At 45.8% G+C, this 120,396-nt stretch overlaps 2 protein-coding genes across 3 annotated transcripts; one reads left to right on the top strand and one right to left on the bottom strand.

Annotated features, from left to right (window-relative positions):
* Positions 1-11,036: 11,036 nt before the first annotated feature.
* On the bottom strand, positions 11,037-99,712 carry CCDC93 (CCC complex scaffolding subunit CCDC93). Of its 2 annotated transcripts, none has more exons than XM_081242611.1 (24): positions 98,804-99,712; positions 94,597-94,710; positions 93,028-93,122; positions 86,005-86,116; positions 81,966-82,064; positions 81,114-81,170; positions 71,942-72,042; positions 63,647-63,683; positions 61,044-61,136; positions 60,706-60,756; positions 59,771-59,857; positions 40,787-40,903; positions 37,089-37,151; positions 33,237-33,310; positions 32,037-32,118; positions 31,165-31,236; positions 29,848-29,901; positions 28,313-28,375; positions 24,874-24,982; positions 22,824-22,906; positions 20,775-20,812; positions 19,131-19,215; positions 16,051-16,164; positions 11,037-11,553 (listed from the first exon to the last, which is right to left on the bottom strand). In XM_081242611.1, exons 1-24 carry the CDS (start codon positions 99,161-99,163, stop codon positions 11,500-11,502), a joined length of 2,214 nt encoding a protein of 737 aa, XP_081098737.1. In that variant the 5' UTR covers positions 99,164-99,712; the 3' UTR covers positions 11,037-11,499. The 2 variants fall into 2 exon arrangements, with proteins under 2 accessions (XP_081098737.1, XP_081098738.1); XM_081242612.1 differs by having other exon boundaries at positions 40,787-40,900; positions 98,804-99,206.
* On the top strand, positions 98,114-101,935 carry LOC308621841 (uncharacterized protein). The gene is made up of 2 exons (XM_081242613.1): positions 98,114-98,579; positions 100,579-101,935. The coding sequence occupies exons 1-2, from the start codon at positions 98,236-98,238 to the stop codon at positions 100,634-100,636; spliced, it is 402 nt and encodes a 133-aa protein (XP_081098739.1). The 5' UTR covers positions 98,114-98,235; the 3' UTR covers positions 100,637-101,935.
* Positions 101,936-120,396: the final 18,461 nt, after the last annotated feature.

Raw genomic sequence — 120,396 nt, 5'->3', positions numbered from 1 at the left:
AGCCGTCCCCACAGCTGAGTATTAATGACGTATTAATGGGAACCATACCACTTGGGCCTGGACTATAGGAGCAGCAGTGCCAAAAGTTCTCCAGAAAAACAGCAAATGGTTGGCAAACGTGCAGCTATGTCCTCTTGTCGTGTATGTGGAAGACATTGCTAATTGATCTCGGCACATCTCCCCACTGAGGAGGAACTTGGCCTCAGAATCCTTTTCAGACAGCACATCAGGCAGTTACTGCAAATTGGCTAGAATTCATACAAGAGTCAAAGCTGATTTGCCCTTCCTTTATCTAATTACCATATTCCTCAGCACAGGGCCCCAGTGGCCTGTTTTGTGGCCCACTCAGGAGCCTGTCTTCTTTGTGAAACAGCCCTCCCCTCACCCTTATCCACCCAATTCAACTTATCTTTCCCAAATTCCAAGGCAGTGTATCCCAATTTGGGTGATAAGGATCATCTGAACTTTTGTTTTCCAAAAAAATTGTCCAGTTCAACCCATATCTACTGAATCAGTCTGGTAAAGAAGAGGTCTGGTAATTTACATTTTATTAAATTCTCTAGATGATCTTTACTTTTTTTGCGGTACGTGGGCCTCTCATTGTTGTGGCCTCTCCCGTTGCGGAGCACAGGCTCCGGATGCGCAGGCTCAGCGGCCATGGCTCACGGGCCCAGCCGCTCCGCGGCATGTGGGATCTTCCCGGACCAGAGCACGAACCCACGTCCCCTGCATCGGCTGGTGGACTCTCAACCACTGCGCCACCAGGGAAGCCCGATGATCTTTTTTTTAATCAGTGAGAGACACTGCTGGATGCTTAGGCTGCTCTTTAGAGCAATTAAATTGGCATTTCTGGGGGTTAAAATCCAGGCAGTAGTGCTTTTTAAAGCTCCCTGGGTGATTCCACTGTGCAGACAGCATTGGGAACCCCTGGTGAGGCCTTTCCTCTGCTTCTGTACAAGGGACAGCAGCTGTGAGAAATGTTTCCATTACTTCACCATTCTGACTTGTATACGTAATGAAGTACTTTTGAAGCATCCATTTCTGGGTTCAGAATCATTCACATGTGATTGGTCACACACATGGATACATGTTCATATGTACATACACTCACGTGTATGTCACTGAGATGGGGAAAATGTCTGTTGTGAAACTACAACACAAACACCAACAACAACCTCTCCCCCCAAAACTGCCATAGTGAATCTTGGCCTTCCTGAAAATATTAAATGTGGCCCACATATGGAGGAATCCAAGGGCTTTGATGAGGGGGGTGCCTGGACTAAGTCTTCTTGGCCAGGGTCTACCTGACTTTGGAGGTGGCTGGCTGCCTATTGATTAGGTGTTTTAATTTACATGAAACAGTTCACCCCACCGTTGACTCACTTGATGTCTGAGGTATGCAGACCATCTTTCAACTTACACTATAGAGTATCTGCACTTTGGAGCTTATCAGAATATAGGTCCACTGGGCCTTTTCCAAAATCTTTGGGACAGATAGAATCTTTTTTTTAAGTTTTAGAAATGCAATATGGTGTGTAATCCATAGATTAATTAATACCCCCAGCTGGTCTGAGCCAGCAGCCTCTAATCAAACACATGGGTACTTCTGCAGTAAAATGCATGAATATTTACACTGTGAGAAAAGAACTAAAAATAACCTCACACTGGGTCAGATCAGATTTTATCATCAAATGAGTTAGAAACAACCTTTGTTTCCTGAGCTTTCTGTGCTTTGCTATTGAGGACCCGTATAACCTCAAGCCATCTGAAGTCCCAAACTTGCTCAGCCCTGCTGAGAGGAGGGATTCTGCAGGGAGTCTGGGAAGAGTACGTGGTCCAACCATTCCTTTGTTGCTAGAGGCCGGGACATCACACAGTGCTTGGCATGGCCCCTAGGACAGCCTTCTTGGAGTCGTATTTTGGAAATACGTTCTTCTCTTTCATTGAAGGTGCTTCAAGAAATAGTCTTATGAAACTTATCAATGCCTTTCACATAACGCTGTAGTTGAAGGCATCTGATTACACTCTTTGTGAAGGCATGTTTTCTTATGATAATGGGAACTTTTAATTGACCATGTTTCCGTTTTTATTTTGATCAGGAGGCAGAACCAAATTTATGGCTTAACTTTGGAACCTATATAGGAAGGGGTAACCTACGTGTGTTTGATGTTCTTAGCCAGTCTATAATCCCAATTCTTATTTAGGTTCTCCCTATTCTAGCGTTTTATGTCTTATTTATACTTTACCATCATATTCTGTGTATTTCCTACAAGCTACCTCAAATCCTCTGTGAACTGAGACAGGGAAGCAAGGACCAGGAGATGACTGACAACCTGGATGCAGTGGAACAGGTGGGCACATCATTACTGATCAAATGGCGTCCTCAAACATCGTCACTGGTGGGTTTTAAGGGCTATAGCTCAAGCTTGGGGCTAGTGAGGATTTTCCCCTCTTGGTTGAAGGATGCTAGGTGGTGTTAATGGTCTTCTCCCCATCCCTCCCCTCATAAAACACACAATCAGGAATACACTTAACAGTACTCTTTATTGAGCACCCACCATGTGTAGCTGCTATACTTGGTTTCATATACAAATACTCGTTTAATCCTACATCTATCCTACAAGGTAGGTACTGTCCTCATTTAATCATGTTCCAAGAGGGTGAGAAGCTTGCCTGTGGTCACACAGCACATGGTAGAACAGTACTTGGACTCAAGTCTGCCTGAATCCAAACATGGGAAAGTGAAGGGAACACAACAGAAATCTGACTGGACTCCATGTTTCAATGTTGGCTTGCATTTCGCAGCACGGGACCCATACCTGCGGCAGTGGCTCCACTTGCATTGTTCTGGTTGGATTCCAGGCAGGAGCCTTAGAGGAAGAGTCTAGGTATGGCTGGGGGGTGGGGAGGGGAATGCAAGTTTTTGGTTTACTCTCACTATTGGATAGGATGCTTTATCACTGTGTTCATTTGGCCTGGGCTTTGACTTAATGCAGGATCATTATGGAAGCATCCCAGGCAGAAGGAATCATTTATGTTGAGTTCTTCTTGAAAGGAAGTTGTTTGCCGCCTAACTTGATGGCAATTTCTGTTGGACCTTTCAGAGTTGAACTTTTTCTTCAGTTAGTGAGGCCTTCCCTGACTACTCACTGTAATTACAAAATGCTCAGTTTCTGAGACAGATCCGTTGATGACTCACTTTATGTAAGGATGTACTTGTAATTCCTTTCAGTACAGAGTATCAGAAATGGAAATCTATAGACAAACTCATGGATTTACAATAAACATTGTAGGAACTCCCTTAAGCCTAATGTCTCTGTTCTGCCTCCAATCTCTCTGCCTGTAGGACACGAGGGAGAGAGGGTTGGGAGGCTGTAGGAGGAACTAATCTCTTCCTTGCCAGAATTTATTTGCTGATTAAGTTATCACTAAAGGGTCTTCATGTCCAAATCCAATTCCATAAAGTTCCAGGCCTGTAGGGTGGGTGTGGCTAACCTAATAGTTTTATTTTGTAAATTTAGTCCTGCATAAAGTATGCTACTTCTCTCCCCTTTATCACAGCCTCCATGTTTCTGGAGTCTGTGCCTGAAGGGAACCTGGGTTCTGCTCACGACTGCTGTCCTCTGTGAGCATCTCTTCCACGTGTGGGTACCAGCCCCAGAAGCCCTCTCTTCTGGCCCCTGACCTTCTCCCTCCACACTAAAGCTGGATGATACAGAGAAGGGTTTTTTTTTTTTTTTTTTTTTGTGGTACGCGGGCCTCTCACTGTTGTGGCCTCTCCCTCTGTGAAGCACAGGCTCTGGACACGCAGGCTCAGCGGCCATGGCTCACGGGCCCAGCCACTCCGCGGCATGTGGGATCCTCCCGGACCGGGGCACGAACCCGCGTCCCCTGCATCGGCAGGCGGACTCTCAACCACTGCGCCACCAGGGAAGCCCTAGAGAAGTGTCTTTTAAACTCCAGGTCACAACTTGTCATGCAATCAGTTGGTGATTGTCTCAGACAGCTGTGTTCTCAGTGTCTGTACACAATCACTACAGAATCTGGGTGGCACAGAGCAACAGGCCTTCACTCCCTGCTAAGGTGTCTGTGAGTTGCTGGGATTTCACTGGTCCAGGCTGGGCTCTTCTGGGCTCAGCTTCAAGCTTCAAGCTGGTCTCCGTCTGCTCCATGTGTCTCTCAACCTTCTCGGGCCAGCAGGGCAAGTTCTTTTCCAGAGAGACGTGCAAGGAGACAAGCCCAGCACACAGCACATTCTCAAACCTTTGCTCCTATCAAGGCTGCGAATAACCCACAGACCAGACCGAGCCCAAAGTCAAGGGTGGGGAAGCACATTCCAGCTGCCAGGGTGCCATGACGAACACGTCCGTTCCGGGCGGGGAGTGAAGAATGGAATCCAATAATTCAATGTTTAGCATTTTTCAAAAGTTACGTAAGACAGGAAAAACATCAGAGTGTAGTGTGGAAAGGGTAAGCACTGTCTCATAAACCCCCAGGCATGTTGCAGCTGGAGTATCAGTCACTGCTTAGCCGGACTCCCCACTTCTCTCCTTGCCCCCCCTGCCGTCTGTAGTCAGCACAGCCACCAGAGGGGTCTCTGCTGAAATCTTCTCAAAACCCTCCAGTGGTTTCCCACACAGGACGCCTTCCTGCCCCTCACTCACCTGCTGGGCATATGCTCGTACCTACACCTTGACACTTGCTACTTCCTCTGCCTGGAATTCTCTTCACACGGTATCTACCTATGTGATTCATTCCTCCACTAGTAGTGAGGTTTTGTTTATTAATATTTATTTAATGCTAAGAACACAGATATCCTAAAGAAGGGGCCGACAATTAAAGAACAGTCTTTTTTTTTTCTAAATAGGATTTTCGCAATAAAACCACTAGTGATTCAAACCTCTAAACAGAAAAGCACACAAATCTAGAAAAATGCACAACATATTTTCTCCCTTACTGGAATTAATCCGACAACACCTAAATATTATCTTTAAGAAAGAGCCATATTAAAATGGTGCAAAGAGACAGTACCCATAGCTTTTAAACCATGAAACCAGCACCTGGCTTGTAATCAAATGAAAGCATGTAAAACAGTCTGCAGTTTATAGAATTCAAAGAAAATCAGGGGGACTAAAAAGTGAAAGAAAGGCAATTAGGCACAGGAGATACCCTGTAAAGCAGGATGCTCCCATGACGTCTGCTGCAAGCTTGGACGAAACCAGGCTCTGAACGCCGAGAACCACTGATCAGACGGATAAAATGTGGCATCTATGACAGGCAGCAAATTATCTGGCTGTCTGGTAAAACTTCCAGACTATAAACTGAGGTAGTTTTCAGTAAAGAATGAAAAGTAGTATCCCCTGCCTACGCATTATAAAATTGCAGCCATCATCACCGAACCAGACACTTTGCTGGTTTGCTTAGTCAGCACACTGAAGCAGAACGCGATAGTGTACGTGTTACCTGTTTGTACACTTTCCCCTCAGGAGTGTACCTCTAGGAAAACTGGTTCCTTTGCCTGCTTGGGTCTATTCCCAGGGCCTGACCCAGAGCAGAAGCTCAAATATTTGTTGGTTGAATGAATGAGTGAACAGGGATTTATTTTTCTCATGGAATAAGAAAGGAGGCAGGCGGTCCCCACGTTGGTTTGGAAGCTCGTCGTGCCTTCAGGGAGCCAAACTCTTTCCAGCCTTTCGCTCAGGGCGCCGGATGTTCTTTCTGATGGTCTGGAAATGGCGAAGGCTGCTCCAATGCCCTGCTCTTCCCCAGGCAGCTGCCAGGACAGAAGCTCTTCTCTGCATCTCGTGCCGATCAGCAGCAGCAAGGTCTCCTCCGTATTGACCATAACTGGGTTAGACACTCAATTATGTGCATGTCGGTAAACCAATTCTTGGCAAACAGAAATAGAATTCTCATGACTGTTTTAGGACAGCTGTCACGATTCCTCTCCTGGGGCTGGACACACTGCCACCCAGAGGTGGACAGAATTGGTTCTGCTGGTCAGGAAAGGGATCACCCACATCAGGTTTCCACATAGGACAGGCACAGCTCCCCCTGGACCATGACTCAGAGGTCCCATCTCCATCTTTTAAAGCCCAAAAGCCAGAGGAACACGGGTTGTGCTGTGATCCTCATGAGATGGAGGCAACCATACAGCAGCCCTGGTCTGTTCCCAGGATGCAGCCATTTCACTGTCCCTCAACCGCGCGTCCCCCTCACTGCCACCCAAACCCACTCACGTAATCAGAGCAGAGCCACTCTCACTGCTTCGTCTCCCCAGAGCTGTTCCTCCAGAAGAGGAGGGTGTCCTCTTTGCTTCGCTATTTCCCCCAAGACCCGAGAAAAGGAGATTAACTACTTTGGGCTCAAGGACTTTCAATTCCTAAAGAAAGCAGATTTACTGAACAAGAATCTGATGTCCTGTTTCTATTTTTTAGAATAGTAAACCAAGTTAAAATTTAAAAACTTTATTTTTTGGATAATACATGTAGATGGTACAAAATTCAAAAGGTACAAAAGGTACAGAGTGAAAAGTCCCCCCCAGCCCTCTTCCCAGAGGCACCCAAGGCTGTCAGGTGTCAGGTTCCTGTGGATCCCTTCAGAGGCACTCTATCTGTACACACACACGTACGGACATGCACAGCCACAGGCATTTTCCTCCATCCCCTTCCTTTTTTTTTTTTTTAGAAACAAACACTACTAAGCCAAGAGCCTCTTTTTTCCCCACTTAACCATGCATCTTAGGGATCATTCCATGGCCGTACATACAGAGTGGCTTAATATTCCATTGTATGGATTTGCCACAATTTGTTTAACCATTGCCCTACGTTGGTGGTAGTTTCCAACTTTTTACTATTACAAATAATGCTGCAATGAAAATCCTTAGAAGTAGCATGGCTGGCCCGAAAGATTTGTGCATTTGCACTTTTGATAGAAATTGTCTGACCACCCTCCATGGGGTTGTACTGCTCATACTTCTGTATCCAGAAGGCTGTATCCCGGGGCTGCTTCCCACTTCTTGGTTTCACGTGGCTCAGTTGTTTCAACCAGACAAGTTACCTTAATGCATGGTTTACTTTGAGCCCAAACATGCTCATGACCTCATCACTGACAGTAACGTGCTTCCTTTCTCCCCGCTTCCCCCCACCTACATGGGGAGACATGGGGAGAAAATACTTCTGTAAAACATAATTCCTTTGAAAGGCCTGAAACCTCTGACACCTTTCTCATCCCAACCATCAAGGTTAGAGTGTAACAAAGACTCTGGGATCCTCTAAAGCTGCTGAATAAAACTGCCTCCTTGTTCTCAAGCTAAGCATAAAATAGATGAAAGGTTCAATCTAAACTTTGCTAATACGGGGATGCATAGCTGCAATGTGGAGAAGCTGTTTTATCCAGCCAGAATTTCCTGATCATCCACTCTAGCCAGATGCCGAGGAGACCGCGGGGAATGATACAGGCGAGGTGCCTGCATTTGCTGCTCTTACACACCAGAGGGGAGGGCAGGCAACACACGTCGCAGAAGACTACGTCAGAGTCCAACAGTGACGTGTGCCATCAAGACAGAGCAGGGGAGAGGGCGGTGTGTGGTCAGGGCTGCAGGCTGACACTGAGGGGTCTGTATGAGCAGCAGGGTGGGGGGGGTCTGGCAAAGCCCTTGCCCACGATCTGGAGGGAGGGCGGTCCAGGAAGAGGCAAAGCAGGTGTGAGCCTGGAACTTTTGAGGAACTGATGCAAGGCTGACGCGGAGAACCCGTCGTGGTCCCCACGCTGTCAAAGAGGCTGCAGACCAGCCCTAATGTTTTTACACATTTATTGTGAGAACAGGGGAGACCATAACGTTATTTTTTAGCAGCATTTTCAGCCTATCACCATGTGCTGTGAGAGGGAATGCTGTGGGCTGGCGGAAAAGGACCAAGAGCGGGCCTGGGGACTCTGAAGACGCATCACACAAGGCCCCTCTCCCGGCCAGCGCCCAGCCACCTGGACAGACAGCGGGCCCTCACCCCACGGGGGCTCTTCACCGTCCGGCTCTGCGGCAAGTCGTGCTTTCCCTGAGGCCAGCACTGGCCGTGAGCGACTCATAAAGCACCTCCTTCCTCACAGTGTGTTCTAGGCCAGGCATCCCCGACCCACAGGCCGGTACCGGTCCGAGGCCTGTCAGGAACCGGGCCGCACACAGGAGGCGAGTGGTGGCGGGCGGAGCTTCATCTGCCGCACCCCCCCGCCCCGTCACTCCCCGTTGCTCGCATCACCACCTGAACCTCCCTCCCACCACCTTCTGTGGAAAGACTGTCTTCCACGAAACCGGGCCCTGGTGCCAAAAAGGCTGGGGACCACCCACTAACTGCAGCTCAGGCTCCGCCTAGTAACTGTCAGCACGTGTTGCTAAAAGGTCCACTGCCCTCTCACACTGATCACACATCACCTGCAGAGAGGGCAACACAAGGCCGTGCTGAGGTGACAGAGATCAGGGTGGAACAGGTGCGCAGGCCACAACTGACGGCCCACAGTGCCCTCGGGCAGGGCTGCTTTGGTCACTACAGACGCGATCGGGGCTGTCAACTTGACAGCCTGAGGCCTCCCCATCCCCTGCGCCTGGTTTCAGGAGGCCCGGGAGCTGTGGGGTTCGTCTGGGAGTGGATCCTCAGCCTGGGAAAGGCCTCCTGTCTTCTGGCCCTGCTGCCGGCCCAGTGGACACTGATAGGACCCAGCTCTCCACAGAACATGAGCAATGAACCCACACCCAATTAGAACCATACCCTGTGGACTCTAAGAGAGCCCAGGCCTGACGAACTTGGGCTGTGCCCTCCCTGTTAAAAAGGGAGACAGGCCCCTGGCTTGTAACTCAGCGCCTCCCTCGGGTGTGATTAGCTGAGCCCAGTGAGCCAGGAGCCTGAATCCAGGCCAAGGACAGCAACAATTACGTCCCCAGATGCCTCGTGGTTGTCTAGCACGTCCTGCTCGCGGCAGCTCTGATTTCCGTTTAAACCGAAGCAGCCCCATGTACTCCCTGAGGACCAAGTGGGATGGAGGGGAGCCCCAGCCCACAGGCTCCCCGAGAATCCTAGGGCACCTGCCGTCAGCAAGCTCGCTGCTCTGACTGAGCAGGGACGACGGACCACTCACTCCCCGGGGAAACCCTGTTCCTCCCGAAGCACAGGTTTCCTAAAAGTAACTTATTTTTTAGCTCCAGAAAAGCCTGTGGGCTTGGCAGAACAGCCAGCCATACTCTGTGGCCACACAGAAGGACACGATCCTGGGAGGGCCCCCTGAGGGGCTTCTGAAATGATCAGGGCCTCGGGGCATCTCCTCAGCCTCTGAGGCCTAACTGTAAAGCACATTTTATGTCCTCATAACTCACAAGGGCAGCATCCGCCCCGTGGCTTATCTGTGGCAAACAGAATTCTGAAGACCGACTTCTGTAGTTTAATTCAAAATGTGCTCAAGGAACAGAAATTGATTTATTATCTGTCTTAGGCCTTGCAGATTAAAAAATGGGAAAAGATATCTACTGATACCTCCCTACACCAGAACCAAACCAAACGGAACCCTTTAGAAACAGCCCAAAGTAAACGCCCCTACTTTTAGAAGAATTATCGGTTGCTTTGGATTAGTCATGCCCTACTTTCCCCAGTCATCTAGGAGGAGGACCACCACAACCTCTGATATTACCTGTTCCTCTTCCCTACCACCTGTGGATAATACACGAATAATGTAATTGCTCAAAAGTTGTTGGTTAGGGAATGGGTCCGTGAGCTTCTCAACATGATAACCAAGATGCTTCTCTGAACCCGAAATAGTTTCCAGTCAAACTGTTGTCTCCTTCCCCTGCCCTCGGAGCCCCACCTGCTCTTTGGCAGTCACTTGTTTCAACTTCATTGAGTCCTTTCAAAACCCACAAATGACCAGGGCTCAGGGCCAAGTGGAGAAGCGCATGGCCCAGGGACAGTGCCCTTATCACTCGGGCACCGGGAGCAGCCTCCTCACGGGGTGGGCCTCGCTGAGAGGACACAGAAGCCAAAGGCTGTTAATCCAGCAAGAGACTGTTGAAGTCTGTACGCATCAGCCCCGCTTAACGTATACGTTAGGGAACTAAAAATCAGCACGGCGTCCCTGTGGCCGCACTGAGCGCCCTCCTTGCATGTTTGAGCTTTTATGTTTTATGACCCAAACCTGCTGACTGGTACGTATGCAAGGCTCGTGTGGAATGAGGTGCAAGCCTCGAGCTGGGTTCACTGACCCCAAGCTGCCAGATTGCCCAGGGCTGGGGCAGGAGAAGTTCCGTCTGGATGGACTGCTCCTTCCAGAGGAGAAACCTGAGCCCTCCACCTTCCCTTCAAGGCCCTGCAAAGGCGGATCGCAGCCCACCTTTCCCGACTGGTCTCTAAAGCCTCCTGCAGAGACTGGCCGCTCACTCGTCTCCCCACAAGCATGCCTTGTACTCTCCCCACACCCTCCTCAGTTTTAATCACAGCCGTACTTTATCCAAAATGGCCTTCCCACCAATCTCTGCTATTAAATAGCTATTCCCCCTTCAGATCCAGCCCAGACCCAGCCTGCTCCATGAAGCCCTCTGGATCTCCGCACACCTCGCCGCTCTTCCTGCTGGGACGCCCTCTGCCACCTGCTCACAGCTGGTCCCTCTGCCACTTACACGCTGGCCTGGACGGCAGTGGCTGGTGGGAGAGCCCATCTCCGGGCCCAGCCCTGACCTGTGCAGAGCGGAGGGCATGTGATGTGCTCTTGGCGAGGGGGATGCACAGGACCATCCACAAGTTGGCTGGGACTCACAGGAGAATAGGGTGAGGTGAGGTGTCATTCTTACTTACGTGTCCTCAAGCTGAGGCCCCTGTTTTCGATTTGTGGTGAGATGAACTTGAGCGGAGTGGGAGGGGGAAGCCAGGGCAGGTGCTGAGCTTCCTTTCTAGTTGCTACACCATCAAGCCTGCTGGCTGGCACCCGAGGGGACGGGAACAAAAGGCACCATGGGCACGTGAAAGGCCCAAGTGAGCAACACTCACCTGGGCTGGTCATTCAGCTAAAAGCCTTGTTTACTAAGAAAAAAAAAATCCCAGTGGTCAAGCTCTGGGGCCACTCGCTGGGAGCCTGGCTGCAGGGTCTACGCCACCCTGCTCTCTCCCTCAGTGCCTCCTTCTCAGTGGCTGCTCAATTAACATTACTTTATTCAGAGTCCAGACAAACACGGTACCTTCATATGTGCAATGTCACTGGAGAAATAAGAGTTGAATCGACACAGAGAACAAATAATGCCCACATTTCTTCACCGGAGGATGGGTGTTATCCAAGACACAGTGGTTGCACCATCTGATTCCATTGACAACAATGGAAGCAAATAGGAGAAAGGAAATATCCAGGGTGTCGAGATCATCACACCTGCGTCCTTGCTGCAGCGTTCAGAACCATTTCACCACCTTGTAGTTGATACACGGCATTTAGAAAAAGACATCAGTGACGTACGGTGCCGTCTGGGAATTTTCAGGAGGCCTTGGCTTTCACCTTGGACAGCAGCACCTCGTTCTTGCGGCCCTCCTGGAGGGGAAGCAGAGACAGAGAGAGAGAGAGCAGAGAGGTGGGGACTGCGTCAGCACCCGCATGAGGCTCAGGTGGCCTCTGCATCCTTTCCCATCCCGCAGGGAGCCCTGTGGACCATGGACCGGCCTCCTTGCACGCTGCCACCGGCATGGCGGAGCTTCCTGGCCACACGCTGACCTTCAAGGCCCCAACGGCTACAAAGACGACTGGTTTCTGGACTGTCAGACTGAGGATAGGAGAGGATTAGGCACTGTCATTCCAAAAGACTTCAAGAAGCCTCTAAAATCCCAAGGGACAGAAGCAGAAAGCAGATACTTACGTGCCAATCTCGGACCCCTCCAGCGAGGAGGGGGGAAAGTCCTCGGAGACCATGGGCTAAGGAGTTACAAGAGGCAGCGCCCGTCCACACAGCAGGCGGAGCACGGAGAAAAGCTCTTACCCCGGCAAGAGTGAAGGTTAAGAACACCCTTGGCTTTACGAGAGAAACCCACAGAAGACAGAGGGAGAGAGACGCGTCAAGGGACGCCTCCCCCTCGAAGTGAGCTGAAGGAAACCCATCACTGTGTGTGCTGAGGGGTCACTGGGGCCTCCCCCGCGTGGGGAGTCTGGCGTCCAGGGTGCGAGGCCACTGCTGCCTCGTTCTGTACCCCCTTCTTCCAAAGCTTATCACTGTGTGTCCTCCCTCCCCCTTGTTCGTAGAGGCCTGGACAGCTCAGGGTACCTGCATCTGCTGGCACACCGTCTCCACCCCTTCCCCGGGCCACGTCACAAGGAGCCCTGTTTAGAGTGAGAGGTGAATGCGGCGGGGGGAAGGGCCTGGAGGGGACGAGCCCGAGGGTGCAGGCCCGGCGTGTGGCTAGGCCTCCAGCTGCCATGCTTGGCTGGAGATCCACTTAGTGTGGAAGAAAGTTTCTGTCACCCTTGGCCCCTCTGCATCCAAGACCCCTAAAGTCAATGTTTCCATCTCCCTGGGCCCGGCCAGGTGCTCCCACTTCTCTGGAGGCCCTTTGGTCTTTCTGGCTGCAAGGACCCTGGTTCACCTGTAGGGTTTCTGCGTATCTTCCACTCAGAGCTGGGGAGGCTCTGGGCTGGGTGGGGGTGAAGCTGAATTGTTCTGCCAGAAGCAACATACTCTGACATTTTTTAAGCACGTGTTTTTGGAGGGGTAGATAGTTAATTTTTCCTGGGGATGGGAAAAAAAAAAAGAAGGTGAAGATAAGTAACATTTGTTGTGTTAGAAAAGTTGAGAAGAAAGTTTTCTTATTTAAAACGAGCTACTGAGATTTGCTTGGGTGAAAAACCTCCAGCCAGAATAAAAGGGGGGGGAGGGGTAAAGACAGACCAAGACAGGCAGAGTCATGCTATTATATTGTGAGACTACTTTCTCTACTTCTGTGTGTTTTTCAAAATTTCCATAATAAAAAGATAAAATAATAAAACAATGAATAAATAACTTTTGTTACCCACCTCACCTTCTGAATAGGGCAAAAAAAAAAAACCCTAAAAACCCAAATAAACAACTCATAAGCATCAAAACACTGCTGTGGCAGAGTCCACCAGGGGTGATTTTGCTCGTCACACCACACTGAGATGATGCTGGAAGTTCTCAGTAAAAACATCCTTGGCTGTCACCTGGTGCGTGAGCACTGATTACATTTCATGGAATCTCCTCGGAGCCTTTCGGGGCTACAGAATGATACTGTCGGTCTGTGCAAAGCAAATACAGAAAGGGCCCTTTAGGTGTTTCTTTCTATAAGAAAAGGGAAAATGTCTCCTCCCTCCTGCTTCTTTCCTGCTGAAGACGGTATGGGGCTCGCTATGTGCCAGACACCCTGAGCTCCGCTCACCGGAGATTACGTGCCCAGAGCCAGCGTCATAAAAATGTATGGCTGGCATTCGTCAGAGCCAGGCTAGAATCTGAATCTTGGTTTGGTGACCTTGTGACAGACTGTGCTTTGAGAAACACAATTAGTTGGTGTAATAATGCAATTAAGGTGATTCCAGAGTATGTGTTTTTTCCTGGCAGACTTGTTATTAATAAACCGTCCCAGAGCAAGCAAGCCCATGGGATTTCAGAGACAACCCGACATTGCCAGTCAAAAAGGCCTTGATCCCAGAGGAGGCTGGACCAGGCACGGAGCCCACAGGCGTCATGGGGCTCAGTTAATGTGGAGTCAACTAAACCATAAAGGGATGACGGCGGTGGTCAAAGGCCATGTTCTGGCTAAAACCGTGCTCTGCATGAAGAACCATTACTGCCCAGGACGGTGCTGGGGACCAGGATGCAGTGAGAATTCAGAACTGGGAAGCAGTAACCCAAGCAGGTCGAGGAGAGGCGAATAAAGGAGGCAGACAGAGGGTTCTGGGAGGAGAGTCCATCCTGGGATGAAAGTCTGACTTTTCGAGCTGTGTTTCTTCCACAAATGAGATCTTACCTGGCACTGCAATACGTAAAAGAGCAGAATTCCTCTACCTGGAGGAATGGGGTGGAAACTGGGGAGCAGCAAGCAAGCCTCAGCACCTGTGATGGCCCCAAGTTACCTCAGAGGATCTTGAAAAAAAAACTTAAGATTTGGGAATGCTAACCTGTGGTTGTTAATTTTAAATTTTTGCCAAGTAAAATGATTAAAAAAAAAGGAATGCGTACTGTCACTATCATTTTATAAGACAGAACAATTTTAACATCAAAAAACAAGGGGATGTGCAATTTTTTAGAAAGGTGAGTCCTTTAAGTGAAATACACTTAGCTATCTGAGGAACATATATCACATTCCCCCTACCCCCTTTTTTCCAACTTGTTTTGGACTGAAGAAAACTGAGGCCAGCACCTGGCCCAGTCTGGGGTCTTCTCGGGCTCTGAGGGACCCACCCTCAGTCTCTGACTGAGAGTAACTGTGCCGAAGAGGCAGGAACGTGGAAACCTCAACCTTAACACGTCTGAGGGAACCTTCCCTTCGGAGCAGAGACCACCCCAAGCCTTCAGCCTGAGAGTCTGCAGTGCAACAGTGAGCTTTTCTATGCCACTTTTATTTGCTTTGATTCTGACAGCTTATACTTATCCTCCTCAGCTCATTTGCTTTCTGTTCCTGCTGTCAAAAGGGCGGTGCTGGAGTTCACGCAACATGTGAAATGCAGTTCTCCTCTGGGCCTTTTCTCTTTGTGCGTTATTTGGGAAAAAAGAGCTCAGATGGGGAGCAGTGGGTCCCTACTTGTTCCCCGTCAGCTCACTCACTGGCCCTTCAGCTCCAACTGCTGCTGGCCACAGGGGCTTCCAGACCCGGAGCACCTCGCCTGGCCACTCTGCCCAAGGCCAGGTCCTTCTCATTGGAAAGAGGCCTTCCCTGACCACACCCTCTACATTAGTCCCCGCCAAGGCAATGGCTGGAAGTACTTCTTATTTGTTACTACTTGTTTATGAGGGTCTGTTTCCTAGCTTGCTATCTGTCTCCCCGACCACAGTGCAAGCTCCCGGACACAGGGACCCAGTCTGTTTTACGACCTGATGTATCTATCCCAGGGCCGTGGCGGGAGCTGGAAGAAAGAACATTTATTGAAAGGACGAGAGAATCTGAAATGCCTACGGTTGTGGTTCTCAAAAATTAAGTTACAAAAAAGGGGAGGAGAAGTAGAGAAGAAAAAGACAAGGAAGGGAGAGAGAAGAGCCTCAAAACAGGTAAGGACCAAATTACTGGTATGGACACATTGTATTTTTTATTCCACTGACCACACCCCAGGATACAACTACCTTTAGCCGCCCCCCTGTATTTTCAGCAATCTCTAAATTCACTAAAACCACATGGATTTACATTAGAAAGGGGGAAAAAATTCCGGAACATAAAGCTGATGAGACAGATCTTGGCAAGCAACAGAATGAAGTCTCCTTTCTGGAAATTTTCTTAAAAGGGCACGTTTCCTTCTGGAATGATGGAGAATAATCCTGCCCAAATGCAGGGAGAAAAGACAGGGGCAAACAAAGTTCACCTGCGTGTGGGTGTGACAGGTGCCAGACACAGACTAGATGCTCTCCTCTCTCGTCTGACCCAACAGGGATGAGGTCCCTCTCCACCTGCACAGCTGGCGAGTGGCAGGATGTGAACCCAAGCCTGCCACACTCAAAGTCACTCTCCTCCCATGTGGCTTCTCAAGGTCCCTCCCCAGTCTAAGATTGGGAGGAGGGCAAATGCCAGACCTGAACCCACAGCAAACACTGTTTCCAGGTGGGCTGATGAGGCCATTTTACTCGTGAGTTTAATGTGGTTACTGAGTGTTAGGAAACTGAAGTGACGTTTCTTAGAATGTTCAGTTAGAGCCTCAAGATGGGCCACAGAACAACGCAATCGTGATGCACGCTTCACTGTCGCAACCACTGCCAACTTGCTATCTCCCATTTCAGACCAGTGGAAAAACAAAGCAATGCCCTGGTTTGCAAAGGCTCACCTGGGGGTGAACACAAATCTCGCCCAGCCTTACATGCCAGCCCGGCCCTCCTCTTACCTCCTTGAACTCTTTCACAGTCTTAAAGTACAGCCTCTGTTTTTCTAACAGTTCCAAGTACTGGTCGTTCAGCTGGTCTCTTCTCATTTTGTTCTCCTGCTTCTTCTTCTCCATCTGTTGAAACATTTTGGGAAATGGTGATAAAAGGCATGTTCTGACCAAGGGCGGCTGGCAACGTCCAAAAGGCAACTATTACTAACATTTTCGTGGATTTCCTTCCAGTGGTTTCCTTCTATGCATCATTTTTGAGGTTGGCTTATTGATTTGCATAATATTGCACAGAGACTCTATAATTTTTCAGCAATTCTCCTATCACTGGGCATTAACTGTTTCCTTTACAGTAAGTCCCCTATATACGAACCTTCAAGTTGTGAACTTTCAAAGATGAGAACGTGCATTTGCATGTCCAAATGCACGTTAGTTCATGTGTCTGGCGTACACTGTCATGTGTGTGCATCCTCTATAAGTGGTTGTGCTTTTGTGTACCTTACTGTACTGTATAGAGTACAGTATCTTTATTTCAAATCCAGGATGTCCGGAAGCAACCGTAAAAGCAGTGGTGACGTAGCTGGTACTGTACTGTACTTTTCAAGGTACTGTACTGTAAGATTAAAAATGTTTTATTTTTTTTTGTGTGTTTTTTTTTTTTTTTTTTTTTTTTTGCGGTACGTGGGCCTCTCACTGTTGTGGCCTTTTCCACTGCGGAGCACAGGCTCTGGACGCGCAGGCTCAGCGGCCATGGCTCACGGGCCCAGCCGCTCCGCGGCACGTGGGATCCTCCCGGACCGGGGCGCGAACCCGCGTCCCCTGCATCGGCAGGCGGACTCTCAACCACCGCGCCACCAGGGAAGCCCTTGTGTGTGTTTTTTATGTATTATTTGTGTGAAAAGTATTATAAACCTATTACAGTACAGTACTGTATAACTGATTGTGTTAGTTGGGTACCTAGGCCAACTTTGTTGGACTTAAGAACAAATTGGACTTAACGAATGTGCTCTCGGAACGGAATTCGTTTGTAGGGGACTTACTGTAATGAGTTTTTGTGTGAATATTTGTGTGAATATAAACAATTTCACAAGAAACAGGTAGGCAGTACCCTCTTTATTCAGCAACTCTTCCATGGACACCTAGTCTATTACTTGCACTCACTGCTCGTCTGTTCTGTGTACACCCTGCACCTGTCAGTTCCGGGGAAACCTGAGCTCTGGGGTACACACACTCCCCTGCCACCTCTATCTGAGCAGGACCCATCATGACACCTAGATACGGAGGGCTATGATTTTGTTTCTTTTAAATAAACACAACAAAAGACATCCATCCAAATGAGCACTGCTCTGCAGAGCAGACTTACTCCATTCAAGTGCCAGTCAATACTCAAACCCTACCTGGAACCCTTGTTGAGAACTGCTTTTGGAGGCAACAGAATGAATTCACTTAAAACAAACAGTTCTTGGGTGCCTGCTACAGGTCAGGTGCTGTTGTCAGCCACCAGCAGCACAGACACGAGAGGAGAGAGTCCTCCCTGCCCTGGGACCTGACCACCCTTCTGGTGCCCGGCCACCTTGTGGGGGGGGACGGCCACAAGGGCTGCCTCCTTCGCTGGCCAGCACTGAGGTGCCTTCACCATGAAGCCTGGGGGAGGATGGAGAGAATGAAGGGGTCGGGCTCATTTCTTTCCCCAGAAATGCATCAGATAGTAAACAAAGGGGAAGCCAAAGGCGAAAAACCCCAGTAACTTCCTGTTGTCCTTTACTATGAGCAACAGCATCCCCTGAGGACAAGCATGGTGGGTGGAAAGGTCCCTGCACTGAGGGTGGGTTGTTACAGGCCTGTGGTTGGCCAGGCTCTCTGCCCCCCACTTCCCTCACACCCCAGATCATCAAGAAGGGACTCCACTCCCTCCTGCAAGAGAGCCTGTCCGCCCTGGGTTAGGGTCCACGCACGTGGACAGGTGCCGCCTCATCTTTGCCCTCATTTTTGAGGTTGAATAGTCTTGTCACCAGTGACACATTTTTTTCTTTTTTTTGCTCTTTTGACATGATTTCATGGACGTCCTTAATAGGAAGATGAATATTTTGCTACAGGGAAGGGGATATGGTGAGCTTTTGCCCGCAGTTCATCTCTGGTGAGATGGGATTACAGGCAGCTTGAATGAGTGGATTTTTAGGACAGGTCCTACAGGCAATCCTCCCTTTCATGTGTTTACATTCTGGTTGCCCTCATTGGACCACTTTGCCCCAGGATTGTGAGACGAGATGCCTCAAGTCCCCAGAAGGTTTCACTGCCATGCCCAAGGACCAGGTGTGTGATATGTTTTAAAAACACGACCAAAAACAAGAGACGTTGGAAGCACTAGTTAAGATTTGTCTGGCTATGGTAGTGGGAGGCTGTGGCTGCGTGTCCGCCTTTCAGACCATCAGCAGATCTTCTTTCCTACTGACACAGTGTGCCCGTGCAGAGCCACAGAGCGTGGGAATCCCCACGCTGCGCCCCGTCTGGATGATTCTCTGCAAAGCTATCTCTGGAGCACCCATACCCCTCTTCAGCTCCTCTCTTTTCTCTTCTGACTTCTGAGGCTCAATATCATCTCACTTTAGCAGAGTTCAGCAATTACTTGCACTTTTTACAGGGGGTTCCTGGAAACGAAAATGCTCTTAAGCTGCTAAGGAATGAATCCCTAACGGTAGAATGTCAGGAACCAAAGAGCCAGTGAGGATGTGATTCTGGGCAAGAGAGAAGGCCTGCTGGTGAAAGTATCCTCATCTGTGAAATGGGGGGAACCCCACTCACTTAAGAGGGCTTTAGGAGGATTAGCACAGTGCTTGGCACATGGTAGGTGTTCAGTCCACAGAGCTGTTGCTAAGAGCAGCCTTTGAACAACCAGTGCGGGCAGCCCGTGGAGCTAGCCCACCCACTGCAGCGTCAGAGGCCTGGTGGGACCCCTTGCAGAGACACTGAAGATGTGTCTTCAGAATTGAGAGCACATTCCCAGGACAAACAGAAGAGGCCTGCTTTCCCCAGGGCCTTCTCCGTCACCAGTGTGAAACCCTGGCCGCATTACAGAAAGGAAACCATCTGACCTTCATTCGACTTTGCTTAATTCCTTCTACGATCTGTTCCATCTGACGTAAAAACTGGTCCCGGGAAGCAGGGGAGGCCATGGCTCTGAAAGAAAGACCAGCAGAGGTACGACCAGCAAACAGGACTCTCAGAAAGGGGGAGGCACCGAGGGGGTCAGCCCTGTACCCAGATAATGCCCCAAGAGGCAAGCAGGCATTTGCAAGGCAGGATGGACCCGTGGGGCCCCCGAGATTCCAGGCAGCCAAAGATTCTAAACTCTGAGGAAGGCATGAAAATTAGCCTGGTCTTGTAACTGAATAGTAATCTTTTTTTCCCACGCTCCCTATAGTCTTCTTACTAATACATATTTTCTTAAATAAAATAAAACGTGACTAAAATTAACAATTTTTTTTAAATTTTGAACAATGGCAGGTTCTGCTTAAGAAATGAATTTCACTTAGTTTTTAAAAACCTGCAGATTTAGAGGCACTGCTCACAACTGAGAGACATTTTCTGAGGTTTTCCTAAAACCAGGCGGGGAAACCTGGTCCTGCTTCCAGGAATAGCAGCTAAAGAAATGATGCCCTAAAACATGCCCCTTCACCTGCAGTTCTGCAGAGGAAATGACACCAGAAGGATCAGAGCACATGGATACAAGAGTGAGAATTCTTCCAAAGGACAGGCTGAGAGAAAGCAGAATTGGCCACAAAAACATTCAAACCTCAGCTTCTCTCCATGATCAGGGGATAAAGATGAAGGCACCATTTTTAGAAGTGTCACAAGGTTGTTAAAGTCACTAACTGAATCTGAATATTAAATGGGGCTGTGAGGATTTTTGTTTTTAGTTAGAAATGAAACTTAAAGTCTAGAACTTGTTATCCATTAAGATTTTAGTTGCTGGTCACCTGCTAGGGGACAGCAGAGACCTGTGCTGGAAGGGGAGGAAGCCTGATGGGCGGAGCGCCAGCCTGGGGTTGCCCGGATGGCGGGCAGGCCAATGGCCATGCTTGAGGGCTGGTATGATTTGGGTACAGATGGGCCTTGCCATCCAACTTTTAGAGAATATATTTATACCTGAACAAAGTAGTTTAGAGTATGCACATGACTTAAAAGCCAAAATCTACCACAAGATTTGAAAAGTATTTAAAAAAAATCATATAGATTATTTCATTATTTAAATTTTATCTTATTTTATTTTTTGGCCACGCCACACGGCTTGTGGGATCTTAGTTCCCCGACGAGGGACTGAAGCTGGGCCCTCGGCAGTGAAAGCACAGAGTCCTAACCACTGGGCCGCCAGGTAATTCCCTCGTTATCTAAACTTTAAAGCATCTCTACGTGCTCAAGAACAAATGTTATTAATCTCATCCTAGCAGGACAAAAGTAATCTATGCAGAAATCATAGTAGTTAGGCATAGTCAAATTATTTGAAAGTTCACCTTTTCCCTAAGCTATTCTTTGGTGTTTTAAAAATTCACTGTATCATTAAGTTTTTGCAAGAACTCAAGCTCTGCGTAAACCGAGGCACATCCGCACGTAGCAGCAGGGGTGAAAGTGTAAGAATCCCACCCTGAGCACTAAGCCTTGCTCGATCGGGCAGAGGTGAGCCAACAAAAGCGCAGGGCAGACAAGCCACCGATGGGAGGAGGGCCGAGAGCACTTACTGTGAGAAGTTCTCATGAACTGAGTTCAGCAGGCTAATCTGGGGAGGAAAGAAGAACAAGAACACAAACCAAAGGCTGAGAGACGCCTGCGCTGACCCCAGCCACCGCAAGCTCGTCCCGTGTCTCTGGAGGCTGCTTCTGAGATGAACACACCTTGTTCGCACAGATGAAAGTAACAGGAAAAAAAAGAGCGACGTGTTCTCACCTCCGGAGTTTCCCCAGAGCGTCTACCTTCCCACAGCCATGACCACAGGAATGACGGAACCCAGATCCCAGCTGGGAAGGCTCAGCCAACATTAGGGCTCTTAGGGCTGGACCACAGCCCTTTCGATCTCACTAAACACTGCTCTTTATTTTCAGGGACATCAGCTTAGCAGAGGGTCAGTGGTCGTGGACGGTGAGAACACTGTGCCCATTCTACTCCTTCCCACAAAGTCTCTGCCAATGCGGCCAGCTGCCGGGCAGCTCCGAGAGCCTCCACGGGGATGCGCCATTCAAGGCCCCTCTCTCCCCTAGAAATGCCACAGCCCGCACCTAGGACCCTCTATGTGTCCTGATGATCATCCGGGGTAGGCCTCTGAGTCTGGAGTCTAGAAACCTAGGTCCTCTTTCTGGCTCTGTCACTGACTCGGCTTGTGAGCTCAGGACTGAGCATTTACTATACTTGGACTCAGGTTCACACTCTGTAAAATGGAGATGATATTCTTGTCTTTATGACTCCATAGGCATGTTGAAAGCTAAAATATCACAGGTATAAATAGACTTGAGATAAAATGTACAGTTTATGCAAATGCAAACTTCTAACCGCATTAGTATGGCTTGGAATAGCCCCGCCCCCTTGCATACTCCTCGTTTTTCAAAGAATGCAACAACTTTAAACACTGCTGATGAAGGAAGGTCAGTGGGGTTCGAGGCTTCCTCAGAAGTGGCTGCCTGTCTTCCCTCACCAGGCAGGAAGAACCCAAGGCCAGGGTGTGCAGCAGAGCTACCCCCAGGGCTGACGTACATCCCCCCAACACACTCGGTTCATCTACTCGAACGTTTATCAGATGCCTGTCCTGTGCCCATTACTGTGTACGGCCCTGGATACAGAGAAAACAGAACCCAACCCCTCCTCAAGGAGTGCATCTCGGAGGAGAGAGATTGATCTGGTTTGACTGACAACAGGCAGTCAAGGACAGTACTCACTGATGCCTCCATTTGGGTCCGGGTAAAAGACACACCTGTAATATTGTTCTTAGTAAAGTGGTAATTAGTGCAGGTTGCAGGATGATGATAAAATAAAAACAGGTTCTGTCACCCTCAAGGGGAGGGGGAGGCAGGAGCTACCACGTATCACCACATGCGAGGGCCTTCACAGGCATTGTCCCGTTCTGTCTCCATCACTGCAGGAGTTCTCCCCGTTTTACAGGTGAGGAAGATAAGGCCACACTGAAACCCAAACCCGTGTGAGTCCAGAGTGCCTGCTGGGGCCACCACACTGTGCTGCCGCGGGGAAGACGGCGCAGCTTTTTCCTGAACACAGCTGTACACCTGCCCCCATCGCCTGCCTTCCATCGAGGGCCCTGACCACCAGCTGATCTGGCCTGAGTCAGAGGAACAAGGAGGGGCTGCCCCGGTCACCCCTTCCGCTCCTGCTTTCGTTCTCACAGTTCTTTTAGTTCACGCCTCTGCCTGCCATGGATGATTAAACCGCCATTTCCCCGTCAACCCTGACAGCCCACCCTCCCCATTTCCTTTAGCTGGCTCTTTCCTTCCCCTAAAACTCAAACTAAAGTCTCACCAGCTCCAGGTCCTCCTCCTTATGCACCTCTTGAGCTTCCAGGATGTTTCTTTTTATGACGTCACCGCTCACGAGGCACCGTACAACTGCTGCCCACCCTGCACAGTGGGCACTTTCTGCCCCTGTACCCGGCACGGGGCACACAACAGGTGCTCCTCCCACTTCAGCCGAGGCATCCCGACACCAGGTTTGTGAGAGCTTCCCGGGCGGACAGCACTGGTAGCTGCTCGTCTGATTATGTTTCTTCTTTCTATAAAGGCTCTTACCTCTTTTTCCAAATAAACCTTCTTGTCATCCAGGGTATTATATAAAGTGAAGAACTGCTTGGTTTCTTTGTGCACTGCTGAAACTGCAAATGCAAAGAAATCAGCACAGGAGTGAGAAAATGTATCAAAAGAATCCTGAGTACCCTCTCCCCGCGGAGGCACTGCGGACCTGCCGGCGCCGTCTGTGCGGAAGCCCCACGGGGCACAAAGGCTGGTGCAGGGCCGCCGCAGGCTGACGGCACGTGCGTGGCAGCCGTGACGGGCCCGCTGAGACGAGGAGCCAGCGGAAGCTCCCTGTCGGCGTGTGGGACGCGGGTTTCTCCGAAGTCCTCCAGGTGAGGGGTCCCGGGAGGAGGGCAGGGGGACGAAGCAGCCCCGTGCCAGCTCTTGCTGTCTGTGTGGCTCCCTGCCTTCCCACGCTCCTCAGGGGCGGGAGCCACAGCCGGCTCACTTTTGTAAACCCCGTGCTTAGGGAGAAAGATTTAACTTAAGGCAGAAACTATTTTCTGCTGAGAAACTGCCATCGTTGACACCTGCCCCTGATCATCTGAGTCAAACATGAGGACCGTATAAAACGTCAGGGTGGTGAGGTAAGACGTGAAAGGAAGTGTGCGTCTGGACGCATGTTCTGAGTAGGGACAGTGCTCCAGCTCGAACCAGGAAGAATGGCTGAGATGCCAACATCTCAAGAGAAAATCTGGGCTATATTCTGAAAGAAGACTTGGAGTTTTCCAAGTGGGAACTGTAGGGCGCTGGCCTCCTGGGCCTGGGACCAGCTCACAGGGGTGAGGGACACAGGGACCGCAGGGGGGCCAGCTGGCCCAGACGAGGCAGGACTTAGGATTCTGAAGATTGTCCATCCAGTTAGGGGGAGCTATTAAATATCAAGGCTTTTAAAGCAAGAGTGTAAAATGATCAAATTTTGTGTGAGAAAGATCCCTCAGGCAAGAGTGCAGACAAGGGGTTAGACCCTGGGCAGTGGTGAGAAGGTGGCTATAGCAGAGAAGACAGGGGGGTCTAACTTGGCTTGACGGCGATCCCAGTGACCGAGCGGAAAGACGGGGTGTGGGGAGGCAAATTCAGTCTTGTATGTATTGAGTTTGAGGTACCCAGGAGACAAGCAAGAGTGGGAACCTAAGGAAGGGGTGCTGGTCCAGGATCTGTTTACAGAGGATGTGAGCTGGGCCTTGAAGGATTTTGTCTAACAGAGTGAACAAGGGGTCCCAGGCGCAGGTTAACAGGAGTCAAGGCCTAGGATGTCAAAGTGCATGGTGCAGGCAGAGGCAGCGTGTGGACTGAGGAGGCCAGAGTGGGGACCGCGGGCAAGAATCGGGACCTTCAGGCGGGCCACCTAGACGGGGGACGGTCCTGGGCAGCACAAGGAGAGAGGCTTTCTTCAGCGGGTCTAGGAAGCGCCAGAGGATTTGTCACAGGAGAGAAGTGATATGACTGGATGGGTGGGTGACAGACTCGGAAGGGGCTGCCGACCAGCTAAGGCTCACCGGGCTGAGCTGTGACGCCAGGGAGAACAGATATGGCAACAGCGCTGGGAAGAGAAAGGCAATGACAGCTCTGAGCGTCACTCTGAGCCTGACGAGATGTGCTCACTGATTTAGGCTGAGAGAGACCCAGCCCTGCATCCCTGGGTGAACAGGATGCTGTTAAAGGCAAGGACCACATGAGCAAGAAGGTCTGCAGAGGAGAAGAACAATGAGCGAAGGCTGATCTAGAGACGCCGGGGTCACGAGGTTCCGCATGACGCTGGAAAGAGAAGCCCGATGACTGACAGGGGTGAGGGTGGGCTAGAAGCATCACTCAAAGAGCTCAATCAGCTCAAGCTGTCTGTCCAGGGAGAGGGCAGTCAGAGCTCCATGGTGTTGCTCTTGGGCTTCTGGGCTACATGAAATGAGTGGGCCTGACGATGAGCTGGGGGCCTTCCCAGGGGTGGCCTTCATGGACGGCACCACCACGCTGAAGTGGGACGGAGCCCCTCGCCTCCTGCCCCTCCCAGGGTCAGCCCCGGGGGCTGGTGTGTGGTCGATGCACCTACTCTGGCGGTAGAGTTCGAGAAATCTCTTCTGATACTGTATTAGCTCGGCTCTGCTGGGCACTTCGTCAATCCTGCGATGCAAAATCGCTATTTCTCGGTTTCTTCGAGCCTAGATGCAAAAGGGAGGGGGAGACAACACCGTTTGGTGAAAGGCCTTACATGTCCTCTGGGGAGCCAAAACACTGCTGCCACCCATCCTGTGCCCACACACCCGCCCTGGAAGGCAGGCACCCGACGCGGCTGCGGCCTGAGGTGCGCGTCTCAGACCCTGACTGCCCCGGCAACACAGGGAGAAGGCGTCAAAATAATGGATCGGAGGGAGGATTCTGAACGGGAGGGCATGTGTGGATGGCGCCCCCGGCCAGCCCACCAGGCCCCCGAGGACTCCAGAGCAGCTGATTCCCAGCGTCAGGCAGGGACCCGGAAACCGAAGTGCTTCCCAGATGACAAGGGATGCTGCCCCGCTGCCCCCATGCACATCCCACATCCCTTGGCGTGTTTGAAACGCTCCTACAGCTTCCTCCTAAAGCAGCTTTCTGGCACTCTCCCCCTCCTGTGAAACGAACTGGACTCTTCTAGCCGAACTGCCCCAGGTGCACCCGGGGAGGCAGGGCTGTGCGTGGCACAGGGGAGACCTCGGGCTCTGAGGTGGGCGGCTTCCCCGAGGGGCAGCGCTGAAGAGGGCCACCCAGCTCCTACCACAGGTTCACGGTCTCAGCGCTGTCCTTCTGCTGCGTCTCCCGTCCTCCCCCTCTCCTGGCCCACGTCATCACAGCGGCAGACGGGGACCTCTAATTCGTTAGGGCGCAAAAACCCCTCCAGGCACAAAACCCACTATCAACTCTCGTGATCAAACCAACATAGTGCCTGCTGCTCTGGCTAGAGTAGAGGGAAAGATGCACCTCTCCTTGTGGCCAAGGCTACACCTCCCATGGGTGCTCAGGCTCTGGCTCCTATACTTTCTCAGGAATCTAAAGATAAAATCATTCACTCTTTTCACTGTATCTTTAACCTCTCCTTTTCTACTGGCTTCTTCTCACTGGCATTTAAATATGTTCAAGTCCCTCATCCTTAGAAAGGCCCTTCCTTAAACCCTGATCACCTTTCAGCTTCCATCTTTCTCCTCCCTTTAATAGCACAACTTCCCGAGAGCAACATACCCCGGTGCCTCTGACCCCTGCACTCCCCTCGGTCACCCTTCAACCCAGTGCCGCTGGCTGCTCCCAAGACCCACTGGTACTGCTCTCGCCAAGGTCACCACAGACCTGCTCTCTGCACCTATGGCAATTCTCAGCTTCCAGCTTTCCTGACTTCTGGCAACACTGACCCTTCTCTCCACTGAGCTCGCTGCTCAGCTGCCACGAGACCTTGGGCTCCTGTCTTCCCTGGGCCTCCGGCTGCCTGCTTGGTCTCAACCCTCATTGGTGGAGTCCTTCTTTCCCTCTTCTCAGCCTGTATTTTCACATCCTAGGTTATCACCTATACAGCGCTGACCCCCAGATCTCCAGCCCAGACTATTCCTACTTGGGTGAGTACCCCAACCTTTAAAAGCCCTAAATAGATCTTATTAACACTTCTATTCACACTCCCATCCCCTTCAGCCCTATCCTTTCTCCTTTAGGCTTTTGCTCAATGAATAACTCAAGGATCCACACTAGTGCCCAACTCAGAAATTCCCCCACCATCCTCGACTCCACTTTTTCTCTAACCCATCCCAAGTTCCATGGATACAGCTGCTCAGACTCTCACCTGCCAGTTTATTTCTGTCCATTTTCACTGACCCAGCCCTGGCTCAGGGCTCAGCAGGCTTGGGGTTCTACTGCACCTTCCCTCTAGCCAGTATGTATGACTGACCCCAGGTCTCCAGCCTGCAGTATGCAATTCGCATATAAGCCCCCTTGTACTTTGATGTATATGGACATATCTTGGTTCTCAAACAGCCAGCCAGCTCCCAGAAGACAGAGCATCCCATTTACTATTCCTGGGATCTAATGCAACACTGAATACATAGTAAGCACACAGTCAAAAAGTTTCCAAGTATGCAGCTGTACTGTCCTGATTTTATTTAATTCTGTGTCTCTTTAAGATTGGTACAGTGTCCTTGTATCAGGACAAATTTGACTCCCCGGAATTTAGCCAAATGACTCAGCAAAATAAGCACGGGCCAGAGAAAGGAGAAAGAGGGTCCCATTGGCCCCTGCAGCCCCTTGGCCACTCCCCCCAGAACCTGGCCTTCCTTTCCCAGAGAACAGAGAGAAGGCCTGGGCCAAAGTGCAACACAATTTAACTCTTGGCTTTTGAATGTGCATGAGCCAGACCCTGGCAATGTAAAAGATTCTGTAACGTAATCTTGATCTATGTGAATTTAGAGCCAACTTTAAAACTCCCCATATCTGATGGCCTCCTCACAAACCCCTAAGGTTATCAACTAAGACAGCTAAAGTGGGCACTTAATTTTAGGGGAAAGGTACTAGACAAGAACACAATTTTTTTTTTCTTTTTTTTTTTTTTGCAGTACGCGGGCTTCTCACTGTTGTGGCCTCTCCCGTTGTGGAGCACAGGCTCCGGACGCGCAGGCTCAGCGGCCATGGCTCACAGGCCCAGCCGCTCCGCGGCATGTGGGATCTTCCCGGACCGGGGCACGAACCCGCGTCCCCTGCATCGGCAGGCAGACTCTCAACCACTGCGCCACCAGGGAAGCCCAAGAACACAATATTTTAAAATCTACCTTATCCTCCCCCTCCACTTTTTTTTAAACAGCTATGAGATAAAATTCACAGGCCATACATTTCACCCAAACTATACAATTCAACGGTTTTTAGTAAACTCACAGAGTCATGTGACCATCACCACTACCTAAAATTGCAGAACTTTTCCATCACCCCAGAAGAAACCCGTACCAATCAGCAGTCACTCCCATGTCTCCCGACCCCTTACCCCCACCATCAGGCAGCATTAATGAACTTTCTGTCTCTACAGATTTGCCTCTTCCAGACATTTTAACAATTTTTTGTAGTTTGCAGAGTACACGTTTTACAATTCTTTTGTTAAATATATTCCTAAGTATTCTGTTCTACTGTAAATAAAATTTTCTTAATTAAAAAACAAAAAAAAAGTACTGGGCTAGAACATTAGACCTCTAACCTTGGCTCTGGCACTTACCAGCTGCTTGTACTTCACAGATGTGAGTCAATTTCTTCACATAGAAGATGAGGCTAATAGCTACTTTCCACCCATCTCAAATCAAACGGACAATGGTGAAACAACATACCAATGTGAGGTGTTATAACCAACATAATCCGCTGAGTTACACTCCAGATAGAAGAGCAAACAGCAGCTTTCCTGAGTCTCTCCAGCTCTTAGATGCTGAGACTTTCTACTTCTGCTATAGGCACGCAAGCCTAGTTATAGGCATTTATTGGCTCTTGTTTTCACTCACCTGTAGTAAACGGATCTTGTAAAGCTTCTCTTTCTCCATATTATACCGTCTGTCTAGGTCTTCCTGAAATTGGAAAGAAACACAATTATCTGGGAATAGGAAATTTTCATTTTTTGATGAAATCTTTTGAAGCTGAACAGTTTTTATATATCTCCCTCATCCTGAGGCTCCAAATTCCTTTTTTCTAATGGCCGAATTCAGGGTCGGGTCCTAAGTCCTGTGAGACCCTTGACACTCTTTCACACCACTTTATAACAACTCTTCCTTCTTCCGGGACCCAGGCTGCATCCCGGGTTCTTAAGTGAAGTATCCCTCAAGTCCACATGCCCTTTCCTCCCGCACCAAAAAAGATCCATGAGGAGGAGGAGACAACCGTGATTTAAAGAGCCTGTTGTTTTACGTATCTGTGTTTGGAGATGATGATGGCTTGCTTCCTATGTTTCTGTTTAGACCTGCACTATCCAATATGATAGCCATCAGCCACAAGTGGCTATTTAAATTTACATTAACTAAAACTTAAAAATATTCAGTTTCTCAACTTCCCTAGCCACGTTTCAAGTGCTCAGTAGCCACATGTAGCTAGCGGCTACCATATTGGATAGCACAGATAGAGAACATTTCTACCACTGCTGAAAGGCCCTTTGGACAGAGTTGAATTAAAAGAGAGAAACTAGCCCCTCACTGAACCCAATGGGGTAAAAGACATGGCTGGATGGTTTGCTGAACTGGGGAAAGCTACAGTAGTGTCAGAGGTGCCCCTTCCCCACTGTGTGCGTACACACACACACACACACACACCCCAGCTCCTCCATGGGGCTCAGCTGCAGGCAAACCTCAATAGCCTTTACCATGGGAGTCCCGAAGCTCACTCTCTAGGAGCCTCTGAGGGCACGAAGGGAAGAGAAACCCTAAAGGAGGAGAATGTTAGAGGCTTTCCTGTTTCTCTCTTCCTTCTCCTCTTCCTTTTCTATTCCTTTCTCCTAGAAGCACCTGTTTAACTCAGAACAGGGGTCCGCAAACTACAGCCCAGCAGCTAAATCCCACAGCCCTTGGGTCAATTTCGCCTCTGTGCCTAGTTTTGTAAGTAAAGTTTTACTGGAATGTAGCCATGTCCTTTCACTTATCTATAGACTACGACGACCACAGTGCAGCTGGCCCACAAAGGTGACAAAATTTACTACCCAGCCCTTTACAGGCTGCTGACCCTGGAACGCAGTCCCCCCAGAGAGAGCTCTCTCCCTGTGCACTGCTCACCCCTCGGAGCCTGGGCTGTGATGGGCACGTGTGGACCACACAGGCCTGTCCCCTGCCCGGCTCAGATGCCAGGGTGGGGACGGCATGCCTTGTGCCAGGTGCCCGCCGTCAGGGCCGCCCCCGGGAGGTGCTGCTCCACCCAAGGGGCGGATGCACAAGATGGAGCCACGTCCCGAGAGCCCGAAGACAAGGAGGTGGCCGCAGACAGGATGAAAGGACGTGTGAGAAGCTGCCACACCCGCAGAGGATAGCGGTGGTCCTGAGAATGGGCAGGTACTTACGTTGTGCGTCATGGCAGGGGTTAGGGCACCATGCCGCTCTCCCCCAGAGAGGGTCTGCAATGAGGAAAAGTAAAAAAAAAAAAAAGAAAAAAAATGTTTCTGAGGAAAGGGATGGGACAGAAAAGCTGAGGGTCCAGATGTAGGAAGGGGGGTGGGTGGGCAGACCACGTCTGAACAGGGCGCAGCCTGCACACGAGCCCCAGATTTTAAATTGTTCTTAAATGCCTGTCAGCCACACACTAACAAGCTAAACTCTAACTGTCTTTGAATGTCAGTCAATCCCTCTAACAAGGTGTGGCTGCTAAGAAGAGAAACACCATCCTGCAAGTCTGTGATCTGTGCAAACCCAGAGGCTGCTGAGCTCATGGGAGCCTCCGACTCAAAGTCTTAGAAACAACTGGAAAGGCTGGATGTGGGTGGGTGGTGCCAGGACACCACCCACTGCATGGCCACACTCTGCTATCCCTGTGCCAGTCCTCACGGCTGTGGCTGGAGTGGCACAGCCCATCACGACAGGGAGGCGGCACCTCTGAGGCCCATCTCCCCGCAGCCCTGGTGGAAAGCATCTGGACTCATGCTGGCTGCTTGGACAAGTCCCCTCCCCTCTCTGAGCCCCAAGTTCCCCATTTCCCCAAGAGAGAGGGTGCCATGGATGGGGCCCAAAGCCACACCCAGCTCTCACATGTGAAGCACAGGGAGCCTCAGCAGATAAGCCTTGAATGGAGTGTGAGAAGGACAAACCACAGTGATGCCTACGACCTCCTCGGGTCAGAGAAACAGACTTATTTTTCCGTCCTTGTCCACACTAGCTCCTGGGAAGATCAAGGCGTCTGTTCCGAGAGCCAGTGGGCCGTGTTCCTGAGCCCGGGATGCTCCCATGCTGCCAGAGCTCTGACCTCACATCCCCTGCTGCTCCCTGCTGCCTTCCTGTGTCCTCGGGCAGGAGCACAGGGTGAAATGAGCAGCAAACTGGCACAGAATTTACAGGCAAATGGGACGAGTGGGAACAGAGCTCAGGGGGCTCCTGCAAACACCCTGTCCCTGACAGAGGGGGCAGCCGGGCTTCTGACCCGTTAATTCTTATCTGGAGTTGCTGCTGGCCACACCTATGGACGCTTTAACCCATAGAAGGAAGACAAAGGACAGGGACAAATATCTAAGAAAACTACTTGAGAAATGTGTGTTCAGAGGACCAGGCTGAGGGAAGTCTGGTCTTTTTCGGCACCAGACGCTTCGTTGTTGAGTCCTCTAGAAACCCTTTCACGGTGGAAGTCACACAGCCCCCAGCAGACTGGAGCGCTTCTCCACAGCCCGCACCTTTTCATCTCTGCCTGGAGCCCTCTCAGCCTTCAGGTTTTCAATTTCCTGCTGCAGCCGGGCCAACTCCTCCTTTAAAAGTAACATGAACATTTGTTAAGATATGGACAGGCTAGTAATCGGAGGTAATTATTTACCTTGATCTAGAGGCTTTTATTCACATTTCGTGAGTTTACGTGGAGTCAGAAAGTCCATTAGGCAGTAGCTCCCCAGGCCCCTGATTTTCAGCCTGGGAAGGTTAACTCAGGAGGAGACAGGCAGCTGCACCTCAGTCAGAAGGGGCCTTTCTTCCTAAAGGGCAGGCGAGGCTCGCAGTAACCCCTGGGACACGGAATGAACGAGTGGCTTAGAGCCCAGTCCAAGCCTCCTTCTCGGTGCCAACCCTTCTCCACCTTTCCTGGGACCTTGCAGCCGGAGCCCTGGCTCACCGAGGCACTCCTCCCCTGCCACCCGGCCCTGCGCAAGTCAGACCAGCCTCCGGATGGCTCTGGCGCTACCGGACCACGAGGTCTCACGTGGCAGAACACGCAACACACAGGCACGCCAGGTTTTCAGGGCGGCCCTGGTCTCCTAAGATGCTACGCCTTTCGCACTTTGTGAGACTTTTCTTTTCAGTACATTTGGAAATTAGAAAACATCGTTTGTTAGACTGTGCTCTCAGTCTGCGGGTTTGGCACACCTAAGTCACTCGCGGTGTCCTCGGAGGGCACCTACCATAGTCGTCTACCCGTCTCACACACTGCCGCGTACCCGCCTGGTGAGCCTGCTTTTCTGACCGCACCTGCACAGGACCCTCGGCAGCGCAAGAGACGGAAAGCAGGAGATTTTACAAGAATCTTGTTTAACATCTGCCGACACCAAGCAACACTTACTCGACAATGTGCTTTAAACTCCTGTTCCTGACTTTTCAGATTTTCATTCATGGCTACAAGGGCTCTCAAGTTCTGCAGGATGCTGAAAAGAAAAGACCAAAAAATGACTGACTTGAAACAAACTATTATGATTTTATGAATCACGGGGAAAACCAAGACCCCAGATAAAAAGGGATTTCTTTCTTAATTTCCTTGTCTCTCCCAAGAGTGTCTAATGGGCTTCCCACAAATGGTTATGACTACCCTTTAACTGACATTATTATTCATTTATAAGCCGAGTCCATCAGGCCACATCCAAACAAACACTACAGAATTCAGCATTAAAATGTCAGCTGCAGAAACAACAAGGAGTTTCAAGATTACTGTATATTTTTAATGATACTAATTACTTAACAGACTCAGAGCACAGACAGTATCGTAATTTTAATTCCTATTTTTCATTTCCCTTCTGAAAGGAAATGAGTTTTAAGGTCATTAAAAGCACTAATTTCAAATTTAAAATGTCAAGTATCTAATAGTACTTTGCTCCACATCATGAAAAGAGGGTTTCTAATCATAAAGCCAAGTAATCTGTAGGTACTTCTTGGCTAAAAATGTCCACCAAACCCAGAACTGCTCAATCTGTGCCTGAAGCATTTTATTATTTCATGATTTCACTCAAGTGAGTGACACTTGGGAGATTTCACCACCCAAACAGTTTGGTGCTAAAATGGTCAAATGTAAGTGATTATATTTAATTTAAATTGTCTAAATACAATTAATTGAAAAACAAAACAAAACAAAACACAAAAACCCAGCAGCTGTGTCTTGGTCAAAAAAGACTGTACCTTCACTCCCAAAGGACAGGGCTAAAATGTGTGCTGTTAAAACCTGGTAACCATGGTTGATTCTAAGGGAGGGGGGCAAGGGCGGGAGGAGACTTTTCGGCGCACGTCCTTTTGAACCTTGAATGTATTACTTAGTTTTTAAAAACAGAAAAACAAAACAAAACACAAAACGAGCTGTTCCTGACCCCAGGGGGAACTGGGCGGGGAAGAGCAGGCTAACTCAGCACCCCCTGGGCAACAGGCACGGCCCAGATCAGCGGTGAAGTAACTGAGCGGCACGGGGCCAGCAGCAATGACCCCCAGCTCCTCAGCCCTGTGCTCAGACCACCAGATAGCTTCACGGAGAAAATAAGCACATGCTGAAACCTCTTACCTTGGATCAGCTTTGGCTTCTACCTTTTCAAGGGCGGCCTGTTCTTTGTCCAGTTTCTCACCATAACTCTTGAGCTGCGGGAGACAAGGAGGCACGTTGGGGGGACAGGAGATGTCCTCTCCTTCCCGGCTCACACCTGCACCCCTTTCCTGACAGCCCACTGGATTTGGCTGTATGTTGAGAAAATAGATGGACGAGAGGAAGAGGATGGGGGTGGAGGGACAGCATGGAAAGGTCAAAACCAGACCCTTCTTGACACATTCTGTTGGTAAATGAGACCTTAAAGGCAATACCTTTAAATCACAGCAGCAAATGGGTGGAAAGCCAAAAGTAATGCTGACAGCAGGTGTCTTTCAGTAGGAAGAGGTAAATAATAACAGTGGCTGTGAGAGACAGACCTGGGTTTCAGTTTCAGGATACCACTATCATGGCTGCTTGACAGGGGCAGGGTTAAATCTCCCATCTTGAAAAACTCCACTTTCTTTTTCTGAGTCAGACAGTTGGGGATTTTAAAAAAGAAACTTGAAAGAAACTCAGATTTTAATTTTTAAGGTGTGCAGATCTATCACACAATAGAATACTAAGCTGCTATTAAAAAAAGAAAGAATAAACAGCTCTTTTATGATCTCTAACATCTACTGTTGGTTGAGGAAAACAACATATAAAACCATGATTCCAATGTGCTTCCAATGTGTATAAAGGAATGTATACATCGGATGTACACAGGTATAAAAGAACCTACATGTTATTTATATATGCATGAAAATTTTCTGAAAAGATTCATAAGAAACTGGTTACCCTCTGGAGTGAGTAGCTGTTTGCTTGGGTTACAGGGGGTCACCCTTCATACTTTTGGAATTTTGAACCATGTGAATGGGTTACCTATTAAAAAAAAACAAGTTAAAGAAGTTCTAAGAGTTCCAGCTGAAAATGGAAGACCAAACACAAGCTGCAGCAAGCTCCTCTTGCCTCAAGTCCTAGAAAGTCCAGGTGATTCTGCTGGACCCCAGGAGTTGGGTACCTCAGGGACAAGGAAGATGGCGGCAGACAGGAAGGGCCTGCGGAGGACAGCCGTGTGGACCCTGAGGACGCAGGAAGGCCTGGGGTGCAGGGCTGGGGTCTGCATCAGGACGAGCCAGCGGGCTACGCAGTGAAGCCTGGCTCCCTTAACCCAAGGGCTGGCGCATGGGTCCCAGAGGCAGGGCAGCCCCCAGAGAGCTGGCAACGCTCGGCAGCAGAGACGGCGCCCCAGCCCCGAACATCAGGTGCCACTGGTTCATCCCACCAAGTAGTGGGACCCACCCTTCCAGAACAGTCACTGCACAAAATGGACACAGAACCCATACAGCTGGTAACAGAAAATTTCAGAATCAACAGTAAGCACACCATGAAGAATTATCAAACATCTGAAGAAAGATATAACCATAGGGGGCTTCCCTGGTGGCGCAGTGGTTGAGAGTCCGCCTGCCGATGCAGGGGACACGGGTTTGTGTCCCGGTCTGGGAGGATCCCACATGCCGCGGAGCGGCTGGGCCCGTGAGCCATGACCACTGAGCCTGCGCGTCCGGAGCCTGTGCTCCACAACGGGAGAGGCCGCAACAGTGAGAGGCCCGCGTACCACAAAAAAAAAAAAAAAAAAAAAAAAAAGATATAACCATAAAAAATGTATCAATTCAACAAATGAATTCTGATCTGAAGGAATAGTTTATAGATCAAGAAAAACTTCAGACACAGTTAATGCCCTCAGAGAAGCAGGAGAGGATACTGCATATTTACAACAGAATTAACCTCTCAGGTACAAAATCAAAGCCGTGATTGCTGAAGTTGAAAGCGCACAGGCTAGAACCCGGGCGCCTCTGCTGACGCGGGGGCCTGTGGCAGCCCCCATCCCCCGGCCACACGTCAGGGCTCCCGTCTGTCCTCTCCGTGTTCTGCTTCACTTCTCCTAAGCTCACTGGGAAGGCAGATCTTCCCTGTTTTCCAGGGCTACTAGGTTATCCTGCAAGGCAGGTTTTGCTGAAAAGGTAAAACCTGGGCACACTGGCACGAAAGGGCTCAGAGTGGTCAGTCTGCCCAGTCCTTGCCTTGAACAGATAAGAAGACTGAGGCCCAAAGGCAAAGTTCATTACTGATTCAGGTTCACAGTGCTCAGGACTCTGACCAAATCCGTCTTCTATAGAAGTTGTTCAGCGCTAGGTTTTGGATAGCCTCCCATTTTTCTAGATGGGGATTAGTTTGACTGCCCTCCTAGACAGCGAGCTCGCTAAGAGGTCACTGGTGCCAGACTGTTAGCAGTGGAATCTGAACGGCCCCTCTGCTTTAGTTTCTCCAGCTGAGAAACAGGGATAGCAACAGTGTGGTGTCAGGGTTGTTATGAAGATTCAATGACTAATACAAATGATGTGCCCAGAGCACACCCAGCACACTGTAATGTTAGCTGCTACTATTATGTGAGGACAGGAAGACTATCTCTTATTATTGACTTAACTCATACCTTCCACCTTTCTAGCACGTGTACGGGGTTCAAAAAATATTTGATTTAGTGTCTAATACCAAAAGTGACTTGATAGCCATTCTGGATTTATATCCTAAGACATTTAAGTGTTTTGGGAAATTGATATCAAGATGTTTTGCCTTTAATCTCTTCCAGATTGTTATAGAAAGATGGATCCATGACTTGGCAAACTTCAAGCCAGGGACTGTGTAGCATGAAAAGTAGGACAGCTGCAGGGATCCCACTCCAGGTGTTTGCCATCTAATCCAGAAGGAATGGAGTCACAGAATAGTGTAAAGAAAGCTGATGTGTCCAAATGCAACACAGGCATCTTTAGAAAGAATTAAAAAAAAAATTCCTCTAATTGTCATTCTTGCGTCTGCCCTTTTCAAACATTCTGACAGTAATTGAAGCCACCAGTCCAGGTCAAAATTACAAAGCTTTGTCAGCTTTATAGCAAAGCAGTGAACTAAGTGCTGCATACTGCTAGAGAAGTGACAATTTTAAATGGGCAAATTTCATGTGAAATTAAAAAAAAAAAATTAGGGACTGCCTTGGCTTCAGAGATGCCTTTGAAGGCCAGTCCGGCTTCCACATGGTCCAGAAAGCACTAGGTGGGGCCCTTGCAGCGAGGCCCTTGTAAAGTACAGCTGTAGCCCGAGCACAAAAATCACAATGGGGAGAGCTCTTCAGACCTGGGTGAGGATTCGCTTTCCGTGGAAACAGGGACAGAAGTAAAAAGAACTACATTCCTCGCATGACAGAGCTGGTGTCACAAATGTTTGTTTTCCTCGCCTGGCTTCCGAGGCGGTTGCCAGTGGGAGGTAAGCATGCTGTGATGCTGACGGAGGACCGCACGGTCGCCACCTGGGTCAGGACACGGACCACAGGGTCAAAGAGACCCACAGCCCCTCTCCCATTCCGCCTAGGAGATCACCGGCAATTGTGAACAACGAATTATACCCTCTGTAGTCGTGTCATCTCACAAAAAGAAACCTTCTCTCTCTCACGGAATCCAGTGTTCTAGAGCAGAGGCCCTTTGCCGTGAATGACCCACCGTGTGCTTCAACGGGGCCGCCCTGCCTGTCCGGCCCACTGTCCTCAGGAAGCTTCCCTGACCCTTGCAGCCCACGGCGACCTCTCCCAGCCACACTCTGATGGTTTAGAACACGGCAGTGTGGATAAACTGATGGCTCGAGTCATGCGCTACCATGTGATTGTCCTTTGTCCCCAGATGGACCTGAGCCCTGAGAAGGGGATGGTGACCCCTCCACACGGACTGATGATACAGGCATCCCGTCAGCAGTGCAGGTCAAACGATTACCAACAAGACCCGTGGAGGAAGGAAACCTGCTCACCTCTGTCAGTGTTTTCTTCTTTTCCTCGTATCTGGCTTGTAGGTCGGTACGACTTGCCTGCAGCTGTGAACGAAAGATAAAAGACATCTGTTCTCATTCGATCCTCACAATGGCACAGATATGGGAAGTATCCACATTTCACAGATGAGAAAATGGAAGCTCAGAAAGATTTAAACTAAACAAATATGGACGTTTCTGACTCAATTAGCACCAACTACATGTCAGGTGATATACTAGGTTTTCTGCGCAAATCCTAACAGTGAATCCTTACTAAAGTCCATGGACGAAGACATTATCCTTATTTAACAGATGAGGAAATAAAGACTCAGAGGGGTTAAGTTACTTTCCTAAAGTTTCATAGCTGATAACTGATAAGGCCTCCGGTCAAATTCGGGTCTGACTTCTTTGTATGCCTACAATCACTTCAGCTAACAAACCTGCTCGTTCACAGGATACAAACTGCATTGCTGCACTCAAGAATCTAGCATAGAACTTGACTGATGGCAGACAATGCCAGATAGAAGAAAGGATTCAGGACTTCAACATGAAGAGAAAGAAAATGAACTAGCTTTACTGCTCCAAGTTATACAATCGTAAACTTACATCTCAAAAATGTCATTTCCCTTCTCCTTACAAAAAAGGTGTATCTTGTGCTGTCTATGAGCTTTCAGATATCTGAAAACATTCCATTCAAAGCTCAAAGCGTTTGTACATTTCTACTTTTGAAAAGGGGATGTGGTAGAAAACCACAGTTAGACTCATCAGACACTTTGGTTGTTACCTGCATACAAATTAACAATGAGAAATTGTATTTTGTATCTCAACGATTATTTCAAAATAACTCAGCCCATTAAAAAATTTTATTTATTTATTTATCGTCTGTGCCACGTGGCTTGTGAGATCTTAGTTCCCCAACCAGGAATTGAACCCGGGTCCCAGCAGTGAGAGCATGGAGTCCTAACCATTGGACCACCAGGGAATTCCCAACTCAGCCCATCTTTGAACCTGTAAGCAACCTATTAAGAATTATGTCACCTTCAAAAATCATTACTCTTAAACTGTGCTTCTAGTTACCAGTCTCCACAACTGATGAATTTCCAGCCAGGCCTCTCACGAAGCTGCCTCAAGCAGAGGGCAGGAGAGAGAGAGGAGGGAAGCAGGGGGCTCTGGCTTCTTGCTTTTCAAAGTGTGCCATCTGTGCAATGGGGACTGTTATTAACCTGTGTCACTAGCAGATGAGAGCATTTCTGGAGAAAGTTTGTTTTTCTCTTGAAATCCTAATGACTTAACTCTTGAAGCTCCAGGAAGAGTTCCTGCTGTTTTCGCACCTGCTTCACCCACCTTCCTGCCCCCCTCCCTCCCCTGCACCCACCCACCCATCTGACGAGGCTCTGCTCAGATGAGGTGTGCAGTGGAAGGCAAAGAGCACGGCACAGTCCTTTCCCTCAAGGAGCCGAACCAGTAAACTGGGGATTACTGGTATTAAAGTATGAGAAGAGCTGGGCCAGAGACAGGCCCCGGGGAGGCCAAGGAAAGAGTCGGCTTGCTCATCAAGGAAGGAGTCACCGACAAAGACACACGGGGGCTGGATCCTGACAGGGAAGACACCTCTTCTCTTTAATTAACTAATCACAGATCTGCCCAGCTTTTCTCTAACAGGGGCTGTCCCGATAGCTTAGCTAAGTTTTTGTCTTGCTGGAGTCCTTCACGATTCTCCCATCTCCATCTTCTTCTTCACCATTAACCCCGAGATTTACCCCCCAAACTTCAGCTGCTGGTTAACACTTCCTTTCTGGATTCCTCTTTCTTCAACCTCAGGTTTCTTGTCAGCTGTCTACTAGCTGGCTTCCTGCTCTCTGCCTTTGGCAGCATATTCCCCTATTGGACCATGTTCTTTATTCCTTCTCCTTCTTTTACTCCTCCTTCCATCTCTCTGTTGGGCTAAGGCTCTCTCCGTGGTTCTCAACACCAAGGCCGCAGGAGAATCCTGGTCACTTTCTACCCTCATGGCCTTGTCGGAGAGGTTCTTGGATTTAAAGAGTTTGGATTTTCTCATACACTATTGGTAGAAGTATAAATTAGTAAAACAATTGGTGAATAATTTGACAGTTTCTAGAAAAATTGAAAATGCATATTTTTTTGATCCAGCAATTCCACTTCTCCAAATCCATTTTACAGAAATATTTACATATTTGCACAAAGATGACTGTACAAAGATGTTCACGGTAGCATAAGTTTACAACTGGGAAAAAAACCCTGGGGAAGAAACCTCATAAATAGAGGACAGGTGAAATAAACTACAGTACATATATACTGTGTATATATACTACGTTCTTTCATCAGAAAGAATGAGGTAGATCTGTATGTTCCAATCTTGGTTCCACTGCTAATAAGCTGTGTGGCCACAGGCAAAACTGCTTCACTTTTGTGTCTCAGGTTCTTCACTTGTAAAATGAGGGTAATAATAGTATCTCCTTCACAAGGATGTTGTGTGAACTGAACGAGTTAATTTTTTAAAAATTAATTAATTTATTTATTTTTGGCTGCGGTGGATCTTCATTGCTGTGCATCTTCGTTGCTGTGCACAGGCTTTCTCTAGTTGCGGCGAGTGGGAGCTACTCTTTGTTGCTGTGCACGGGCTTCTCTTTCGGTGGTTTCTCTTGCTGCGGAGCACGGGCTCTAGGCATGCAGGCTTCAGTAGTTGTGGCCTTAGGGCTCTAGAGCACAGGCTCAGCAGTTGTGGCGCACGGGCTTAGCTGCTCCGCGGCATGTGGGATCTTCCCGGACCAGGGCTTGAACCTGTGTCCCCTGCGTTGGCAGGTGTATTCTTAACCATTGTGCCACCAGGGAAGTCCCTGAATGAGTCAATTTTGAAAAGCACTTTGTAATTACTCTAAAAGAAAGTCTTTATTAGACATTGCTATTACTGACAGAGAGATATCTGTGATAAAATAAGTGAAGAACAAACTCAATTTTTATAACCAGACAACCCCCTCTCCCCAGGTGAATGAGCATATATAAGAGCTTGCAAAGCCTAGGAAACAGTGGGTTGCTCTAGGGAACGGGACTGGGCGAGAGTACAAGGGGATTCCCATTTTTAACTTCATACAGTTCTATATTATTTTGTTTATTTACAGTGAGCTTGTATTATCCCTATAATTTAAATTTAATGAGCTGAAGCATTTAAATTTATAAAGACAGAAAAAAATGATGTATTTGTCTAGAGTACGTCTCCTCATCACTACCTTCAGACCCCTGAGAGCAGAGATCATAACTTCTTGTTCTTTCACCACCACGGCCTAGTTCAGTGCCCAGCACAGCGGTGCTCAGCTAATCTCTGTGAATTAATAAATGCTCTTCTTGCCCTGTGATCTTCTTCTAGAACAGACGTTGGCAAATATTCTCTATAAAGGACCAGATAGTAAATACTTCAGGCTCTGTAGGTCTCAATTCTGCCACTGGAGCTTGAAAGCAGCCACAGAACATATGTAAACAAATGAGTGTGCATGCATTCCAATAAAACTATTTACAAAAACAGGTGGTGGCTGGACTGCCCTAGGGCCTGTGAGTGTCGACCCCTGTTCTAGAATCTCCTTTGACCATTCTGACATGGAGATCTTAACTCCTTCCCCAGTTTCTCTCTTCTTGAAGAATGGTTTTATTTTACTTGAATAAAATTATGAAAAGAAAACACTAACCTCTTCCAGTTGTTTGGTCTTCTGCAGAATCTGCTTGTTCAAGGAAATGACTTTATGATGATGTAGTTGGGAGGTTCCTAATTTTTCTGGACTTTCTTCAGCTGATAGCTCAGACTGCTGTGGGAAACAGATGCAAGACCCAAAGGATTTAATTAGCCCACCCCAGTGCATTAAGACAGCCCTATCCCTGTGCAGTCTGGGCAAAACACTACTGGGCAGCCAGTTACAACCAAGCCAGTGGGGCCCCGGGGTCCAGTGCAAACCCAATTCAGAGAAGAAGATTTTGACCCAATGACCAAAAGCCCTATCAGGAGCGTCTACATTCCTGGCAGAGTGAACAGCGTGCGCAGAAGCACAGGGATATATAACTGCGGTTAGGTTGATATCACATAAGCAACAGGGTCTCATCACAGGGTTTCAAATAGAGGAATAACATGGTCATCTTAGTATCTTCATTAAGACCATTCTGCAGTTATCAAGAACGATGAATTGATTCACTTTCATCAAGGTATTATAAATATATGGTTAAAAAGTTTAACCATTCGGAAGCACTTACAATGAAAAGAAACGGTCTCTCACCTTACTCTCCCCATCCATGGGCCCATTTCTTATTTCTATTCCTCTGGTGTTCAGAGGATAGATTTGAGAGGGGTGAGAGTTGCTGCGAGAGGCCAGGAGGAAGGTCCTGAAATTGTGTCAATGATGAGCGGATGGAGAAGGGCTGGACAGGACGTCAAGACTGTCAGGACAGGAGGAGAGGAAGGGAGAGATTTCTGGTTGGGGTGATGAGGTGAACGCAGCAACGTTACCAAGAAACCATGCAAAGAAGGGGGCAGCTTGGTGCAGATACTGAAAACAAACACTTGCCTCGAGACCCCAGAGAGGGAAGTCCGAGGAACAAGAAACAAGAAGTTTGACCCTATTCCAATAGGCATCTTTAAAACACTTCTTGGGTGATCACAGAATAGACAGCTTCATTGACCAGCCAATGAACATCCATTATAACCACATTGCCTTCTTTACTGGAAGTACCCCAATTCCAAGCTAATCACTGATTTTAAGCCCAAGCACAATGAAACTGTATGAATATCTGATTTTCCCTGCATGTTTTAACAGTGATCATGAGCTTCAAAGTTTTGGAAGATTTACCTCTAGTGGAAAGAGACAGAAAAGTGAGAAGGAGAAGAAACTGGATGGTACAGTCACTACTTATCTGGGTTAAGGATTTCCCTGAATAAGTCAGAGGCACTATTAATAGGGGCTAAGTTTTTTGCTGCTTAATGACTCTGGAGGTGGGAGTCAACCAGCAGGATATGGCTGCATAAAATGGCAGGAAACATCATTTTCTATCTTGTGAGCTGCTAGGCCATAAAGGAGAACTAGGCATTACAAAATAACTAGCCTTGAAACCTGGGATCTTTGGAAAATGTCAACTAACACACTCCAGCTTATCTGAATTTCTTCAAATTGGAGTTAACTTTTAAAATGCAATTAACTTTGGGCACATCAAGATATTTACAACCTGTAGTCAAGGGAAGGAGAGCTGTTCCTGAAAATTATTTGAGAGCATAAAAAAAGGGGGAAAAGGAAAGAGCACTCCCTCGTGATTTTCAAATCACTTGTCAGAAACATAATTATAATTAACCAATTATATCTCCTCCACTTTGACTACATCACCCTGAACTATGTTATCAATTTGGCCACTTTTGTCTGTTATATATTTAGTAGCTTTCTTCTTATAGTTCATTTCAGATTTGGGTTTTAACATCCAGCTTAGATTCCTTGACACTGATTTCCAAAATGTCACTGGCATATCCTCAGAGCATCCTGCTTTACTAGCAGAATTACATAAACCCTCCATCTCATGCTTTATTGATGTCTGAAATGGAATTAATTCCCTAATCATAGGAACTACCCCACGTGGTATGTCTCTAGGTCTGATGTCAGGATTATCTTGAGTGCCCTGACCTCCTCTGGCTGTCTCTCTGGCTTTGGATCAGGTCAAGCTGTGGGTGAGCAGGCTCCAGGGGATCCATGTCTTGGTCACCTCCCAGGGAGACTTCTTCCAGTCTGTGGGGGTGAGGGGTAGGCACATACTCATTCAGTGCTGTCCTGCACCTTTGGCATGAGTTGGATGATGTCTCCAACTCTCAGCATGCCTTCCTGCTGAGAAACTGCTTTTATGGCCCAGGTCCCAACAGAATGAAAACTGCATTTCCCACCCAGCTTCCACACCCTCTTATCAGTGTACCTGGCAACACGCACAGCTTTGTTTAAGACTATGACCTTTGACTTCACTTCCAAGAACCCTTCTTGCAGGAAAACCAGTAGCTAGCTTGCAACCTGGAAAGAGGACTTCTGGGCTAGCTGGCTATTCCTCCCCCCTGCCCCTGCCTCTCTCTCAATTTAAATTTTTAGCCACATGGTCCCTTAAGATCCTTTCAGGGGGTCTCTGAAGTCAAAATCCTTTTCATAATGATACTAGGATATGATTTTTTTTCACTCATTCTCTCATGATTGTACAGTGAAATTTTCCACCTGCTATATGACACGTGACGGTATCACTGCTCTGATGTTAATATGTAATGCATTTATCATTGTTATTTGTAAATGAATTAATATGTAAGTTTAGGACCTCCTCAGTGATTTTTAAGGGTTCTTATAGGGTCCTGAAACTAAAAATTTTGAGAACCATTACGTTAAGGGGCTGGCTCTCTTGGGAATCTACTCACTGACTGGGGCAGCCTCATTAACCCTGACTCCAGCCAATGCAGTGGGCCCACCCACGAAACTGAGAGGGGAAGCGCTTTCTGATTCCACCCTCACTAGACAGCTGCTTCAACCAACCAGAGAGAAAATACTTGTAGTGCACCGAAAGGATGCTCAAGTCTCCATACAAACTTACTATTACATCTCTGTTAGGACAGTGTATGTCCCAAGCAAACATGGGCTTCCAAAATCCTTTCTCTTGCTGCTAGGTAGCAATTCTCACTGCTCTGTGCAGTCCCTTAAACTTGCATCTGCAAAGCATTAATGCACAAGTCAGGTTATTAAGTGCCATTTCCACATCTGACATTTCTCCAGTGCAATTAAAATGAATAATATGCACATAAACAGGCCCACAGTACATATAAATTTGTGAATTCCTCCATTTGCCTGAGTCTAGAGAGGGTGCTATGCAAACTGCTTTATTTAACGGGAAGTTATTTTTGTAACAGAAAAAAATCATTTATTCCAGAGCTGAACTGAAGAGAGTTCTTAACCTAGTCAACGGAAAGCTGATTGCTCTATATTTCAAACACACTTTTTATTAAGTAATTGAAATTTTCATTTCTTTCAAATACCCTCCTCAAAGCCAAAAGAACTAGAGCAATGAAGGCAGAAACAGGTCTTTGGAACAGTATGGCTCATCTGACATTGTGTTCACTGACAGTCACAGTGGGAAGAAAACTAAAGATCACCAAGTTGGATCTTAAAGGATGAAACAAAGTTGGACAGATGGGGAAAGGAGAACGGGCTTTACAGTAAATCCTTGACAGAAAAAAATTAAGTCCCTGGGGTATATTAACTGATTTTTACTTGAAAAGCCCAACATCCCTCAAAGAATGCCAACCATCTATAAATATTCCACTGTGTTTACATTAGAGCAGGGGCTAAAGTGCCAATCTAATTTTGTTCAACAATTTCAGATTAAGAACGTGCTTTCAAAACCACAGGGTGGATTAAGATGACTTCTAGTGCAGATGCAATGTTTTCTAATAATTGACAGATGTTTGCAATTTCTATTCTTAGGGGAACCAGATATAAATGTCACTCCATAATATTAGTCCAGTTCAAAATAGTAAATTCCTAAGAGAAACAAAAAATTGATTACTTTAGCTAAAACTATATACTTTCATAATGAAAGAGACCCAAAAGGTTATCTACATATCAACCTTCCTAATACAGGAATCTTTCCTATGTCATCCCTCTCCGATTCCCCCACTAAAATATGGCTACTAAGCTGTCAATAATAAAAGATCCTTATCTCATGAGGGTGCCACAAGTTCTCCATACTGAACAGATGAACTTCAGTTTCTGGACCTTGACAAACCTTCCCACTGAAAACAAGTAAACAGACAATACAAAATATTTATTTTTTTAATCTTAAAAAAAAATCTATGTGCTAGCAAGAATGTAAGAAATCCTAAAAGGCCAAAAAGTTAGTAAAGGTGGGAATCCAAGAGGTAGGTGTACCCGTGGAGGTTGGCTTTTTTCTTGAGAGTATTTGCCAAAACCAAGTTGATCTCAGGCTTTGATTTTTATAATTCAACAACTGCTTTGCATGATCCTTGACACAGATGTAGGAGGAAAAAAAAATCTGCAGTGAGATTGTGTGACAACAGATATGCCCTCGTGCAGTTCTATAATCTAAATTTACACACTACCTGGATGGTCCAAAAAACCTACAAGTCAAGACTGTGTGTACAATGGGCCTGAGCTGGGGTGTGCCCAAATGCGTGTAAGAGCAAAAGAAAATCCTCTCTGGAAGAATAGAGCTTCAACTCCAGGTCTCAAAGAATTTCTACAGATAAATTTCCAAGCAGTATGAACTGACAGTCAAAACTCAAGAGCACACAGGAAGTCAAAGCATCATGAGAAAAAGCTGCCAGAAACGAACAGCAGAAATGGACCTGCCGACTCACACACATATACCCACTCCTCCCGGAAGCCACAGAGATGAAGTGTAATCACTCTTGTGTAACGGTCCAACTTTTCTAACAAAGAAGCATCCACAGCTCTGTCTTCTCTCCTTTTCATAATAAGATGTTGGCTCCTTTCACCATCTTGGCTATCCCCTGGACATACCATAGCTCATAATCCTTTTCGAGCATGTCCAGTGGAATCTGAGTACTGCAGACAGGATGGGATCATTCACTTTCCCTGATCTACACTCTGCTCCCATTAATGAAACCAGATACATAAATGTGCTTTTCAATATTCTTGACTTCCACTAACGAAGTCCCATGAATTTCAAAGACCCATATTCAGGTAAACTTGCTGAGTCTAATGCACAGCTCTGGGTCCCAAGGTGAGCAATACAGTCTACCTGCCCAGAATGCAGCTAATATTTAGGAGGTGTGGACAAAATCCAAAACCTCCCACTTTTACCCCATGAACTAATGTCAGGTCGGACGGCATCCTCACCAAATCCTGAACTTGTATGACTGATTTTTCTGAAATAAAATAGTTCCCTCTTACCTTCCTTAAAAAATGAATTTATCTGTTTGGGCTTCACATTTCAGTCTAAGATATTTTTGAATGTTGAGTCTATTCTCCAATCTATTAGCCACCTTTTCTACTCTAGCTTTAAATGACATTTAAATCTGACGAAGCTAATTCCTATGTTTTTATCCAAATTGATAAAGACCCTGAAAGGTACAGGTTATGCTGTGTGACTTGAGACAATCCCACCAGGTCAACAACTCATTAGCTAGTATCATTCTCTTCGCTGTTAGTTTCTGTGTTACATAACTCAGAATTTAGGAAATCTTGGAGCAGTTTGGAGGCACAAACATATTAGCATATTCTCTCCAGATATACAGGGTTCCTTCATCTCCAAATTCTGATTGTTTTAAATCTCTCTCCCTACCTTCCTTCGTTTCATCAGCTAACCTTTACTGGGGCACAGTGTCAGGCACTGGAAACGTGGAAAAAGACACAGATCTCACTGTCTAGTCAGGTAACACCCGCTCATCCATAAAGGTGCTATATCCGCCACATTCTCCCCAAGCCTTCACTGTGACAGAGCAAGAGAGTTTTGAAAGCTCTTCTCGTTCCTTCTTCTTCCTCCCTTCCTTTTTTCCTTCCTTCAACAAATGGTTATGAAAACCCCATTATGTTAGGCACAGGGCATGTACGATGCTCCCAGCCCTGGTTAACAGCACACATTCTAGCCCTGGGAGACAGGCAGAGACAAATGAAATAGTGCCTTGTGAGCAGTGCTATGAAGGAGACGACACGGAGCTGACCCACACATCAGAGAAAAGCCTGAGGAAGGAGAGGCACCCGCAACTACGGGCGAGCGTTATTATGTGCCAGGCAACAGGAACACGGAGATGAAAGATGAAATCTTGGCCCTCCAGAAGTTTACACATCTGGAATATGACCTGTCTAACATCTGTGACCTTAAGTGAAAAAATGGAGCCTAGAAGGAAGGGGCTTAAAAATCCTCCCCGACCTCGCCACCCCACTGAACCCCCGAATCCCAACCTGGGTTTTTCTATCTGCGGCCACAGTAGGAGGGCCCCGAGAGGGAACCTCCTCCCCTGTACTGCACTTCTTCCCCAACCGTATGTGCTCATGCTGCTAGAAGAAAAGTTTTTCGGGTGGGGTCAGGTGATGCGATTAGAATCATTCATACCCAAGCTTATTAGAAATCACACTGGTTCCAGCTCAGCTCAGGACAGATTCTCTAACGAAAGTCAGGGTCTCCTAGTTGCTAAGCACCCCATGACCTTCTGATGCAGTCAAGGTCCCTGTGCTGGACAGCAAAGTTTCCAAAACCTATGGAGAAAAAGAATTTCCTCCACAAATAAGTCCCCGATGACCCCCAATGCATCTCACCTTAAAATAAGATCAAGATGTTGACAGTCTTCTGGCTAGGACGTTACACTCTGGAAAGCTGGATGAGAGTATTTTAATGTGGCATTTTCCAGTGATATGAAAAGCCACTCACATACCCCAAACAGAAAGTCCCACAGTTTTTAGTAGCTTAGGCATGACTGCGTGGGAGTGCTTGCGCTGCATCAGTTTTTTACTTATCTCTGTGGTTAGTCCCCAACATGACCTGGCCTCTTCACTCCACTCAGCTCCAGTGGGCAGTCAGACAGTGGGAGAGTCTAAAGAGGCTTAGTCACTGCAAAGCCTGGGAGGCAGACACTAAAGATGGCCAAGGAGGCCGTCCCTGCTGCTCCCTGAGGACACTCCGCCCTGCCACAGAGACACGTTTCAAAGTCAGACAGTCCTGTATGCAAACCTGGAACTTATTAGCTACATGGTAGTACACAAACTACTTAACACCTCTGATGATCATCCCATCTGCAAAACAGATATAATATCACATGCTTACGTATTGAGCGCCAACACTGCCAGGCGCTCGGTGAGGCTCTGAGGTTGCAGAGAAGAAGAGTAAAGTGTGGTCCACGTGCAATAAACAGGTAGCTTCAATTGCACGTGAGTAAGCATCAACATAAGGATGGAGGAAGGCAGAGGATTATAAGCAAGGAGGCAGCATGCTCTTTTGAAAATTAAGTAAAATAGTGCTACAAAAAGTACCTGGAACGGAGGTCGATCAAGATGGTGGAGTAGAAGTGGAACTCACCCCTCCCATGAACACATCCAAAACACACCTACAGGCGGAACAGTTCTCACCGAAAACTAACTGGAAACTGGCAGAAAGACTCCTGTACAACCAACGCTGTAAGAAAGATCCACACGGAATCGGGCAGGAAGGGAAGAAAAGCAATCAGGTCGGGTCCCCTGGGAAGGGAGTCAGAGGAAAAGGGAGATTATGTGGGCGGAGATCCACCCTGGGGAGTGAGCAGTTCAAGCCGCATGTTGGGCTCCCCGTTCCCGGGGTCCAGCACCGGGAAGATGAGCCCCTCGAGCTGACTGGAGCGCCAGTGGGACGGACAAACAGGAGGGCTGTGGGAAGCCTGGACTCTGCTCGAGAGAAGCATATCTGCGGTGGCTTGCTCTCAGGGCAAGGTGGAGGGTGGACGGAGGACTGCTCCAGTGGCTGCCTCGTTTCCCACCCCGGCATGTGCCCCAACCTGAGACAAGTGAACACCCTAGCCCAGCTTACGTCACATCGCAGCTCCACGGTGGACTGAGGGCCGTCACGACTGGGGAGAGAGCTCGGCCACTGCTGGCACTCACTCAGCCAGTGCATCAGAAGCAGCCCTGCTCTCTGACGGCACCTGGACTCCACAGCCCACACCCTGATAGAGACTGAGAGCCCACCTGGGCCCCATCTGCCCTGTGGCATGGCTCCACAACAGGGCAGGGGAGGCAGAGGCTGGGGGCAGGGGCTGGCTGTGAGGGACAAAGAAGACGTGGCCCCGAGGCTGCGTCTGAGCAGGGTGGAAGCAGCCACTGCGGCGCTTGCACAGGCGGCACAGGGAAGCAGCCCTGACCTCTGTCTGTGGCTGGGTCGCCACAGTCCGTGCCCCATCATGAGCCGAGAGCCCACACAGGCCCCATCTCGCTCCAGCACTGCTCCCCCGTCTGGGGAAAGGGTCCCAGTGCTGAGAAAGGGGAGAGCACACACTTAAAGGGAACAGAGCCGGCTTGGAGCCAACCCTCAGGGCTTCTGCTACAGCAACTGGGGATCTTACCCTGCCCCTGATAGGGCAGTAACGGCCACAGAGCAGAGGGGAAGCCTGAGCTCACAGCTGGCTCCAGCTTTAGCCCCTCCATCTATAGCCCCACCTTCTACCAAGGTGAGAGGTGCCGGCACACCCTGAGGAAAGATGTGACTTGCTTTGAGGTCAAATCCAGCTCTCCCACCAAAGGCAGGAGGCAAATGTAGTCTGTACAGGGACACTCCCACATAAGGACACGCTTCAGGACTGTAACAGATAACTACTGTTTCATGTAAGTTCATAAAGGCAGAGAAAGTTAAGCAAAATGAGAAGGCAGAGGAACTGGTCTCAACTGAAAGAGCAAGAGAAACCCCTGAAAAAATAAATAATGAAAGAGAAGTAAACAAATTACCAGATAAAGAATTCAAAGCATTAGTAATAAAAATGCTAACTGAATTAGGGAAAAGAATAGGTGAGCACAGTGAGAATTTTAACAAGGAACTAGAAAATATAAAAAAGAACCAGTCAGAAGTGAAAAATACAACAACAAATGAAAAACACTATAAGGAATTAATAGCAGACTAAGTGATACAGAAGGATGCATAAGTGATCTGGAAGACAGAATTATGGAAGTCACCCACTTGGAACAGCAAAAAGAAAAAACCAAATATGAAAAAATGAGAACAGTTTAAAAGATCTCTGAGATAACACCACGCATTACCAATATTCACACTGTAGGGGTCCCAGTAGGAGAAGGGAGCCAAAAATATATTTGATGAAATTATGGTTGAAAAATTCCCAAACCTGAAGAAGGAAACAGATATTAAGGTATAGGAAGCACAGAGAGTCCCAACCAAGATGAACTCAATCAGACCCATGCCAAGACATATCATAATTAAAATGGCAAAAGTTAAAAATAAAGAGAGAATTCTAAAGGCAGCAAGAGAAAAACAGAGTCATATACAAGGCTATCAGCTGATTTTTCTGCAGAAACTTTGCAGGATAGAGGGAGTGGCACGATATACTCAAAATGCTGAGAGGGAAAAACCTGCAACCCAGGATACTCTACCCAGCAAGTTTATCATTTAGAATTGGAGGAGAAATAAAGAACTTCTCAGATAAGCAAAAACTAAGAGAGTTCATCAATGTTAAACCTACCCTAAATGAAATGTTAAAGGGTCTTCTCTAAGTGGAAAAGAAAAGGCTATAACAAGAAGCAAGAATCTATAGAAAAGGAAAAATCCAACTAGGAAAGGCCTCAGTGAGGGCTGAGGATCAACCACTTAAATAAGCTAGTATGAAGATTAAAGACAAAAAACTGGAAAAGCAACTCTGACTACAATAAATGGTGAAGGGATAGACCTGAAGCTGTAAAATGTGACATCAAAACCACAAAACGTGGGGGAGGGGAGTAAAAAAATGCAGATCTTTTAGAATGTGTTTGGACTTAAATGACTATCAGTCTGCAACAAGTATCAACAGACATAGTTATAAGTCGAGATACATGAACCCCATGGTAACCACACATCGAAAACCAGCAATAGATACACACAAACTAGAAGGAAACACAAACATACTACTAAAGAACCACAAGGGAAGAAACAAGAAGAAGAAGAAATTAACAGAGAAGAACTATAAAAACAATAGGAAAACAAGTAATAAAACAGAAATAAATACATACCTATCAATAATTAATTTAAATGTCCATGGACTAAATGTTCCAATCAAAAGACATAGGGTAGATGACTGGATTAAAATTTTAAAAAAGACCCATTTATATACTGTTTACAAGAGACTCACTTCAGAGCTAAAAACATATACAGACTGAAAATGAGGGGATGGAAAAAGATATTTTATGCAAATGGAAATGACAAGAAAGTAGGTGTAACAATACTCGTATCAGACAAAAGAGACTTTAAAATAAAGTCTATAACAAAAGACAAAGAAGGGTACTATATAATGATAAACGGATCAATACAAGGAGAGGATATTTTACTTGTTACCATATATGCATGCACCCAATATAGGAGCACCTAAAAGTATAAAGCAAATATTAACAGACATAAATGAAGAAATTGACAATAAAACAGTAATAGTAGGGGACTTTAGCACCCCACTTACATCAATGGACAGATCACCCAGAGAGAAAACAAATAAGGCAACAGTGGTCTCAAATGATACAATCAACCAGTTGGATTTAATAGATATCTACAGGACACTCTATTTCAAAACAGCAGAATACACGTTATTTTCAAGTACACATGGAATGCTCTCCAGGACAGATCACATGCTAGGCCACAAAATAAGTCACAACAACTTTAAGAGGACAGAATTATATCAAGCATTTTTTTCCCCAACCATAACAGTATGAAACTAGAAATCAATTACAGTAAGAAAAATAGGAAAAGCACAAATATGTGGAGACTAAACAACATGCTACTTAAAAACCAATAATAAAATCAAAGAGCAAATCAGAAAATACCTCAAGACAAATGAAAATGGAAACACAACTTTAAAAAATCTATGGGATGCAGCAAAAGCAGCTCTAAAAGGGAAGTTTATAGTGATGCAGGCCTTCTAGAAGAAACAAGAAAAACATCAAATAAACAACCTAATCTAACATCTAAAGGAATTAGAGAAAGAAGAACAAAGTCTAAAGTCAGCAGAAGGAAGGAAATAGTAAAGATGAGAGGAAATAGAGACCAAAAGAACAATGGAAAAAAATTCATGAACCTAACAGCTGTCTTCTTTTTTGAAAAGATAAACAAAATTGATAAAGCTTTAGCCAGGCTCACCAAGAAGAAAAAAGAAAGAGGACCCAAATAAACAAAACAAGAAATGAAAGAGAAGAAATAACAAACGATGCCACAGATATACAAAAATCATAAGAGAATGTTATGAACAACAAATTGGAAAATTGCTATGCCACCAAATTGGAAAACTTAGAAGAAACAGACAAGTTTCTAGAAACATATAGCCTGCCAAAACTGAGTCAAGAATAAACAGATAATTTGACAGATTACTAGATGTGAAACAGAATTAAAAAAACTCTCTGAAAAGTCCAGGACCAGATGGCTTCACTGGGAAATTCTACCAAACATACAAAGAACTTATACCTATCCTTCCCAAACTATTCTGAAAAACTCCCAAATTCATTCTATGAGGCCATTATTACCTGGATACCAAAACCAGACAAAGACACCACAAAAGAAGAAAATTACAAGCCAACATCTTTGATAAATGTAGATGCAAAAATCCTCAATGAAACATTAGGAAACTGAATCCAACAACACATACAAAGAATCATACACCATGCTCAAGTGGGATTTATTCCAGGATTTCAAGGATGGTCCAATATTTGCAAATCAGTCAATGTAATATACCACATTAACAAAAGGAAAGATAAAAATCACATGATCATAGATGCAGAGAAAGCATTTGACAAAATTCAATATCCATTCATGATTAAAGCTCTCAAAGTGGGTATAAAGGGAATATATCTCAACACAATAAAGGCCATTTATGATAAACCCACAGCTAACATCATACTCAATGGGAAAAAGCTGAAAGTCTTTCCCCTAAAATCAGGAACAAGAGAAGAATGTCCACTCTTACCACTTCTATTTAACATAGTATTAGAAGTCCTAACCACAGCAATCAGACAAGAAACGAAGGAAGAAAGGAAGAAAGAAAGAAAGAAAGACATCCAATTGGAAGGGAAGATGTAAAACCGTTACTATTTGCAGATGACATGGCACTATATAAAGAAAATCCTAAAGTCTCCACCAAAAAAAACTATTAGAACTAATAAATGAATTCAGTAAGGTTGCAGGATACAAGATTAATATACAGAAATCTGTTGCATTTCTATAAACTTATAATGAACTATCAGAAAGAGAAAGTTAAAAACAAAATCCCATTTAAAATTGTGTCAAAAAAAATACCTAGGAATAAACTTAACCAAGGAGGTGAAAGAACTATATTCTGAAAATTATAAAACACTGATAAAGGAAATTGAAGATAATTCAAAGATATGGAAAGATATCCTGTGCTCTTGGATTGGAAGAATTAATATTATTAAAATGGCCATACTACCCAAAGCAATATACAGATTTAATGCAATCCCTATCAAAATACCCATGACACTTTCCACAGAACTAGAACAAATAATCCTAAAACTTATATGGAACCATAAAAGACTCCAAATTGCCAAAACACTCTTGAGAAAAATGAACAAAGCTGGAGGTATCATGCTCCCTAACTTCAGACTATGCTACAAAGCTACAGAAATCAAAAACAGCATGGTTCTGGCATAAAAACAGACACGTAGATCAATGCGACAGAATAGAAAGCCCAGAAATAAATCCACACATCTGTGATCAATTCATCTACAACAAAGGAGGCAAGAATATACAATGGAGAAAAGACAGTCTCTTCAACAAGTGATGCTGGTAAAACTGGATAGCTACATGTAAAAAAATGAGATTAGAACATTTCCCAACACCATATGCAAAACAAACTCGAAATGAATTAAAGACCTAAATGTAAGACCTGAAACCATGAAACTCCTGGAAGAGAAAACAGGCAGAACACTCTTTGACATAAATCACAGCAATATTTTTTTGGATCTGTCTCCTAAGGCAAAAAAAAAAATAAAAGCAAAAATAAACAAATGGGACCTAAATACACTTGAAAGCTTTTGCATAGCAAAGGAAACCGCTGACAAAATGAAAAGACAACTGTTGGAATGGGAGAAAATATTTGCAAATGATATTACCGATAAGGGGTTAGTATTCAAAATACATAAACAGCTCATACAACTCAATATCAAAAAAACAAACAACCCAATTAAAAAGTGGGCAGAAGGTCTGAACAGACATTTTCCAAAGAAGACGTACAGATGGCTAACAGGCAAACGAAAAGATTTTGAACATCGCTATTAGAGAAATGCAAATCAAAACCACAATGAGCTATCACACATCTGTCAGATTGGCTATCATCAAAAAGTCTACAAGTAACACATTTCGGTGAGGATGTGGAGAAAAGGGAACACTTGTACGCTACTGATGGGAATGCAAATTGATACAGCCACTATGGAAAACAGTATGGAGGTTCCTCAAAAGCCTAAAAATAGAATTACCATAAAATCCAGTAATTCCACTCATAGGTAAATATAAAAAAAAAAATGAAAATGCTAACTCAAAAAGATACATGCACCCCAATGTTCATAGCAGCATTATTTATACAATAGCCAGGATGTGGAAGCAACCTGAGTGTCCATCAACAGATGAACGAAGAAGATGTGGTGTATATACACACACATACCCCCCACACAATGGAATATTACTCAGCCATAAAAAATGAAATTCTGCCATCTGCAAAAACGTGGATGGACCTAGAGCGTATTATGCTCAGTGAAATAAGAAAGACAAATACTGTATGTTATCACTTATATATAGAATCTATAAAAAAACAAATGCACAGATATAGAAAACAAGCTAGTGGTTACCAGTAGGGAGAGGGGTTGGGGGAGGGACAAGATAGGGGTATGGGATTAAGAGATACAAAATACTATGTATAAGATAAATAAGCAACAAGGACACATTGTACAGCACAGGGAAATACAGCCATTATTTTGTAATAACTTTAAACAGAGTATAGTCTATAAAATACTGAATCACTATGCTGTACACCCAATAGTAATGTAATGTTGTAAATCAACTATACTTTAAAAAATATTTTTTAAAGTACCTGGCACTGAGAAGGCACTCAGGGTAGATTCTTCTGATTCCCCAAGACAGATCTGTGCCTCTAGATGTACAAAATGTTTTCAGATCCTGTCTCAGGGAGATGTTGACCAAGAATGATTTAGTTGCAGATGAGTCAACATGGTGTACAGTTGATTCACATGTGGCATTGAGGAGAGTCCCTTCCTGCCTTTCTAGGCACCCTGCACCTTCCCTGGCCCAGCCTTGCTTGGCTCAGCTTCCTTTCCTTCCTTCTGGGATAGTACAGTGGAAGTATTTTGGGGACAGTCAAGCTTTTAGTTTTCTGCAAATCACAGTACTAGATTCTTCTTCCCTGTAAAAATGAATGCTACGATGCAGTGAGCATGTTGGACAGTAACACCACGAAGCACAGTGGCGCCTCACCAAGTACATTCTGGGAAGAGTGTCACCCTCTGGAAACAAAGAGAGATGGTGTTCCCTGGCCGGAGCCTGCTGACACTCATGAATTATGTATCTGGAAGCTTATTCACATTCCTCTTCCCTGCTTTACAGGAACCATATGAAATTGAGTTATGTATCTCAGGGACTTGCTCTGAAAAACACGGATTACGTACCATGTTACACTGTTGTAAGAACCTGTGAACTTTACAAATGAAAGAGAAGCCTGTACATGTTTTTTTACTTCATTTTTATTTCTCAGTGCCTGTCGACTTTCCAACCACTCGCACCAGGCAGGCTGTTTGATTCATTCCCTAGTCACAAAATCACTTTCACACTTTCATCCTCCCAAAATTATCGCGTCCCTTTTCTTCACTAGGCAAAAAATCCATCCTGATCTCAGCCTAATTTGGGTTTCTTTCAAGTACCACCAAAGGCTTTCCTCCTGAGCATTCCTCAATCCCATCTCTACTTTCAAGGGTTTCATTACTGAGGCCAGGAAGGTAGGGGCATGGATTTTTACTTGAATTGCCAGTGCCCTGTTTCAGCCCAATGTATGGCAGTAAGATTAAAGAGAAAAACAAATACGCTGTGGTGAGCAACCCTAACAGAGCCCCACAGTCTCTGCAAACGCGGTGGGATGCATGTAATTGCATGTACATAATTATGTCACATAAAACTGTAATGTCTGTCTTGTGGGGAGGTGCTTCCTTTGCTGGCTTTGATGAAATAAGTGATGTTGGTGAGGCCCACCTGGCAAGGAACTGAGGGTAGCCTCCAGCTGACTGCCAGAACTGCTGACCTCAGCCAACGGGTGTCAAGGAACTGAATGCTGCCAACAACCATGTGAACTTGGAAGTGGATCCTTCTCCGGTCAAGCCCCAGATGAGACTGCAGGCCAGGTCAGCACCTTCACTGTAACCTTGTAAGAGTCTGAAACAAAGGACCCTGCTACACTGTGCCAACCACCGACCCACAGAAAGTGCAATAATAAACCAGGTTATTTTAGGCCACCGCATTTATGTAATATTCCTGTGTAGCAATACATAACTAAATTCAGAGAAAGAGAAAACCAGCCCCTGACATCTGAGAGCTAATCTGGTACTCTCAGCAAGGCCTTGATGTTGCTGGGAGCCGGCCTGCACTCATACTAGGCTTCGGTGTTAAAGATAAATAATTCCAGAGAACAGCAACATCAGACAACCACAAGGATCGACCACTCTGGAGTCATGTTTGTACGTGAACAAAAACCTGAACATTGTTCAAATCCCCTAAATGATCAAACATCCCCCTATACCAGCTAACATGGGCATACAGCTTTAACCTTGATTCACTGCCCTTGTCTCATAGATTTCTTTAGATAAGATTCACTGAACTGCCCCTCCTTAAGGCATACAACACAAAGCGAAGCTCTACTTTCTTGAAGTGTCCCCCAAATCCCCTAAAACAAGTCTGAATCCCATAAGCCTTTTCTAATGCCTCCTTACTGAGATGCTGTATGATTCCCCATTGGTGTGTGGTCTCCCTCACTACAACCAGCAATAAACCCAACTTGTTCAACGATGGGTATGCTCCTAGTGGTCTTTGGCTGGAGGACATTGACAAGACTATAGCGAACAAATAAAGCAAATAACAAAAACAAAAAAGCAAACATGATTTTACCATGGAACTTGCATAAAAATAGAAGTATAAACCAATAAAGCAAGAAAATACATAGTTTAAATTAGATCTAAAATACAAAAATATAACAAAGTATCTCCAACTGAGTATAAAGAAATTATTTGATAAATGATATTAAGTGGAGAGGAACAGGAAAACTAGGATGAATGTACATTCAGACTAAATAAAAATGAACTCTACACAGGTTAAAAGATTAAACATAATAAAAAATGAGCTGAAATGTAATGAATTACTTTTTTTTTTTTTTTTTTTGCGGTACGCGGGCCTCTCACTGTTGTGGCCTCTCGCATTGCGGAGCACAGGCTCCAGACGCGCAGGCTCAGCGGCCATGGCTCACGGGCCCAGCCGCTCCACAGCATGTGGGATCCTCCCGGACCAGGGCACGAACCCGTGTCCCCTGCATCGGCAGGCAGACTCTCAACTACTGTGCCACCAGGGAAGCCCTAATGAATTACTTTATCAGATCCATGTGAAAACTATTTTGAAGACTGGAAACATGGAAAATGTTTAGAATTTGATGCGACAAAAAAAAAAAAAAAAAGCAGATTGTAAAAGTGCAAATAAAGCCTACCATTAGGTGCATGGCTATAACGTGCCAGGAACTGTTTTAGGCATTTTGTTCACATTTCATTTAATCTTCAGAACGCCATGCCAGGAAAGTTATATTATTCCCATTTTATAGATGAAGATACTAGAGCACAGAAGGTAAATAAACTGCCCAAGGTCACAGAGCTAGGAAGTTGAGGAGACAGACATGAACCAAGATAGGACTCCAATGCTGTGTTTGTAACTACACCGTTCCACCTCTTTTAGACACACATGATGATTGCAACTAGGTGTTACCATGGATATCTGGGGACAAACACTGGATTAAACATGCAAATGTGAAATAACTGTGATACGGGAACAGGATTAAAGGCAATTTAATTTGAAAAGCACTCGTCTTTAATGCTATATATTTAATGCAAACAACACAGACAATCAAGCAATGAACTGGTGAACTCCAATTCTCCATGAAAAGTTTTAATTATATACGTCCTTGGAAAAAGACTTGTCCAAAACTACTATTTCACTCTTTTCTGGAAGAACAGAACAGGTGCAGAGAAGCAAGAATACAGAATGCAGCCATCAGATCACCGTACAAGGGTGAGGTAGGGAACGCTCAAGGGATAGAGACCCAGGAGGAATAGCTGAGCTGATGGGGAAGACAGGTAAGCGTCAAGACTTGCAAGCAAGGACAGGTATACTAAGGAGGGTCTGCCTACTTGCTTCCCCTCTTATAATCTGAGCTCCTATCTGCTTGCAGTGGGCAAGTATGAAGATAAAAAGCAGAGTCCCTGTAGGAACGGCAGTGAGTGCCCCATCCATCTGTCTTTTGGTAAAAACTGGATTCAGCAATGCTATGTGGCGACCTAAGGGCAGGTACAGACTCACCCTCTTGCCATCCAGGTGTGTGTGCTGACTGCAAACCAAGATAACTTCTTCTTAGGGCAGTGAATTAATCCCTCTTTCCACAACTATGTCTTCAAGTCTTTTGATTTTACGGGTACTTTTAGGATGACCTAAATCTTTTTCCGGTCAAATCTCAGATGACACTTTGACAACTGTCACCTTTTCTAGGTGGCAAATATAAAATACAGGATACTCTGGATTCTATGAAAGTTGGATTAGAAAACCCACGTTAAGAAGCATTGATGTGGAGGGTGGGGAAAACAAGAGAACTCCATTCCCCAGACATTCTATGCCATTTTTAAAAAGCTGGTTTATAACATTACATGAATGTATGTGTACAACGTTTTATTTCGACTTCTGAAAGTGTGTTCACCGACAAAAGTTGTTTCCACCCGTCACCGTACTGTTGACTCCCTTTACCCATTTCACCCTCCCTCCGCCTTCCTCCCTTCTGGTAACCACTACTCTGTACCACTTTCCTCAGCCTTGCTCAGAAGGCCCCCCACTTGGTGAGAGATGACCACCTGCTGTGCTTACAGCAGATTATAACTACCAGATTACAGGTGACACCTGTTCCCCAACTACATCATCTGTGCAACTGCTCCAGAAGAATATTTCTCAGAGGGTGAGGGCAGAGCTAATTTGTCATCAAGACTTTTGAGACAGGGAAAGCAAAGCTGGATGCTTCAACAGACATCAACATTTTAGTGCGGCAGCCTGAGTAGGGCTGGGGAAGGACGGATGTGAAACAATGCCCTGTAAATCTGATTTTACCGATACTACATTTCAGCCAGACCAGGATCAGTTATGCGCCAAATGATTAAGCACTGTCTCCCTGAAATATTCAAGGTCCTGCTACCTATTCTTAGGATGGAAAAAAATCTAACGCTGAAATACGACTTTCAGGCTTTTGTTCATTCTATACTCTTTTAATAAAGCAGAACACAAAATTCTGCCTTGGGCTTGGCTGACTTATGGGGTTCACCTCCTAAGTGGCAAAGTTTCACCCCTCAGTCCCATCACCAAACTGAGCCCAAGTTATAAGAAGCCTGGTAGAGAAGGAAAAATGCGGGTGCTGTACCTAACACATCCATTTATCAGATGCAATAATTGCTCTGAGAGACAGGTTTTCTCTTTATATTTATAGAAAAATGGGCACTGCAGAAGAAAATGAATTCAGCTAACGGGCAAATGCGGATGACTCCGCGTGGTGTACGTTTTTGACAAACGAGGCTGATGAATTACAACTTGCCTCCCTCACTGCTGGGAGGGGGTAGGGAAGCAGGAGAAGTCCTTGGGGCATTATCTGAGGCAAAGGCTCCAGCTGGGTCCCCACATACCTTCTCTGCATACTCAGACACGATCTGCTTGATCTCGGCAGAGCAGAGGCCCACGATCTGGCCCACGGAGCTAGCGGTCAGACGGCTCTGCAATCACAGGGAGGGTGTGTTCTCAAGGCCGTGCACTGTCTGGAAACCCTGAACACTATTAAAGTAAAATAGATAATATTCCCAGGGGAAAAAATAATTTGGCTTTTGCTCATGTGTTCGGAAACACGGAAGGGAGAAAACAAGCTTCAGGGCAAAGGTTAAGTCACCTCCCTCCTCCTGAGTCACTCAGCAGACTGTGTTAGATTCTCCTCGGACCCTGGGTATCCTGGAAAATCATTCCAGGGTTTTTACTGCTGAGGATCACTAAAAAGAGCCTGAAGGGAACTTGGCAGGCATCAGACTCAGAGGAAGAAAGTACAAATGGGAGAGGAAAAGGGATCTCAGAATTCCTGAACTATCTCTTGACTGCCACAGGCCCTTCCTGCCCTAAAAAGGAATTCTCCTTTCAAAGCACTTGGTTAAACCTTTTACACAGGTCATGAGCTCTGGGAAGAGTGAATATAAATTTAGTACCCTATCATCTACCTAGATGGTGTAGGAGGGAAACAAGGGCTCCTTTGACATGGGATGCCACATGCAGTTAGGGAGAGGCAGGGCTGAACCACAGCTCTCCTGCAGGGGCCCTGTGATGCCACCCCAGCTGGGACATCCTGTCTTCACATGGGTCCTTCAAATCTCCTTCCTAGAGGTTCCCATGGCCGGCAACACCGTGCCTGTATAAAAGGTTTCCAAAAGAAAGATCCCAAGAAAACGGGAAGCAGGGTGCTGAAACGAGAGGGCCCTGAGGGTGGACACTCGGAAGAGGCCCCCTCATAGCAGAGCCGGGGTGGTGCCAAGCCTCCACCTCCACACCACGCCCACCCACATGACCACGCCTGCCTCACCTCCTCACGTGCCATGGCAGTCATCTTGGTCATCAGGGACTGAATACGCTGCTAAAAGAAGAACAGGGAGAGGTAGCAGTGAGCAGGTCTGACCACACAAGACTTAAGCAGGGTGTCGCAACAGGTCTTCACAGTGGAACCCAAGGGCTATTTCAGCCGGTCTCGTTTTACGGTGAGCTTCACGAGAGGTGATGAAAGGAAGCTGAAAAGGGTGCGAAAGGCCAGCCAACAGCAGCTGGCTGTGGGAGGCAGCTGGCCATCCTGGAAAGCTGCGGATGAAAGTGAGATTTCCCCCAAAGACTTAGGCGGAAACCTCAGGGGCTACACGGACCACTCACCTCTTCAGCAGCCTGAAGCTCGTCTTCCTCGCGGGCGTCGGCTTTCTCTGCAGCTAACAGTCCTGTGGGAAGTGCCATTTTCTTGTCCTCAGCCTGGAAGGGAAGATGGGAAGAGAGCTGAGCACTGCAGTTAGAGATTCAGTAGAGAAAGGACAACACTGCAAAGGAGCATGAGTCTGTGAAGGAAAACACACAGATCTGGACAAGTCACCCAGTCTCTGGGGAAGAAAGCAGGATCCAGAGACCAGGGCTTCCCCTACTTTAATTCCTGCCAAGAGCAGATAACTGCCTTAAGATCACTGCCTGTTTTTCAGCAGAGACCCATTAGTGGGATAGGAAAGTAATTTAGCAGGTATGATTGGCATCTAAATAAATTAAATAAAAATAACAGAACACAACACATCCAAGTGCACTACAGGTAGTAAAGGGTTATGTACTGCTTTGTGAAACTTTTGTTTTGGGGGTTGTATCTGCAGGTGTGTGTGTGTGTGTTGTGTGTGTGTGTGTGTGTGTGTGTGTGTGTGTACTGAACCATGATGAAAAACAGCATTCTTACTGCCAAGAGTGGTCAGCAAAGTTTGAAAACCACTGGCCTGAAGGATAAAGACTCTAAACTGCTTGCCCTGGTGCTTAAGCTCCAGGCTATGGAACCAGCTCAAGCTCTAAATACACGGCACCACGCTCAGGACACCTGGAGTAATGGCTGCTCCCCAAACCTGGGCTGCAAGTCTAGGGTTCTTGGTTTTAGCTCCATCTTTGCCATTCACCAGCTGGCAACCTCAGGCTTACCTTCTCTGGATACTGGGGTCTTCTAGGGTTGAATGAGAGGACTGCCCTCAGATACCCTTCTGAGACCATCCCAGTTCTGAGATGCATTTCTATAACAAGCCTATGACTGACCCTGGGGCGTGGCCTGAGCATCTCCATATATCTACAGGGGATAAGACTTCCAGTTCAAATGTGCCATCTCAGATGAGAATGATAAGGCAAGGCCAATGCGAATAATATTTCATGGGCATCTCATGATTTTTCCAATCATAACCAAATTGCCTTATTTCAGAATATAGTCATATACATAGACATTCTTTTCAGACTTAAAATTACATATTACACATACACATCAAATTCTTATACACTAGATGCCACATGACACTCAAACCCAGAAAAAAAACCTTGCTTTGGAGGAAATGGCTGTTTGGTTGAGTGAAAACAGAAATGTGGAAGAAATAAGAAGAAAACCAAAAAAGAAGATGTCGTAATGAATGCATAAATGATTGTTAATGAGAATCATAATGATGATAGTTAATGCTTTGTAGGTGTGCACTATGGGCTGGATTATTCTACATCCCTTACATTTTAATCTTCACAACCATGCTGTGAGTTAGTACAATTTCTGCCCCCATTTCACAGATGCTGTGAACTAAGGCACAACAAAGTATACTGACCACAGTCACACAGTGAAGGGGAGGAGCTAGGACTTGAAACCAGCCAGTGTGGCTTTAGAACATAAGCTCCAAGTCACTGTCAGTGCCCTCCAAGGACTGAGACAATGACCGCAGAAAGCAGAGGGAGGCCGCAGTCAGGGAAGGATTCCTGGAAGGACTGAGGAATGGGGGATCTGCACAGAGGAGGGGTGGCAGGAGAACGGCAGGGGGAGTGGTGTCTCATTCAAGAAAATCTGGAGGTCAGGAGGGGAATAAGGAAAGAGGTTTTACTAGATCTCAAGCTGTGGAGTCTACTTTTAAAGAGGCCACTGGCCACTTAGTTAGCATGTTATTATTGCAAAGGCAGTGGATAAGAGCACAGGCTTTGATGTCACACAGATCTGGGTTCAGATTCTTATTATGGCACTTTAGGAGCTGTGTGATCTTAGACCAATCACTGAGCCTCTCTGAACTTCAGCTTTCTGCCCTGAAAAACAGAAATAAGTATCTTCCTCCCAGAGTTGTTCAGAGGAATAAGTGAAAAAATACACGTAGGGCCCTGAACAAAGGGCCTGAACACAGGAAAGGTTTGGCACTGTAAGATTTATATGCCTTCCCTGCTGCTGACAATTAAGAACCATGAATGGATACTGATACATACAAAAAAAATACGTGAATGAAGAGAAATCCTTGATACTCTTTTATGAACTTATAAAGCCCCATCTTGAATGTTCCGTTTTTCCCACACCAGGTTGTCTTAGTACAGGGCCAGCCTGTAACACTTGCTGTGCTCTCTCTCACTGCCAGCAGCCCGCTCACACCTGTGTAGGGCCTCTCTCATCAGATGAGGAGTGCTAAGGGCTCTGGGAGTGGACTTCATCTCTACAGTTTTAGAGTTATTACAGGCCATCTGTTTGACCCTGGTGTCATGACTTCCAATCACCCTTCACTTCCAGTTCCATGACGAGGTGTTGCCTGCAGGGGCAACAGACTGGGGATGCCACGAGGGAGATTCAGGGGCCAAAGGTAGATGGCACATCCCCGCTGCCCGGGGTTGCCCAGGGACCAGAGTCCTGCTGTCCCACCCCTGCTGGGAGCCCGTCCGCGTCAGACAGAGGCAAAGGGCAGGAGCATTTGCGTCTCTCAAACATTCTCTCCCATTAGCCAAGCTTTTCTTACCTTCTCTGCTTTGCTCTGGCGGCTAAATCCATACCTCCTGCAAGCCACAAAAGAGGGGAGTTCAATTACTATTAAAAAAATAAATTTGATCACAGGCATTTTAGTTGGATTTTTATATGAAAAGCACCAAAAAGAATTTAGGCTATTTGGTGACTGGAGAACATGTTTCAAGTGCCTAAACCAAAACCATATCCCATTGTTTTTGAATAAAGGGCCCGCCATTCTATTTGCCATATAAATGCCATAAATGGGAACGCTTCCCGCAAAGTGCAACGTTCTCTTTAAGTGCGATTATTACTCATTGAATCGGGAACTGCATTTCAGATCCACGGTTTAAGCTAAAAGCCTTAAAAATATCTGTATGATATGTGAATGAGTTTGCTCAAGCTAAATATGCTTTCTAAATGACTACTTTCATAACCTCATGTCCAGCCCATTTTTCATTCTCAAACACAATCCAAGCATGACGCCAATAATGTTGTGTGCTCACTGCATGCCAAGTTTAAATTCAAAGATGCTCACAAATGCACTTTGGTTTAAATTAGCTTTTCAGGTTCTAATTAATATCTATTTTTTAAAGCAATGCAAAAACCATTCGACCTAGAACAAAAACCATAATGCAAGACACCCAAACTCACTTACCTTTAAATAGCTTTTAAGGAAATAAAATCACACGCAACCGTTTAAGAACAACAAATCAAGGGCTCCTGCTCTGCCCTCGCTCATACCTCACCCTGCTTGCTGCGTCATGTGCTGGCCTCTGACGTGGTCTCGGGCCTCCACGCCCCCTCTTCCTTCCCCATCCCTTATTCAACCTCCCGCTGGCCTGGCCCACACCTGTCACTGGCAGGGAACACATGCCCTTGTGGCCACTGTCACCAGAGCCTCCCTTCCACGGCCCCGCCTAACAACCGCTGAGCCTCCCTCACCGCCAGCAGGTCGCCTTCCCCACTCCTGTGAGTCGGCCCCTGAGCAGAGCTCTGCACACTGTGCTAGTCTGCTGGCTCCTCCTACTTTCCTATTCACTCCTCACACCTCAGCTCTAAAGCCACCTCTTCTTTGAAGCGTTCCCAGACTTTGCTTTGGATGGTTTTAGTCATTTCCAAAAGTCAGTTCCACTTTCAATCTGAAAATCTCAATCTGGGACCAGTGCTTTGCCTGCCATGTGATGAGTGTGAAGGGAAACACACACTTGGGCACAGGATTTCTTAGAACTGCTGACAAATCACAGGCTTAGTTTACAGTTGAATCTGGTATACAAGGTGGGTTGGGAAGTAGAAAGTCAGGACAATGGGTTTAGCTAGAGTCTTCACTCTGGTGCCAGCAAACTGTGTAACATGGGAGAAATTGCTTCACCTCTCTGAGCTTTGTACCACTGATATGGAATTGCAAACATGATCCCAAGCCCTGTTTAAACAGCTTCCATAGGATTTCTATAAATTACCACTGACGGTACGGGAGGGCCAGAAGGAGATACAAACTATAGGCTGGGTAGTTTGGGTTGGAAACTTTTCAATTGCTCAAACATTCTGCCCTGGCTGATCCATCCCTGTGCCTGTACGTGTTCTCCCTACTTCCTCGACAGAAATCATGTCCAACTGCCTGTTTGCCTGTCTGCATCCTTCTCCAAGAAAATGGAGAAATCAAGAAGCCAAAACTATCACCCGACCCTGCAACAGGTTGTCTTATAACTGGAGAAACCAAAAGTCACTGCTGGTTACACTGTGCCCATCCTCTAGGCACAGATCTACAGGCCCAAAGTGCAGCAGACCAAAGTTATGTTTTGAGTATCCACCCAAATCCTGTACAGGACCTTATGGCAGATTCAGTGAACTGGCTTAGTCAACATCTAGCATCTTACTATACCGTGGAGGCAGGAGAACAAACAACTCTATTTTCCATACTCTCTTGCACCTGGGGCTCTGAATACTACTTAGGTTCAATCAGTGAGATGCATTTGCTGGAGTTCTGAATGTGTAGCAGTTAGAGAAGGAGACAGCAAAAGCACAAAGGATTCACTGCACTGGTGCGGATCCCAGTAGCAGTAACCTGGTTCTGGGGCCAGAAGCTGTCACGGTGGTTTTCTGATTTTGGCAAAGTGGGTGGGTTCTTTGTCAGCAGCTGCAGTACCAGCTTCCCAACTCCACAGGCAACAGCTTGATGGAGGCAGAAGCAGCATCCTAGGCAGCCCAGATCTAATGTGACACTTGGGAAGTGACCCTGCTCAGCCCACGTCACATCTCTTAACTCCTCCCATCCACCCCTGCAATCAGTCCTTTCTGCTGAAACTAGTGGGAAGGCTTTGTGTCCTGAACCAGGGAGCGCTGACCAACAGAGGGTCTCTCTGAAGTTTCCCACTCCTAGAAGTGTCCTTGCACCCTGGGTATTCTTTTGTTTCCCAGGCCTTCAGTCTGTGGAGACCTTCAGGGCAGAAGACATACCCTCAGGCAGACGGGCCTTATCTAAGGCCCAGGAACTTTACAGATTTTTCAAACAAAGCAGTAAACAGCTAAATCTGAGTATATCAATTCCCAGGTCCCAGCTACTTCTCCTTAAAGACAGAGGCTCTGGGAAGACTTTTCTGACCACCCAAAACTAGGTTAGGCCCACACAGATATGCACTTCTGTGCTGACACCCACGGGGTACAATAATTATGTGTTATGTGCAATCTGTCTGTTGAGCCCTGGAGGGGAGGAAATTTGCTTCATTCACTTTTTTTTTTCTTTACATTTTTTAAATTGAGGTATAATTCATATAACATAAAATTCACCATTTTAAAATGTATGCTTCAGTGGTTTTTAGTGTATTCACTATTTTGTGCAACCACCACTACTGTCTAATTCTAGAATAGTTCCATCACCCAAAGAGCTCCACACCTAATATATATATAAATAGCAGTTAGTCCAATTTTCCCCTATCCCCTTCCCCTGGCAACCACTAATCTACTTTCTGTCTCTGTGGATTTGCCTATTCTGAACATTTCATATAAATGGAATTGTACAACACGTGGCCTTTTGTGCCTGGATTCTTTCACTTAGCATGCTTTCAAAGTTCATCAATATTATAGCATGAATCAGTACTTAGTGCCTTCTCATGACTAAATAGTATCCCATTGTATGAAAAAACCACATTTTGTCTGTCCATTCAGCAGCTGATGGACATCTGGTTTGTTTCCACTTTTTGGTGACTGTGAATAGGGCTGCTATGAATACTCACTTTTGTATCCCCAGCGTCTAGTGCAGTGCCTGGCACATAGTAGGTACTTGATTAACGTTTGCTGAATGAAGAGTCCTGCTGACTCTTCTAAAGGTTTCCTTCTCCATGTGACACAGTGGCAACGCTTCCATGACAAAAAAAGAGCTGTCCTCAGCTGCCTATCAACATCTGCCTCACTTGCTCACTGGTCCCACATCTCTGGGAGACTCTTCCGTGCTGTTTGAGTTTCACCAGGAGAACATGATACCCTTTTGCGGCCTATCATCCTCACAAAGAGCAGGGAGATGCTTCAACTTATTTCTACTACAAACACATTTACTTCTCTTTCATCCTTCCTAAAGCATCCTTTCATGCTGTATCCTACAACCTACCTTTCCTCTTGCCCTGTCAGCTGGGCCCTTTCCTCTCAAGTGCCAGCCTGATATGCAGTGCCACATGCCTCAGTGTGCTCCTGGATTTCCCGTTGTTAGCTCTGACCCACCAACCTGGCTGACCTCTACACCGTCAACACCAACAGAGCTCCAGCCCTCTCACCACCCAGTCACTTCCTCACACTCCAGACCCAGGACTCGGTCTTTATCATCAAGGATGTACATCTTCTAGAACTTTAAATTAGTGTTCATATACCCAAGTTATTCCAGACATACTTAAACATATTCCAATAACTAAAGCATGTAATAAAAGAAATGTAAATTTAACTTAATTATTAAAATTCTGTTCCTGAGCCATACTAGTCACATTGTAAGTGCTCAACAGTCACACGTGGCTACTGGCTACCATACTGTACATCACAGTTCTAGAAAACAAACTAACTTTCTCCCCTAGGGCAAAGTAAGACAGATATCAAATCGTCTGGAATCCAGAACAAATCAGGGGCATAAAAAAGCCCTAAATACTAAGGACTGTGGATTCTGTTCTTTGTTCAGTCAACGAGCATTTACTAAATACTCTATGAGCATGTCATGGGCCTTCAAAGGGGACACAGGTTGGGAGAGACATGTCATATGCACTTAAAATGCATTTCCCCACAGTGACAGTTTCATAGTGTGGTTAGTTGTTTAAGTTTAGCTCTTAAAAGTTGATTGGACCCATAATATAATTGAAATATTATAATGATACAATTGTGTTTAAGTCTAAAATTGAAACTATGAGTCTTGTTTTTCCAACAACATAACATTTAAACAAATATACCCAACATGTTTTTAACAAGACACACAGTCTGTAAGGTCCTCAGCATAGTTGGCCAGGCTCAAAGTCTAGCCTTATTTAAGCAACTGAAAGTCAAAAAAGGGAGAAGAAACTGGGATGCGGGCCTCAAAGCCAGATGCTCTGCGGGCTTAGGCTGATGACTGACCTCTAACCCCAAAGAGGAAACACTGCTTTCAGACCTTCTTATGCTAGGAGTCAAAATATTTTCCCTCTTGTCAAGAGGCGAGATGAAGAGGAAAACAGAAGCACTGACAACAGATGAGGGATGAGGATTCCTAGGTGGGGATGAGCAATTAAGGGGTGCCACGACAGTGAGGAGGAGGCAGGGAAGAGTGGAGTGAGTCCCCAGGGCAGCAGGGGCCCAGCCTTGCTGGATTAGGAAGGAAAGGGAAGAGGGTAAGGCTTCTCATAAAGGGGCTGGAGGGAGGGCTAGAGCTGGGGGTAAGGAGAACATAGGGACAAGGAGAACTGAAAGGAGGGGCTCAGGTGAGGCTCCTCATCTGATTCTAAAGGTCACACTTAAGGGCATTTGAGAACTGAAAACTGCTGCTGCTCAGGATGATGGTGATAAAGACAACAGTGGTGATGGTGATAGTGATGAAGAGGAAGATGATAGTGATAATGATGGTGATGATGATGGTGATGATAGTGATGGTGATGATGATGGTGTTGGTGGTGATGGTGATGATAATGATGATGGTGGTGGTGATGATGATTGTGATAATGATGGTGATGATAGTGATGGTGATGATGATGGTGCTGGTGGTGGTGGTGACAGCACCTAACAGTTGACATTTCCTTTTTTTACATGAGACAAACTGTTCAAAGTCCTTCATAAGGACATTGTTATGTAATCCTCATTGAATGGGAAGGATCTCAAGCCGTGGAGAGTATTGACTTAAAACCCTAAGGGAAGGGCCTCCCTGGTGGCGCAGTGGTTGAGAGTCCGCCTGCCGATGCAGGGGATACGGGTTCGTGCCCCGGTCTGGGAGGATCCCATATGCCGCGGAGCGGCTGGGCCCGTGAGCCATGGCCTCTGGGCCTGCGCGTCCAGAGCCTGTGCTCCGCAACGGGAGAGGCCACAACAGTGAGAGGCCCGCATACCGCAAAAAGAAAAAAAAAGAAAAAAAAAAAAAAAAAAAAAAAAAAACCCTAAGGGAAGAGTAAGAGAGACAGAAAGGAGGCAAGCAGCCTGCCCAAGGAAGGGGAACAAACGGACACTTCTTGGGGCTCTAAGTTTTATCCCATTTGCTCTGTCAGCTGTAACATCCACTCTCTGGTTGTTCAGTCTCAGATCAAACAACCAACGCTGGGCCTGTCTTCCTGAAATCAAGAACCAAACTCCCACCAGAGGCCCAAACAACATTTGCAGATAATAATGATGACCTGTTTTTGGAGTCCAGCAAACCTGAGTTCAAGTCCCAGTGTGAGGCTCTTACTAGTTCTTAATCGTCAGCAGTTGACCTTGGGCAGGTTATTTTTTAACCTTTCTGAGTGCTGTCTTCATCATTCTCAAAAACGGGAATGAGCTGAATAAACCATCAGAATTCTCCACCTTCACAAACTCACCCTCTCCTTACCAGAAAAGCTTAAAAAAAAAAGGCAAAATAACCCCATCTCCTAAAAAACAAACAAAAAAAGGCTTCATCAAACACCCACCCCAGGCTCAGAAATCCGGCGTCAGCATGATGCCACCAATAAGAACTAAGGCTAGTTCTGAGACACGTACTGGATATTGGAAAAAATGGAGGTATGAACAATACAAACTACCAAAAACCACACTTCCCTAAGTCTTCTCTGGCTCCGGAACATGGGACACTCCCAGAGGCTGCCTCTCCAGCTCTGGCTCGCCCGGACCAGCACAGTCTCGTGTGCCCGCCTGCAGCTGAGGGGTGGCTAGAGAGCCCCCCTCACAGTGTCCAAGGCGTGCAACTCGTCCAGTGGCACGGGACCTCACACCCGAAGGGCCCCGCATTTGGCTGTTGCCGCTGTCATGAAATCCTTAATGATTAATCATTATTTATGATTCCCAGGGGCCTAAGGTGCCCTGCATTTTCCTTTTACGCTGATTGGGCCCTGCAAATTATGTCGCTGGTCTGGAGGTGCCTGACTCAGAAGCAGCTCAATTCGCAGCAACAGCTGGTGAGCTGTGGGGCAGCCCTCACGCTCAGGTCAGGGTCAGAACTAACAACTTCCTCTGAATGAAAATGGACTAGCTTTCGTTCTCAGGAAGAAAGGATCTGAGCCCGCATTACTCTCTCAAAAACAAACAAATGAACAAACAAAAAGCCGCAACTGCAATTCCATTTGAGAGACGGAATCAGTAAGGCAATTAAGCCTTAATTTCCTTCTGGTTGTCTCCAGTACCCTAGAGGAAGAAGCCATCAGGTGCTCACTTGGAGATGCTAGTGGCAGTTCTGTTACTTCCAGCCCCCCAGTGAGGGCTGGGTTATGAGCAGGGCAGCACACAGCAATCACTCCGAGCAGAGGGAGAGGAGGCACAGGAGACATACTCACATCAAGGAATCAGTGACCCTAAGTAGAACATTCAGGACACAAAGGAAGGTTAATACCCAGAGTCAAGCACAAAATTCAACGAGGAGTAGCATTTCCGCGTGTGTGTGTGTGTGTGTGTGTAACTGAAAACTGAGGCTGTAAGAACTGTATTTTTTAAAATTAGAGATTTTTTTTTTCATTTTCAATTTTAATTTAGTATTTCTAAGAAAACAAAAATGTTCCCACAATTCTCAAATTAATATTCACCAGTGACATTTTCAACCTGATTTGAGAGGCTGAGGAGGGAATGTAGGTTGTGTACATAATAAAAATTATATTTTAATTGCCCTCTATCTTTTGGCTGTGTGTAAAGAAGAAACATAGGATACATGAGGGAAAAATGCTTTGAAAACTCTAAAGTGAGTTGCAGATGTTAGTTTATGTTTTCACACAACTAAAGCAGAAACTGCCTATGCCCTCAGTCCCTTGCAGACTGAAGCAGACATCAGTGTTTGGATGGGACACAGGAATGGTGGAAGGAATGGTTACTTTTTGCACAGAGAATTCAATTGTTCTGGGCTTAGCCAGGATGCAGATGGTTTTCCATTGCTAGAATTGGTCAGGGATGGTGGGGGAAGCACTTAGGCATGGTTTCACTGAATTGGCAATGCAGGCTTTCAAGAAATCTTTGAACAATAACACTGTTCAGGTACCTACTTGGAGAGGTCAACTGCTTGATTCGTTTTTTTAAATACATATCAAGCAAGTGACAGTGACACGTCTTGGTGCCATTTCATACCATCCCTGACTTCTCAGAAGCAGCTGGCGCCAGTTGTCTTCCCTGGCAGGGATCGCTAGCCCTGGCTTTGCAACAGTCCCGAGAGCCTGCAGTCGAGATGTTTTTAAGAAGTGACAAAACTACTTCTAAATTCTTCATTTTCCTGGTCAGGACACTTCTTCACAGGGAACCAAAACTATTAGACTCTGACACAAAGTAAAACCGCCGTAACTGCTTTCAATTCTTAGTTTACCTGAAGGTGTTAACATATGGCAGGGGCATGAAGGCAGCCCACCTGGGCCTCTGCGAACGCCCCGCGCTTCCCAACTCCCCGAGGAGGGCAGAGCCGGGGATGGGGGCTCGGTGAGAAACTTCAAAGATCAGGCCTCTCCCACCACCAGAGAAGCCACCCACAGAAACTGAGCTAATTCAACACGAGGGAGAAAAGTCCCCGGTGCTGGCAATCACAGGCTCAAACCCGTAGACTCAGTCAGGTGAAAACCAACCAAGTTCACCCCAATGAAGCAATTTAAACTAGCTTTCCTTTTCAATGGTTTTATCAAATAGACACTTTAGACTGGGCCGCCTTCCTTACCTGCCATATTCCAACAGCGTCGTGTGGACCCGTGATTCCTCATCCAGCATCTCCCCTGCTCCCCGCTGGCGTCTGTACTTCCGACGGGGTTTGTAAGCATCCTAAGAAGTGGATGAGGCGGGGAGTTAATAAGCGTGAGGGGGCTGGTCCAGCCTGCCAGGGGCTGGAGTCCTTTCCCATGGCAGCGGGTGTACAGCTCCCCTGCAGGAGGACAGCTGGCACATGGCGACGGCCTTCAAGGAATCTGCCCCTTTGATTTTTATACTGGAGCAAATATTTCCACCCCATCTATTGCCTGTCAACTTTGTTTAATCTTGTTGGGTTTTTTTGTCCTATGACATTTTAATATTTCATGCAATCAAACTTATCAATCATCTTACTTCCTAACCCAGGGACTGCAAAAAAAAAAAAAGGCTCTTGTATGTTATTTTTATAGATTATATTTAGCCTTTTAATCTATTCAGAATTTTTTTGGGGGGTACAGCGAAAGGTAGGTATCTATAGATATATGTTTTTCTCTGAATGGAAAATTAAGAATCCCAACATCATCAGTTTCATAGTCTATCCTTTCCTTGATTTAAAATGACAACTATATACATATATATAAAACATGTACCAATATCACCCTCTTCAATTCCTCTTGCTTTATGAGCCTTTATCCTGTCTCCACTGTTCTTTTTCAAATTTCCTGGCTATTCTTACTCTTCCAAATGAATTCTAGCATCAGCTTGTCAAGTTCATTATGAAAAACTGTTGAGCTTTGACTAGAATCACACCAAATCTATACATTACTTTGGGAAGAGCTGACATCTCTATAATACTGAATCTTGCCTTGAAAAGCAAGATTTATCTCTCTATTCAAATCCTTTTTATTCTTTAATAAAATGTTCCAGAAAAAAATACAAAATTTCCAGTCACTACATATCCAGACCTTTCTACCACCCAGAGACATAAACCACGCAACAATCACAGATATACATGTTAACCTAGAATGTTTAAAAAAAAATTCTCTCATGGCATAGAAATCTCCATTACCAGAAAAGGAAAGTAAATACAAACCCTACAGAGATATATATCTCTTTACAAAAGTGTTTTGAGGTTTATCCTTAAAAAACTTATAAAAACACAAAATGCACTTTAAACTTTCAATGACTTTAAAATTGTTAGAGTATTATTTAGTTATAAATGTAGAAACACAGATCTCTTTTGTGTAGGACACATTCTGAAACTGCATATATATATATATGTATATATATATGTATTTCCTAAACACAAAGTACACGACACGTAGTAGGTGCTCAATTAATGTAGGTCCTCACCCCCAGATGGCCTGGTTTGTCATTCTACCCCAAATGAATGTCCTTCTTGGCTGTCAAACTGGCATCAAACAATACCTAATAATATTTGCTCAGGGCTCTGGGTGCAAACAGGCAGCTGTTTGTGCAAGGTATTCCAGTCAGGGCTCTGGGTGCAAACAGGCAGCTGTTTGTGCAAGGTGTTCCAGTTTGTCCCTGGATCTTTCCTTCTCCACTAGCGGAGTCCACCACACCTAATCTCTACCTGGACATCACCAGGACAAGCACACTATCAGGTTTCTCCACACAGTGGTATTTTAATGCTAATTAGAATTGTTCCCCTCTTGATAATTCTTGTTAACTTTATTATCATCTCACTTTTTGTTATGAAAAGTTTCAAACATACAGAAAAACATCCTTTCTGTAACATATATAATCTCAACAATTTTGTGGAAAAGGAATGAAACAGGTGCTGGGATGACCCTGGAGGGTTGTTCTTGTAACTCACTGCCGCAAATAGTCCTAGGTTGCTGCTGGTGCCTACATGAATAGGAAGCTATAAATAACACAAAACAGACTTATGGGGAAATGAAAAACACAATAGACCCATATGACGTCAGTTACTGTGTACGATTTAATTTCCACGGAGCTCTACCATTACAGCCGCACTATATGATTGAGCTTAACTGCTACTTTCCTTAGTCACCATTCATAGAGTCAATGACCCCAGACAGGAAACTGGAGTCTAAAGGACTGACTCCAAAACAATAGCATACTGAAACCGACAGCCACAAGGACCTTTTATTCTGCCAAACAATGACAAATGTTGGCCTTCATGTAATTATCCTTACACTTTAAAGCACGCCACATACATCTCACCTTTTACATTTTGTAACTACACCAGGAGGTAGAAGCAGGGCAGATGCCATTACCTCCACCTTTTGCTACTAAAGAAGCCGAGATTAAATAATTTGCCTCTCAGTTACGGTGGGCAACCCCTTCAGGAAATACCCAGCGGGCAGCAAGACAGCCACGAGCAGCCACTGCCCTCCAGAGCTCCAGGGGGCCGGACCACACCCAACTCGGCAGGAAGCACATCTCATTCTCCCAGGGCTCACCTGGCAACCCAAACCCAAACCCTACTCTCACGGACACACCTCCGCCCACCAGCCCCTGAACAAACGCTGCCTTCCACCCAGAGGGGCTCCGCTGATGTTCCCATCAGCAAGTGCAGGGCCCTGAAACACCCCATAAGCAAGTCATTATAACTGAGACAAATCAGGTTGTTTTCTTCATTCTCACATGAATAAAACAACAACCACCACCACAAAAATGAAGCCCTGGGAACTGAGTGAGGGAATGACGAGAGACGGATGGCAATCATGTCTATGGGTAGGAAAGTTAGCTGGGGAGGTAGGGTTTTCTCCAGACGCCCCTAAACTTTGTTCTTCCTCTATTCTCTTTTACATGAGCTCCGCTGTGCAGGCCTGTCTTCTGTTTTTTTTTTTTTTGCGGTACGCAGGCCTCTCACTGTCGTGGCCTCTCCCGTTGCGGAGCACAGGCTCCGGACGTGCAGGCTCAGCGGCCATGGCTCACGGGCCCAGCCGCTCCGCGGCATGTGGGATCTTCCCGGACCGGGGCACGAACCCGCGTCCCTTGCATCGGCAGGCGGACTCTCAACCACTGTGCCACCAGGGAAGCGCCTGTCTTCTGTTTGAGGTTCGGCACAAGTCCCACCTCGGGTCCCCTTGAGTTTGTACAAAACAGTGTAACTCAGTGGGTAAGAATGAGGTCACTGTTTTGCATACATGAGCCAAGATGGCTTCTGTGTATCGACTCCTAGCTTTACTTCTTCACAGCAGGCTGAGACCCACAGCTCAAAACCCTCCAGCGCCAACCTCAAACTTCTCACAGACCCAGTTGTTTAAAAGATGGCCCCACTAAGCGGAGTTGAGCGGTTTACAGCCTGCCCACGTTGCACGCTCTGCAAAACTGCACCTGACATTTGCGAACCACAGGTAGGATAAGCCCCGTGGTTATAAAGACCCCAGGCTGCAGCTGTCCTTCAGATTTCTCGAACCTGCCCCGGCCGAGGCTCCCTCGTTTCCTTGTCTCCCCGCCTGAATGGTGGCCCCGGCGCCTCGGCCTCGGGATGGCCTGCGCACTGACAGCCTCCCCGCCCTTCAGGCAAACCTGTCAAAGCATCGCCCAGAGACCCTGTGTGTGCTACTGCTAACCCCCCGTCCCATCTTTTCCCTTGATGAGTCCCGAAATCCCTTGAATCCCTTACAGCTGCAATGCTCCTCCTTTCACCTCATACCCTAGAGTGCGGTCTGGCACACAGTGAGCGCTCAATTACTATTATGGAATGAATATATGGAGTCAGACAGACAGGGTTTTAACCCGTGCCCCATTACTACCTCTCTGATTTGGGGCAAATTACTTTAACCTCCGAGGTTTTCCATCTGTAAAATAGGTATATGGAGAGAGTCGTAAGGATTAGTCAATCTATTTAATGTTATCTGATACACATTAAGGGCGAAGATATACATACATGTGTATATTTGCTATTATTGATAAAATGTACTAATATATATTTTTTCACTTATGCTGCCACATTTACATTTCATGCCCTGGATAGAAAGGCCCTCCTCACAGCGTTTCCTATGGAAGAACACAGTGGAGTCATAGTTTTAAATGACCTGGTCTCTTAGGGGACCAATAAGAAGTCTTTTTTTGTTCCCTCTGTCTCCTCTGTTCTCATACAAAATTCTAAACATTACCAAGAAATGCTCAACAAATAGTAAGCAAATGTATCTTTGGGGGCTTTGTGTAAAATTTCACAGCTACTCTTTACTCGAGGTTGAGAGGGAGTAAAAGACCTCACTGCACAGGTCAGATACTTCATGAATATGGAAGGCTGACAGTTCAGAAAAGGAGGAAGTAGGCTATACAACAGCACATTAGGTGAGACAAATGAGCGATGATGATTATGATGCGAAAGTGGAAGGGTAAGGGGAGGCCTGTCCTGGGCAACAGTTTCATTTTCTTATGTCCTTTGAAAATACCACCTCCCATCAAGCAGGCCTTCTACAAAGCGGCCACCTATTCCGTAAAAAGGAGATACGGAGAAGTCAAGAAAAGAACACATTTCAAAGGAGAAGCAGAAGTACTGGGAATAATCCCCAGGACGAAGAAGAATGAGGCCAAGACAAAAAGAGAGAACACTGGAAGGTGATAAGCTCAGAAGTTAAAAGTTCACACAACAGGGCTTCCCTGGTGGCACAGTGGTTGAGAGTCCGCCTGCCGATGCAGGGGACACGGGTTCGTGCCCCGGTCCGGGAGGATCCCACATGCCGCGGAGCAGCTGGGCCCGTGAGCCATGGCCGCTGAGCCTGTGCGTCCGGAGCCTGTGCTCCGCAACGGGAGAGGCCACAACAGTGAGAGGCCCGCGTACCGCAAAAAAAAAAAAAAGTTCACACAACAGCCTTGCTGCCAGGCAATCTGGCAAGAGGTACTAACAGACTGAGGCATAACCTCTGAACCAACCCCACTTCATGGAATGTAACCCAAGTAAATAATTAAATATAAAAGAAAAAATTTAGCTATGGGGATGTCCTACATAATAGCCAAAACAAAACAAAACCAAAAAAACCCCCCAAAAACAAACTAAGCTAGTTAAGTTAGTACCACACAATGCATAATGTACAGCCACTAAAAATGCGATGGAGGTATATTTATTGGCATGGAAATATATCCTTGATTATACTGTTGAGCAAACTAACCACACAACGAAACAATATATAGTATCATGTCATTTTCTGTGCTCTCTAATTTTCTATATGGATATCCATAACTATATATTTCCCACTTGGAATAACAGTGGTTATCCCTGGCTAGTGGTATCGTGGGTGATTGAGTCTTTGTACTTTTTCTCCAATTCCTAATTTTTCATTATTACCACAGTAGTAGTATGAAAGAAAAATAACCTTTTGTAAAACAAAAAATCATGCATCAAAAAAATAGATAAGCTACATAACCAAGGATGAGTGCAAAAAATTGGAACGGTCCTACAATGATGGCTAAAGACAAGACAAGCTTATATTCTTATAAGCTAAAATATTTTGTAAAATATTAAAAAGTTTAATATTTATTTAAAAAAAGACATGTAAGCAAGAGTAAGTAAAGTCTGCTTGTTGAGGCACAATGATAACTTGTTAACAGATGGAAAAAAAGACAACAGGACAATCTCCACTTGGCACCCATTCCCCAGCTGGACAAATGGTCTTCAAACGGGCAAAGGCAGAGGAGACGTCCTTACAAGGGCAGAGCACGCAAGCACTCTGCATGCATTTGAGTCTCTGGGACCCTGATAAATACTACTCCAGCGTCCTGAAATCAGTCAGAAACATTATGGCCAAATCAGTGTCAGGGATATGTCGGAAATCAGAGACCAGGGGAACAGTGGAAAACTAGAGAAGCACCAACACCTGCTGTGTCTGAGAAGCCAGATGTAAAATGAAAACCTGGCTGCCTCTTCTCAGCCCTGCAACTGTAAAGGGAATTTATTAACCTTTCTGAGTTTCAACTTCCTGATTTATAAAATGGAAATGTAACGCATAAGTCCTTGAGTGTTGATGAGGAGTACATGAGACAACGCTTGTAAAATGCCTCATTAGATGTCAAGCACATAGAAGGCGCTCAGTCAGTACCCGGCAGCTATATGCATATTTTATAAAAGGCTGGCTCTAGAAACCTGGCACTGTCTGTAAGAGCGAATTTTAATCCTTAATTTACCATTCAGAGTTTAAATTTGGGATTCTACATGTGTCAGTATAAGGGGCAGGTAAGAAACAGTGATGAGACATCTGAAGGGGAGAACTGGGGAGAGGCTGGAAGGAGAAGAAAACATTCTTGAGAAACTGAGACTTGCAAAGAGCCACACCCTGGTCACCTAGGAAAGACTCTATTCCCTTTACGAGGGGAGGGACTCTCTTTGGAGAGAGTGACTGCAAACAAAATGCAGCAAGCTGTTCCATGTCTTACACTGACTCACAAGAAGAAGACAGGGGCATGGAGCCCCGGAGTCCCCGACAAGCTCCTGGGACCCTCACTCCAAGGCCGCAAGCAAGCGTGTGCAGAAGTGGTGGGTGGGAAGGATGGAAGTTAATGGCAACAGGGCTCAGCTCAGAAACCTAAGAAGACAGCATCTAGAAATGGGAGAGTATTTTCAGTAGGTAGAGAAAGAAGAAAACAAACAAACAAGACCCAAAGGCCAGCTCTGGCCATCCATAAAAATTTTTTTATCATTCCTGTGGCAAATGTATTGACAGTCAACCGAGGAGTAGGTTCACACATAAAAAAAGGAAATAAACTAAGCAATTTGAACTGTTATCAGAGACCTACAATTTTTTTCCATTTTCCTTTATCTTGAGATTATTTTCTAATGAGCTGCAAACAGCATTTTATCTAGCATTTTATTGCATCCTGGCTCCATCATCAGCAATGTGACCTAGGGCAACCTACATAACCAATCTGTGCCTTAGTTTCCTCACCTGTCCAAAAAAAATACTATTACTTCATAGGGCTGTGGTGAGCACTAGATAAGTTACATATAAATGCTTAGAACAATGTTTGGGCACTATGTATTTGTCAAGAATTTAAGTCATATTGCCAAGCAGAAGACGATTATCTTTAAAAACTCCATTACAAACGAGAAGAAGAAATAATGTGTCTCTAGAGGCCTGAAATGTTTAATAGGTAAAGAGACATCAGGCCCAGTTTGATCAACAGCTACACTGGCCTTTTATTCTTGGTGATACAGCCAAAAAATGTAATATTTCTCACTCTCTACCCAGGGCTCCAAGTGAGATTTGCACATGAAGATATTCAATTAAACATTAAATATTTTTTACACTATTGATACTATGTATAAAATAGATAACTAGTGAGAACCTATTGTATAGCACAGGGAGCTCTACTCAGTTCTCTGCAGTGACCTAAATGGGAAGGAAATCCAAAAAAGAGGGGATATATGTATATGTAGAGCTGATTCACTCTGCTGTACAGCGGAAACTAACACAACGTTGTAAAGCAACTATACTCCAATAAAATAAAATCAAATAAAACAACATGCTGAAAATATCAAAAAAAAAAGAATTGGATTTTATAAGATTTGATACAGTAATATATGCCTATAGTTGTAATTCTGGAAAAATAAACTTCCTACAGCTTCTTAATGAAAAAAATTAAATAGTTTTTACGTTATTGTTTTTGAATAGGTAATACACAGACTTAGTATAAAATCCAAATAGTACAGAGTTTATAGGGAAAAGAGAATTTCCCTTCCTCTCCTGCCACTGGCTCCCCGGCTCCCTGTATCAGCGGAGAAATGAAAGCATTTCTTTTCACTTCTTTTAAATGAAGCATCATTTTAAAACAAGGGAAAGCAACAGCACATCCAACCAATTGGTTATTATTTGTCATGAAAATGCGATTAGGAGGAAACTTTAACAGCATACAAGACTCTATATTGGTTTAGCGGAAAAAAAACTACAAAATTACATTCAAAGTATAATTCTAATTCACTATAAAAATACACATTAAAAACACAAAAGAAATATGTCCAAGCATCAAAAGTGGCTGCTTCTGTGTTGTTAGATTAGGGTTGATTTTCTTCCTCTCATCTATCTTTTTTTTTTTTTTTTTTTTTAATGGCGGCACGCGGGCTGGCTCCGGACACGCAGGCTCAGCGGCCATGGCTCACGGGCCCAGCTGCTCCACGGCACGTGGGATCTTCCCGGACCGGGGCACGAACCCGCGTCCCCTGCATCGGCAGGCGGACTCCCAACCACTGCGCCACCAGGGAAGCCCCTATCAATCTTTTTAAAGAAAACTTTAAAGATGTTCTAAACTGAACGTCTACCTCACAACCAGGAAAAAAATTACTTGCTGTTCTATCATGTCCTCTTAGTATTATTATTTAATACTGCCACCAAATCTGAAAACAGCATCTGGCTTCAGAGTGTAACTATGTTAAAGGTTTTCCATTTCTCCCATTTCCAAAATGGAACTGTGGAAAAGATACGAATTACAACCATAAACTGACAGAGGCTTTTTTGTTTTAAATGAGCATTTCATGTCTTTCATCATCAAACTACTGTTATTCTTTTCACAGTAATCACCTGGGGAGACCACACATTTATTCTTAAAAGTAAAAAAAAAAATGCAGAATAACTCTAGACATTATTTTCTAAAGGAAGTGAATTTACAGCCAGGCGTTGAGGCTCCATTCCCATCAGCTCACGTAGGGAGGCTGGGGGGTGAAGGTTGGCAAGGTCCTGCGGGGCTCTGGCCCAGCGTGTTTTGAAAAGGCCCAAAGCTCTCCTCTGGCCCTTGCACTGGGGAAGTGGGCACATGAGTGCAGACCCTGAGGTTAAGATACACTGTGCTTGGGGACAAAGGCCGTCCCAGAGTTTCCCACACAAAGCTCAGAAGCTACTCTGCCATCCCGAAGGCGTCATGGCGGTGGTCACCTCAGTGCAGCAGCTCTAGTTCGTCGTCTGCTCTTTGGAGCTACGTGAAGTTTACAGCTGCCGCTGGCACAAATGAGGAAGGGCTTCGGGTCTGGAAAACTGGAACTAAGGGAAACACAGGGCAGTGGTTGTGGCCCGTTCTACCCTGAACGCTGGCATCGGATACCGGGCACGCACGGCGGGCAGGGCCTCCCTCACCTGTGCACCCGAGATCAGCTCTTGGGCAACCCGGCAGATGGAAACCTCGGGGGGCAGGGGCTTTTGTGATTTAACTCAAAGGGCTGCTTGGAGGCTACGACCCTATGCTCTTCCGTTACAGAAGAACTCAGGCAGGGAACTCACCGAGAGGTCAACCACTGTCTTGACGGCCTTTTCTTTTCTCTTGATGAAGTCATCATCCTGCAAGACAAGAAGACACAGGGATGAAACAAATCTGCCTGCGTAAAGATGGGAACTCAACTGGACTGCTCAGCAGTCCGTCTTATAAACTGACTTCTCGTCACAACTTTGCCTGAAGAAGTCTCAATTTTCTAACAAATTGGAGTACATCCTGCATGGGAAAAAGCTAGGGCCTCTGCCGATGGCTGCGAAACAGATCCCTATAGCTGGTGAGAAAGAGGGGGACCACAGGGTGTAGAGGTGAAGACAAGCGTTCTCACTTCAAATCCGTATGAGTCTGCAACCCCAGCAAGTTACCTAACCTCTGAGCCTTAGCTTTTCCACCTGCAAAATGGGGATGGTACCGCCTATCTCAGGGAGCAGTCACGAGGATCCAAAAGCAGAAGGCATGTGATGTGCCGGGACTGGAATGTAGTATCTGACAGTGATCGTTTAGTACTGTTGCTGTGATTACTATTCAGCTGTTACTATAGGTGTGTCCCAAGCAGGTGGGCTCTCGAAAACCTTCATAAGACTACACAAAAATACACTCATGCTCTTGTAATTTAACAAAAGGTCCAGATCCAGTACCAAAATTGAGAGACAAGGACCAAACTGTAGGGCTTGACACTCAGTGCCCATTTAAACAGGCGATTCTAATGAACCAGGAGGCCCAGTTTCAGTGCTGATCAGGTGGGGGCAGGGATGCCACGCAGGTGGGCGGGAGTGCAGGGGAGCCTGAGCGTGCTCTGAGCCTTCCCAGGGGTCCCTCACTGTGCACTCAGGTTCCCAACTGGGCTAGAAAAGAACACTGACCTCAGGGAGACTGTAGGTTTTCTGGAACTGGGAAATGGAGTAGGAACGGATGTAGTCGCCCATCTCTTCTTTTGTTTCTATAGCTCGCTTCACCAGCCACTGGGGAAGAAAGTAAGGAAACGTGAGCCGATAGGGATGAAACACACTGTGGTAAAGGCCAGCTCAGAGACGGCACGGGTCCTGCACCCGAATCACAGAACATGAACTGCCCAGGTGGCGAATAACCACCAACACATACTGCCCTGCAGGAAAAACAGCCGCTGGGTGTCTGGATGCTGAGATCCAGGGGGACCTGAGCTGAGAGCCGCGCAGGAGCCTTCGAGCCTCGCTTCAGGTGCCCGGGCCTCAGTTTCCCCCTCTGCTAAAGAGGAGGTGAGAGTATCAGTTCCCTTCACGTCACAGAGCAACTGTGGGAGCAAATGAAACACAAGCACTAGACAGCTCTGTAAACACCTGGGGCCCGACACAAACAGAGCTGTCCCCCAAACCTCCCCGCGCCGAGTGGCAGATCCTACCAGAACTCTCTCCTTCCCGTGCTGCTCGCACCGCAGACCAGAGGGAGGGAAGGGAACCAGTGAGAATGCCTAGTGTAACCCTCGTTTGATAGGTGGAAAAAAATCCCCCCAGTATTCAGACTTGAGACCCGGTGTACTGAGTACAAGCCCTCGGCTTCAGGTGAGCTCGGCACTCACAGCACAGCGCTCAAATCCACCCAACACTATAAGGTAATCGGCACTGGGTGCGTTTTACAGAATCGGAAGCTCGGAGAGATGACGTGATCCGCCCACCGATCCACAGCCAGCAGCCACACAGCCGCCGGCCACATCGGGACACTGCGCGTCTGGGCTTCACGCCGCGTGTCCTAGGTCAACGGGGCTGATATGCGCACACCCACGCCCCACAGCCTGCGGGAGGCCCAGGCGCTCTGCAGGTGAGAATGCAAAGTGCAAAAAGAGCCTTTGCTTCTCCTCCTAACTCTTCATTCATTCCCGTTATAACTAAAGAACTTTACGGAAGGACGCTATCCTCTCTCCAGAGACAGCTACTGCATCTCAGGAGCAGTTTCTGGACAGCAGCTGTGCTTCCCCGGGGCAGGGCCACACGTGGCAAGGTTCAGACACATGCACACGGCACAGGGCTCCTGCGGGGACGGCAGGAACGTGCGCTCAGGGAGGGCGGCCCGCTCAAGTAAAGGACACACTTAGGAAGCAGCTGCCCAGGAGAGCAGTGGCTGCAAATAATTCTGTGAGGAGTATTCTTTTGTTGCTAGTATCTTCCATTTGTTTGCATCACTCCACTCCACCGCCCCACCAAGCAGTGACCTCAGGCACTGACTAAAACCCAGAAAGGCAGGGGCAGAAAATCGGACGGCATCTGGGGCTACTCCAGCCCCTCACCTGTACCCCAGCCCCGGCCCTGGACATCTAAGGAGGCTGAGTCACTGCTCAACTCAACTTCTCTCTGCTTCGCTTTGCATCGGGAGAGGCAGTTTCTGGCCTTTCATTGTTGTTGCCTTTTCAGATCTGCCTCTGTTAATTAGATCGACACTGAGTGGTAACTTGGCTGGATCCTGGAGAACGCTCAGATGAGGAAGGCAAAGCCCGCTGATTCAAAGGATTCCTTAGAGACGCGACCGCTGTGTCTTGGAGTTCCCAGCATGAAGGGTTGCGGAGGGAACCTCTAGGACGGCTGAGCTCTGCCACAAGCCCCTGGCATTTGAGAAGAATACCTACCCTCACAGGATTCATGTGCCCCACATGGGAGAAAAAGATGTGACCTGGAACTACCAGTAGCCGGCAGTCAGCTCTTCTTTCCTCCTGGTCGCATTCAGAGAGTGTCACCGCAGCTGTGCTAAACAGCGCGAGCAAGGGTGGTGGGCCTCTAGTCCCACACAAGACAACCAGTTTAGTGGTTCCCCGTGGCTGGTCCACGATTGCTCTTTCACTGGTGTCTGGCAAAACAGAAAACTACAGGCATGTGGCGAGTTTTTCCTAAGGCTACATGTATTCCATTTGAAGGACTGTCCTTTATTCTGAGAGTGAGAGTTAAATGGCCTCTCTTTTAGGAGACGGTAAAGAAAGCAAAATAGTTGTTGCCTTTAAAAGCGTCCCTTCCTGCTAAAATACAGGTTGCAACCACAGGTCAACCTCTATTTGCGCTTTAAAATTTTACAGATCCACGAAATTAAGATATGGGATAACCATCAGAGAGGGCTCTCACATCCAGACAGGAAGCCCTCTGACATTCCGCTCACAACACAAACATAAGATACTCAAAATGCCCAAACCAACTGTAGACAATCACTTCCCTTTCATCCCCTTCTCATATATGGACTAGAGTTTTGGTCCTCAAAGTTCTAGCAGAGTTTTGAGTAAGGTCTAGTCGCTAGAGATCCAGGCTTCAGGGGAAAGGGCAACAACTTCACAGTATGATGGGGTTGGAGGTTTCTGTAAGACTCTACACAGACTCCCTACTTCTTACTTTCACAAAATGATTGGGTACCATCCATCCCCTAACAAACAAACAAGTCAAATCCTGAGTTAAAGTCCTAGCCTCAAATTTACAAATTTCAGTTATAAATTTCAACATATTTGATTTGAAGTCTAGTGCAGGGGAAGATTCCCAATAGCAGTAACAACAACAGAAACAACTATATAACACTTACAAAGCACTTACTGAAAGGTGCCAGCCCTGCAACCAAGTGATTTACACGTACTAACTTACTCAGCTTTCATCCCGTCAGATAGGTACTATTATTATTTCTACTTATCAGGTAAGAAGTTAAGTCATTTGCTCAAGATCACACAGCTAGAAAGTGGCAGAGCCCAGATGTGAGCCCAGGAAGTCTCCAGAGTCCAAGTTCTTAACTGCTACACCACATAATCTTAACAGAATCACAAAACCTCTCCAGCAGGGGCTGTGCGGCTTTCCTCTGGGTGGCTGCATGGTGGTGGAGGGGAAAGTACAGGCTTAAAGACACGGAGTTTAGAGGAATCTGCCTCTCCACTCACTAGTTCTCTGCCCTTAAGCAAACTGATTATCCTCTCCGAGTCTCACTTTCCTCAGAGGTAAGACTGGGATTACAATAGATGCTTCAAAGAACTCTATTAGGATCCGAGGCAAAGTACTGTCCACACAGCAGGCAACAAAGGTAAGTCCCTTCGCTCCTCTTCTTTCTGTGGTGCCTGGAGGAGGGGCTGAGACACGAGAACCGCACAGAATACAGGGACTTGTACAGCAGGGCCACTTAATCACAGGGCCTTGGGGAAAAGCCAAGGTGGAGATAGGGCTCCTGTTAGAAATTTAGTCCTTTGTAGGACTGAATGCCTACAAAGTGCCAGACATTCCAAGAGCTGCTGGAGACACAAGAGCAAGCTGGACAGCCATGGTACCTGCCCTCAGGAAGCTTACAGTCTGATGGGAGAGATGTACAAATGACCAAACATCGAATGGACACAGTCACAAACTGCAGTGAGGAAGCTTCCGGTGAGGGTAGGGAATATGCCATATGAGAGGATATAGCAAAGGAACCTACTCTAGATCTGGCAGTCAGGGGAAGCTTTCCTGAGAAGACTTGGTGGAACTGAGATCTGGAAGATAAAGGTAAGGAGAGAAGGGAAGACCTTCCCACCCTGAAAGGTCCCGCGACAGGAGGAAGCACAGTGTGTATGAGGAAATTTGAAAGAAAGTCAGAGGGGCTAGAATAGAAAGAACAAAGAAAAGCAAAGAATAAATTGAGGCTGGAGAGGTCAAAGGGGGCCAGCGCATGGGGTGCGATGGGGGGCTATGGGCTTCCATCTTTACCAGAAGGGCAATGAAAAGCTACCCATGGAAACATTCAAAGATCAGAACAGGCGACGGTGTGAAACTAGGGTAGACTGAGTACTGGCAACGTTCTGAGGAGTGTCATCATGTTTTGCTGCCACCAAATCCATACCACACCCATCAGATCCAGGACCTAGGCCAGACGGCCCAAGAGCCAAACCCGTTACAGGAATTCCAATGTTCAGAGGTCAAGAAACCCCACAGATGCTCTTACCTGGACAACAGGAAATATGTGAATAAAATCCATCCCCTGGATCTGGTGGGGCTCCAGCTGGTGTGGACATTTCATTCTTGGCAGGACGGAGACAATTTTTTCTGATAGAGCTCTGCTCAGAGAAAAACAATGAGCCAAGAGTGAGAACACACCAAGTGGCTCTTAAGACATCTCTCAAGTCTGGCTGCAACCCAAAGGGATCTGAGGTTTCTCAATAGCAGACCATGACCACATTTCTCCTGGCTGATGTCAAATTGAGAAAAATAAGCACAACTTAGGCTTGTGTGTGTGTGGAAGGACACAAAACTATCTTCATCCTTAATTCTAACATCGTGTTCGTCCTACTTTTTACATTAAAATATTTTGTTTCTTGAAGTTATGGCGGTGTTTGAGGTAGGAGCTATTTTTTTAACATCCTTACATGGTAAAATAAAAAGTTATTAGTGCTGCATATTCTTTTACATTTCACTTAACTGCCCTACTTTTTCCAAGTCTGGAAACCATTAGGTTGAACATTAAAAAAAATTGTTCTAAATATCATTCAAGCAACAAATAATTACCAGACTCTGTGCCAGGTGCCAAGAATATTAAGACAAAACATGAGGCCTCATGCTCAAAAAAATAAATAAATAAATAAAAGAAGTTCTCTACTCCAATACAAAATATTTTTGAAATAAAAAATAGCCTTTGGGGGCTTCCCTGGTGGCACAGTGGTCGGGAGTCCGCCTGCCGATGCAGGGGACGCAGGTTCATGCCCCGGTCTGGGAGGATCCCACATGCCGCAGAGCGGCTGGGCCCGTGAGCCATGGCCGCTGAGCCTGCGCCTCCGGAGCCTGTGCTCTGCAACGGGAGAGGCCACAGCAGTGAAAGGCCCGTGTTCCGCAAAAAAAAAAAAAAAAAAAAAAAGCCTTTAATTTATTTGATACTCTAAAATTAACCCTATATGCCCTCACTCTCCCTTCCAGAGAGAAGGTGCTTTCCAGTTCGCACGAGGGACACTTGATCTCTCTCCTACACCTTGCTCAGCCTTCTCTTGAAGTGGCTGGAGGAAGAGAGCAGGAGTCAGGCTCCTTGAGGCCCTGAGCATCGCCTGCCTCAGTCAGGAGTTGAGCACAGCTGGATGCACAGCTGAGCCCTGGCCTGGGTGGGGCAGTTTTACGGCCGGAGTGACAGAGGGACTTGTGTGCAAGTCCACTTCACCACAGATTTAAATCTTCTCTAACCAGCTGCTATTTGATCTCCAACTGTCTGGTTCCTATTTCTTACACCTTAATCGGATCACATTCAAAAGGAGAGAATAGAGGTTATTTAACGGGTCCGCGAACCCCCAAAGCCATGGTACATAGCCTAGGAAGCCTGAGAAACAAGTCACAAGCTGTGGCCTTGTGAGGCCATGTGGAGAAATGGGAGCTCTGGCTCAGCCTACATGGATAGTTTAGGTTATACTCCATCTAAGACACTAAAAAAAAAAAAAAAAAATCGTAGCTAGTTACAGCAGCTACTGTGTAGCTCCAAGTGTCAGACTTTTCTCTAATAGATGAAGGCCCTGTTGAACAGTCACCAGGTTCTTATTAGATGCTTCAAATGCAGTAAGTTTGGGGTCTATCTCTCAAAAGTATTTCTTGTTCAAAGAAATCTTGTATACTTTTGTCTTTCTGCAGTTCCATAATCCTTCTCAGGGGACAGACGCCCTTAAGACCGACACCTAACTCAGGCCTGGCTGAGAGTACTTACCTCACCGATGTTCCCTTTGGTATGTTCCATGCCCTCACTCTTGGTAGGAACCAAGGTAGCAATTCAGGGACAGAAGCCAAACAGCTCCCAGAGAATGATCCCTGGAGAACCTGCTACAAAATCACGTTTATGTCTACAGTAGCTTTACAAGGTGGGGCCAAGGTTAAAACTGCTGAGTGGAAACAGTCACAGCCCCAGCTCCACTGATCACAATATCGAGTCCAATATGTTAAGAGAAAAAATCTGGAGAGGGAAGACTGATCCCTGCTGCACACAGTCACGGAAGGAAGGACTACCCACCTCCCAGGAGAGGAGCACACGGGAGGACGTTTCCACCGCAAACAGAAGGGGTTGTGTGTGTGTAATTTATCCAAAAGGTCCGAGACGGGGAAGGAAAGTGTCATCTGACTCCCAGCAGCCCCTGCAGGCCCTCCTTTCTGAGCAGCCCGTCCTTAGGACACATGCATCTTCTCTGCCACGAGGTACATGTCCTGCCCCAGTGGGGAAGCCTCTGGTCGTCCAACTCTTCCTGGGGCCCAAATGGGAGTTTAGTTGGAAGGATTGGCAAACCCATTTGGCAACATAGCTAAGGCTCTCTCTCTGAAGAGCTTTACTTTTTAATGTGGTTTCCATAAGACGCCCATTCCTTGTTCCTTAATTTCTTTGAAACCTGTGAGGGGAAGAGATGGATGCCTAATTGGCCCTGCTCCCCAGACTCCAAGCTTAGCAAATGAAGATGGTCCCCAGCTCTGGCTTTGCGTCCTTGCTCAGGGCAGGTCTTCACTAGGCATTCACATCTTGGTTTGGCAGGAGGAGAGCGCCCTCTAGTGGCTACAGATCCGTGGGTCTGTGTAGGGTTACTGATTGCCTACAACCAGTCAGCAGCTTACAAATCACCATCCAGCCAACCCTCTACCTTCAGACAACGTTCTCCCTGGCCACTCCTCAGAGACGGCCCACTCTCCCAGTTCACAAGGGCCCTGAGGGAAGGACGCCCAGGGTCATCTCAGGGTTTACAACCCTCTTCAACCCGCTTCCCAGAAATGACTGCCAAGTCTGCAGTGGGGGTGGGGGCCGGAGGGAAACAGGTCGGCCGAGGGGCAGAAGTCAGGAAGGCTTCTTGCGGAAACCTACCAGCCCCCATTCGGCGTCTCCCTGGGGCTCAGAGGAGATCCTCTGACTTTCTGAAAATCAGGGAACATGACAGTCTCAGAGGTCACCAGATGGGTTTCCTAATCTAAGATCCCTCATCTAACAAGCCCACGTTTCATTACAGGTGACTGGTTTGAGTCCTTAGCTTTCTAAGTGTTCAGTGCACTGTTTCCCCCTCCACCGCAAACAGTGTGAAAGAGAGTGAATTAAACCAGGGTCTAAATTCCAAGTTCCATCACCTACCACGGAACTTCTGGCAAGCCACCCGGTCCCACTGGTCCAATAATCCCATCATAAAACAAGGGGTAATCCCTGTCCTGCCTGTTCAAGGGTTGCTGTGAAGGTAAAATAATAAAATGCATGTGTAAGTACTCTGCACACAGGTGGCTAGTAAATATGTGCTGTAGAAATGAACCCAGTTATAAGCCTAAAATCTCATTTATGGACCTCAGAACATAGCACTCTGTGGTAATGGGGTTTTAGGACAGGCTGGGGATAGAGGGTCGAAGCTCATGGAACCCCCAAGAAAGAAGGATCAAGAAGGAGGGCAAGGTCCCAACGGAGCCTGGAAGATAACTGTGCCCTATACACAGGCAAGTGTGCTCCTCAGAGGTGCTGCTGGCCCCCGCTCACAGCAGCTGGGGTGTGCGGAGACACTGCAAACACACGGCGGTATTAGTCTGATCTGCAAGTAACCAGAAACTTTGTGGGGGGGACCCCAAACACAGAACATATTCCAAAACCAAACAGAAAAGATGTTTGGATAATTCAGTGCCCTATGGCTATGCCATTTCTCCTGCAGATAATAAAAGACCCAACTGTCTGATGCACTGCTAGGAGTCTGCTGGGTCTTTACAAGTTAACGCTTGTCAACAGCTTTGTCTTCAATTGTAGCTCATGGCTGTGCACTTAAAAGCTACACATCAAATACTTACCAGGGAACACAATACACCCTCAACCCCTTATCCAAACCCTTTAGGAGCAGATGTGTTTCAGAAGTCAGAATTCTTTAGATGTTTGTACCTTAGTATACCTAAGGGGCATATACTGTGTATTAGGTAAGACCCAGTGAAATCTAGAGCAGCACCCTATAATCAAAGAAGTGAATATTTCTGCAGTAAAACATATGAATATTCATATAAATGGGATCAATAAAGACTATAAATAAACTTAAGTCAGTTCAGGTCATGTTTTGCTTCCAAATAGTTTTGTATCGGCACTTGAAAGTAAAAAAAAACCCATTTTCAGTGTTTTTTAGATATCAGAAACACAGATAAGGAATTGAGAATCGTAGCCCAGAAGGAATGCAATGGAAAGATATCCCAGAACATTAGGGGTGCCACAGGTGTAAGAAGCAATCAGCTCAAATTGGAACAGAAAGAGGCTTCAACCAAGAGTGTACTCAAGAAGACAGTGAATTCATGTTAGTCGACAGACTGATTAAGAAGCTGGCTGATCTTCATTACAGGTGAAACTACGTGCTTCTCTGTCATCAAGAAAAAAGAAAAGCAATCAGAAATGTAAGGGAAAAAAGCCGTATAAACGTGAAGCAACTTGCAGTGTGCTTGATTCTCAATGACTTGCACAGACCATCTCCACTCGCTAGGGCCAAATACTTCCGAATCACCCTCAGCTCCTCTCTTACTCACATTCCAAATCCAATGTCATGAAATCCTGTTGGTTCTACCTTCAGAATAGATCCAGAATGCCACCACTGCTAGCCCACCGTTCAGGGCACCACCATCATCTCCTGGGAGGATTACTATAATACGCTGAAGAATCTCCCTGATTCCCCTTAATTTGGTAATCAGACCAGGGTTCCTTCTTAAACATAGAACAGATTATGTTCCTCCTCTGCTCAAAACCCTCCAAGGATTTCCCATCTCACACAGACTAAACCCCAAGTCCTCACTCTGACCTACAAGGCACTGCACCTGATCTGCCCCCACGACCTCTCTGTGCTGACGTCCTGTGCTCCCCGCTCCGCCTTCCACCGCAGGCAAGCTTCTGCTTGGGGCCTTCACGGTGGCAGTTCCCTTTGCCTGGAACCCTCGTCCCTCAAGTCTTAGCTCTAATATCACCCTCTCGGTGAGGCCTACACTAACTGAAAACAACTGCCTCCTGCCCTACGTCCCTCCTCATACCCCTTCCCAGCTTTAATTTTTTTCACAGCACATATTATTTCTATATATAATTTAGTGATTTATTAAATTAGTTTTTGGTCTGTCTCCCCAAATAGACTATAAGCTCCATGAGGGCAGGACATTTTTCATTAATGTATCCAGAACAATGCCTGATTGTTCGGTAAATGTAGGAGTTTGATATTTACTGAGTCTATGAATAAATGAAAACAGATTGCTTTTGACTATGATACATTGAATATTCTCCTTTAAACAGCACCATTATGGTCCAAAAGATTACAGTTCCTTCTTTCTGACCCCATGACAATTCTCAGTTCTTATTGTAAATACTGTTTATAGATTTGCTTTTAGAATTTACCTGTAGATAAAGCACGGACAATTTAACTGCTACTACAGAAGAGACTATAAATATTATACGCTAAACATTATAAAAGTGATGTCATGATGGTACATGGACGCTGAAGGATAGAAGGAAAGATAGAGATACTAAAAGGTTTACTCAGGACCTAGGAGAAACCACCTTATGTTAATGGGTCAAGAAACAGAAGCTTAAGTAGATTCAAATTATGCAAGTGATCATAGAAAAACCAGAAAACAATTAAAAGAGTGGAAGATGGGAGACAAAGGGGATGCAGTGAGTGGTACAGGTGAGCCAACTGCCTCCTCTCATTAGACTTGAATGAAACAGACTGTATACATTGTTGGAGATGTATTAGTGACCACTCTGAAGAATCTAAAACCTGGACAGCCAAAGATGACTGTTTCCAGGCAATAAAACTGGGGTGTAAAATAGGAAGGAGGAGAGGCATCAGCTGAATGTTTTGTTCCCTTTGGTAGTATTCGAATTTTTTTTTTAACCTTCAAGTATGTAACACCTACATAAAAACAAACAAAAGAACAAGAATACCATCTACCTCTGGATTGAGCTGGACCGGCAGGGAGCAGAACCACGCGCCTGGACTCCATCGTACCCTCCCAGTGGAGGACTTTTCACTGCGGGTCGCTGGACGTGATGCCACAGCCCCACACAGACGTTAGGACACAGAGCCCACTACTCATGGCCGGGCACCGATGACAGTGTCTCTGTGTCAAACAGCATGTCCTCCTTAACCAAGGAGCCAAGAGATGACTTTTGGTCTTAGTGTTAAGAATTTTGGTGATTCACAGGGACCTATTTTTCTTCTACTGTATGGAAACTGTAAATTGGGTAATTTACCATGTTTTTTTCTTCTTTTCGCAGTCAAATCTGTGTCCCACCCTTGGAAAAACAGGGCCTGTATGGCCCCTCACAGGTGTGTCCCTTATCCCCAACTCTGCCTTTTGTTTCCTTTTTTTTTCCTTTTGCTTTGCTTCACTTTTCCAGTATTACTGCTCCCCATGCATGTTTGCAAACTATCTTTAATCCATTTAGGGGAGGATAAGGCTTCAGAAAAATGAGGAAGTAAGTCACAGAATCATACAGATCTGAGATCACAAACACTCCTTCCTACAGAAAAGAGAACTAAGGTTTGCCCAAGGTCATACGGCTGCCCAGGGCAGGGCTGAACAGAACTGGGGATCCCAATGGTCTCATGAAATCACCAAGCCCCTGCTGAGCTACGGACGACCAGCCAGGGCACCCTCCCGTGACATCTCCAGCGAGGAGCCCAGGCTGCCTTCTCTCGATGGCAGGCAAAGTGCGGCTCTGCCTTACCCAGAGGCAACGGGGAGGGAAAGAGTCCCCTTCTCCCACCTATTCAACTTCCATCCACATTCACTGCCTTTGGAAAGAGATACATGAGCAGTCAACAGAAACTGTGATCAAGGAAAAGCACCAGAAATAGCCTATATAACATTAGAAGAACATTAGGCGACCCTCATATGTTAGCTGTGTGACCTTGGCTTCTTTCAGCCTATAGGTAAACTGCCTAACACAACTTCTGGCACATAGCACACGCTCAAGAGTTAGTTCTTTTTTCCCCCTTCAGTCTCCTCCATGGAAAGCCGGATAACTTACATTTTCTGACCTATTGTAGAGTTCTCCTGAAAGAGCAAATCAACATCCACATCAAAGTTGCAAGTGGTGATGCACCAGGTCATTCCTCCTACCACCTGAAAGACACAAAAAAAGACCTATTTTCTCTTCCTAGTTTGGGAAGACGGGAAGAAGTGGAAGGTAGATAAAATATAAATAGTTTTTATATACAAAATTGGGTAACCTCAGAGAGATAATACATGTCCTGACTCCATCCACTACAATTCACCTAAACAGCACTGCTGAATACTGTGAAGCTTTCTGCAAAGACGGGAACAGTCTGTATCTGCACTGTTTAGTACCTAGTGCTGCTAGCCACATGCAGTTACTGAGCACTTGACTCATGTCCAGTGGACTGAGAAGCTAACTTCTATTACTAAATGGACCTATGATGCATAGATCCTCTTTATACTGATGGGACAGACATTCACTCTCAGCTGGGTGAAGCCTTAATCCAATTATAGGCAAGTGCCAGACTGCAGAGAAATTATGTATTTTATGGACCAGATATGTGGGTAACAAGGGTGTCATTCTGTGACTCATTACTTCATTTCCATACATCTCATTTTTTTCTACTACCTAAAGGAGATGAGAAACCTTGCTCTAGTTTTGTCATGGGATTTCTCTCAGATGCAAATGAGACTCAGGCTAAAAATCCATTCTGAAACAAAACATTTTTAGACACAGCTTGATGTTAGAAAAGAACAACAGTGAATCTTATCCCTGGCTCTACTGTAGACTCATGTGAGATGCATAATAAAATACAGATTCCAGTGCCCAACCCAGACCTAACAAACCAGAATTTCAATGGCCGAGGCCTAGATATCTGTATTACAAAAGAATCTGTTACGTGCAGCCAGGGCCGTGGCCCACTGGAGGACTGAACGCTTTCTTCCACCAGGAAGCTTTCCCGGCCTGCCCCAACTGATCTGAATGCTTCATTTCTGTGCACAGTTCACTGTGGCACTTACCGAATTGTGCCATTTAGTCCATGCACGATGTTTTACTTGCCTCTCTTCCCTACTCTTGAGAAGTCAGGCTCTTTGGGTATAAGGCCTTTGTTCTTATCCTTGTGCCCTCAACACCTACTACTATGCCTTGTGCATAAGAACTGTTCAAGGTTCTGCTGAATTAAATGACTTCATCCCATAGTGACTTCTTCCTCCTCTAAACCCAGCGTTTACCACCCACAGAACACCTGGCAATTGTCTGTGAGCGCCCCGACTTGGGATAGCTCCTCAAATTATTTTATCTTACAGAAACTTTATCTCCCCACCCAAGCGTCAAGTTCCTTGAAAGAAGGAACTATTTATTTTGCTTATTTGTATATCTCAAAGCTTCGAGCACAGAAAGGACTTCAAGGTGTACCTACTGATACATGATTATTTTCTTTTAAGAGGAAATCTGAACACTTCCATAATGAATCTGAATCCAGGAGAAATGGCTACAAGGACGTAGAGAAAGTAAAAACACAATCTCTTCCTCGTTTCCACAGTAAACCACGCCGTCCTGACAAAAACTAGCCCAATGCTTAGAAAGACTTCGTCTTACCTTGTCAAAAGGTGACAAGCCTTTAATTCTTGCCCTGAAATACCCAGCTGCAACCAAGAGCTCCAGAATCTCAGTCAACTTGACATTTTGTTCTTCATCTTCTCTTGTTTCTACCTAAAACAAAAGCAAAAGGCTGGTAAAAGCTACCTTGGATAAAGGAACACCAGGTATATTTCCGACGCCACAATCTCATTGCCAAGGAGCAGATGACGTTGGCTGTATCACGGCATTCATGCTGGAGCGAGGGGACACAGTGCTGCCAGAGTCACACAGAACAGGGTCCCTGGTGCTCAACCAGCTGTTAATCGTCATAGGTGGGGGAGGGGGGGGGCGAGAAGACGTACACAGGTGGTATGCACTGTTCATCAGGTGTGAAGGAATCCAGGGAAAGGAATATTCCAGCACATTACCGCCCTGTTCTCTAACATGTGACTTGTATGGCAGGCTTCTCGAGTGGATTATAAACTCCTTTCAGACAGAACAGGTGGTTTGTTTTGTTTCAGTTTATACTCATCTTGGTCCTAGAAGTTACTGACAAGAGGGGCAAGAACAAAGAATTCAAACATGTGTCTCCATCTGCACTTTGATCTCTACAGCAAATACAAGGAAGGCTTTCAACCCAGATATATTACGGGGAGATTACTACCACATAACAGGATTGCCTTAAAAATAAAAAATTCACTTAATATGTTTAAATAAGGATTTTATTTAAATGTTTTTAATTAATAGCCTACCTTTGCTCTCAGGTTTTTTATCTACAAGTTCAATATATCTAAATATTCCAGTACTTTTGCCTCCATTTACTTTCCTGAACTGTGCCTTTCCTGACTTCCATTACTGCAGAAAATAAAAAACTACCTCTCTACAGAAAACAATGCCAAGGTACCCTGGTTTAAATCCTCACACCCACCTCTGACTCCTCCCTTACCCAACAATGCCTGCTAAACCTTCCTTGACTACGCAGCTCACATTTATCCTCCCTCCCCTTTTCTTTGCACATTATGCCAGGACTATGGCAACTGCCTCTCAATCTTTCTTCCCTGTTAATTTGTCTTGCTCATTCCTTCCTAAATCACAGCTTTCTCATCATCCCTCTTCAGCTCAGCCCCCAGCCCTCATCATTAAGGCATCATTCACTGTCTATCAGATAAATTCCAAACGTCTTGGTTTGGCATTCAGATCTTGGGCTGCAACCTATCTTTTCAGCTTCATCCTTTACCTCCTGCCAAAACAATACAGACATGGCTGTGGCCAACCTAAACAAGCCCTGTTCACTCTCATCCCTTCACGGCTCTCCTGATATTCTCTAACCACCCAGACGTCATCTTCAAACCCTAGCTCCTATTCCATGTCAACCCTACAGCTTCAAGTGGTCACTCCTCTGCATTTCTATTTTATTTATAGTCTGTCATTCATACAGTTATCAACCTCTTCTGAGTGAGATGTCTGGTGTTAATGTACACTCCAGTCTTTCCAAATAGACTATTAGCTGGTTCAGGGGAGGACCCATATATTCCATATGTTATCCACCCATGTTTACTCCTCTGTTCTGAACAGCATTAGGCTCCAAGAACACACTTGTTAAATATGGAATGACATGCTCAAACATTACATAAAGTGCATGACCTAAGCCAGTCTTGTATTAACAAAATGTTTTCAGAGTCATGACACTGATAATGGAAATTCAAGTTTATTTTAAAGGACAAACTGCCAGGAGAAGGAGCACACACGTAGGGCTTCCCTGGTGGCGCAGTGGTTGAGAGTCCGCCTGCCGATGCAGGAGACATGGGTTCGTGCCCCGGTCTGGGAGGATCCCACATGCCGTGGAGCGGCTGGGCCCGTGAGCCATGGCCACTGAGCCTGTGCGTCCGGAGCCTGTGCTCCGCAACGGGAGAGACCACAGCAGTGAGAGGCCCGTGTACCACAAAAAAAAAAAAAAAAAAAAAAAAAAGAAGGAGCACACATGTTAACACATAGCTGGACATGGAACTATTCAAGTGACTGTTAATCTCTTGCAATGGGCAGTGATGGAAGAGACAGCCTTGCAACACTGCTCAGTTTACTTCCCTCTCAAAGGACCCTGGTCTGGCCTATCAAAGATTCTGAAGGTTAGCGTTCACTAATTCCCAGGAGACATGCAAAAGTAAATATTAATTATTCACACATTCTCTTCCTTGGCAAAAGATCTGTGATGGTTGAGAACCATGTACAAGTCGAGACACAAAGAGAAGAGAAAATAAAGAATAGTTATGGTTCATAAAAATAGAATAGAAAAGGAAAATGGGATGATATAAGTATTTTCTTAAAACTCTTGGGATGTAAAACAGAAACCCTTCATTCGTTCAATCATTTATCATGAATACACTTCCAAGAAGAGGACAGGACATCTGGAGAAGGGCATCCCTGACTCAGCTTGCACCTAATGAGCACCCACTGCCCACACCATGGCAGGTGCCTGGTCCATGCTTCCCATCCACTTATCCCACGAATGGAGAAGTGTACTTTTGCTATGTACCCTGCGAAGTAACTTTTTAGCACGAGACAATGAATGGAGAATGTTAACAGGACTCCAAATTCAATTCACAGATTAACACTAAAACAAAATGCAAAAGGGTTACTGGCTAATATGCAGGGAATGAAAGAATATCCTCTCTTTAAGCCATAAAAAGTCACCAGGCTGGGTAATACATCCCACTGTTAAAACTAAAATTCTGATAAAGATGAATGCTGTGAGCTCTTAAACCAGGCACACTAAATTATCAGTTGTCTGATACTGTAGTTCACATGAGCTGGAAGGCAGGGCCACATCTAACTATATCTCTATCCTTCACATACATACAATAAAGGGCTTACAAAATTGAATTTAATGAATTAACCGGACTAGTGACAGCTGAATGACATATTCATATGTACTGGTCTTTGAACGAAGTGATAATAATTGGATTATTATATTCACCCTCACCCTGTTTGCCTCCAATTGCCAGGAACTTGGAAAAGTGACAAATTAGACCCAGTCTCCTGACAGTGAAGGGTTAAGCAAAGGACAAACAGGGGCAAGTTGCTTTTTATTTTAGAAAGACTCTACTGGTAGTACAGTGGGACAATGAAAACGTCAGAAAACTTGTTAGGTTTTCTGGAGATAACAAAATGGATTTGCATTCTGGGAGCACACACTGACAGCTTAAGTCTGTCCTATTACTACACCTCCGGCTTTTATGCACAGAACAGGGATCCCTCAATTAGTGGTACTAGTGGGATTTAAGAACTACGGATGCGGGGAGAGGGGAAAAGAAGCAACATTGGCCACAGGCAGCTAAGTGTGAAGGGACCACGCACCATGTCAAGGAATCAGTCTCTCTGACAAATGCCTGCTTCAGAACCCTAGAAAGGAGACAGAGGTGCAGCGTGGATTCCACTTCTTTCAAGAATCTAGTAAACTAGACTAGCTTTTGAGTAAATCAACTGGAATAGAGGACAGATGCAAACCACCTAGCTAAGTGATATTTGCAGCCAAAAGGAAATGCACTTTTCCTCTCCTCCCAGGTAATGTGTATGTAAATCCAGAAACCGTTGTTCATCCTGTCCCTCAGGACCAAGTGAGTACTTAATAACAAACACCTACCTTCTTGAGAAGCAGCGATGGTTTCCGCCCGGCCACTCCGCACGGCTCCCAAACTTCCTCCCGCCGGCCCGGCGGGGCGTGGGGACAAACGCAGGGCGGCATTCCCTCCCGATACCAAGGCGGCGGGTGCCGGCCGCCAGGACCCCGTGGGCCCGGGGAGGTGGCGGCCGGCGCCACAAGGTCACCGCCCTTTGCACAACCCAAGCCCGGACCGTCCCACCGCGCGTCTCGTGACTACTGCGCGCAGCACCCCCTGTCCTCGAGGCGAGCCGAGCGGCGCCGGGGATCGCGGGGGACTGCCGGGGGAAGCCGGAGAGGTGGCACCCCAGGCCCCGCGGGGCCTGGGGCTGCGTCGGCGCAGGTATTGGGCTGGCAAGGCTCCCTCCGTCCCGGGAGACCCGGCACCGGCTGAAGTTTGTCCCCGCCCACGCCCACACTTGCTCGGCCCCCAGCGGACAGGGCCGGTGCTCCCGGCGGTGGATACACCTGAGAGAGGGGGCGGGGCGCCCTAATCGCAGCCGGCCCCTTGGGCTCGGCCCTCTTTCGGAAACCCGGACGTGTCAGGGAGGGAGGGGGGTTCCTTACCTCCGGGAGACCCTGGCCTTCCGGCCCCTTGGGCAACCCCATGATCTCGTCGGACTGCCGTGCGGCGGCAGCGAAGCCCGCTGAGCGTCCGGAGGAAGCTGTCCCCAGCCCCGAAGCTGCTACCGGGGTGGAGTGCAAAGCGGTAACTTCCTCCCGCCGCTGCCGCCACCGCCGCCGCCGCCGCCGGCCGGGAGCGCCCCGGCCCGGCGGAGCATGCGCGTTGGGGCGGGAGCGCTGCGCGACTACGCCTGCGCGAGGGCAGGTCCGGGAGAGGTCCGGACTCGATCTGGCGCGCGAGCTGCAGTCCAGGCCGCCTGCCGAGCTCCAGGTTCTGCGGAGCTTCGCGCCGGGGCTCTGCATTTTCTTCGAGGTGCTTTATAAAAGGGATTATTCTTCTATCTTGGGGAAATTTTGCATCCTGGTTCCCGTCTCTGCTTCTTACGGGCATCAGATGCCCCAAGTGGGTTCGGTCCTCTCCGCGAGCTGGACTTCGGAAGCCCGCTTGCTTCCGGGTCAAGGCTTGAGCACTGATGAGCTTGGCGATTCAGACCCGGCTGGTTGTGGCTCAGAATCGGGGTGTCCCCTGATTAACACGCACTTGGGCAAACTTCTTGATATACGGACCAGGGAACCGAGTACCCGAAGAAGGATTCTTCAGCTCGCTGCCGCCCCAGTGTCCGAGCATCGTGTTCCCCGGGAACTAACCCCCACCATCCCCAGTTTCAGGTTCTTCCTGAGGAGAAGGTCATCTCTGAGAACGCGACTCCGGTATTGACGTCATTTTAGGTACATCATTTACCTGAAGCACCCCTTGTCTGTCCCAGAGGATGGCAGCTATGTAAAGGAGTGGTGTCCCTAGCCACAAGCCCCTCGCACCCGCTCCATAATGGGCTTCTCCAACCTTTTTTGTTTAAGCGATGAAGAAAGAGGTGACATGTGAAAACTTTTCTGTAGGAAAGGTCCTTCCCTCTGTGAGTGTGTAGGGTGGGGCGGGGGGAGGGGGCAGAGCGAGGAGTGTGAGGCTATGAGCCCCTTGAGATCAAAGAGGGGGTGTGTGTGTTCCTCTCTGTAGCCCCAGCATCTTAAAAAGTAGGTGCTCAGTTAACGTTTGTCCTTGAAGAAATTCTTTGTGCCTTTTGTACTCCTCCTGGAGTTTATCCTGACAGAACAGAGATTTCTCTGGAACCAGAGTATACAAATTGTTGGAAGCATCCTAAGAATGACCATTTCCTTTTAAAATGTAGTTGGTAAATATTGCTAACAGTATTTAGCAGTTATTTGAGAAATTTGAATATGCAAATTAAGGTGCTATGAGAGCTCTCTTGACTGTGTTGTGTGATATTTTGCTCTCACCCATTGTGAAGCCAGTGAAACTCAGTGTCTAAGGTGCCCACTCTCATAACTTCCCAGATGTGTTATCTTTGTAATCTTAACATTGTCCTTCCCTGAGATGGTATAGGATGAGGGGGACTAAAGGTGGATAATTTGTAGCCATTGTTGAATGACCAGACAGGTGTTGATGCCTAGGGAACGGGTGGCACAATCTCACATCGCAGCAAGCCTAAATAGCTGTATTTAAAGTAGCTTGGGGAATAGGGCCTGGAGAATAATAGGACTCAGGTAGGCCACACTGGACTTCCCTGTTGTAAATGGCTTTGCAATGTTTTAAATAAACATGAGCAGCTCTCTTTCCCAGTAAGAAACCATCCTGTCTGTGTAGGGCGACAGTAGCAGAGTCAGGGTGGCAACATGCCTTTCTTTGTTTTTTTTTAAAGATCCAGCAAGGGGTCTTCCCTGGTGGCGCAGTGGTTAAGAATCCTCCTGCCAATGTAGGGGACACGTGTTCGAGCCCTGGTCTGAGACGATCCCCCATGCCGCAGAGCAACGAAGCCTGTGCACCACAGCTACTGAGCCTATGCTCTAGAGCCTGCAAGCCACAACTACTCAGCCTGTGCACCACAGCTACTGAAGTCCGTGCACCTAGAGCCTGTGCTCCACAACAAGAGAAGCCACCGCAATGAAAAGCCTGCACACTGCAACGAAGAGTAGCCCCTGCTCACCACAACTAGAGAAAGCCCGTGCGCAGCAATGAAGACCCAACACAGCCAAAAATAAAAAAAATAAATAAATAAGTAAATTTGTATTAAAAAAAAAAAAGAATCCAGCAAAATAGCCATGGCAAAAATCAAGAAAGCTTGAGTAGGACCCCAGTGTTCATTGCAGCACTATTTACAATAGCCAGGACGTGGAAACAACCGTAATGTCCATCAACAGAGGAATGGATAAAGAAGATGTGGTACATATATACAATGGAATATTACTCGGCCATAAAAAGGAATGAAATAGTGCAATTTGCAGAGATGTGGATGGACCTAGAGACTGTTATACAGAGTGAAGTAAGTCAGAAAGAGAAAAATATAGTATAATATCACTTATATGTGGAATCTAGAAAAATGATACAGATGAACTTATTTGTGAAGCAGAAATAGAGACACAGAGGTAAGGAACAGACATATGGATACCAGGGGAGGTGGGATGAATTGGGAGATTGGAAGTGACATATATACACTACTATGTATAAAATAGATAACTAATGAGAACCTACTGTATAGCACACAGAACTCTGCTCAGTACTCTGTGGTAACCTAAATGGGAAGGAAATCCAAAAAAGAGCGGATATATGTATACGTATGGCTGATTCACTTTGCTGTACAGCAGAAACTGACGTAACATTGTAAAGCAACTATACCCCAATAAAAAATAATAAAAAACGAAAAAAAAAAAAAAAAAGAAAGCTTAAGTAGGGACTTCCCTGGTGGTCCAGTGGTTAAGAATCCACCTCCCAACGCAGGGGATGCAGGTTCGATCCCTGGTCAGGGGACTAAGATCCCACATGCCACGGGGCAACTAAGCCCCTGTGCCGAAACTACTGAGGCCGCACGCCACTACAAAGCCCACGTGCTCTGGAGCCCACGCACCACAACTAGAGAGAACCCTGCGCACTGCAACAAAGAGCCCGTGCATTGCAACAAAGATCCTGCGTGCCGCAGCTAAGACCCAATACAGCCATAAATAAATAAATAAATAAATAAAATAAACATTAAAAAAGAAAGAAAAGAAAGAGCATCTCACCACAAGAAAAACAATTTAAAAAAAAAAAGAAAGTTTGAGTAGCCCAAACCTTCTCTAAGGTTTGCCTTAGAGAAGACCTCAAACAGGTAATATCAGAAGAGGAGGTTTGTGAGGGCTCAGATAAATGCATCTCTCCCCTTCTTCTGGCTCAGGGTACCCATACACACATTTTATCTCCCTAGTGGAGTATTTGGGGATTAAGGATCAGTCTGTCCCTCCTCTGCACATCCAGTACAGAGATGTGTGATGTTCTTCTAAGTGCAAGATTCTTGGGAACTCCACAGATACTTTCCTTTTCCAGGTGAAATGTTGCTATAGTAAAGAGCTTCCTGTTAGGATCAACTTTATCCTGGGTGACAGTTTTACAAAGCCTCAATCGTTCTGTCCTCATGTTTCTCCCAGCTCTTCCACTCCATGGCTCTTACTGTAACCAAGAAGGGGAATTGTGAAGTCTTGAAGCAGGAATTTAGACAGCAACTATGGGTGTTTAGAAAAGTAGAGTGACACAATTTAGGGCACATAGCATGTTATTGGCAGTGCTGGGACTAGAGCCCCAAATTTCCAATTCACAGTGTCCTTTTTTCCTTCCATCATCCATCCATCCATCCATCCAACAAATACTCCTGAGTTCCTTTTACGTCAGTGGCTCTCAAACTTGGCTGCACCTTGGAATCACCAAGGGATTTTTAAAAGGTACTAGTGCCTTGAGTTCTACCCCCAGGGATTCTGGTTTAATTGATCTGGAAAGACACATGAATACTGAATTTTTTCCCTTGGAATATATTGTTTACATATAAAACAATACAGGTATATGTACCTGGGCAACACAGTGGTAACTACAGTGACTATTATTATGTTTCTTTATAGATTACAGTGGCCTACAAAATTTAAGATTCCTAAACAAACTAAGAGTCTTTAAGTTAAATGAGTTCTTCCTGAAAATTCTTAGTTGTATGCTGATCTATTCTCATGCAGTAAAATTTTACAACACACTACCCTGTATTTAGCATGTCACATTTCTATAGTAAAAAATAGAGGCACAGATGATACAAGCAAACCTAACCCTCCTCTGCTTCTGGACACAACCCAGCACACACACACACACACACACACACACACACACAGAAACAAACACACTTGGATGAGTTCTTCTAGTGCATTTTCCTAAACGTAGTTTTATTAAAGAATTCCAACAATTTCCACAATTTTCACAACCACACTCTATTCACTACACTACAAAGGACTTGACGAGGAGCCAGCTACACAGCAATGAATAAATGCTTGAGAACATCTCTTACATTCTGTATCTCCTGCAGAAAATGATATCTAACATTTTCTTGGTGAAACGATTGGGGAGACAAGTGGATTTTTAAATCTTCACAGGTGATTTCGATGAGCAGCCAATTTGACAACCACTCTCTCTGTGCCAAAGACTCATTCCTGGTGCTGGAGATGCTGCATTTAGCAAACCAGACAGGATGGTGACAGAAATTAAACATGTAAATGAATAAGATAGTATTGGATACAAATAAGTGTTCTTCATGAAAGAGAAACAGTGTAATGTGATAGGGAATATTTGGAGTCAGAGGCTCTTTTAGATCTGTCATCATGTACATCTTTTAGATGAAGGGGTCAGTATAGGGCTTTCAGGTGCCATTTGAAGGGAGACCCAAATCTTAAGAAGGTGCCATGGGAAGATCTTCCAGGCAGAAGGAGCATCTAGGGTGTTCTGGACAACCTCTCTTTGCCCCTCCAGACCCACTCTTACCCCTCTCGCCTTGCTTGCTGCTATACAAAGCTGGCCAGTAAGAGTCCATCAGCAGGACCTCGGGTACGGGTGCCTAGGATGTGAGGATCTGGAGTGTCAGTCCTGGGGTGGCAAGTTCTGGGGTGTGGGACCTGGAAAGTAGGGTATCAATAGTAATTTGGCAAACTATATCAAGAACTTACAACATATCCTTGGACATGATACTTCCATTTTTAGGACTTACACACAAAGATCTTCATCATGATGTTATTTGTGAGAGGAAAACCTGGAAACTACGTAAATAGTCCATGGAAAGGGAATGGGTAAATACATTAGAGTATGTCCTTTTGGTGCAACATCATGTTGCCTGTTAAAACGTTCACTGCAGCAGGCCAGGAAAGAAAAGGGTAAGAGATGAGGCTATATAAATATTAGCAATGTCTGCCTGTCAAAAACTCATTAAAACATTGAAAAGGCAAACTGGAAAACTATTCATTACCAGTGGCAAGAGTTCTTGCAAATGAGGAAGAAAAGTTTAATAGAAAAATGAGCCAAAGACTTGAATAGAGAATTACTCAAAGAAATTGTCACTGTATATATGAAAAAATTTCTCAGCCTCACGTTAGTTATAACCTTTGCATGGAAGAAATAATTAATGTTTTGAGGACAGTAAACTCATGCCATAACACTCCCTCATCATTAAGATTTTGCAAGGGTTTTGGAGGGCAATTTGGCAAAGTTAATTTGTTACCAAATATCTGTTGAGTGCCTACTGTGTGCCAGGCATGGAGAAGGGTTCTCAGTGGGGGTGGAAGGTGTGATTCAGCACCCAAGGGGCATTTGCAGTTTTCACAGTGACTGAGAGTCATTACCAACATGGTGGATGTCAAGTGTCCTGTATGGAATTTGAGTCATAAGAATTGCTTTGGCTGGAGGAATGAGGGAAGATACGAGACTGTGCCAGTTCTGGGTGGGGTTGCTAAGAGCCCTTCTGTTCATTCCAACTGTTATGAGAATGCACCCAGGCAGCCACGGCTCCCTCTGCCTGGGTCCTTCCATGAGAAACAGAGAAGGGAGCAGACCTGAGACCCAGCCCAGCCAAACCCAGCCCAGCCAGCCGCATGAGTGGGGTATCAGCATGAGCACTGAGATTTGGCGGTTGTTTGCCAACATCATCACAGCATAGTCTGACTAATGCACCACACAAGGAAGAATTGTCTCTCCAGATGCCACAAGCACCCCCAAACCTCTGACTGAAAAACACTGGGTACAGTAAGTGAACAAAATGGAGCTGTGAGATGAACGTGCACAGAAAAATAATGCATCAAAATAATACAACAAAAATAATACAAACGAATACAAAATAATACAACGAAAAGTAATCACATCAAAGCTACATGACTGCAGGTGAAATACATGCCATTCATGGCAGGTTGAAAGGTGGGATGAGAAAGCAGAGAAGGAGGAATGGCTTTGAGTGGGAAGTCAATGAGATTTTTTCCAAGGATATCCATTTAAGAGGTGGGGTGGAGTAAGAGACACCGCAGGGGAAAGCGTTCGGGGCTGAGGGATGTGCGCAGGCAGAGCAGGGGGAGCTGGGTGAGCCTGAGGGACTGGACTTCAGAGAGCGGGAGGTGGAGGGGCCCCGCCCACGCAGGGCCTTGAGGGCCCCCCCGCCAAGGTGTTCGGATTTCACCTAAGCACAAGGACAGCGATCAGACAACTCGAAGAAAAAGTATTTCATAAGCACGTTCATCTTGTCCCTGGAGTCAGTTCAGCGCTTGGTTCACAGAAATGGACTTTGGGTTTCAAATGTCCCCCAGTGACAAGATTGCTCATGTAAAACTCCTACTACTGTTCACGTTATGGGAACTCAGTAAACAGCAACAGCCTAAACCCAGCCCTTACACCGTCTGGAAACGGTAGGGGAGGAAACAATTGACTCAGGAAATGTATTTCTAAATAAAGTGCATTTATGTAACATTATCCAAGGAACCACAGTTCCATCAAGTTTCTGTGTGAAGCTAAATGAAAAAAAATCCAAAATTATTTTAGAAGAGAGACCAAAAAACAATGTTTTCCTGGATCAGTAGGAGACACTTCTTTAATAGTCTTAAATAAAGACATATTATGCTTTCATTAGCTTGAAATCAAATAAAATGGAAATAATTTACTAGTAAAATTTACAATTATGTTGTCGATTTCTGAAATGTTCTCCTAAGACCCTTCACATTTCTTGGCAACGACAAATGATTGCTGCAGTGTTTCTGGATTATTTGATTGGATTTTTTAAAACAACAAAACTGCTCTATTTACTCTACCTGCAAACAGAATGACATGGAAGTCATCAGCTTATAAGATTGGCATTTAAATAATCTAAAATTAGAAAACATCATCCTAAAAATTTTAATTCTAACAGGCTTCTTTTTGAACCATTACTTAATAGCAATAAATGTAAGAGAAAAAGAAAACAGAATTAAATTAGTAGAGAGAGAAAAAATCATCTTGTTGCAGTTCTGGATCCTCAAAATTGGACTCATCACAAGGTGGGATCAACTTGGAAGGTAAGTCACTTCTGTTCTCAGGCTGTGTGGATAGAATCCAACGCTTCGGGTAGTGACATTTCTTGTTGAGAGTAGAGGATGTGATGGACGGGCAAAGACCCTCAATAGAGAAAACACCTGGGGAGTTTCCTCGTCACTTTCCCGAACAGGGCAGGGAGTTTCCTCCTCACTTTCCAGCTGCAGGACAGAGGGTCCTCTTTTCAATAACTACACATGTGGACAAGGAGGTGTACATGAGATTGTTCATGGCAAGCATTTTTTGAGATAGAAAAATACAGTGACCTAAATATTCATCAAACGAAGAATGGATATATATAATTTCGGATATCTTCATACAATGGTTTAATATCCAGTGGTGAAAATGAACTAGAGTTATGTGTTTGAAGATGGATAATTGTGAAACATAGAAAGTTGAATTTTTAAGAAAAGCAACATTCATAAGGATTTGCTAAGTTTACACACATTCAAAATAATATTAGTCAATGCTTATGGATACATAAATATGTAGTAAAAGTGTGAAAGCCTGCCTGGGAATTATGCTCCTGACTGTGATTCTCTCGGGGCGGGGGGAGATGGAGCAGGGAAAGGAGTGGGAAGGAGGGTCAGAGATGATCTATTCTATCTGTAATGTTTTATTTCCTGGGGAAAGAAGATCTAAGGCAAATATGATATAATATCAATATTTGATAAAGGTGGGTGATAAATACATGGGCAATTTTATTATTATTTTCTGCATATTTTAACTATTTATAGTAAAATATATTAAAAATGAAATAAAGAAAAACTTTAAAGTGAATTAGCAGCAAGAAACAGGGGACAGAGGGTGTAGACCCCTCTGTGGAGAAGCTTGGTTATGAATTGGAGGAAAGAAATAAGATGGTTAGGGGTACGAGATCGATGGAGAGTTTGTTTCTTTGGCTTTTTAAAAAGACAGCAGGGACTGGAATAACTTTTAGTAAATTGCAGGGAAGAAGCCAGTTGAGAAAAAAAAATAAAGTTGAAAATACAGACTTGAACCTTAGTGCCTTAGCTCTTACAAATCTCCCTAAAAAATGCATGTTTTTCTCCCCGTTAGATTGTCAGCTCCTCAAGGATGGACAAGGGTTGTGTGTTTTCTGTTTATCTTAATGCCCAGAGCCTGCCTCGAACAAGTGCACCATGGATGTATGGATGGATGATGGATGGATTGGTGGATGGATGAAAAGGTGTGGGCCAGGTGTGCAATATTAGCATAATGTGTACATCAGAATGGCCACCAGGTGGCAGATGTGACAGTGATTATCCTTTCAGAGAAAAGCGTTCAGATGGACCACAGTTATAACTGTTCTCTTGAGTAAGCTTACGTAAGTGAAATACACCCAATATTTACGTGGGCACTTGGGACTGTCCTATCATCTATTGATTTCTCATTTCAGATATCAGTAGGTCAACTTAGTCATTCTTGGAAAAAGAGCTCTTGGTGTAAAAAAAATGCAGTTGCATTGATTTGTGGTTAAAAAAGGGACTAGACTAGACACATGTGTCCATCTTCTTTCTGTCCTGATATCCAGATAGTATGATAGTGAAAGTATGATTCCACAAGGACAAAAAGAATGGAAGAAAATGGAAGAGGAAACCAAAAAAAGCTATTATAACCAGTTCAGTAAATGGGTTATACTCGATAAGCTGCAAACAGAGGGAAACCTGGTTTTCCTCCCACCCATCTTCTTTAAAGTTGCTCTGTTAGAGTTCCTTTCCCCCCCATCTGGATCAGATCTTGTGCAGATTCTAAGGCTCTTATGGGCACTTTGGGAGGTTAAAATCCTCTCCTTGTCAGGTCTTAAAAAGTCCAGTCTAATCTAATCTTCAGTCTTTTCATCCAGTTCATACATTCTCCCCCTTCCTAGCTTGAATCTGACCTGGAATTCTGCAAAATGGAAGCAGGGGTCCATGGACTATTCTTTTATCGCTCTCACCCCACTTCTTCCCACATTCACTAACTGATGCTTCTGCCCCTCCCAGTGGCATGCCCAAGGGGAACCGGAATCAGAAGAGGAAAATTGTATTTGACTGGGGTGTTATGCCTGTCATTGATGCCTCTATGTGACAGGTGCCCCAAGCTGATCCCTTCTGGTGAGCATGCTGTTGTAGTATTTTTTTTGCCAACTGTCTCGTGGGACTTTTGAACTTGCTCTGTTCTCCCCACACTTCACTGGGGGAAACACCATGCTGCTGACATCTCATGCAATTCCCTCTATTCTCCTTCCATGTGCTCCTGAAGAAAGCTCATTCTGCTAGTGCATAACTGTTAGGTGGGGGGCCCTTTCAAGCTCACTCTTACCTTCCTGGTTTTCCACTTAGTTCCTGGAACTCATGAATCTCCATCCAATCCAACTATGAAAGTTTATAGACTATTCCCACTCTAGTCTCTTCTTTGTTCTATACAGGTAATACCAGGTAGCCTCAGGTGATTAGAAGGCACTAATCTGTCCACCCCCCACCCATCAGACCCCCTAAGTCCAGAGGACATGGGTCTAGTTCTCCCCCAAAGCACTCTCTTCCCACACTTTGCCCGACTGCCCAGGTTGCAGCATAGAGCAGACCTACAGGTGTCTGCAGCTCAGCAGAAGCTGTCTGGGGCCCAAGATGTTAGTCTCTACCCATGGCAGAGAATCCCAGGGTCTTAAGTGTGTGTTGAGAAGCCTCCCTTTGCTGGGCCTGAGGGGTAGAGAGAAGCATCCACTTTAAATGTTCCCACTCCCACGTATAATTCTTTAAAAAAATTTTGACTCACTTTGAAGTGTCTCCAGCCTTTCTTTTTCCCTCCCTCCCTCCTTCCCTCCTTCCTTCCTTCCTTCTTTCTCTCTCTCTCTCTCTGTCTCTCTCCCTCCCTCCCTCCTTTCCTCTTTCTTGCTTTCTCTTCATATATGCATAGAGGTGGAAGGTAGGTTAAGGGCACAGGACCTGTTTCACGATCTCATAGTGAGTCTTATATGAATGGTCTAGCATCTTTCTTTGGAATATGGGGGTACATTACATTCTAAGTTTTAAGCCTCAGCCAAAACTCCAAATTTTTTAAAAAATCCTCACTTCACAGCCTTGTATGCTGTACTTATACAATTACAATTATAGATGTTTACTAATTATAATTAATAATAATTCACATATGAAAGGGAGCCCTTGGCAATTAAAAAAAGATAGCTGATTAAAAATCAGTAGAAGAGTTGGAAGATAGAGCAAAGGAAATGTCCAGGAGGTCAGACATCATAATAGAAGACAGTAGGGGAGGCGATTTTCAAAGATATAATAAAGGAGTGTCCAGGTTAGAAAGACCCTCCAAATGCCACGCATAATGAATGGAAAAGTGATTCACACCAAAGCACAGTATAATGACATTTCACAACACTAGTGATGAAGAGAAAATGCCAAGATTTTACAGAGAGAAAGACCAGGTCACAGAGAAATGAGAATTAGAATGGCATGATTTTGCAACAGTAGCACTGGAAGCTAGAACAAGATGGAGCAACACATTCAAAATTCTAATGAAAAAAATTTTTTAACCTAGAATTCTGTACTCCAGTAAGATTTTAATCAACCAGGTAAATAGAATAAAAATATACATAAACAGGCAAAATGTACTCGCTAGTCACCTATGACGTCCATTCTTCCTTGCTTCCTTTGTAGTAGAACCTGTTGGGTGTAAAAATATGCTCAGTTAAATTTCTAACTAACCTTGAAACCTTCCTCTGCCTGAAGACAATAAGTTTCCTCTTTGATCAAAGCTGGTGACGTAATGTGTTTTGTTGGTGTCTGTATTCCCAATGCCCAGTGGAGTAGGTTTTCAATGACAGGTTTTTTAAATGAATAAATGAGCCAAACGGTGAAGACGTATCATCCTCCTCTATCACCTTCCAAGATATGCCCACCCTCCTTTAAGACATCAGCATTTAATTCATAGTTTATTTTCCTCGCCGTCTTTGGCTCACAACCTCCATGATTTCAATGCCCACAAGATCCTTCCAACCTCAGACCTCACTGTGCCTCGACTTCTAAGGGGATGAACTAGATTATTCCCAGATTCTGTTCCTTGCACCTGTATTTTCGTCTCCCACAATTTTTTATTGCCTCTCGGCAGAACAATTACAATACCTTCCAGTACTCTTTCATCCCATGACACCGCCACCCGATTTATCATGTGAACAATGCAGCCCCCTGATATAAAAACCCATTTATGAGAAATAGTCTGAGGATTTTGTTTCCCCTTCATAACCTCGTCCCAACATGTCCTCCTCTCCTAACCTCACACAGCCACCCTAGATTTCTCACCTCTTCTCAGAACCCACCTGGAATCGTCCTAGTTCTTTACAATTGTATATACTGTTCCCTCTGCCTGGAACTGACCTTGCATTACCTCCAGCCCACAGTGCTTCATCTCAGCCAATTAAAAATGTACCCATTGTCCTAGGACCTGTTCCAATGCCACTGTCTCCCATGAAGCATCCCCCAATGACTCAAGCAGAATTAGTCCCTGAAGCCTCTATGACTGCAAAACACTTTGCTCTTATGTCTAGTCTATTACAACATTTATTAGGACAGTTAATAGTATACATGGCTACCTGCCCATGGACCCTCATTGAGGATGCTCCATTTCTGTGATACTCCAAGACTTAGCTGTATGCATTGTATGTGCCTAGCACATAGTACATACCAGAAGTTGTTAGATGAACTGAACTGAGGTTCAAGGAGCTATCTCTGACTGTGATTTAAGTCTAGTGACTTGTGGAAATGGGCAAGAGCAATGCATATCTCCTCCCTTAGGGACACTGCCTCATAATTATTTTTAAAGTTTTCTATTTTATCAGAGCCTTAGAAACTGCTCCTTTTCAAATCTCCACCAAAGTATTATTTTCCTAATTAATTATTGCAGAAGGATAACTATTGCATAAATCAATTCTCAACTTAGTTTGATCGTGACCACTAATGAACTAGATTGGAGATCTGGAGCCCCAAAGAGAATGTTTTCGGACGAATAATATACTTTATTTGTCAGCAGTCCTCAGCCTCAATTTATGGTGAAATTAACTGAAAGTGGATTGCATATAATTGTCAGCTCATTGTCAGTCTGCGTTTCCAAGGCCGGGAGAAGATAGAATGACGAAAGGTAATTTCGTTTTTCTTCATAATTGCTTCTGGATGATACCAGAGCCTTTGAAAGGGAACGTGAGGCTCTGCATTTTGAAAATTGCAAAGAAAATGCAAAGCTTGGGTTGAATACCAAAAATTCTGAATATGTCAGCTGTAGCCGAATTAACATTTCTCTATATATATACTTTTGCAATCTGTTCCACTAAAATTGTTTACAACAGATAACATGATTTTGGACTTGAGATATGAAAAACACTATTTTATGTGTCATCAGTGATAGGATGGGGATTTGAGTCCAATTAGCTTTATGGTAATTTCTAAAAAGGGTTAAAGAGCAATAGACTTTCTTTCAAATGATACAAAGAGTTGGTGGAAGTTTTTTAGGTACTTAAAATTACCAGGGAAGAGAATAATCTACAGCCGATGCAGATGAAGGAGCATCCAAAGAACAAATGCAGAAGATGAGCAGATAATGTTGAAGGAAGAATTAGAACGTGATGAAAGACAAAAATAAAATAGCAACTTCAGTTTTCTGTCATTTATTTATATTTATTCTAAAACTGAATTAAGGTAAAAGAGGCTATTGCTTGTTGTAATGAATAAATCACTAATTAGTAAGTAGTGCCAAAGCACTGTTCTGTCAGACTTCAGATCACCATTTCCCACAATGTGTTTCATTGAGTAATACCTTGACTTGTTCACCTTGCTCACCCCACAAAAGGGCTCCATGGGTCAAATAAGTTTAGAAATGTTGTGTATTGTTTCCCACCCCACCCCGCCTTAGAAAGTCATAATGCCTATTCATACAGGAAACGCCTGGAGAAATCCTGCAATAGAAAAACTGTGTGCTTTGTGTATTTCACAAATGTATTTGACTACAGATACCAATTGATGCCTCGTGGGGCACTGGTGTTCCCATGGAAGCCTGCCTGGGCAATGGGGCACTCGAGGACCATGCTGGATGGTGATGCAAGAGGGTCTTGATCCATACATTTAGGTGTAATCCACCCTAAAGGTTCTATCTGGGAGAGGCGTGCATGCACGATCCTGTATGTATGTCAGAGACTTACTCAGCAGGACTGTTGTCTTGTAAAGGATGGGCAGGAAAAGTGGGAGAGAAGTTATATTAAATGAGGGGGTCTCTGTGAAATGAGGGGGTCCCCCTAAATGCAAACTGAACAATAAAGTATTGCTATAGAGAGATCCTCAGTTGTCAACTCAGCCAGTAGAAAAAGAACCCGAATTGAACATCCACTGTTTTCTAAGTAATCTATGATGTGTCTCTCCTTGCAAGCCCCTCCATAGGCCCCAGAGCTGAGTGCAACACCTTAACTCGGGCTGCAAGTAGCTGCTGGCTCTGGCCGGAGCCAGCCTGTTCATGCTTGCCTCACACACTTCCTCTTGTGGCTCTAGCCTCCCTGGAGCCCTTTCCCACCTTCCAGAGGTCAAGCTGTTCTCCCCTCAGCACCTCCTGCAGGTTCACCTCTGTGAACCCCTCTTTTCGACTTCTGACTTCCTTGGGAAAGCCATCCCGGACCCCACCCCCCAGATCAGATCAGGTGCTCTTGTAGGACACTAGTTTTTCTTGGTAGCACTTATTGCAAATGATTAACTCTATATGGGGACATTTGTTAACGTTGTATTGGGGTATAACATACACCCAACGAAGCGGCCAATCTTGAAGAATTTTTACATATGTCTAAATCAAAGGAGCCATCACCCAGGTTAAGCATAAAACATTTCTAACATCCCAGAAGGCTGTGCTCTCCTCTCCCATAAATGATTCTCTTTTTTAGCTTTTATCACCATAGGCTAGTTTTCCTATTCTTGAACTGCTTACAGATGCTCCCCATTGTGGCTGTAAGATGCACCCAGATTGGCATGTGTAATAGTATTTTATTTTACTAGCATTTTGTAGCATTTCACTGTCTGTATGTACCACAGTTTATTTATTCTGAATATTTTTGACTCTCTTCCCCTCTTTACTGTAAACTTCATGAAGCTGCAGAGTGTGTGCCCGTGATGTTGACTGGAATGTCCTTAGGCTTAGGACTGTGCTTGGCGAAGAGAAGGAACCCAGACTTTCTGTCGAAAAATGGAGTGTTTTTGTTGTTATCGCTGTTGGTGTTAATCCTTTAAAAAAGCTAACACAATTCTCTCATTTTATGGATGGAAGCATTAAAACCTGAAACATAAAGAAGTGAAGCTAAAGTTAAAACAAATTCTCAAATCCAGCCATACACCCTGATGCAGCTGCACGCCAGGAAATGTCTCAGATGGCCAGCAAGCCACCGGAAGTAGGAAGAGGCAAGGAAGGATTATCCCCTACAGGTTTCAAAGGGAGCATGGCCCTGCTGACACCTTGATTTGGACTTCTAGCCTCCAGAGCTGTGAGACAATGAACTTTTGTTACTTTAAGCCACCTCACTTTTCACACTTTGTTATGGCAGCCCTAGGAAACCAATACAGAGCACAGGAAGAAGGAAAACCACAGGTCTCCCCACTACCCTACTGGCTGATGACCCCTTTGTGGCGCCCTTGAGAACGCACCTCTCAGATCTCCCACTGCAGTGAGTGCAGTTTGCTAGCGGCTCTGGTTCATCATTGCACTGACCTCAGAGCCACGCTTTCCTGCTCCAGTGACTGAGCCCAGGAGGGGTACTTGGGACTCTTCTAGGCAGCTTTGACTTGAGGACTTCTTCCTTCATCTCCCTAACCTCCTCTGTAAGCTGGTAAAGAGGGTGGGGTGTCTGCGATGGGGGCTCTGGCCACCTCAACCTCAGTGATGCAGGTGACCTACCAAAGAAGCTGGAGCATTTCGCCATAGAGCTGCGTACGTGCAAGACCAAGAATCCAGAGAAGCTGGAGGCGCTCTGTGGGGCTGGAGATCTGTGGGGTTGCAGGGGCTGCCCTGCAGCAGGGTGAGCCAGCAGATCAGTGACAGCGTGCGGGGGCTGCAGTGGTGCCTCGTTCAGAGCATAACGGAGGCTGCTTCCCTTTTCTTCCTTCCAGACGTCACACTGACCCCTCTTGTCACCCTACCCCAGAAACACACAGGGAATAAGTGTAGGTCCTATCTAGCTAAAGCGCCCCAGTACAAGCCACCACTGTTTGTACTCTGCTTTGTGCCTGGAGAGCTCTTTCAGAGTCTTGGTTGGGGCATACACACCTGACTACTGGTGTCCTGGTAAAAGACAGGAGACAGGAGGGGGCTTGAGCTGTGAGCCACACTAATCCCTCGGTTTGGGGCACAGAGCCTCATCCATGACCCCTCTCTGCTAGGGGTTCCAGGGTTTCATTGTCTCCAGAGATTAATTCTCTGGTTTCTTGTGGGAATCAGGGAATCGGTGACCCAGCTATAAATGACAGAAGAAATTAGGGACAATTGCTCTGGTAGAGGCTTCAAACTACCTTCCTGTATCAGCCTGGAGCCTAACTCCTGCTCTCCAAGCTGCCAGGTGCAGCCTGTGGTTTTCAGGGTTCCCAGTGGTAAATCACTCCCCACCATTAACCCAAGTGGGCTCGGAGAGGATCTCTCTTCCTCTCTTTTGTGAAGCCAGATACTAGTCCTCTGTCTGTTTTCCCACTTCCCAAAATGTCATCACATTTCTCATCTGCAGTCATCAAATTTCATCCACTGTGGTCTCTCTTGTGTTCATTGTTTTTGCAGGTCAAACTGTTTTTTTTTTTTTTCTTCCCATTTTAGTTGTGTCTCAGGAGAAAGTAAATGGCCATCAATATGTGGATCCAACCTACCAATTATGACACAACGTTTTACCATTCACTCTTTTTTTTTTTTTTGAAGTACACGGGCCTCTCACTGTTGTGGCCTCTCCCGTTGCGGAGCACAGGCTCCGGACGCGCAGGCTCAGCGGCCATGGCTCACAGGCCCAGCCGCTCCGCGGCATGTGGGATCTTCCCGGACCGGGGCACGACCCCGTGTCCCCTGCATCGGCAGGCGGACTCTCAACCACTGCGCCACCAGGGAAGCCCTCCATTCACTCTTTAACCCCCAGTCCCCTGGCCTTGTTTCCCCACCATCCAAAGAACTTCTGGTGGCAGTCTCCACTGTCCTAATTGCTAGGTCCCTAGACTCTCCAATCCTCAACTTGATTAAATTGTCTTACTTGGCCTTGAGCATACCTGTTTTTTTTACTCCCGCCTGGTGGATATTTTCTCCTGTAATGAGTCTCTTGAAAACTCCCCCATCGCTCCCCCAGTCTCCTTTGCTGGCTTCTTTTCCTTTGCTCTCTCCTTACATGAGCTTCCTTAGAGCTTCATCTTTGGACCTCTTTCCCTGCACTCGCATCATGTTTCAATGATTGTGTGTATGTGATGATTCTCAAATCTGTATCTTCATTTGTCTTAGGTGAGGACTCCTTGTTGCAAGAGACAGAAACCTGATTCAAACTTGCTTAAGAATAAAAGGGGAATTTATTAGCTCATTCATGTAACTAGGGACTCAACCAAGACTCTCAAAGCTGCACACACATGGGGACTTGTCTCTCTCTGCGTCTCTTAGCTCTGCTTTCCTCCGCGTTGACCTTGGTCTCCCACAGTCCTCTCTACATGGTGACAGTTTGGCCACTGGATGCTCCATCATTTCATGGTTTACTTGTCTCAAGATCCCAGAGGAAGAGGGTGTCTCTTTTCCCACAGCTGGAACGTGGTCCTTGTGAATCATGGGGCTTTGCCAGACCTGCCTATGTGCCCTTCTCTGGGCCTGGTGCAGGGGCTGAATGGGATGGCAGTGGCCTAGGAAAGAAGTGGGTCCCCGAAAGAAGGGAGGGCTGGGGAAGGAGTAGAGAGGGGAAAGGAGATACTGCATTCGTTTCGACAATTTGAATGAGGAGGTCTGGCTTCAGGAATCAGGGCTGTCATCCTGGCTCTTCAGGCTTTTTGTCCCTTGTCTTTACAATGAGGAGGTTGTACTTCTAAGGCCTTCTAGTTGCCATCATCTTTATTTTTATTCTACGAATAATGGACATAAAGTAGAACCTTCTGGCGGTGCCTCTGAGTGCCATCTGAGGGGCGACAGAGCATGGCAGCTCAGAGCACGAGCTCTGGACTTGGATTGCCTGGGTTCTTCACGTATCCATCATCTCGGCGACTGCTTCGTGGGTGTGTGACCTGTACAGTCTCGCAGGACGCCACGTGCAGGGAGCCTCACCCTTGGTTTAACGCTCTGCTGTCGCTCTCTTGGAATTCTTGATAGTTTCATCTTTGACCTTACGTTTTGTAAGTGAAGTTGGACCAGGCACTGGAGCATGCGTGTGGGTAGAGGAGATAAGGGTGTGTGGGTGTCCGCCGTTCCCTGCCAGCTCATCCCCTTAGAGAGTTCACAGTGCCTCACAAGCACATAATTCCGGTGGACCCACCTACGTGGGAGTTCAGTGAGACTCCGAGTGCGACAAGGTAAGTGTGTTATGTCTGTGACTGACTTTCCCTTTGAACCGGAACTTGCTTTGAACGTGGAAAGAAGGCAGTGACGGTCTAAGAAACACAAATGACAGGGAGCCCTACCACAACCTTTCTTATATTATTCCTCTGTATTAGCCAACCAATTATACTGCAAATAATGTCATAGAGGGAAAAAGGAGTATAATTCCTTTTCCCTTCAGTCCTTCCTCACTCATCAGCAAGCCAAAGGTAGAGCGTGCTGGCAGAACATGCACGTATCAAGTGGAATCAAAACAGCTGAGTTAGTTCTGTGACGCCTTTCCACTGTTCTGGTAAGAGCAAAATACATACTACAGGTGTAAACTGCAAAATAATGAATTGTGTAATTTTGGTTCTTTTTCATAGGAGTTAAATATTTGCGTTTAAAACTGGCATCGCACTATATAAAAATGAATGGTAAAGTTCATACTAGTAACTTAAAATTAAATTTTTCTTTGCTTAGAATGGCATTAAATAGCAAATACAAAAATCATAAGTTGAGAGAGAGAGATGGGGAAGAATGGATAAAGCTTTATATTTTAGTACCTTTAATGGCACTTTTTTCCTGCTTTTGAAACAAGAAACCCCATATTTTCATTTTGCACTGGACCCTGCGAATTATGTAGCTCACCCTGCATCAACAAATTACTTTACTTCCCTAGTGTCTCAGTTTCCTTATTTGTAAAATGGGCACAATAACAGTGTCTCCATCACTGGATTGTTGCAAGAATGAATAGTGATGGGCAGTCAGCAATCAATGAATGTGAGCTCTTATTATTAAGATGAGTTAGTATAGAGTAACTCTGTAGGTGATTTGGTGATCAATCTTAAATTTCCCTCAGTAATGACTTTATGTAACCTAATTAGTTAACTAGCTAATTCCCGCTCTTTTACTTTACCTGCATTGGCCTAGTTTGAATATTTCACTATAATTTGTTAGTGGGTTCACTTACTTTACCACTTAGATGATGCTATTTAAATTAGTCAGTAGAATACTTTAGTCAGTAGTGGGGCAAGTAAAGTCTAGAAAAATATTTCAGGAAGAGAACACTGCGGATCAAACTTTTTCAATTCCAAATAAAAGCTGAGGTAAGGATTAAGCTATTGTTTCTGTGAAAAAACAGAAAAGGATATTTTCCACTTCCCAACAACAGGTGGCGATGTCGCTAAGCAAATGGAGGATGTTCCTTGTTAGAGAAATTCTGTGATCAAGTGTGAGGAAGCACAGCTACAAACAACATATGGAAAACAATGCATATTTTAATTAGGTGTTAATAACTGAATATTGAATTCTTGTCTTCCTCCTAATTCACAACAGTGTTATGACAGCTAATTAATAAGTGATTGTAGAGGAAATGATTAATTATTTACAGTATTAATTAGAATAGCTTACATGCTTGTAATCATAAAATGGTTTTCAGAAGTAGATGGAGGCAAAGCAAGTTATTGTTCTGCTGTTGGAAGGATATGGCGGCGCCTCTTTTGGAATGATTTCTATTATCATTCCACACTGTCTGGGTTTAATAAACAGGTACGATTATGAGTTTGTTCCATCAAGGTTCATTCCAGCCATGGAATATAAAATCATGCATGTGTATTTTTTTAAAGGATCCCCTGTCATCCTTATTTGAAATTATGTACATAAGGGTAAACGTGAAAGCTTCCTTGTGTAGGTGAACTCTTTGGAAAGATACCAACCACAGAACAAACTAAAAATAAAATCCTGGACCAGAAGAATAAAGCCTCCCCCTAGAGTCTCTGTTTCTTCATATATAAAAAGAAATCTAAAAAGCAAGTGTATAAGCCCAAACTTCTCCTTCTCCACTTCTCATTCCATATTTCAAATCTCTTTGAACTGCCTCATGTCTTCGGGATATAATGAAATCCCTTGCTCTGGAAGGAAGCCACAAAAGATAGATTTCAAGACCTTTCCCTTTGCTCTCTGCTACTAGCAGAGCTAATGCAGTTTACTTATTAGATGAGTCACCATGGATACTGGTACAGTCAAGGCAAGTCTACCCGAGTGAGGGGAATTGGAGAATTGAGGCAATTATCTTCATAAGTTAAATAAACAAAGTTCCCCCCATTTTTGTTTCTGTTGCCTGAAATTTTCAGGTGAATATCTAATTTTAGCTTTGAATTATTAAAGGTGGTTCTTGCCTCAGCTCTTATTAAATTTGCGAGCAGAACTCTGGACTCTTTTGTCGTGAAGCTCCTTAAGAAAGTGTACCCAAGGCAAATGGATTCCTGTGCTCTCGGTTTTAACACCCCGAGCATTTCTACCTGGCATTTGAATAAACAATGGGGATAACTCAGGTCTAGGATGAAACATTTCTGAAGGGTAGACAACATTCCGATCTGGAAATGGTTGCTTGGAGAGACCAGATATTTTTAATCAGACAAAAGACATTCCTGATACCACGTCCTTCCTGCAAATATGGTCCCCAACATGTCCTGCATGGACCACATATTTCTCCACTGGCCCCAGTCCAAGCCACAACCTGCACTGACACTTCCAGTTGGGATTTTATGGATGGTCTTGCCTGCCTCTCCGAATCTCCTTTTTCTCCTCAGGTCGTGTCCCAACTTTACCCGTGTGAATTCCCTCATCTGAGTATCCTTAACTTAATGCCAATGGACATTTTAGAGGAGCTTTGTAAGTATAAGGCATGACTGTTATTTCCAAGTAACGAGTTATCATATTATTGTTATTTAATATTCATGTTCAATGTTTTAATTATTTATCACCTTGACTTTAAGTCACCATTGTTAGGGTTCAAAGGGAACCCTGGTGATGATAATTGCTATGGTGTGAGCCCCACATGACTATGCTCTGCACTTTTTTTTCCATAGTGTGCACTTTTGAAGGCTGACTCAACTTTCAGCTTTCACACTGCCTGCCATGCATTTTGCTCTGTGACTCAGCATTGAGGGCTCCTATGGCGACCTCATCTCTAATTCCTTCCCACCATGCAGCAGCTGTGTGGCACCTTTGGAAGTTGAGTATCTGTCTGATTGGACAGTATTTTGTGGTGGAAGGGGCTATATGACAGAGATGGACGTCGGCAGCTGACTGACCTGGGCTTGAAGCCCATTCTTTCACTTCCGTGATGTATCCCTTCTGAATATGTCTTACCTTCTCTGAACTTCAACTTTATTTATTTTTTTGCACTTATTGGATATCACAACACCTCTCTGATACATATTCTATTAGTACCTATATTTCACAGGTGAGGAAATGAGTATTAGTACTGTCAGCTTGCCCACTGCCATACAGCTTATAAAGAGAAGAACAGGATTTTTTTTTTTTTTTTTTTTCTTGCTGTACTTGGGCCTCTCACTGCTGTGGCCTCTCCCGTTGCGGAGCACAGGCTCCGGACGCGCAGGCTCAGCGGCCATGGCTCACGGGCCCAGCCGCTCCGTGGCATGTGGGATCCTCCCGGACCGGGGCACGAACCCGTGTCCCCTGCATCGGCAGGCGGACTCCCAACCACTGCGCCACCAGGGAAGCCCCTGAACTTCAACTTTTGTTTCTGTGAAACAGGGAAAATAATACAGGTCTCGCAGAGTAGTGATTGGTTACGTAA

The sequence above is a fragment of the Mesoplodon bidens genome (genome assembly GCF_964165515.1).
Source record: "Mesoplodon bidens genome assembly, chromosome: 8".
Taxonomy (NCBI): Eukaryota; Metazoa; Chordata; class Mammalia; order Artiodactyla; family Ziphiidae; genus Mesoplodon; species Mesoplodon bidens.
The sequence above is the reverse complement of the archived record's forward strand: the minus strand, read 5'-3'. Positions and strand labels throughout refer to the sequence as shown.

What these genes read in the sequence shown, in the direction of transcription:
- LOC308621841 (XM_081242613.1), top strand. Translation starts at nt 98,236, where the DNA reads ATGGTTTCCGCCCGGCCACTCCGCACGGCTCCCAAACTTCCTCCCGCC. An exon ending in CTGGGGCTGCGTCGGCGCAG is followed by an intron (nt 98,580 to 100,578) that starts GTATTGGGCTGG and finishes TTTTTTTTAAAG; the next exon opens with ATCCAGCAAGGGGTCTTCCC.
- CCDC93 (XM_081242611.1), bottom strand. Translation starts at nt 99,163, where the DNA reads ATGCAGAGCCCCGGCGCGAAGCTCCGCAGAACCTGGAGCTCGGCAGGC. An exon ending in AGCTTCAGGCTGCTGAAGAG is followed by an intron (nt 60,757 to 61,043) that starts GTGAGTGGTCCG and finishes TTCTTCTTTTAG; the next exon opens with CAGCGTATTCAGTCCCTGAT. An exon ending in ACAAGATCCGTTTACTACAG is followed by an intron (nt 24,983 to 28,312) that starts GTGAGTGAAAAC and finishes TTTTGCATCTAG; the next exon opens with GCTCGAAGAAACCGAGAAAT.